General features: G+C 41.8%; 1 protein-coding gene across 10 annotated transcripts; it reads right to left on the minus strand.

Moving 5' to 3' along the window:
- Positions 1-22,702: 22,702 nt before the first annotated feature.
- On the minus strand, positions 22,703-119,248 carry pum2 (pumilio RNA binding family member 2). 10 transcript variants are annotated; one of them, XM_033021524.1, is made up of 22 exons: positions 119,093-119,248; positions 118,384-118,754; positions 107,608-107,676; positions 91,059-91,164; positions 87,286-87,473; positions 75,239-75,405; positions 69,777-70,056; positions 62,491-62,584; positions 61,143-61,265; positions 58,631-58,773; positions 57,883-58,018; positions 52,113-52,256; positions 41,036-41,311; positions 38,461-38,697; positions 37,162-37,429; positions 35,158-35,287; positions 33,043-33,171; positions 32,779-32,916; positions 28,363-28,488; positions 27,418-27,539; positions 27,015-27,207; positions 22,703-24,769 (listed from the first exon to the last, which is right to left on the minus strand). In XM_033021524.1, exons 2-22 carry the CDS (start codon positions 118,738-118,740, stop codon positions 24,638-24,640), a joined length of 3,558 nt encoding a protein of 1,185 aa, XP_032877415.1. In that variant the 5' UTR covers positions 118,741-118,754; positions 119,093-119,248; the 3' UTR covers positions 22,703-24,637. The 10 variants fall into 10 exon arrangements, with proteins under 10 accessions (XP_032877415.1, XP_032877411.1, XP_032877414.1 ...); XM_033021520.1 differs by having other exon boundaries at positions 33,037-33,171; XM_033021523.1 differs by having other exon boundaries at positions 61,143-61,268.
- Positions 119,249-130,132: the final 10,884 nt, after the last annotated feature.

The following is a 130,132-nucleotide window of genomic DNA, read 5'->3' on the forward strand; positions in this document are numbered from 1 at the left end:
GGGAAGGGGGTGGCCTAGAGAGGGAAGGGGGGTGGGGGAGAGAGGGATGGGTGGGAGAGGGAGAGGGGTGTTGAGAGGGAAACATAGAACCATTGAAATTAAGTGCAGGAGTAGGCCATTCGGCCCTTCGAGCCTGCACCACCATTCAATATGATCGTGGCTGATCATCCAACTCAGTATCCTGTACCTGCCTTCTCTCCATACCCCCTGATCCCTTTAGCCACAAGGGCCACATCTAACTCCCTCTTAAATACAGCCAATGACCAGGCCTCAACTACCTTCTGTGCCAGTGAATTCCAGAGATTCACCACTCTCTGTGTGAAAAATGTTTTTCTCATCTCGGTCCTAAAAGATTTACCCCTTATCCTTAAACTGTGACCCCTTGTTCTGGACTTCCCCAACATCTGGAACAATCTTCCTGCATCTAGCCTGTCCAACCCCCTTAAGAATTTTGTACGTTTCTATAAGATACCCCCTCAATCTTCTAAATTCTAGCATGTACAAGCCGAGTCTATCCAGTCTTTCGTCATATGAAAGTCCTGACATCCCAGGAATCAGTCTGGTGAACCTTCTCTGTACTCCCTCTATGGCAACAATGTATTTGAGCATTGGGCATTGTGACATCACACGATGGAATGTTCACCAGGGGCTGGGGCTCCTGCAAAGGCATATGTAAATGAATCCATTCCGATTGGACATCTGTGAGCATCGGGCATTGTGACATCACACGATGGAACGTTCACCAGGGGCTGGGGCTGGTGCTGCTTCTATGGGTGAGAAGCCAGCTTAGTTTTGAAATATTGGGGGGGGGGGAGAAGGATTTGATTAAAAACGTGCACTTAAACACGACGAAATGTAATGAGGAGCGGATACTTAGAAAGAAAAGTGAAATCTCTACCGAAATGGAAAAGATGTTGGCGATTCAGCTTTCCCCCTTATCCTTAAACTTTGACCCCTTGTTTGGGTCTTCCCCAACATCCGGAACAATCTTTCTGCATCTAGCCCATCCAACCCCTTAAGAATTTTATACGTTTCTATAAGATACCCCCTTAATCTTCTAAAATCTAGCGAGTACAAGGCGAGTCTATCCAGTCTTTCTTCTTATGAAAATCCTGACATCCCAGAAATCAGTCTGGTGAACCTTCTCTGTACTCCCTCTCTATGGCAACGATGTCTTTGAGCATTGGGCATTGTGACATCACACGATGGAACGTTCACCATTGGCTGGGGCTCCTGCATAGGCATATGTAAATGAGATCAATGAGACCACCTCTGGTATACTGTGTAATGCTGGTCTCCTTATTTGAGGAAAGATGTTAATGCATAAGAAGCAGTTCAGAGGCTTACTTCGCTCATGAGTGGACTTCATGAGAAAAAGTTGGACAAAGTTTTTTAATTTTGAAGAGCGAGAGACTGGATTGAAACATCCAATATCCCATGCGATCATGACAAATGGAGAGGATGTTTATTCCAATGGGAGTCATTGTAGCAAAAAGTGATTGTTTAAAAATAACGAATCATCCATTGAAGACAGATGAGGCAATTATTTTCTTCGTGTCAAATTCCTTTGGAATTATGGTCGCAATGTCATAAGTTATAGAATTTGTGCATTCAGCCCATCAAGTCTACTCTGGCATTCAATCATGATTGATTTTTCTATCCCTCCTAACCCCATTCTCCTGCCTTCTCCCCATAACCCCAACACCCATACTAATCAAGAATCTATCTATGTCTGCCTTAAAATGTACAAGAACATTTTAAAAGAATTACACCAGGCCATTCTGGCCCTTCAAACCTGTTCTGTCATTTGTCAAGATCATGGCAGGTCATCTGCCTCAACACTATTTTCTTACTCAATCTCTAAACCTTTAATTCCTTTAACATCCAGAAATACAGTGATCTTTGTTTAAAATTAAATTTTCAACTGTCTGTGGAAGAGTTCCAAAGATTCCCCATCTTGTTTGAAGAAATGTTTCCTCATTACAATTCTACACAATCTCTCCTTATTCTGCAACTGTGACCCGTTTCTACACACTTAAGGAAGGAAAACATCTTCCCTTCAACCAGCCTGTTAAATTCTTCAAGAATTTTGTAGTTTCAATTAAATTGTTCACTCTTCTAAAATCTAAAGATAAAGTGTAACGTACTCAGAATCTTCTCAAATAGCAAATTCACTTTCCTTGGAACTTGTGCGTTTTCATTGCAATTCTTTTATTTTGCAAGGCCTAAACTGTACCCAATATTCTAGGTTCTGTCTCATCAGGGTCCAAATAATTGAAGAGGGGAAATTTTACTCCAGCCCTCAGATCTTCTCCTAATAAAGGTCATAATTCATAATCACATTGTATCTTTGAGCTCATTTTAAGTAATAGAATAGCGAGGTGCATTGGAACATTAAGTCTGCAATTCTTCACGATTCAAAAAACACTTCTCTATTTGGTGAAAATGTCACATTTCCTCATTATATTGTGGTGATTGTCAAGAGCCAACAAACTCCATGATCATAAAAGCCTGGGAAATAAAGAAATTAGGAACTATGAGAAATTCATGCTAACTCTGCTGAAAAGCTGATGAAAGCTTGCTTTTAATTTTTTAAGGCAGTTGCCTAAAGGTACTTGCCAACAATGGGTGAAAGGCTACTGGAGGCTAATGGGAATCCCAGGATGAGATCGCAATCGGATCAGCCGTAATCAGATTAAATGGAGCAGGCTTGAGGGGCCGAGTGTCCTGGTCCTGCTAACTGGGTGAAGTTCTGGTCGCCAAACTACAGGAAAGATGTGATTAAGCTAGAGGGTGGAGAACAGATTCACAAGAATGTTGCCAATAACTGAAGTGTTATAACGTGAGATTAGATAGGCTGGGACTCTTTTGGCTGGAGTAAAAATGATTGAGCATTGACCTTTTTATAAATTATGTTTATAACACATAAGAGGCATTAGATGAGGTGACTAGCCAGTCTTTTCCCCAGGTTATGGCAGCTTACAACCAGAGGGCATAGATACAAGTGAGAGGGGGGGGAAGATTAACAAGGGAACATAAGGAGCAACTTTTTCCCCACACAGGGTATATGGTGCCAAGCTGCTACAAGGGGGTACAATAACAATGTTCAAAATACATTTGGAACAGGTACATGGATAGAAAAGTTTAAAGGGAGGAAGGAATTAGGAATACTTTGTCACATGTGACTAAGCAGTGAGCTTCTTTGCTTGCATGCACATTGTATACAGATAGCAGCCACCTACAGCCCCTGTCCCACTTTCATGACCTAATTCGCGACTTCTGACGACCTTAAATGACCTAAAAAAATCAAGGTCTCGGTAACCTACAACCTCCTACGACTATGTGTAGAACCTCCTACGACCTTCCACGACTATGTCTATGGCCTCCTACGACTATGTTGAAGACCTCCCACGACTATGAAGAAGACCTCCTTCGACCATGTTGAAGATTGGCTTCGACCGTGTACGTTTTACTGCTGTTTGCAGTAGCCCTTTTGCTTCAGCAGCCTTTTAAGAACGGCAGAAGGGGAACAGCAACGGTGAAGAGGAAGCACAAGAGGTCTAAATTGGTGAATGCAGATGACGTGATGGACTGTCCCAGTACATCAGATGACTGGAAGAGAGTGGCGCTGCGCTTTGACAAAAGATGGAACAACCGTTCCTTAAGGTCCCCCTCCTGCTGCCTGGTGAAGGTGTAGGGCATTGGATTGGATTGGATTGGATTCAATTTATTGTCATTGCACCTTTCAGTGCATAACCTTCCTCCAGCCCTCTCTCACCACCAATGGGGCATCTGCCTATGATGCTGCGTCAGGCACAGGAGAAAGAGCAGCTTTGCTGCCTTCAATGAGGCAGTGAAGAATGGGGTGGTGGTGGGGACATATACTACCACCCTAGTCTCCTCCAGGGATCTCTCATGCAGGGCTACCTCCTCCTGCACTATCATGTGGCATCACCTCCTGCCACTCCTCCTCCTGGGTGGGCAACACCTGCATGGCAGGTTTTTTTTAGGGTTGTGCCCTCCCCCTGCTTTGCTGCCTTTTTGGTGCTATCTCTAAAACACAAGTCTCCTCTCCAAAAAACTCTCCAACTATGAATGAACATGCCTTGGAGTGACAGAGGTGACGTTCTGCTGATTAAATTATCTTTTTTTTTCTACTGACCTTTTTTTCACCCCGGAGCTATTACCTTCGACTGCCTCCAACCACGTACGACTAGCATCATGACCTACTACGACCTACCTATGAGTAAAAAGTATCAATTTTTTCCATGCCAACTTTTTTTTTTACTCGTGGACATTTTTTATCAGGCTAGAAAAAAACACTGTAACCTACTTGATACCACGGAGTACGCGGAGATCACTCACGAGCATGAAGTAGTCACTCCACATCCTTGTTTAAATAGTGGTTAGATAAAACCCTGCACATATATCCTGAAACATCATCAGTCGAACTATGATAATATAGGCACTGCTGCAGCAAACAAGCTTCTAAAACAGAGGCTGGTTTTAGGGTCTATGAAATATAAAGGGCTAGGAATATAAAGAAGGGCAGTAAAAGCTTCTTTAGATATCTTAAGGGAAAAAGAGTAGCAAAGTTAAATGTCCCGCACGGGAGACTGGTGACTAAAATTAGAGCACGTGGTATTGGGGGTAGGGTGTTGACGTGGATAGAAAATTGGTTGGCAGACAGGAAGCAAAGAGTAGGAGTGAACGGGACCTTTTCTGAATGGCAGGCAGTGGTGAGTGGAGTGCCGCAAGGCTCAGTGTTGGGGCCGCAACTGTTTACCATATATATTAATGATTTGGAAGAGGAAATTAGGAGCAACACTAGCTAGTCTGTGGATGACACAAAGCTGGGTGGCAGTGCGAACTGTGAAGAGGATGTTAGGAGGTTGCAGGGTGACCTGGACAGGTTGAGTGAGTGGGCAGATGCGTGGCAGATGCAGTGTAATATAGATAAATGTGAGGTTATCCACTTTGGTGGCAAAAACAAGGGGGCAGATTACTATCTCAATGGGGTTAGGTTAGGTAAGGGGGAGGTACAGCGAGACCTGGGTGTCCTGGTACACCGGTCACTGGAAGTTGGCATGCAGGTACAGCAGGCAGTGAAGAAAGCTAATGGAATGTTAGACAATAGACAATAGGTGCAGGAGTAGGCCATTCGGCCCTTCGAGCCAGCACCGCCATTCAATGTGATCATGGCTGATCATCCCTAATCAGTACCCCGTTCCTGCCTTCTCCCCATATCCCTTGACTCCGCTATTTTTAAGAGCCCTATCTAGCTCTCTCTTGAAAGCATCCAGACAACCCGCCTCCACGGCCCTCTGAGGCAGATGTAGGCCTTCATAACAAGAGGATTTCAGTAAAGGAGTAGAGAGGTTCTTCTGCAGTTGTATAGGGCTCTGGTAAGACCACATCTGGAGTATTGCGTACAGTTTTGGTCTCCTAATTTGAGGAAACACATCCTTGTGATTGAGGCAGTGCAGCGTAGGTTCACGAGATTGATCCCTGGGATGGCTGGACTGTCATATGAGGAAAGATTGAAAAGATTAGGCTTGTATTCACTGGAGTTTAGAAGGATGAGGGGATATCTTATAGAAACATATACAATTATAAAAGGACTGGACAAGCTAGATGCAGGAAAAATGTTCCCAATGTTGGGCGAGTCCAGAACCAGGAGCCAGTCTTAGAATAAAGGGGAGGCCATTTAAGACTGATGAGAAAAAACTTTTTCACCCAGAGAGTTGTGAATTTGTGGAAATCCCAGCCACAGAGGGCAGTGGGGGCCAAATCACTGGGTGCCTTTAGCCTCCACAGATGCCCAATGATTCATTTATAACTCCTACTATTTATATTCCCTCTAATTGTTCTCAATCATACCTTTTGGGCTTCTTAGGCACGATGCCTTAATTCTAGCTCATTATTACTATTCTAAACCATTCCGGTAGGTCTGACATCCAAAATTTGCCAGACAAATCTTCCAAGTTATTATGGGGAAGAGTTGGTCCAGATTCTCCTGTCTGCTACTTTAAGTGCCAAGATGGAACCTATCTGATGTAGATCCATTGTGAACAAGTTCCATTCACAAGACAACTTGATTTGCAGTGGAGACTTTCTGCACAGCAGAAAGGCTTTCAACAATGCTGGAGAAATTGATGAAACTAAACTGTGGGTTTTGTTTTTTTAATGACATTCTCTACTTTACTATCCCATTGAAAATCTTACAAGTTTTGGATCACCTTTGACAAAAACATTTGCGTAATTTTGATGAAAGGTGCCCACCATCTGCACTCTATTCAGATTCCCCATTGTCCCATACTTATTTGGTTTGGCATCCAGAGGCCTCAACCTGATCAGCAAGACCTCAAGCAGTACCAGAGACCTCCAGTGATATTTAAAAAATGGGGGCAACCCTGACAGCCCTGCAAGAAACAATTGGCAGGCAACAAAAACACATCACCAACTTTGCCATTGTTAAATATGTCAATGTTTTGTGATACTTTCAAATATCTATCTATATGTTAAAACTCTGTGGCTGTGTGTGTGTGTGTGTGTGTGTGTGTGTGTGTGTGTGTGTGTGTGTGTGTGTGTGTGTGTGTGTGTGTGTGTGTGTGTGTGTGTGTGTGTGTGTGTGTGTGTGTGTGTGTGTGTGTGTTTCTGCCTGGCTGTGTTTGTGGGTGCCAGCCTTTGATTCGTTGCTACGCCAACAACACACAGAAACGCCGATATTTTTTCCATTTCGGTAGAGATTTCACTTTTACATCCACATATCCACTCCTGATTAAATTTTGTCGTGTTTATGTACACATTTAAAAAAAAAAACAGTTCTCACCCAAAGAATGTTGGTGAACGTTCCATCGTGTGATGTCACAATGCCCAATGCTCACAGATGTCCAATCGGAATAGATCCATTTACATATGCCTTTGCACCTGCACCAGCCCCAGCCCCCCCCTCGCAGCCTGTGTCGAAGCGCGTCATCACGTGTGTGGGAATAGAGAAAAGGATTTGGTTTTGATAGTGAGGGGGACAGGTGGACTGCCCCTACCATCCCCTTCCAAGTCCACTGCCATCCCACTAGGCAACACGCTCGCCCGCACACGCCAACGACAAAACAAACTGACACAGCAAGACAAAAAAGCGCAAGAAACGAGACCCAAAACAACGCGCCAAGAACGCCGCAAAACCCGCACCCAACAAGACACGCGGCCCAACAACCTTCATAGCACCAACCTTCCCACTAAACAATCCCGCCACACCTCCACCTCTCCCCATACCCCACATCTCTCACCCTCCCTCTCCTCCCCCTCCTACCCCCATCCCACTCTCCCCCACCCCCCTTCCCTCTCTACCCCACACCCTTCCCTCTCCCCCGCCCCCTTCCCCCTAACCCTCTGTCCCTCTTCCACAACTCCCCCTACCCCTCTCTCCCCCCATCCCCTTCCTCTCTCTCCCTCTTCCACCACTCCCCCCTACCCCCCGCCCTCTCTCCCACTACACCTCTCCCCCTCCCATTGGGCATTGTGACATCACACGATGGAACGTTCAGCAGGGGCTGGGGCTGGAGCTGATTATATGGGTGAGAAGCCAGTTTAGTTTTGAAATATTGGGGGGGGGGGGGAAGGATTTGATTAAAAACGTGTACTTAACCACGACAAAATGTAATGAGGTGCGGATACTTAGAAAGAAAAGTGAAATCTCTACCGAAATGGAAAAGATGTCGGCGATTCTGCATCTGGTTTCGGAGTTGCAGGGAATCAAAGGAAGAAATGTGGCCGGAAGCAGTCCATGTAAATGGATCCATTCCGATTGGACGTCTGCGAGCGTCGGGCATTGCGATTGGACATCTGCGAGCATCGGGCATTGTGACATCGCACGGCGGGAACCAAGGAAAGAGCGTTCACGTCGCGGCCCTGTTTCAACCAATCTTTCCACCACCACGCACAAGAAGCACAAGAAGCGCAAGACAGACACCATTGTGCAGATGCCGAGAAGTGTGTTCAGCTCTGGCTGAACAACTTCTAATCTTGTGTGTGGACTCGATAAGAAGAAGCAGATGGCGGGAACGAATCGAAAGGCAGAAAGGGATCCGGACGCCAGCCGGACGGATGGGGCGAGAGTTTTATATATTAACTAGACCAAGTGCAGACCCGTTGGGTCTGTTTCCCCAACGGCGTTTTGCGGTGGGGGGGGGGGGGGAGGGGGGGCTGCGGCATCAAACTCACATTAACCACCCCCCAAACACACAGGTGGGGGAGGGGGGATGTGAAGAGGGGAGGGAGGGGAGAGGGGGTGGAGGAAATGAGACAGATTTGGGAGGGAAAGGAGAGCGGGGTAGGGGGTGAGAGAGGGGGATGGGGAGAGAGATGTGGGGGAGGGGGAGGATGGGGAGGTAGGGGAGGAGGGAGGGAGGGGGAGAGGGGTGGGGGAGAGAGGGGAAAGAGTGGGGAGGGAGAGTGGAGGGGGAAGGGGGAGAGGTGGAAGAGTGAGGAGGGAGGTGGAGAGGGGTAGGGGGAGTGATGGAAGAGGGACAGAGGGGTAGGAGGAAGGGGGCGGGTGGAGAGAGGGAAGGGGGTGGCGTAGAGAGGGAAGGGGGGTGGGGGAGAGAGGGATGGGTGGGAGAGGGAGAGGGGTGTTGAGAGGGAAACATAGAACCATTGAAATTAAGTGCAGGCGTAGGCCATTCGGCCCTTCGAGCCTGCACCACCATTCAATATGATCGTGGCTGATCATCCAACTCAGTATCCTGTACTACCTTCTGTGCCAGTGAATTCCAGAGATTCACCACTCTCTGTGTGAAAAATGTTTTTCTCATCTCGGTCCTAAAGGATTTACACCTTATCCTTAAACTGTGACCCCTTGTTCTGGACTTCCCCTACATCTGGAACAATCTTCCTGCATCTAGGCTGTCCAACCCCTTAAGAATTTTGTACGTTTCTATAAGATACCCCCTCAATCTTCTAAATTCTAGCATGTACAAGCCGAGTCTATCCAGTCTTTCGTCATATGAAAGTCTTGACATCCCAGGAATCAGTCTGGTGAACCTTCTCTGTACTCCCTCTATGGCAACAATGTATTTGAACATTGGGCATTGTGACATCACACGATGGATCGTTCACCAGGGGCTGGGGCTCCTGCAAAGGCATATGTAAATGAATCCATTCCGATTGGACATCTGTGAGCATCGGGCATTGTGACATCACACGATGGAACGTTCACCAGGGGCTGGGGCTGGTGCTGCTTCTATGGGTGAGAAGCCAGTTTAGTTTTGAAATATTGGGGGGGGAGAGAAGGATTTGATTAAAAACGTGCACTTAAACACGACGAAATGTAATGAGGTGCGGATACTTAGAAAGAAAAGTGAAATCTCTACCGAAATGGAAAAGATGTCGGCGATTCAGCTTTCCCCCTTATCCTTAAACTTTGACCCCTTGTTCTGGTCTTCCCCAACATCCGGAACAATCTTTCTGCATCTAGCCCGTCCAACCCCTTAAGAATTTTATACGTTTCTATAAGATACCCCCTTAATCTTCTAAAATCTAGCGAGTACAAGGCGAGTCTATCCAGTCTTTCTTCATATGAAAATCCTGACATCCCAGAAATCAGTCTGGTGACCCTTCTCTGTACTCCCTCTCTATGGCAACGATGTCTTTGAGCATTGGGCATTGTGACATCACACGATGGAACTTTCACCATTGGCTGGGGCTCCTGCATAGGCATATGTAAATGAGATCAATGAGACCACCTCTGGTATACTGTGTTGTGCTGGTCTCCTTATTTGAGGAAAGATGTTAATGCATAAGAAGCAGTTCAGAGGCTTACTTCGCTCATGAGTGGACTTCATGAGAAAAAGTTGGACAAAGTTTTTTAATTTTGAAGAGCGAGAGACTGGATTGAAACATCCAATATCCCATGCGATCATGACAAATGGAGAGGATGTTTATTCCAATGGGAGTCATTGTAGCAAAAAGTGATTGTTTAAAAATAACGAATCATCCATTGAAGACAGATGAGGCAATTTTTTTCTTCGTGTCAAATTCCTTTGGAATTATGGTCGCAATGTCATAAGTTATGGAATTTGTGCATTCAGCCCGTCAAGTCTACTCTGGCATTCAATCATGATTGATTTTTCTATCCCTCCTAATCCCATTCTCCTGCCTTCTCCCCATAACCCCAACACCCATACTAATCAAGAATCTATCTATGTCTGCCTTAAAATGTACAAGAACATTTAAAAAGAATTACACCAGGCCATTCTGGCCCTTCAAACCTGTTCCATCATTTGTCAAGATCATGGCAGGTCATCTGCCTCAACACTATTTTCTTACTCAATCTCTAAACCTTTAATTCCTTTAACATCCAGAAATACAGTGATCTTTGTTTAAAATTAAATTTTCAACTGTCTGTGGAAGAGTTCCAAAGATTCCCCATCTTGTTTGAAGAAATGTTTCCTCATTACAATTCTACACAATCTCTCCTTATTCTGCAACTATGACCCGTTTCTACACACTTAAGGACGGAAAACATCTTCCCTTCAACCAGCCTGTTAAATTCTTCAAGAATTTTGTAGTTTCAATTAAATTGTTCACTCTTCTAAAATCTAAAGATAAAGTGTAACGTACTCAGAATCTTCTCAAATAGCAAATTCACTTTCCTTGGAACTTGTGCGTTTTCATTGCAATTCTTTTATTTTGCAAGGCCTAAACTGTACCCAATATTCTAGGTTCAGTCTCATCAGGGTCCAAGTAATTGAAGAGGGGAAATTTTACTCCAGCCCTCAGATCTTCTCCTAATAAAGGTCATAATTCATAATCACATTGTATCTTTGTGCTCATTTTAAGTAATAGGATAGCGAGGTGCATTGGAACATTAAGTCTGCAATTCTTCACTAATCAAAAAACACTTCTCTATTTGGTGAAAATGTCACATTTCCTCATTATATTGTGGTGATTGTCAAGAGCCAACAAACTCCATGATCATAAAAGCCTGGGAAATAAAGAAATTAGGAACTATGAGAAATTCATGCTAACTCTGCTGAAAAGCTGATGAAAGCTTGCTTTTAATTTTTTAAGGCAGTTGTCTAAAGATACTTGCCAGCAAGGGGTGAAAGGCTACTGGAGGCTAATGGGAGGCTATATGGTGCCAAGCTTCTACAAGGGGGTACAATAACAATGTTCAAAATACATTTGGAACAGGTACATGGATAGAAAAGTTTAAAGGGAGGAAGGAATTAGGAATACTTTGTCACATGTGACTAAGCAGTGAGCTTCTTTGCTTGCATGCACATTGTATACAGATAGCAGCCACCTACAGCCCCTGTCCCACTTTCATGACCTAAATCGCGACCTCTGACGACCTTAAACGACCTAAAACAATCAAGGTCGCGGTAACCTACAACCTCCTACGACTATGTGTAGAACCTCCTACGACCTTCCACGACTGTCTATGGCCTCCTACGACTGTGTTGAAGACCTCCCACGACTATGAAGAAGACCTCCTTCGACCATGTTGAAGATTGGCTTCGACCGTGTACGTTTTACTGCTGTTTGCAGTCGCCCTTTTGCTTCAGCAGCCTTTTAAGAACGGCAGAAGGGGAAGAGCAAGGGTGAAGAGGAAGCACAAGAGGTCTAAATTGGTGAATGGAGATGACGTGATGGACTGTCCCAGTACATCAGATGACTGGAAGAGAGTGGCGCTGCGCTTTGACAAAAGATGGAACAACCATTCCTTAAGGTCCCCCTCCTGCTGCCTGGTGAAGGTGTAGGGCATTGGATTGGATTGGATTGGATTCAATTTATTGTCATTGCACCTTTCAGTGCATAACCTTCCTCCAGCCCTCTCTCACCACCAATGGGGCATCTGCCTATGATGCTGCGTCAGGCACAGTAGAAAGAGCAGCTTTGCTGCCTTCAATGAGGCAGTGAAGAATGGGGTGGTGGTGGGGACATATACTACCACCCTGGTCTCCTCCAGGGATCTCTCATGCAGGGCTACCTCCTCCTGCACTATCATGTGGCATCACCTCCTGCCACTCCTCCTCCTGGGTGGGCAACACCTGCATGGCACGTTTTTTTTAGGGTTGTGCCCTCCCCCTGCTTTGCTGCCTTTTTGGTGCTATCTCTAAAACACAAGTCTCCTCTCCAAAAAACTCTCCAACTATGAATGAACATGCCTTGGAGTGACAGAGGTGACGTTCTGCTGATTAAATTATCTTTTTTTTTCTACTGACCTTTTTTTCACCCCGGAGCTTCAACTGCCTCCAACCACGTACGACTAGCATCATGACCTACTACGACCTACCTAGGAGTAAAAAGTATCAATTTTTTCCATGCCAACTTTTTTTTTACTCGTGGACATTTTTTATCAGGCTAGAAAAAAACACTGTAACCTACTTGATACCACGGAGTACGCGGAGACCACTCACGAGCATGAAGACCTCCTACGACCTCGTGGCGACCATGCTGCGAGTATGAGTCAAGGGCAAACTCGCAGAGGTCGTGAATTATTATTGACTTCAGGAGGTCCCATTCTGGAGAATACGCCCCAATCTCCATTTACGGGGAAAGTGTGGAGAGAGTGTCCAGCTTTAAGTTTCTGGGCACTCACATTTCAGAAGACCTCACATGGTCCACAAACACCGCCGCGCTGGTCAAGAAGGCACAGCAACGACTGTTTTCCTGAGGGCATTAAAAAAGACTGGTCTGCCCCAACAGCTGCTGACAACGTTCTACCGCTGCACCACAGAGAGCATACTAACGTATGGCATCTCTGTGTGGTATCTCAGCTGCACGGAGGCGGAGAGGAGAGCTCTTCAGCGCGTCGTCAACAGAGCACAGCGGATCATCGGGACAGAGCTACCAGCTTTGGAGGGCATCTACCACACGCGGTGCCTCAGGAAGGCCCTCAGCATCCATAAGGACTCATCACACCCCTGCCACGGTCTGTTTCAACTACTTCCCTCCGGCAGACGTTACAAGGCCTTCTACGCCCGAACCTCTAGACTCAGGAACAGTTTTATCCCAAGAGCTATAGCGGCTCTGAACCGGCCCTAATGAGTGCCCCCCCACCCACTCCCTTTGGACAGTCTCCCTCAGATGGTCACGTCAATCAATTCAGCTTGCTTATTTATGTATTGTATTTATTTACCTTTCTTGTACATCAGTGGAGCTGCACACTAAATCTCGTTGCACTGACGTGCAATGACAATAAAAGATATATTATTATTATTATTATTATTATTAATAAGGTCGTGAAAGTGGGACAGGGGCTAAAGTTACAAAGCACGCCGGCTTCCCCCTTTTGTCCCCCCTCCCCACAACAGCAAATGGGGTTAAGTCAGGTATCTTGGTTGGTGTGGATCAAGTTGGGCCAAAAATGCCCATTTCTGTACTGCATGACTCATTTGTAATGAACACTCCTAAAATGTGACTCACTTTCTTGCAACTGTGCAATATCTATTTGAATGCACAAGTCCATAGTTACAGAAGTCCGAAGAAGGGGTTCGGCCCGAAACGTTGCCTATTTCCTTCGCTCCATAGATGCTGCTGCACCCGCTGAGTTTCTCCAGCATTTCTGTCTACCTTCCATAGTTACAGATCCAGGTCTTCCCAGACACAGGATCTGCCGTGTCTGCGCTTCACAGTTGGAACAAATCCCACAGCAGAGGAAACTGAGTTGAACGGACTGAAAACTGTCAGTGGGTTTGGGACTTCAATGCTTATATGCCATAGGTCTGAGCTTTCCAGCATCCACAGGGGCAAAATACCAACACTTTATCTTAGATCAGTTAACACTTACTGGCAAGAATTGTCCACTTTGAATAAAAATTCAAAGACTCAAAAGTAACGTTAAAACTGAATATTTAACCAGACTCAATTAATCTATATTACAAAATCTCTGATCTTGACCGCTTTTGGCCTACTGTGCTGCGATTTCCGACAGAACGCCGCCACCTACGGCTGTCATTTTTGGCCACCTCACCCAGAGCCCCCCTCCGCCTTACGCGTGCAGAGGATTTTTCCCATTGATGAAAAATCAGAGAGATATGAATGTTTTTTAAAAATTCACCATTCTCTCTGCTGCCCCTGCTGGAGGGAGGGGAAGGGACTATAAAACCAGGAAGTGGTGTGCCTCACTCTCTCTCTGCAAGATGGATGAAGCCAAGGGTCACGTCTCTCTGAGCTCTGAATAACACTGAACAAATGTCTACACAACTGTGAGTACCCTTAATGTGGTTTGAAAATGAAAATATGGGTTGTTTGAAGTAAAAAGACACTGCCTGCAAATGGTTGTTTGAATGCTTTGGCTTGAAGTTGAACGGCACTACTTACTGCAAATGGTGGCATGAAGTTGAAAGGCACTATTTACTGCAAATGGTGACTTGGGTGCTTTGGCTTGAAGTTGAAATGCACTATTTACTGCAAATGGTGGCTTGGGAGCTTTGGTTTAAATTTCAAAATGCACTACTTACTGCAAATGGTGGCTTGGGAGCTTTGGCTTGAAGTTTTAAAAAAATCACCATTCTCCCTGTTGCACCTGCTGGAGGGAGGGGGAGGGACTATAAAACCAGGAAGTGGTGTGCCTCACTCACTATCTGCAAGATGGATGAAGCCAAGGGTCATTTATTATCTAAATGGTGGCCGACTAGGAAAAGGGGAGATGCAGCGAGACCTGTGTGTCATGGTACACCAGTCATTGAAAGTGGGCATGCAGGTGCAGCAGGCAGTGAAGAAAGCGAATGGTATGTTAGCTTTCATAGCAAAAGGATTTGAGTATAGGAGCAGGGAGGTTCTACTGCAGTTGTACAGGGTCTTGGTGAGACCACACCTGGAGTATTGCGTACAGTTTTGGCCTCCAAATCTGAGGAAGGACATTATTGCCATAGAGGGAGTGCAGAGAAGGTTCACCAGACTGATTCCTGGGATGTCAGGACTGTCTTATGAAGAAAGACTGGATAGACTTGGTTTATACTCTCTAGAATTTAGGAGATTGAGAGGGGATCTTATAGAAACTTACAAAATTCTTAAGGGGTTGGACAGGCTAGATGCAGGAAGATTGCTCCCGATGTTGGGGAAGTCCAGGACAAGGGGTCACAGCTTAAGGATAAGGGGGAAATCCTTTAAAACCGAGATGAGAAGAACTTTTTTCACACAGAGAGTGGTGAATCTCTGGAACTCCCTGCCACAGAGGGTAGTCGAGGCCAGTTCATTGGCTATATTTAAGAGGGAGTTAGATGTGGCCCTTGTGGCTAAGGGGATCAGAGGGTATGGAGAGAAGGCAGGTACGGGATACTGAGTTGGATGATCAGCCATGATCATATTGAATGGCGGTGCAGGCTCGAAGGGCCGAATGGCCTACTCCTGCACCTAATTTCTATGTTTCTGTTTCTATGTCTCTCTGAATGACACTGAACAAATGTCTACACAACTGTGAGTACCCTTAATGTGGTTTGAAAATGAAAATATGGTTTGTTTGAAGTAAAAAGGCACTGTCTGCAAATTCTTGTTTGGATGCTTTGGCTTGAAGTTGAAAGGCACTACTTACTGCAAATGGTGGCATGAAGTTGAAAGGCACTACTTACTGCAAATGGTGACTTGGGAGCTTTGGCTTGAAGTTGAAAGGCACTACTTACTGCAAATGGTGGCTTGGGTGTTTTGGCTTGAAGTTGAAAGGCACTACTTACTGCAAATGGTGGCTTGGGTGCTTTGGCTTGAAGTTGAAAGGCACTACTTACTGCAAATGGTGGCTTGGGTACTTTGGCTTGAGGTTGAAAGGCATTACTTACTGCAAATGGTGGCTTGGGTGCTATGGCTTGAAGTTGAAAGTCACTACTTACTGCAAATGGTGGCTTGGGTGCTTTGCTTGAAGTTGAAAGGCACTGCAAATGGTAGCTTGGGTGCTTTGGCTCGAGGTTGAAAGGCATTACTTACTGCAAATTGTGGCTTGGGTGCTTTGGCTTGAAGTTGAAAGTCACTACTTACTGCAAATGGTGGCTTGGGTGCTTTGCTTGAAGTTGAAAGGCACTACTTACTGCAAATGGTGGCTTGGGTGCTTTGGCTTGAGGTTGAAAGGCACTACTTACTGCAAATGGTGTCTTGGGTGCTTTGCTTGAAGTTGAAAGGCACTACTTATTGCAAATGGTGTGTTGGGTGCTTTGGCTTGAAGTTGAAAGGCACTACTTACTGCAAATGATGGCTTGGGTGATCTGGCTTGAAGTTGAAAGGCACTACTTACTGCAAATTGTTGCATGAAGTTGAAATGTACTATTTACAGCAAATGGTGGCTTGGGAGCTTTGGTTTAAAGTTCAAAAGGCAATACTTACTGCAAATGGTGGCTTGGGAGCTTTGGCTTGAAGTTTAAAAAAAATCACCATTCTCTCTGCTGCACCTGCTGGAGGGAGGAGGAGGGACTATACAACCAGGAAGTGGCGTGCCTCACTCACTCTCTGCAAGGTGGATGAAGCCACGGGTCACGTCTCTCTGAGCTCTGAATGATACTGAACAGATGTCTACACAACTGTGAGTACCCTTAATGTGGTTTGAAAATGTAAATATGGTTTGTTGTTTTTGATGTAAAAAGGCATTGCCTGCAAATGGTTGTTTTGGGTGCTTTGGCTTGAAGTTGAAAGGCACTACTTACTTGGTGGCTTGGGTGCTTTGGCTTGAGGTTGAAAGGCACTACTTACTGCAAATGGTGGCATGAAGTTGAAAGGCACTACTTACTGCAAATGGTGGCTTGGGTGCTTTGCTTGAAGTTGACAGGCACTACTTACTGCAAACGGTGGCTTGGGTGCTTTGGCTTGAGGTTGAAAGGCACTACTTACTGTAAATGGTGGCTTGGGTGCTTTGCTTGAAGTTGAAAGGCATTACTTACTGCAAATGGCGGCTTGGGTGCTTTGGCTTGAAGTTAAAAGGCACTACTGCAAATGCACTTCCTGTTTGCACTGTATATTGATTTTAGATAAAACGCTACACTTACGGCTGTGATTTTTGGCCATCTTACTCAGTCCCCCCCTCCGCTGAGCTGGTGCAGAGAATTCTTCCCATCAATGAAAAATAAGTGTTATTAGTGTTTAAAAAATGTTAAGAATCTCTCTCCTGTCAATCACGCCCTGAAAGCCACACCTTTTCTGGTGGGAGGGGGAGGGGTTATAAAACGGAGTAAAAAGAAGTGTGGGTGTGGCTCAGTCTCTGCATGGTGGGGGAGGGAGAGGTCATGACACTGTCTGAGCTGTGAATCAACTGAACACACTGAATGTCTGCTGAACTGTGAGTTTGGTGTTTTGTGTGGTTTTATGGTGGTTTCACCCCTGCATGAAACGGTATGGAGCTGCATTTGAATTTGGTGGCCTTGGACCCTGTTTGAAGTGGAATAAAACTGCACTGAATTTGGTGGCCTTGCACCCTGCTCAAAGTGGTATGAAACTGCACTTGAATTTGGTGGCCTTGAACCCTGCTTGAAATGGTAGGAACATGGATTTGTATTTGGTGAACTTGCACCCTGCTTGAAATTGAATTTCAAGGAATAGTCATGAGTCAACTGCCAGCCCACCAGCTGTGAGTGAGCTGCCAGCAGATCAGGCTTGAGGGACTGAGCTGCCACCCCAAGAACCCATACCAGCACTCCAGAAAGCCCCCCCACTGGCCACCAATATTGGAATTGGTGGAGAGGTGGAATATTGCGTCGGGGAACCAGCCCTCCCTTGTGAACATGGGACCCAACGGGTCCCACTTAGTCTAGTAGAATATAAATCTTCTGTTTCCGTCCCCACCCTGAGGCAGTTCCTCTTCGTTGAAATTTAACAAGTTTACCAAGGTAAAGATCTCACCAACAAATTCCTCAGAAATGTTGCTGCAACTCTATGCTCCATTCCTGGGTTCCACAAGCAGTCTAACACTGGATAACATTTGGGAAATACCAGCAAAGCAGTCAATAAGTTTGGGATTTTCACATTTCTGTAGGAATTCTCAACAGTGCAACATATGCAAAGAATTGTCTGCATTTCCCCATAAGATCTTTGGTCCTTACCACAGACACCATTTCCCTCTAAGGAAACTGTCTGAAACTGAGCTGGAGATATAATCTAAGGTAGACAAAAATGCTGGAGAAACTCAGCGGGTGAGGCAGCATCTATGGAGCGAAGGAATAGGTGACGTTTCGGGTCAAGACCCTTCTTCAGACTGATGGGGGGGGGGGGGGGGGGAAGAAGAAAGGAAGAGGCGGAGATAGTAGGCTGTGGGAGAGCTGGGAATGAGGGAGAAAGCAAGGACTACTTAAAATTGGAGAAGTCAATGTTCATACCACTGGGGTGTAAACTGCCCAAGCAAAATATGAGGTGCTGCTCCTCCGATTTGCGGTGGGACTCACGCTGGCCATGGAGGAGGCCCATGACAGAAAGGTCAGATTCAAAATGGGAGGGGGAGTCGAAGTGCTGGGCCACCGGGAGATCAGGTTAGTTATTGCGAACTGAGCAGAAGCGTTGCGCGAAGCTATCGCCAAGCCTACGCTTGGTCTCACCAATATAGAGCAGCTGACACCTAGAGCAGCGGATGCAATAGATGAGGTTGGAGGAGGTGCAGGTGAATCTCTGCCTCACCTGGAAAGACAGCTTGGGTCCTTGGATGGAGTTGAGGGGGGAGGTAAAGCGACAAGTGTAGCATTTCCTGCGGTTGCAAGGGAAAGTACCAGTGGAGGGGGTGGTTTGGGTGGGAAGGGGCGAATTGACCAGGGAGTTATGGAGGGAGCGGTCTCTACGGAAAGCCAAAATGGGAGGAGATGGGAAGATGTGGCCAGTGGTGGGACCCCGTTTAGAGGTGGCGAAAATGTCGGAGGATTATCTGTTGTATGTGACGTCTAGTGGGGTACAAGGTGAGGACAAGGGGGATTCTGTCCTTGTTATGGGGGTGGGGGGTGGGTGGATGGGGAGTGAGAGCGGAGCTACGGGATATAGAGGAGACCCTGGGTGAGAGCCTCATCTATAGTCGAAGAGGGGAAACCCTGTTCCCTAAAGAATGAGGACATCTCTGATGCCCTGGTTTGGAACACCTCATCCTGGGTGCAGATGCGGCATAGACAGAGGAATTGGGAGTAGGGGATAGAGGAAGCTGGGTGGGAGGAAGTGTAGTCCAGATAGTCATGGGAGTCAGTGGGTTTGTAGTAGATGTCAGTCAGTAGTCTGTTACCTGAGGTGGAAATAGTGAGATCTAGAAATAGTCCAGGAGATATAATCTATTTTAGTTATGTTGTTTGAGGGCTAAATAATACTTAGGAATTATGCCTTTGCTTTTCCCTCAGAGTTCCATGGGTCTTTTTGTGTCCATGTGAAAAGATGAGCATCAGTTTAAAATCTCATACAAAATGCAGCCTATCTGACAGTACAAGACTCCACAGTGGAGGGTCAGCTGAGAGCACAGTGCTCAAATCCCCTCATATGGCATTTCAACCCACAGCTCCCCAGGCAAGAATGCCAACAACTGAACTAATTCGAAATGTATGAAAAAGATTTGTCTTTGAACAGAACAAAAGCAAATTCAAAAAAATAATAATTATATTATTATTATCCCACAGGAAAATACGTTTCACATAATTGTCAAGATAGAGCCCACTGATAAATTTCTGCATGGCATTGGGGTTATGGAGACATCTTTTGGACAATTAAGGTATTGCAATCACATTGAACTGCACAGATTTTAGTTAAATGAAACTTAGAACTATGGTGAAACTGCAGCAAAGAAAAATACAGGTTCAAATAATTGTCTCTAATATATATTTAGGGACAGTTCTGATAATGTATTTAATTTACAGTGAGACAAATTGTGGAATGCACGATTCTGTGCTCAAATTGTTAGACAAATGTGCTGTGTATATCCTGAAACAAAATGCTGTTCTTTTTAATATGACATGAATTGAAATTTAGAAGTTCTCTTCTTCAAATGAAACTGAATTAGATCAACATTAATATGCTTCAGAACATGACAGAAGTAGGAGTCGACCTGACAATCACAAATACCTGTCTGAGCAATTTCAGTAATGTGAGCAATCAAAAATAGATTAGCAAGCAAAAACTTCAAGCCAGTCTACAATTTTGCTCCTTGAATTCCACCTGCAATACCATAGATATATTATCTGTGCTCGTGCTTGCCTCTCATTCAAGATCCTACTATATGATCTGTGATATCTAAAGCCGAATATTAAGAAAACAGCAGTGCTTGGAATTTGTCAATTACGGAATCTCCAGACACTAATAGCATTGTTCTTTCTTGAACAGTTTTCTGCACAGTGAACCATTTGCTCCTTGTGATCATGCTCCCTCATTGTTGCCCATTATGTCTACATTACTGGAACTCACATAGGTAATTGCACTTGAAAATCATCTTATAGAATTACAAAGTGTGCAACTCAATATGTTGGCAGTTAGCTTCTGTTAATACTCAATAAACACTGAGGCTGAAATGGATAACGTAAAGACATTTTCATACAGAAAGCACAACAGGTTTAATTCATACGTTATTCACATTTTTTATATACAGCATATACAAAAATGAAGATTAGTCTATCTTAACTACCAAGGAGCCAGGTGGCAGACCTTATAACACAAAAAATGGTCCATCAACTACCCATGGAAATGTCAGAGCTTTCTCTAGTGGTTTTGCGGTTAATTTCATAACAATTCTAATTAAAACTCAAATTTTGTTTCACCAAGACTCCTGCTATTCGAGCTAATACTAGAGCACAATCTCATAAAAGTGACCTCCTTAACACGGCAAATAAATAGCTGCCATGGAAACCAGGGCTGTGCTGAAAGATGTTAATAAACTCACCACTGGCTGTGTACAGTGCCCTCCATAATGTTTGGGACAAAGACCCGTCATTTATTTATTTGCCTCTCTACTCCACAATTTGCGATTTGTAATAGAAAAAAATCACATGTGGTTAAAGTGCAAATTTTCAGATTTTATTAAAAGCCATTTTTATACAATTTGGTTTCACCATGTAGAAATGCATACATTTCAGGGCACCATAATGTTTGGGACAAATGGCTTCACAGGCATTTGTAGTTGCTCAGGTGTGTTTAATTGCCTCCTTAATGCAGGTACAAGACCTAGTCTTTCCATCACCTTTGGAAACTTTAATTGCTATTTAAAGTTGTGCCAATGAAAGTCAAATAAGCCATTATGAGACTGAGAAACAAGAATAAAACTGTTAGAGACATCAGCCCAACCTTAGGCTTATCAAAATCAACTGTTTGGAACATCATTGAGAAGAAAGAGAGCACTGGTGAGTTTACTAATCGCAAAGGGACTGGCAGGCCAAGGAAGACCTCCACAGCTGATGACAGAAGAATTCTCTCTCTAATAAAGAAAAATCCCCAAACACCTATCCAACAGATCAGAAACACTCTTCAGGAGTCAGGTGCGGATTTATCAATGATCACTGTCCACAGACGACTACATGAACAGAAATACAGAGGCACGATGCAAGCCACTGGTTAGCCGCAAAACTAGAATGGCCAGGTTACAGTTTGCAAAAAGTACTTAAAAGAGCAACCACAGTACTGGAAAAAGGTCTTGTGGACAGATGAGACGAAGTTTAACATATCAGAGTGATGGCAAGAGCAACATATAGACGAGAGAAGTAACTGCCCAAGATCCAAGGCATACCACCTCATCTGTGAAACACAGTGGTGGGGGTGTTATGGCCTGGGCATGTATGGCTGCTGAAGATACTGGCTCTCTTATCTTCATTGATGATACAACTGCTGATGGTAGTAGCATAATTAATTCTGAAGTGTATAAACACATCCTATCTGCTCAAGTTCAAACAAATGCCTCAAAACTCATTGGCCAGCGGTTCATTCTACAGCAAGACAATGATCCCAAACGTACAGCTAAAGCACCAAAGGAGTTTTTCAAAGCTAAAAAATGGTCAGTTCGAGTGGCCAAGTCAATCACCAGATCTGAACCCAATTGAGCATGCCTTTTATATGCTGAAGAGAAAACTTAATGGTACTAGCCCCCAAACAAAGCATAAGCTAAAGATGGTTGTAATACATCCCTGGCAGAGCATCACCAGAGAAGACCCCCAGAAACTGGTGATGTCCATGAATCACAGACTTCAAGCAGTCATTGCATGCAAAGGACATGCAGCAAAATACTAAACATGACTATTTCATTATGGTGTCCAGAAATGTGGGGAACTATGTACAAACACTGCTGTAATTTCCATATGGTGAAACCAAAATGTATACACATACCCTTTACTAAAATCTGACAATGTGCACTTTAACCACATGTGATGTTTTTCTAGTACAAATCTCAAATTGTGGAGTACAGAGGCAAATAAATAAATGATGGGTCTTTGTCCCAAACATTATGCAGGGCACTGTAGATGGTATAGTAAGCAGACCCCAAATTATCTAAATATGGCCAACATGATCTTTCCTGATGATGAATCTTTTTGCAGCTTTCAAAAGGTGTTACATTCCACAAAGCAATTAAAAAACTAGAAAGCAAAGAACGGTACGAAGTACACCGTGTCAATGTCAGGTTGAAAATACAGATGTATTGGCAGGTATAAAAGGACTGCCCAAACTAATCGTATAAAATAATCAAAATATTAAAGATTAAACATTGAAATATGAACTAGAATAATTTAAGTTCAATGATCTTTTAGTATACATTTAAAAAATGATGACTGCACAGCCCTAATGAAAACACCTTTTTATCTCTTCAATGCTAAGGACATCACATCCAAAGGCATCAAGATAAATATATCCCAATTGTTCCAAATCCAAAAGCCATTCTGTTTATACAAAATACTGACTTATAGGATCACTAAAATACAATCACAATCTTATCTTTCAGAAACTGAATATACAAAGCACGTTTCAAAATATTTCCAGAGGCAAAGAATACAAATAACTATTAATTATACATATGGTTGCAATTCTGCCTGCAAAACGTCATCAGGAAATGTACATAAGGCCTCCAGTAAAATGTACATCTGTATGTAGTGTTACAACCGAATGTTCAAATAAAAAATTGAAATATCATACATATTTCCACTTATTAAGGTAGACAATTCCAAAATACAGTACTCTTCTGTACAAAAAGGATTTCACTTTTGAGATGGAAAGCAAGTTTCATTTCCATGGTAACCAGATGTCTCAGTCTAATCCTTTCAATTCTGACTATGCACAACTTTCACTTAGACAATGAAACATTACGACTGTAAATTTTTCAAAAATTACCATATGAACAGAATCTCAATAGCTACAATTATAAACAAAACGTACTGTCCTAAGAGATAAAAAGCTAGTTCATTTTTTAAGCCATATAAAGAGACAATTTTTAAAAAATCACTTGATTTAAAGAAATTTACATTATACAACACTGCGAGGGAAGGGGAGCGTTAGTGAATGTACATTAAGATGCAAACTTTGTTTTCTAAAGGGTAAAAGACATCTTAACATTTACAGCATCAGGTTTACAAATGTACAATTTTACAACCAAACTATGCATTACTATCAAGTTAGCCAAGCTTCAGATTAAACATTGAAACTGCAGATTATCGTTTGTTTTGAAATAGTAAACTTACACCTATAAATTGCAAGTCTACACATATACATTATGCATTTGGAAGCAAAATCAGTTTCATTATTTTTACATGTGTTAAGTTGGGTTACCAAGACCAACCTTTAAGACCCCCTAATTTGCATATCTGCCCAAAATTTCTAATTGTTTACGTTGAAAAAGTAAAAATAAAACTGCCACACATTCGTAAACCTCATATTAGTTATTCAAAAATACAAATTCCCTCAAATCTTTGCAAAATAGACTGAAAAGCCAAATTTTGTTTAGAAAAAAATCAACTTTTCAGACAATTGTATATTTAGGTAATGTGTTTCATAATGATTCGTTACTGCCACCTTGCCCAATGGTTAAATACATATGTATATACATCACTTCTATACATTGTTGAAATAGAAAAGCAGGGCAGTGTTTATCTCAAAAAATAAAACCTATTGAGTATTGACATCTCTATAGTAAACATCAGGAGTAACATTACATATCAGCCAGTCACTTAAGCACTTCCCTGAATTACATCAAATTTCAACATACCATTTGAGGTGCTATTTAAATATTGGTGTCAACAAGGATCTTGCTGAAGAACAATTCAACTTTAAACTATTTTCATAATTTGATGAATGTAGTATTTTAATCAGCATTTCCTATAAGATTAAACTAATCTACTGGGCCTGAGAATGTACTAAAGAAAGTATCCAAAACTACCAGAATTTAAAGTGGTTAATCTAAAAGTCGAATTCTTATAAAGGGAAATTATTTTATGAGATATAAATTACAACATTCACAATTTAGTTTAATACAATTATTTTAAATTTATATATTCTGCATTTTACCCAGGTCTTCCCATAATGTGCCAGCAAGAAGAAACAAAATGCACACAGACTTGGAACTGGGCTGTGAGTTGCAATTAATTGGTAAAATATACAATTTACAATTAATAGAAATAATTTATAAAATGCAACAATAAAATGTTAATTTGTCTTTCTATCATTTAGTTTGGTACACACAATATTTAAGTAGCACAGGTTCCAATATTTCTTGTGTAAATCAACTTTACATTATTCCATTTTGTGGTCCACCAATTGGCCCCAGATCAGTGTTATTCTTCATATAATACTTTTCCAGTTTGGCTAAAATGTGTTTTCCATAAGTGTATTTCCGTAAGGTTGTAATATGAGGACGAATCTGTATGCAAAAAAAACATTTTCAGAAACATCTTTTAAAGTGATTCATTCAATTGATAGCAACAATTTACTTCAAAGGTTATGTCCACTATAGGTTGGTGTCCATATTTGCTCCTTTCATTCATTTTGTCCAAATATTTGAGTTGCAATTTTAAAGTTGTATAATACCCATTTTAATTTACCAAAAATTTAAGAATAGATTCATAGACAACACAGAAACAGGCACAAGTCGCCTAAGCTAACTAAGGGGCCTGAGCAAGTCCCATTTGCCTATACTGGGCTCATATGTCCCATAGTGCAAACAAATAATGGCTTGGTTTCTGAAGATCTTCTGGGATAAAGTAGCCTTTCAATTTTATTGGAAAGGTATCATCTTAAGTTGTAATTATACTTTAAAATGTATCCCGACACACAGTAATAATTCTTTCGCTAATTGACATTGATAAAGACAGTCATGGAGCATGACAATGTATTTATTCTCCCCAGTCACATGGGGAGAACACGCAAACTCCTCTGAACATGGGGAAATGTGCAAACCCCATCAGTGCATGGGGAGAATGCGCAAACTTCACACGCACACAGGAAGAATATTGGAACACACGCACACAGGGAGAACATTGGAAGAAAACAGAAATTCCACCTGTCCACAGCTGGAATATGTACGTTTCACCCATGCATGGGGAGAACTTGCTACCTCCACCGGCCCACTGGAAGAACATGCAAACTCAACAAACACAGCAGGATCAGGATTAAATCAGGGTTGCTGGGGTTACGTATGTAGGAAGGAACTGCAGATGCTGGTTTAAACCAAATATAGACAAAAAAAAGCTGGAATAACTCAATGGGATAGGCAGCATCGCTGGAGACAAGGAATACAAAGGATACAAAGGACATTTATTATCACATACACCAAATGGTGTAGTGAAATTTGACTTGCCAATGCAGCTCACGAATAAAGATAAGACACATTAAAGAATTTAACAACATAAAAACATCCCCCCACAATGGTTCCCACTGTGGGGGAAGGCAGCAAAGTCCAGTCCCATCCCCTGTTCACCTATAGTCGGGCATATTGTGGCCTCCGCAGCAAGTCCGATGTTTTCAGGCCGTCTTGCCAGAAAGCTGGAACTTCGGCGTCGGGTGAACACTCCTCAGTGGCTTGGAAATGTCTGGAACGGCCGCTTCCTCCCCGGAGACTGCAGCAACCGTAATCCTCAGGCCGCGCTGGCTGGAACTCCGACTCTGGCGATCTCGGATCCCAGGCTCTGCGGTGTTTTAAATCCAGCGCCGCCCGTGGCCGGATGTCGGCTGCCACAGCTCCTCGATGTTGAAGTCGGCTGCCACAGCACTCCGGAGCCCACCCCACGGCGACCCGGTAAGCCCGCTACGTAATGGCGTCCCTGCGCTGCGCCGCCGCCGAAGCTGCAGTCCCGGCCGGTCCCGACAGGAAAGGCCGCTCCAGTCCGATGGTAGGCCGCGAGGAGGGGGGGGGCGAAGAAGCAGCTCGGAGGGAAGCTGCCTAGGAATAAAGTTTCCCCCTTGGTGATGTTTTGGGTAGTGACCCTTCTTCAGCTGCTCCACTAGCTTACTGCATTTATATTTTACTAGCCCAAAGTGGACCCGTCCCCTCAATGCGTGGGGGGGGGGGGGGGGGGGAAGAGGCGAATGGGGGGGAAGAGAGGATTGGGGGGGGGGGGAGAGAGAGAGGAGGGGGGGGGGGGGAAGATAGAGGGGGGAGGGTGGGAGGAGAGGTGGGGGAGGAAGAGAGGCCCTGGAGGTGTGTGGTGAAAGAGAGGCTGGGGAGAGAGAGAGTCTGGGGGAGGGGTGGTGATGAAAGAGAGGCCGGGGGGGGGGGGGGGGGGGGGGGGGAGTGGAGTGGAGGAGTGTCGGGAGGCAGTAGCCGTTATGGTCGCGCGGGAGACACGATGAGAAGGTGGCCAGCAGGAGGCGACAAAATTAGTAAGTGGGGGGGGGGGGAGATTTTATTAAAAAGGTGTACAGAAAAATGACTAAATTTAATGAGGAGTGGATCAGTGAATGTAAAAGTAAAATCGCTAGCGAAATGGTAAAAATCTTGGCGTTTTTGCATCTGGTTTTGGCGGAGTAACGAATCAAAGGCAAAAATAATGACACGCGCCCACACACACAGTTTTAATAGTATATAGATAAGATGTTTCTTAGATCACTGAATTGTACGTCAAATATTAATCAATACTTGAATTATCAAAGGAATCAATAAAATTTACCTTGTGCATGATAATTTTACGCTGTGCTGGTTCTGCTACGTCAATCATCTTCTGAACCACATAGTTAGCATATTGATCTTTCATCATTGTGTATAAGGCACTGTGAGGGCCATCATTCTGACAGCAGATCTCATCAATCAATAAAGCACGCTCAGCACGGGAAGCATGTGTGACACACTTTTCAACAACATTGCTGGAAAAAAGTCATTAAATCTAATTTATTGGTCAAACAAAAGATCCTTGTTCAAATTTTGTTGTGCACAATAACAGTGAGAGGGACTATTAATTAAAGACAATAGATTGTAGAATTTCAGATGTTCTAACAAAATTTGGGAATATTCCTCTAGTGCTACTATTAATTAGTATGGATGTATACATTCACATGAAATTTCTATTCTTATACCTGGCAAACTTGTGCTGACTTAGAGCAAGAACCTTTCCCCTTATTTCAGCAACAATCTTACTCTTATCTTCAGGGCGCCCATGTTCCAGAACATGCTGAATGACATAATTTCCATACTGATCCTAATTAAACAAACAATAAAGAATGTTACAAATCAATTCAGTGAATCCTCGTAGTCATAAAAGGCATTTAAAAAAAATGTTTTCTGCACCACTACTCACGTACACATCATTCAGTCACCAAATCTCAATTATTAAATAATGGACAATCAATCAATAATTAAACACAAGTATTTTGTTAGATGGGGTTGTTGAATTTTGGTTCGCTCTAATACTGAGTGTATAGGATACTGGAAATCACCACAAACAAAAGTAAAGATTACTAGCTTAAAGAATTAGGTCTACTTCCTTTACAACTGCATAGACAAGTGGTAAACAACATTAGAAAATGGTCAAAGAAAGACACAAAATGCTGGAGTAACTCATTGGGTCAGGCAGCACCAGTCAGGCTCCTGGAGAAAAGGAATCGGTGATGTTTTGGGTCGAGACCCTTGTTCAGACTTATAGAGGTGTATAAAATCATTAGAGGATTAGACAGGATGGTATAATAACAACATTTAAAAGACATTTGGATAGGAAAAGTTTAGAGTGATATGGGCCAAACAATGGGATAAGCTTAAATGGGACAACTTAGTCAGCATGGATGAGTTGGGCCGAAATTAACTGCAATTTTATAATGGATTGAATACATTTATGCTCAACATACTGAATAATAAAGTAACTTCTGAACAAAGACACTCAATGGAATGAGCGGCAAATCTGAAATCAAAACCATGGTAATGATCAAAGAATGTTTTGTTGGGCAAATCCACAGCCATGTCAATATGAGGGGGCGTAGAATAAATTAATTTATTCTTTGTTTTGGAGTGTTATCGTTTCTCCTTACCTGCACTAACTGTTCAGTGTGCTGATGTAGTTCTTCTAAGATTGGAAGAGTCTGCTCAGATGTGCAGTGCTCTAAAATACGCTGAATAACTCGACAACCATAAGGATGGGTTGACAACACAAACACCTGGAATAAATGACAAAACCATTGCAGAATTATTCAGACTTTTCTTCACCATGAATCTTGCTTCCTTTGAAGCTAACAAAAATAGATATTTTCTTTAGTGAAAATATTTTTAAGATTACAGGGGCTAAAAAATACCATTCAGGAAACCTATTTCAAAAAGACATGGTTGATGAGATGCACCTATTTCAGAAAACTCTTAAACCCATTTTCAATATGTCCAAGTACTGTTATCCAAATTGCTGAATAATTCTGTATCTGATAATAAATTATGTCTTCACTACAAACAATAAGCAAGAATTTGTCAATTCTTATTACTTTCCAATTATCTGTGTTTGTAACAGAGATAGAGATTTGTAATATCAAATCCCAAACTTGGCATTTATTTATCAATATATCTCCAATATGAATGAGACGTTCGTCTTTATCAGATGGAAAAATGTGAGATAAGTATGATAACAAATGCCCATGAGTGAAGCTACTGCCATAATAAAGTTACAGCAGGTGCCCCCCATTTATCTCAGGTAAGTGATTTTGGATAAGTTTTCAACTCATCTGGATGCGTTTAGTTGCAAAGTTTTGACGCAGCAAACCAGAAAAATAAAACATCAGACATTGGCAATATGAAATTTAAAAAATGGGATTCGGGCATCTTCGGAGGGAGAAACACAGGATTAATTCTTAGAGGTGATTGGCCTTTCATCTGTGTTATTTAATCTGGTTTCAGAGGGATGGATGACTCACCTGAAATCAAATTACCTGACCGATCACTTGAGAATAATGGAATTCTCACCTTACATTGTTGGGGTACGAGTGACTAAATACTGAACTTACTTAAGAAGGGTTTCGGCCCGAAACGTCGCCTATTTCCTTCGCTCCATAGATGCTGCTGCACCCGCTGAGTTTCCCCAGCAATTTTGTGTACCACTGAACTTACTTTCATTGGTGGTAAAGTGTTTTGACTACTTATTTCAACAAACATAATCTTTGTTTATAATTCTGGTGACCTCAAATTTATTGGACCTTGCCATAAGGTATGTAAATTGTTCTTCTACTGAAGCTGTCGTAATATTACTGTAATAATTGACATTACATATCATTGATATAGCAATGTTGGTATACTGTCTCTTCTAATTTATTTTTAGCCGACACTTCATTCACACTCAATGATGTTTGATCTTTACACAAAAGGCAAATTTGATTTTTTATTTATCGGGCCATAGATAAAGACAAAGTACATACAAGATCCTCAAAAGTGCAAAGGCTATAGTCACAATCTTCCAATCCACCATGGATATGAGGATTGGTGTCAGAGGAGTGGAGGACTGAAATTGTTGCAACACTACTTTAAAAAAAAAAGGGAGGCTAAACATGACAACTATATGGCAGCACATTTCATGCCAGAAAATCCTCAGTTACAAGAAAGCAGAGGAAAATTAAATGATATTTGGAAAAGTATAGGTTAACAAATACATTTGTAATATGGACTGGAAATTTGATATATTTCACATAATACATATTTGCAAACTTAGAAGTATGCAATTAAGAAAATGATGGCAGCATGCACACAATATTAGTTAATGGACAGAATCAGAAAATAGTTTCCCAGACCTCAAGGAAGGTAGACAATAGACAATAGGTGCAGGAGTAGGCCATTCGGCCCTTCGAGCCAGCACCGCCATTCAATGTGATCATGGCTGATCATCCCCAATCAGTACCCTGTTGCTGCCTTCTCCCCATATCCCCTGACCGCTATTTTTAAGAGCCCTATCTAGCTCTCTCTTGAAAGCATCCAGAGAACCTGCCTCCACCGCCCTCTGAGGCAGAGAATTCCTGGCTCACCACTCTCTGTGAGAAAATGTGTTTCTTCGTCTTCGTTCTAAATGGCTTACTCCTTATTCTTGAACTGTCGCCCCTGGTTCTGGACTCCCCCAACATCGGGAACACGTTTCCTGCCTCTAGCATTTTCAAACCCGTAACAATCTTATATGTTTCAATGTGATGTCCTCTCATCCTTCTAAACTCCAGAGTGTACAAGCCCAGCTTCTCCATTCTCTCAGCATACGACAGTCCCGCCATCCCGGGAATTAACCTTGTAAACCTACGCTGCACTCCCTCAATAGCAAGAATGTCCTACCTCAAATTAGGGGACCAAAACTGCACACAATACTGCAGGTGTGGTCTCACTAGGGCTCTGTACAACTGCAGAAGGACCTCTTTGCTCCTATATTCGATTCCTCGTGTTATAAAGGCTAACATGCCATTCGCATTCTTCACTGCCTGCTGTACCTGCATGCTTACTTTCATAGACTGATGTACAAGGACCCCCAGATCCCGTTGTACTTCCCCGTTTCCCAACTTGACGCCATTTAGATAGTAATCTGTCTTCCTGTTTTTGCTACCAAAGTGGATAACCTCACATTTATCCGTATTAAACTTCATCTGCCATGCATCTGCCCACTCCCCCAACCTGTCCAAGTCACCTTGCATTCTCATAGCATCCTCCTCACAGTTCACACTGCCACCCAGCTTTGTGTCATTTGCAAATTTGCTAATGTTACTTTGAATTCCTTCACCCAAATCATTGATGTATATTGTAAATAGCTGCGGTGCCAGCACCGAGCCTTGCGGTACCCCACTAGTCACTGCCTGCCATTCTGAAAGGGACCCGTTAATGCCTACTCTGTTTCCTGTCTGCCAAGCACTTCTCTATCCATGTCAGCACTCTACCCCCAATACCATGTGCCCTAATTTTGCCCACTAATCTCCTATGTGGGACCTTATCAAATGATTATCCATGAGTCAACATTAGGATCAATGTTGATTTTGGTGTATAATTAACAAGCTTGCCTAGTACACAACCGTAATTTCAGTCTCTAAACTAAACTAAACTAAACCTAAACGTTGAAGACAATGGTTTTCTGCTTAAATTGATGTTAATCTCCTTAGAACAGAGATTAAGTAAGGTTGGAAAGGGTTGCTCTAAACTTTGTGTTTATGGTGTTGATGAAGGAATTAAACATCATTATCTCGTAAAAGCAGATTCAATGACTGGTGAACATACTTAACATTATCGTAAATGAATCAACTGTTCGCATGTAACTTTTCTGCAATGAGGGAATGCGATCTGACATGTATTTACAAAAGTGGTGGTAGATTTAAGTGACTATCAAAAGAAAATGGTAGGGGACAACGGTCGGGAATTGGAGTAACTGCATAGCTCTGTCAAAGAGGGATTAATTGAACCAAGTGCAGGAGTTGCATAATCTCCTGAGCCCACAGCAACTATGCATGAGGAAAATAGGTTTACCTTCAATAATTATTGTTTGGAAAATATATTTTTCTAAAGAACTTGTATGGTTAGTTGGTAGATAAAAATGCTGGAGAAACTCAGCGGGTGAGGCAGCATCTAAGGAGGGAAGGAAATAGGCGACGTTTCGGGTCGAGACCCTTCTTCAGAAGTATGGTTAGTTTGTCTGATTAACCCTTTGTGAATTTAAACAATTGCCTGGCCATTGTTTTATAACTTTCTAACTCACACATATCAAATCAACAGAATAAGCTGTCAACAGTTTATTCAGTTAAAAGCTCATGTGTGGTAATAGGTTAAGAAACAAATTATGGAATTATTTCAGAGTTAGATTCAGGTTCATTCAGAGAAAATACTCAAAATAAAACAACAAAAAATTGGCTAATTATTCATAATCAATCACAATTGTAACCAAAATGTAGTCTGATAATCTAAAGTACATTTGGGTATATAAAAGTTCCATATAAGTGAATACCTGATAAAAGAATAGCTAATTATAAAATAATTGGTACAGGATACATTTTTTCTCAGGTTGAAATACTGCAGATTTGTAAACTGTCAAATAACTTCTTTATTCAGCTGAGAAAATAACTTAACTCAATGTCAATTATCTGTACATAATTTGCCAGTTAAATAAATTAACCAAGATCATCCAAGAATATCACATGTAGTAAGCACTGTACGATCAGAATATTGTAGCAATTTTACAAAAACATATTCCTGATGTGACTTTTCACATGTTGAAAACTTGTGAACTTTCTCTCCTTGATTTACTGTACTCTTAAAATAAAACAGAAAATTGCCATGTACTCATGGCATTTCGACAATCTTCTCAATTGGGTGAGGTTCCAAATTAGAACCATCATTTTATAAATTTGACTCGTTTGAGTGTTAGCTTAATAAGCTCTTCGATTGCATCAATTTTGGCACATAGGAATAAAGTGGTCACCACGTGTTAGGTTGTAATAAAAGTAAGTGCTTACCTGCCCTTTAAAAGCATCAATAATGAACTGGAGAGACTGTGGTTGCACACATTCAATGCACTTTTGAACCACATGGTTTCCATTTTGGTCCTTAACACATTTTAAAACGTGTCCATCCAATTCCTTTACCATATCATTCTGCATTGAGAAGAACATCATTAAAATAAAACTTAATTTAAGAAAATTATACTAGAATATTAATATCTGTGCACCAATGATTATCCAAGTTTTAATTATAAAAAAGCTGTTCAAACTTACAATTACCTGCTGGTCTGCTGAAATGGATTCTAAAGCCTTCTGAATAACACGACAACCATACATCTGTAGAGCCAAGGGTAAAACATGCCCTCGGATGCGCTGGGCTAAAGCTAGTTTCTGATCCAAACTTCCAAACTAAAAAATTCAAACAAATTCATAAATTTCATGTCAAGCGAGATGCAGATCGACCATCTGAAAGGCTGCAAAATGTGTGAGGGAGGGGGGGAGGAAAGGAAGGGTGACGGCAATGGAAACCGGTAATTAAGTAATGGTATTCAATTATATAATTTAAACAAATATGTAAAGCAGTTTGGACCAAGTATTAACTGACCATTGGAGAGACACAAAAACTACAGATGCTGGAATCTGTGGCAAAAAGCTAAGTACTGGAGGAACTTCACGGGTCAAGTAGCATCTGTGAAGGGAATGGACAGGTGACGTTTCAGGTTGGGACCCTTCTTCAAATTGTGGATGAGGGAGGAGGAAGCTGGAGAAAAAAATGTGGGGCAGGGCAAAGCCTGGCAGGTGATAGATAGATACAAGTGAGGGGGTGGCTGATTGGAAGATCTATATTCCCATAATTTTGAAAGAGCTGGTATTAGAGATGATGGATGCTCTGGTTATCATTTTCCAAAGTTCTGTAGATTCAGGAGTTGCTCCTGTCAATTAGAGGGGGAGAAATTGTGACCCCACTATTTAAGAAAGGGGAAGAGAATAGAGAACTACTAGCAGCAAAAGTGCCAGAATCTGCAATGTAGGATGGAATAAAAAAACGTGAAAAAATTAATAGGATCATGCAATCAATATGGATTTATAAAGTAACAATTGTTTTGGCTAATCTGTTAAGAGTTTCTTTGAGGATGTCTCTAATGGAATAAGTAATGGGGAAACTCAGCAGGACAGGTAACATCTCTGGATAGAAGGAATGGGTGATGTTTCGGGTCGAGACCCTTCTTTAGACGTGGAAACCCATGGATGTCGGGTATTTGGATTTTCTGTAGGTTTTCTGTAGTATACTGACATGGAAAGAGAAGTAGTCATCAGGCATGAAAGAGAGCAAACATACAAATCTTTCTCAGATTGGCCTGCAACGACTAGTGGGTTATCACGACTGATGCTTGGGCCCAGGTTCCTGTGATATATTATCAACACCTTGGATGAGGGAAAGAAATGTTGTATTTCCAAATTTGCTGATGATAGTAACCAAGGTAGGAAAGTAGTATGTGTCAAATGATGAGAGAATGGATAGTGCCGATGTTTACATGGACCTCTGTGTGCTTGTACATCACTATGCTGAGGCAGCAGGCAATTAGGAGGGTGAATAGCAATCAGAAACTTTATAGGAAAAGGGGTCAAGGAACTACAAATGCATGGAATCCTGAGCAGCAAATAAACTGCGGAAATCTGTGGGTTAGGCATCATCTGTGGAGGAAATGAGCAGGCGATGTTTTTGGATGGGACCATTCTTCAGACAGAAAGATTTGATTACACACATAAAGATGTTGTATTCCAATTGCATTGAGTCTTGGTGATTCTAAACCAGGAATATTGTGTACAGTTCTTACCTTCTAGTCAAGAAATGGTGCATTTTACAGAGGAAGTGCAGGAAAGTTTCATTATACTGCTTCCAGGAATTATGCATTTTCCCCCAAGAGAGATTGTGTAATTGGGTCTGTACTCCAGAATTATGAAGAATGACAGGAGATCTCATCGATATTTACAAATTTCTTATAGAGCTCCATTGGTTAGACAAAACTGCTGGAGAACTTGAAAGTGATAGACAACATTCTGGACGGAAAACTTCTAAGCTTGGACCAGGATAGAGAATTCCAAAGGTGCACCACTATTGCACCAAACCTGGAGTCTCAGTCATTGTGTAAAAAGGGATTATTAGATTTGTCAAGGGATATTGGAATGTCAAGGGATATTGGAATGGGCTGGAAAATATCAGGTAAAAAGATCAGCCAAGATTCTGATCATGGCAGAGAAGGCTCAAACGGCTGGATAGCCAACTCTTGTTTCTAGTTATGATCCTAACACACCCAAATCCTCAGGATACATAAGTTAAAGTAGCTATTATATTCTCAAAACATTGTTTTAAACTTTAGAAAATATGCCTACCTCAAAGAATTTCTGTATTACATAATTTCCAAACACATCAGTCATCAGTTGATAAGCAGCTTGCAGGATCTCACTAAAAACCATCTGACGTTCTGCAGGCGTAGCTCGTTCTAATTTTTGCTGGATGAATCTGTCAGACACCCCCAAATAAAACAATGTAATTGGCTAAATGCTAGAACCATTTAAAAATCAATTTTTCCTCAAAACATTTCATCAAGTAAAATTATTTACAAAACTGATACATTCAGGTTAACGAACTGCAGATGCTGATTTAAATCGAGGGTAGACACAAAATGCTGGAGTAACTAGCGGGACAGGCAGCATCTCTGGAAAGTAGGAATGGGTCTGAAGAAGGGTCTCGATCCAAAACGTCACCCATGCCTTCTCTCCAGAGATGCTGCTGTCCCACTGAGTTACTCCAGCATTTTGTGTCTACACTCAGGTTAATTGCCTACTGAAGCCCACATCTTTTTGCTGTCAAAGCTGAGATGCCATTTTAAAAAGACATGGTCTTATCATGAAATGTCAGAAATCTTCCTCCATCATGGTGGTAAGGGGATGTCTCAGAAATACAAAATATGTATAGCTCCAGCACCATCTAAACAGGACACAGATGCCCAGACACACAAATTACAGCAGTTGCACAAATTTAAAAAAAAAGACAAATCTGAAAATGGTGCATAAAAAGGGGAGACTAGTCTATTTGGGCCAGTAAATAGTTACCCAACAAGTTTTCTTTTTACATAGCAAGTAGTTAGGATCTGGAATACACTGGCAGCACCAGTAATGGATTGTGATTCAAGTTAGCATTCAAAGTGAATTGACTAAATATCCATAGTAATGGGCCTTTTCCACTTGGCCATTTTTTCGGCGACCTACCGACATCATTGACTGACGCATCAGGTCATCGTAAAATTTGCTGCATGACGACATACAAAGCATGGTGTTTTTTCAAGTGTCGCAACATTTGTCACCGCTGGATTTTGAAATGTGCAAAATCTTTTGGCGACACTGATATGACGCCGGCAGTCGCCAAAAAAAATCGCCACGTGGGACAGCCCCTTAAGTTTTAAGGCTAAGGGAAGATGGCAAGAGAGTGGGATCAGCATGGTTACTCTTACACACAAACGGGTGATCACAACAGGTTGAAAGGCCTCCTCCCTCTGTGCCTTAACTGCTGTGATTCCTTTGACAACACTAAACATAGAAAATACGTGCAGAAGTAGGCCATTCGGTCCTTCGAGGCTGCATCGCCATTCAATGTGATCATGGCTGATCGTCCAAAATCAGTACCTCGTTCTGGCTTTTTCCCCATATCCCTTGATTCCCTTAGCCCTAAGAGCTAAATCTAACTCTCTTGAAAACATCCAATGAATTTTCCTCCAACGCCTTCTGTGGCAGAGAATTCCACAGATTCACAACCCTCGGGGTGAAAAAGTTTTTCCTCATCTCATTCCTAAATGGCCTACCCTTCTTCTTAAACTGTGACCCCTTGGTTCTGGACTCCCCCAACATCGGGACCATTTGTCCCGCCTCTATCTTGTCCAATCCTCTAAGAATTTTATATGTTTCTATAAGATCCCCTCTCATCCTACTAAATTCCTGCGAATACAGGCCCAGTAGACCCATTCTTTCATCGTACGTCAGTCCCGCCAACCCGGGAATTAACCTGGTGAACCTACGCGGCACTCCCTCAATAGCAATAATGTCCTTCCTCAAATTAGGAGACCAAAATTGAACACAATACTCCAGGTGCGGTCTCGCCAGGGCCTGTACAACTGCAGTCCTTGCTCCTAAACTCAAATCCTCTCGCAATGAAGGCCAACGTGCCATGCCATTGGCTTTCTTCAATGTCTGCTGTACCTGCATGTTTACATTCAGTGACTACTAAATTTGTACAAATAAATATTGTTCCACATTGTTAATGAATACCATGAAATCAATATTATTAAACTTGAAAACATATGTCCACTTAAAAAAATCAAAATAGTCTGCAGATTTTACCTAGACCCATGTTGGTCCTGGGAGAATTCAACTATGTGACCGACCAGATCACGTAGTTGAAGATTAGGGAAACGGTTATTTCGGAAGTCCTCCAACAGCCTACTACGACCCGAAGGCATGATATCAGATCTGCTGTATCGAAGACGTGAGGGAGGGAACAGCTGACTGCTAGAGCTGAACAGACTTGTTGAACCAGTTCCACTACGACTTTTAGCTTCGGCACCAGGTGCTGCAGAAATGAACCGACCACTGCCATTTGTCAGTCCGCCTGCAGTGAAAATATATGAAGCAACTTACAAGACTGGCCATTTTCAATATGACTGATTGGCATGAAAATCCAAGTTTTACAGTAATGGAATCTAAACTGTATCTTAAATTACCACTTTCTTCTATTTCAAAAATGTTGTATAGTACCAAAGAACTGATATAAACTCTTTCCCTCCCCTTCCACACACAAAAACAACATTCATGAATTTACTCGATTTAAGATTTATTCTTTATAATTCGTTTAACTATTTAAGATATTCTTGAAGTTAGTGAAATCTAACAGGAACAATCAAAATGGAGCACTAGCGATGCAATAAAATGAACTTTAACTAAACAATATCCCAGAAATCAGCTGTATTTTTCAATGAATGAAACCCTATCAGAAGTACAAAAGCATTCAATGATAAACACATCAGTCCCGACAGCTGCAGTGCAGATGTGCATATCAGGCAAGATTTTGTATCAGTGATTATCTTACCATAACAAAGGAAATAGAGCTTTCTTTTTAAGAAGATATAGTCTCCACACTTCTGCACATTGCATTAGTGTAGTTAAGGGGCCAGAGATAAACAGCAAAAAAAAATGTCACTTTTGATAATCACTGATAGTCATTCTTTTTATTAAAGCAAAAGCCAATAACACCTTTGGCATATCAGGTGTCTGAAGGATTACTGCATTAAATGATAAGGCACAAAACTAATTTGCAAAAACAGAATTATAAAGACCAATGGGACTGTCCCACTTGGGTGATTTTTTGGGCAACTACAGGCGACTGCTGCAAAATTTTCAACATGTTGAAACATTTTCTGCGACAGTGGCGACAATTTTTGCTGTCGTAGGTTGACGTATGTTGTCGCCAGGTGAATTCCATTAAAATTAGTCCCTGGCAGTCGCCTAAGTGGGACAGGCCCATAAGCTTACCTAGTTTGTACAGTAAGCACCGGTCTGTGTAAGACTGAAGAGTTAACGGAAATACAGAAAATTGCACACTAAACCAAATCATTATACATTATGGAATTTAAAAAAACATACCAAGGTGCAGAGTAGATGACGATCCTTGTGAGGAAAGGGATGGAGGTGGTGTTAAAGAATGACCTGGATTCTGGTTGGGAAGGGGCATGCCAATTGGACCAGGCGAGGAGGAGAATCCCAAGCTGCTGTAGTATTGCTGTCCTATGGGAGGCAGATTGCTGTTGGGTCGTTTGTATAGATCAGAGCCAGTAGACAATGAATCTCTTCTGGATACACTGTTGCTTCCAGAACCGCCAACTGTAAATTCAGTGTTTTGGATGCAAGATCAATAAAAGCATTTGTCAATATTTTAGTTATCATTGACTATTGAGCTGTAAAAATTATAAACCAACAAAGGATAACTGAGATGATTAACAACTGAATTACTAACTTTGTCTTGGCAATTTTCATGCCATTTCAATTATATTTACCGATGACCACAGAAAATAACAGAACTATTTTCAAGAACAAGACAGAGTATACTTTGTGTTCATTTTTTTTAAAAAAGGTTATACTTTAAAGGAAGAAACATGAGTTTAAGGACAACTACACGAGGGAAAATCTACAGAAAAATATTGACTTTTCTGATCACGCTTCTGAAAGTAGAAAATTGCATTGATACAAAGGGAAATCACGTAAAAATAATCTGATAGATTTAAAATATAGATAAATAAAATGCAACTAATAGCTGCATTTTCAATATGCTTTTAACAAGTACCACATTGTTACTTTATTACTTGGGCAAAAAAACACAAAATACATTGTAACCGGCCAAGTTTCAGTAATGAAAATATAATTTAGAAGCATATGAATCTTTAGGACAACTAAACATTTGTTAGGTCAGATCTTGCTGGCTAAAACTACACGTTCCAAAATAAGTCACCTCTTTTTAGTCATCTAAATAGAGGCCTGGAATTTACAGACATACACTGTCAATTTCTCAAAAGAATGGAGCATGGGGGTTGGCTTACTGCTTGGATTTCACATCAGGTCAGATGGCACAGAATTTCAAGGAACTACAGATGTAGGCTTACAATAAAAAATACAGTACTGAGTGACTCAGCGGGTCAGGCAGCAACCATGGAGAATATGGATAGATGATGCTTCGGGTCGGGACCCTTCTTCAGAACTGATAAGTGAATTGATAGTCAATTAAATAGATCAACTTCTGAAAAGCAAAGTGGTCAAAAAATATGTTGAGAAACAAGTGTGGATGGTCTGGAAGGAAAGGAGGAAAGAAAGTATTTTTGGCTTGCACGAATGCCACAAGTCACGGTGGCTCAGCGGTAGAGTTGCTGCCTTACAGCGAATGCAGCGCCGGGGACCCGGATTCGATCCCGATTACGGGTGCTGTCTGTACGGAGTTTGTACGTTCACCCCATGACCTGCGTGGGTTTTCTCCGAGATCTTCGGTTTCCTCCCACATTTCAAAGACGTACAGGTTTGTAGGTTAATTGGCTTGGTAAAATTAAAAACTGTCCCTAGTGGATGTAGGATAGTGTTAATGTGCGGGGATCGCTGGTCGGCGCGGACCCAGTGGGCCGAAGGGCCTGTTTCCGCACTGTATCTCTAAAACTAAAACTAAAATAACTAAAACTAAAACAAAAACATCTGAATCTGGTATAATTTAAGGGTGCAGAATATATAAGATGCCTGTAAACCTGGTTAAGTCTCTTGAATTAAGACAACCTTCAACAAGGCACATTGTGTTTCTCCATCGTTTTCGTACAAGGTGGTATTGAAAAACACATGATGTTTAATTCTTAACTTTAAATTAGCAAGCCTCAAAGACCTGAATTCTTATTAAAAAAGGCACAGCTAAAATAGTTTATTTAATCAAAGAAAAGCCATGTCAAAATTTACGCACAGCTTAGCATTTTTTCCCAGATACCGTAAACTCTCATATGGCCCGTATTTATGCACCCAAATTCTCATGCAACCAGCAAAAATGTCTACAGATTTAAAGCAAATGTGAAATGATATTTTTAGTTGATTATGTTTATGTTTATACATAATGGCACTGCAAGTGTGGGCAGAGTAGAAATCGCCATACTGGGAAGATTTGGCATTTCGTGTGATAGGGAGCCTTCATTCATTTTGATTTATTTTTGTTGCATTTTACACCGAATGCTTAGCCTTAAAATATAGAATTGTAGCGTGCATCATTCATATTTAAAAGGGGAAGGAGATGCAATTTATTTAAAGGTCCATGCAAAGAATATTAATGTGAGGTGCGCAGAAATGTTTTTGTTTTCGCAATTTTATGCAACTGGCATCCTTCATTACTCATGGATGCAGGATGGCCGAGAGTTTACTATATGTAGACTTTCCCTCTGCAGGTGCACACGGAAATAAGATTAAATTAAATTGAAATTTGCATGGTTTCTATTACAAATACATTTTCACTTTAAATTAAACTGAAAATTGTTCAATTATTACAACGCTCAATTTTTTTAAGCACCATTTTCCAGCAGACTGAATAGATGCCAATTTAAAAAAAAGGTTTTGTTTAGCTGTGTCTGGCTGATGTAACTACTGGAACATAGTATTCTTCACTCTAAGTATGTAAATGCAAACATACTGATTACTTAGGTACCTGCTGATCCAAATCCTCCAAGTGCTGAGCCAATTGCAGCACCCAGCGAGTTGCTGCTCCCAAAACCAAGTGAAGTGTTGTTTGGTTGGCCTGGCCCATGAGAGAACAATGAACTGCTCTGAGAACTATTTGAAAGGGAGCTACTGCCATAAAATGAGTTTGACTGCAAGTTGTTACTTTGCTGTTGCTGTTGTTGCTGTGGTTGGTTTCCAATTGGACGGAAGAGGCCATTTGCTGCTAGGCTGTTTGCTGTTCCATTAGCTGAAGCTGCCACAGCTGTTTTAAGAACATTGCATAAAAAAAATTAATGCCTAGACAAATAATTTGTTAAACTTGTGAAAACAATGAAATATCACACAGATTAAAACGGTTCCATTGTAATAGCAGATATCAGGCAATTATTTAAAATACCAAATTACATCAACAGAAACATAGAAAATAGGTGCAGGAGTAGGCCATTCGGCCCTTCGAGCCTGCACCGCCCTTCAATATGATCATGGCGGATCATCCAACTCAGTATCCTGTACCTGCCTTCTCTCCATACCCCCTGATCCCTTTAACCATAAGGGCCACATCTAACTCCCTCTTAAATATAGCCAATGAACTGGCCTCAACTACCTTCTGTGGCAGAGAATTCCAGAGATTCACCACTCTGTGTGAAAAATGTTTTCCTCATCTCGGTCCTAAAAGATTTCCCCCTTATCCTTAAACTGTGACCCCTTATTCTGGACTTCCCCAACATCGGGAACAATCTTCCTGCATCTAGCCTGTCCAACCCCTTAAGAATTTTGTAAGTTTCTATAAGATCCCCCCTCAATCTTCTAAATTCTAGCGAGTACAAACCGAGTCTATCCAGTCTTTCTTCATGTGAAAGTCCTGACATCCCAGGAATCAGTCTGGTCAAAAAACATAGTACTGCCATGTGAGGAATTATACACTTCCACAGTAAACTAGCTTTCACCGAATTTAGTTAAATTAAAAATCAAAAATGAGGAAATTTATTTGGCATTTTCTCCCAAAAGTAGTTAAAGGTTGGAAGGTGATTAAAATTCTGCAAAACACTCTTCCAACGTGGGCATTTCTGCGAGGATAGTTTCTGTGGAAAATGAGGGGATAGATCAGCATTTTTCCTTCATTTGGAAGCAATGCGAATTGATATTGTGGTCATACTTGGTTAGCAACAAGGCTAACCAAGTATGACCACAAAATTATCTAGAGGCAACAGCAAAGTATCCTAAAGTTTTCCGCACTATGAAAAGTCTTTGATAATTTGGACAGGGTTTGAAAAGCAAAACAAATATATTGGGAAATAGGTTTTGAACTATAAGAAATTGAAACGACATATTTTTTTAAATAGTATGGTTGTGCCACTTAATTTAGTTCAGTGAGGTACATTAATCAGCCTTGATAAAATCCAGACAAAAGAAGAACTTGCACCACACCCAAAAGTGAATTGTGCAGAGCAAACTAAACACCACCAATCCTTTGTCCATATCTTGGTCAAACAATGTTGATAATTTCCCACCCCCCCCCCCCACACCTCTTTCAACACAGAGATAGCTAGGCAGAAAAGTTAATGTTAACACTAGTCTTTTAAAAATAGCGGTTTTAATTTTTCTTTTACAAATTACATCTGACTAAAGATATGTTAAAATTAAGTTGTTTGCCTGTGTATTAAACATCTTTCAAACTATGATGAAAGTTTGATCAATGTCAACAGACAAGGTGGAACAATGCGAACAATGGATATAGGCAAACAAATGTGGCTAAAGTGATCAGCCTGCCTTCCCTCAGCTATAGCTCAAGAATACAGAACAATTAGATTGTTGCACAAAGGGACACAGTGGAAGGGATAGCATGAGTCATTATCTTTCATGTTCTAATCCAAGGAAGATTTTTTGAAAATTCTCTGTATTGTGAAATAAAACAATTTGACAAAATGCCCTAAGCCACATTTCATCTCATCTTAATTTCTTCTGGGAAATACAAGAAATGTGCAAAACACAATTGTTTATGGTTCAGGTCATGAAGCAAACTCCCTCAGACATTCAAGTAGAATAGATCACTTTATCAAATTTCAATAAAAGTAAAAGTCCCAGATTGATTTTTGGATATGCCGATCCCTTGCACAAAAACAAAATCTATGACAAACCTGAATCTCGTTACCTGGATATATACAATGACATGCAACCAAATATTCCATGGAAACATGCCCTTCCTAAACTTGTTTATGGAAACTAAGCAGGCTTAAATACAAGTGAAGATGGAAAACAATGGAGTTTAGTTCATCCATTTTAGGCTACAGAAGCATCAAAGAAATTTATGGCCTACCTCCAAAAGTGGGCTTCAGTTCTCATTTTATACCTGAATGACTCCAAGCTGCGGCGGCTCGGCTGGACGGGCAGCATCCCCGGAGAAAAGGAATGGGTGACTTTTTGGGTCGAGATCCTTCTCCGGAGATGTTGCCTGGCCCGTCGCGGTGCCCCGTGTGCGTCCGCGCCAGTGGCCAGCGCTCGGCCCCCGCCGCTACCAAACCTCTCCTGCCGAGTCACAACATCCTCCATCAAGGAGCCATTGGACAGGGAGAGAGGCGCGGCCTGCGGTCCCCGGCCCACCGGGGGACGCCCCCCTCCCCCGGTGTCAAAGTTTGTTTCTTAAAAAGCAGATAGCAACAAAATTGTTAAAGGTAATCCATGGCAATCTTTAATTGATTCGTCAGACGGGAGTGGCAAAGATCTACAATGAGCACAAACGTTGCTCAGCGCTTCTCGGGCTCCACTCACAGAACAAAGGAATGATAGCACAATTATACATTTTTCTTATCAGTAAAACACTCCTACCAAGTCTAAATATGGCATGACTGAAAGTTTTTATAGCCTTTCACAATATAGGAAAGCTGGGTTCAAATCAAGCTCATCCAATAACAATTTATTACTTATCTCTGGAACGTCAGCTATTTTTTCAATGTTGGCTTCTTTATGGCCTTGAAAGAAGCACATGTATTACTGCAGAATTCCATCTTAATTTCTTTATTGAAAAGACAACCTGTCCTCCATATTGTGTTCCATATAATTTACAGTCATTCAGACATGGCACCGAGCCATTCTTTTATTCTGCTAGACCATGCTTTTGTAGAAAAATGACCCCATTTTAGATCTGACAATTAGATTTGACTATTAGCTCTTTCATTCCCTCCTTTTTATCAAACATGATAACATTCACAGTCCTCGGTAGGTACACACAATGGTCGCAAGTATTAGAACAATGATTAGCAGAATGATATAGCCATAATGTATCACAGTACCCCAACGTCCACCAAACCAAAGTTATGGCTACCAGTTCAATAGTACCCCAAAGTCCATCAAACCAATGGTATGGCAACCATTTCTCACTCTCTTCATTGACAACCATCCTGATGAAGTAGGGTCAATGGATCAGGTGCGACCTGTAGGCAGTGTAATCCTTTCAGCCGATATTCTGGTTGTGCCATAAAGTTCTCACCTGTCCGAGGGTGTTGCCAGTCTCTTCGTAGATCGTTGCACCGGTGAGGTGCTCCCACCCTCTCATCCTGTGGTGGGGTTTATCACCTTGATCTAGACGCTAGCGTATCCGTGGGTTCTCTTCCCAGTAGGTTTGGTTGGCCTACTTTCACATCACCACGTAGAAGCAGCTGCTGGACTGGATGCCACAGACAAAGCCAACATAATTGAAGAAGGGTTTCGGCCCGAAACGTCGCCTATTTCCTTCGCTCCATAGATGCTGCTGCACCCACTGAGTTTCCCCAGCAATTTTGTGTACCTTCGATATTCCAGCATCTGCAGTTCCCTTTTGAACACAACAACATAATTATGATCTGTGTTGACGTAGAAGGTGCCACTGAAGTTTATGACGTTGAACTCCTCAAATCCGACAGTAAGGCCAGGGTCAGAGTTGGCGGTCTGAAGTAACTCCCTGCCCTTGTTGCGCACTACCCAGTTAGGAACGATCTGCATCGTACCCTTTGGAACTTCCTCAGGTCAGTCTCACTGATGGCGCTGTTCTCTGGGCACACGTCATGGATATCTGGGATGTTGTTGTCAAAGTCGTCCTTGCTGGCACCTCCTTTGCTGTCACCATTGACATCGATCTGGTCAGGGTTGGGAACAAAACGGCAATTGACTTCTCATCAGAAACGCCATCACTGCCATCCTCATCACACTGATTACCCACCAGGTCTGAGTCATTGTCTTCCTGGATAGGGTTATGCATAATCTCTTTCAAGATGATTTGTTTCAAAATGTTCAGCTTCTCCCCGTCTAGACCCTTGGTCATACGGTAGAGCTCAAAATGCTTCAAAATTGTTGATCAAATGTGGTTTGTCTTTCCGAAGTTGTGACCAAAGGCTTTGCACTTCCTCCTGATCTGTAAAGATGTTCTTTCTTCTGTATGGATCAGCTTTACATGGCATTGGAGGTAGCGATCAATCAGAAACACCTTGTTACCTCCTGGGTGGGGGCAAAGTCTTTCACGCACCTCTTCATGCTGCTCTTTTATATGTTTAAGTCAGTCAACTCCTTTGTAAACAGCACAGCAACCCTTATACTGACATCGATACATGGTGAGGAAATCTTCCCTTTCCCAGTTTGGTTTACGGCCATGTTTTTGTTCAGATTGTTTCTTCACATCCTTAATACTGCACTTCTTAACTGGTAACTTACTCTTCTTCTTCCAATATGGTTCAAAAGACTCATCTGAATAACCATTCTAAACTTTTGTTTCTCTGTCAACTTCACTTGATAAATACCTTTCAGAAAGATAACTGGACTCCAATCCATCCACAACATCATTTCTTATAGAACAAGATGCTTCATTGCAGTTAACTGTTTTTCTTTTCACATCAAATGGTTGAGTTTCATCTTGTACCTGAACTTTTTCCCAAGAACCCTCTATATATTCAGGATCTGAGCACAAGAACATATCCTTCTTCAATGAGGATTCCGAGTTGTCCACATCCACTGACCGCGAAGTGGTTCCACTATATGTACAAGTGTGAAAGTCTGCTAACACTGGGACAAGTTGATGCTTCGCAACATTATCACCCTCAACATTTTCAGCCACTGTTCCATTCCGAGGCAAAAGGGTTATTGAACCACCCAGAACTTTCTCCATTGAGTCCTTATTTCTACTGGATGGGCACTGTCACCTCATTCAAAACAACGCTGCGACTTGAATGCATGTCCAGGATGTAACTGTGGCAAAGTGGAATCCTGCCTCACCACAACACCAACTAGCTTCTTGCCCTCTGTTATCAGTTCTGAACAGTCCTTCCAATTGCTAGGATTCTGCCTGATTCACCTCTACCCCATTGCAGACATTGGACTTTGTCTCTGGAACTGGTGTGCTATAATGCTCAGAACTATATTCTCCACACTAACCTTTCCCTTGCTCTACCTATTTTAGGTGAACCTGACTGGATTGCATTTATTCATGTTAATCCTTTGTGTCTTGCTGACATTGAAAATGGGTGCAAGATTCTTTAGACTCATCATTTAGCTGTTTAACAACTGTTAACTAGGTTCCTGCTTAATTAATGCTTCTATACTTAGCTGATTTGATTCAATTTCAATAGGTTTGTTTTGATCTGTATTCTGGGTCAAGGGACATATGAACATTCAAATTGTGAGCCTTCTCAAACTGCTTCTCACATTGGTCACAAGCAAATTAAAGTTCGGCTTCTGCCTTGCGCTTGGTCATATGGTATTTCAAGGATGCTGTTTGCCTGCACTGGAAACCACAAACTTCACGATGTAAATGTTTTGCTCCAGTATGGCTCATTTGTTGAACTGACAGTTGTTTCCGTTGTTTGAAAGTCTGTCCACATTCATCACAAATGTAGTTTCTTTTCACAAACGAGTCGTTTCTTTCTCCCACGTTGTCCATCAGCATATGAAACCAGCATTCTTTTTCCTTCTCCATCAATGCCAAATGGCTGTCTGATCCGTCCCAACTCAGCTGCTCACTTTGATCCCGGCTGGGATTTAACTCAATCCAGTTCTGTGAGTTGCACTCCAAAATCAAGGCTTTTCAACTCCACAACCTGATTGCTCTCCTTCAGCTGCTGTGTGATGGAAGCGAGATGGTCATTTAAAGAACGGGCATTGGTGAGCACATTTCTCATCTGTTTCAGCTCGGAATGTAGCTCTGGGATAAGCTGCCACTTTTTTTTGTTATTTCAAGAACCTGTGGTATTGGATCCATCTTGGTCAGTGTTATAAACGCAAGGACAGTTGTCAGCCTTATTCAGGACGTCTTGGTGCTGGGTTGTTTCCCCAAGTCCAGCCCATCTGGGCCAACCTCAGGATAAAAAGTAGGGTCAATAGCCCCGTTGTCCTTACTTGGTTCTCCTCTATTTACAGTCAATCGTATCAGATGTCTCCAACGGGGGTAATCTTCAATCTTCACGGCGGTTGATGTCGTAGTAGCATCTGGTACAGTCCCCTCCAACAGAGTCCCAATGTTGTCCGATCCCAGTAGTATGGTCTGTGTCTGTGTTCAACTGGCAGTGGCTTCTGCATTTTCACCCCCTGTGAATGCAAGACTGACAAGGTTGTGCTTAATTGCTGTGCGTATGTAATTAATTCATTGCTGTGGTCATAACTAACTTCCACACTCTTTAGTGTCCTATTCATTCCCTCCACTAATCCAGAATTCTACGGGTGGTGGGGGATGTGAGATCACTCTTTAACTACCTATAAGGCAGACCCTTTGAAAATAGATCATTATTTTTTTTTAAATCCCAATTGTTCCAATCTATCTCCCCAAATTTACAATGTCAAATTAACAGATTTTGTTCTAAGATAAAGACATCTCCAATCTCATCTGACACATCTACCTGAATGCTACGTGGCCATCGTGGAATTCAGGTCTCTATTTGAACTCAATTCAAAAGGTAAGAAATAGGAAGAAGGTAAACTTAAAGTTAAGAGAAAACAAAGAATAAACTATTAATTTTCATAGATTGCAAGCTCATGCAATGATATCCTATTTCATCTGACACGGACCATTTCATCAAAATAAGAATATATAAATATAGCCTGGGACTGAATGACAAGTATCCCGATAGGCTTTGAGAGAAATGAAACAGACACAACAAAATCCTGAACACAGTAGTAGCTGCCAGTTTCTTAGCAGCATAGTCATGAAAAAAACAGTGAACTCTCTAGTTAGATACGAAACAGAACTTGGATTAGTGACAACTCAAAAGAACATGGAGATCTGTCTAATCAGATAAGAGCCAGAACTTGGATGAGTGACAACTTGAAAGAACATTTTAGAATATTTTTTAGAGAGCTTTTGGATTTGTAACAAATACCACCCTTCGAACATTGAAAGAAAACTAGTACAAAACTAGTACAAAAACAGGCAAAATATACATCGGGTATCCAAGAGGAGTTAGCCAAAGTTTCGCAGCCCCTCACGCTTCCAAAATAAAATCACGCAAAACATTAGAGACGTCTCTCTGTATTAACTTTACATTCCCCTCCCTTGTCTGACAAAAGCCGTTCTGTTTAAAACAGTCTTTGTTTCTGTGGGGACCAATTTGCAGAAATGATGCATAATTAGCAAGCTAGGAAATTCCACTGGGACTTTGTGAACGGGGACTGGTACGCTTTGCAAAAGTCGTCTTCTGTTGGAGTTGCTAATTAAAAATGAAAAAAGGAAGTAGTTTAATGTAATGGTGGGCGGGCTAATGTTCAAAATGGGAGTGGACTGAGCTGTGATTGGACAGTGATCCAGATTGTGATTGCAATATTTAATTGCATTATTCTATACACAGGGTCACCATTGCCAGACATAGGGTCTCGAGAGGACTTACCGGTACCGGCTTTGTTCTCCGAACTCTTATCAGCGCTTTCTTTCTTTGCCTTAGCCATTATCTCCTATTCCTCTGCCCAATGGCATTCCATCTGAAGTACTTTCCATTCTTTTAAAAGTTCCGTCTTTATTCCACAATTCAATCCCTTTTTTACAAGCATAATCCATCCAACGCCTATCTCTGCCGACTACAACCAAATTTCAGTTTGTTTTTTAAAAAGAAGATAACAACAAAATTGTTAAAGGTAAACCATGGCAATCTTTAATTGATTAGTCAGACGGGAGTGGCAAAGATCTACAATGAGCACAAACGTTGCTCAGTGCTTCTCAGGCTCCACTCAAATCAAGCTCATCCAATAACAAGTTATTACTTATCTCTGGAGCGTCAGCTATTTTTTTCAATCTTGGCTTCTTTATGGCTTTGAAAGAAGCACGTTATTACTGCAGGATTCCATCTTAATTTCTTTATTGAAAAGACAACCTGTCCTCCATATTGTGTTCCATATAATTTACAAAAAGGTCACACAGGCTTGGCATCGAGCCATTCTTTTGTTCTGCTAGACCATGCTTTTGTAGAAGAATGACTCAATTTTTGATTTGACTATTAACTCCTTCACCGGAAGTCTGGCTGTAGCCGGTGCCGCGCCCCCCCTGCGCATGCGGCCAAGCCCGGCCCGACACTTCCCGGCCATGGACGGGACACCCGGGGGAGAACAGGGAAGTCCCAGCGGCGGCTTGGCGGCGCCCGCGACCCGACCCCACGGAGCAGCACGAAGCATAAAGCACTCACTGAAACTAAGGTGATGACCAAAGATAACACACAGCAGATCCCCCCCCCCCCCCCCCCCCCCCCCATGTTTATCTGTAATGCCCTATGACCTGGGCATGTGCCAGCAGAATACTGAACTCGCTTATAGGCCACGATCAAATAATCCATGATCTTCCTGAAGGCTCGAGGGCCATATGGCCTTCTCCCAATTCCCTTTATATGTTTTTAGAGTAACTTTGTGTTTCACATTATACACAATTCATACTAAAAGAGTGAGTGAATTGTTGTTAGAATTATATTTAAGTTTGAAAGCTATCAGGGATAGGGTACATTGCATCTATGGGTTTCAAAGAAAAAGACTAAGAACTGTTGATTGGGAATATCAAAGGGCAGTTAGGAAGTTACATTTCAAAGGCAACCCAATATAATAAAGACATGTTTATTATTTTGAGCCACATTCAAAACTGAAAGTCTATGGAAAATTAAAAACTTGGAAAGATATATTAGCCATAATTCTAACACACAAATGGTTTCAATACAATTTCAAGAAATGGTTAACTACAAGAAAAAAACATGAAATCCATGTATTGAAGCATAATCTGTGGTTGAAGCATAAGAAACCGTTCCTAACATCTTGTATTCAAAGCATTTATCCTGCTTATCTGTGGCATAATTCCATCAGAATCTCATTGCTGCTTTGAAGGAGAAATAATGACAATTCCTCCTGAAAAAATTTACAACACAGGAATTGCTTGCATGAGCTGGATAAAGCTATCCACCTAAATCCAGCATAAGGTCTATAGTCTTGGTCAGGGTTCTTCATGGAAACATCCAAATACTGTTTAAATGTGACAAGGGTTTCTGCCTCCACCATCCTGTCAAACATAGAGTACGACCTCTTATCTCCCACAAATCAATCACTTTAAACCTCTGCCCCTTTTGTATCCAACCTCTTTGTTAAAGATGACAAGTTGCTCCTATCTACTGTCTTTTGGACCCTCAAAAGTCAGCCTCTTCTTTTTCAAATAAAACAACCCATACATCCCATTTTTCCCACAAAGTTAAGATTTTCAGGGCCTGGAAACATGTTTGTAAATTGCCCCTGGTGACCAGACATATTTACAAGTGCTCAAGCCATGAGCACTTTCAAGAAAGTTAACCACAACATTTTCACTGACTTAAATATAGGGAAAGCTGTCTGTTACCCAGAAATAGATAGGTTTTTTAATTAACTGAATTTCATAAAATAATTAACTTCTCTTGCTTTCACAAACAAGAGAGACTGACAATAATCAGTGTTCAAAACTAAGACTACGTGCCAAAGCATTCAACAAGTAATAACAAAATAACATGAATGTTTGATCTGGCTTATTTCTATTACAGGCAACCATAAATACTGCAAATTGCAAGTGAACACAGTGTATTTAAAATATTAAAAAATACATGGCAGTAATTCCATGGACAAACCATTGAGCTAGAAGAAATTACAATGGCCAGTGCCAAAATCTAGGTAAATTAACTTATAACATGCTTATAAACACAGGGTATGAATAGACACACAAAACTGGAGTAACTCAGCGGGTCAAACAGCACCTCTGGAGAAAATAGGTGACGTTTCGGGTTAAGACCCTTTGCAGAATGAGTTAGGGGAATGGGAAATGAGAGATATAGACAGTGATTATAGAGAGATATAGAACACATGAATGAAAGATATGCAAAAAAGAAATGATAAAGGAAACAGGCCATTGTTAGCTGTGGGATAGGTGAGAATTAGTTACAGACCATGAGATCAAACATGATGACTTTGAAGCCAGTACAACGATTTGGGTGGAGGATGAGTAAGAGGGGATGCAAAGGGTTATTTGAAGTTAGAGAAATCAATATTCATACCGCTGGGTTATAAGTTGCCGAAGCAAAATACGAAGTACTGTTCCTCCAATCTGCGGTTGGCCTCACTCTGACAATGGAGGAGGCCCAGGACAGAAAGGACAGTGTGGGAATGGGAAGGGGAATTAAAGTGTTTGGCAACCGGAAGATCAGGTAGGCCCAGGCAGATTGAACGAAGGTGTTCAGCGATATGATCGCCCAGTCTACATTTGGTCTCACCAATGTACAAGAGTCCACACCTTGAACAACAGATACAGTAGATGAGATTGGAGGAGGTTCAAGTGAACCTCTGCCTAACTTGAAAGGACTGTCAGGATCCCTGGAGAGTTGAGGGGGGTGGTATCAGGACAGATGTTGAATCGCCTGCGGAACATCTAAGAACATCTAACAGCTAAGGAACCGCTAGTCATATCTTCTCATCTCCACCCCTTGCGCAAGGCGGAAAGGGGTGGAGATGAGATGTAACTAGCGGTGACTAGAAGCAGACAAGCATCAGGTTAGACATTCCATCCATATCCACTTGAAAGCAGGGAATTCTTAGCACTTTATGTTAACATCAGAACCTACCAGCTTGTGCTGCAGCAGAGCTGATAATAACTGGCGTCGATGCTACCAGCCTAACTGGTGTCCCTAATCCAGTCCTTGCGCCAGGACCCACCACCAAGGTGCCAGTTTGATCATAGTATGCAGCTGGGGCTAGAACTTGATAACCTAAAGAGAGGCAATTTGGTAAATAGAAAATATCAACTGCCTACACTTCCTGTCCACAGTTCAGAAAGCAACAGTTCTCAACTAATATCCTCACTGCTCTAAATTAGGTGCAACATTTAATTGCATTATTCAGATCTAGTACAAATGGTAATTCTAAGTGTTTAAGGAATTCTTAAATAATTAATTTCCTCTTGTCTATAAAATTACTCTTGGGCACTTAAATTGCATGTTATGTTGTTCGGATGCAAGATAATTTGCAAAATAAATGTGAAGAGTATTAAGAAGCAGTGGTATGACTACTTTAGCTAGATTAATTTTCAACTATGCATTGCAGTCGCTCTTGTAACACATTTATACTGACCAGACATGCAACAGTTCCTCTCATTAAAAAAAAAAAAAGAAACAATTTCTAACTGGAAACTAAATAATATAATGCACAGTCTCTTCCCCCAGAGTAGGGGATTCACGGACTAGAGGGCTAGGTTTAAGGTGAGTGGAGAAAGATTTAATAGGAAGCTGAAGGGCAACTTTTTCCACAGCGAGTGGTAGGTATGTTCAATGAGCTGCCAGAGGAAGAGATAGGGAAAGATACAATGTGGACATTTAAAAAGCATTTGGATCGGCCAAATGCAAGCAAATTGGACGAGTTCAGGAAGCCACCTTGATCGGCAGGGATAAATTGGACTGAAATTTACATAAATTGACAAGCCCATCTACATAGTTCTCTTTCATATCTATGTTTACATTTCATGCTCATAGGTTTTTTTTTTGCTAATACCTTCTAGCAATCGGACAGAAAAAAAGGCCTTGTCGATTCATAGCGACATACTGTAAAGAAATTGGTCCTACATCCCATCTCATCCATTGATTTTTTTTGCCTATTTATACTAATTCAATTAGGGTAGTATCCTTCTATGTCGTCCTATTTAAGTGTTTATCTATATGCCTCTTAAATGTACTATCTTATTGCATCACCTTGACTGGCAGTGTGTTCTAAATATGAACAATATGCTGTAAATACATTACTCCTTGGATCCCCTTTCCTTACTCCTTAAAACACTGTTTTTGACACTCCGTTGCATGGGAAACAGATGTTGGCTATCCATAGCTCTCATTATCTTACATACAGTGTGCTCCATAATGTTTGGGGCAAAGACCCACCATTTATTTATTTGCCTCTGTACTCCACAATTTGAGATTTATAATAGAAAAAAAATCACAAGCGGTTAAAGTGCACTTTGTCAGATTTTAATCAAGTCCATTTTTATACATGTAGAAATTACAGCTGTGTTTATACATAGGCCCCCTCGTTTCAGGGCACCATAATGTTTGGGACACAGCAATGTCATGTAAATGAAAGTAGTCATGTATATTATTTTGTTGCATATCCTTTGCATGCAAGACTGCTTGAAATCTGTGATTCATGGACATCACCAGTTGCTGGGTGTCTTCTCTGATGATGCTCTGGAAGGCCTGTATTGCAGCCATCTTTAGATTATGCTTGTTTTGGGGGGCTAGTCCCCATCAGTTTTCTCTTCAGTATATAAAAGGCAGACTCAATTGGGTTCAGATCGGGTGATTGACTTGGCCACTCAAGAATTGACCATGTTTTAGCTTTGAAAAACCCCTTTGTTGCTTTAGCAGTATGTTTGGTATCATTGCTACCTCTCACACTGCTTCCTCTCCAAGTTTGACCTGGTCACCCCTACTGAAATCTCCAAACTCATCAGCTCTTCCAAACCCACTACCTGCTCCCTCGACCCTATCCCCACTCCCCTGCTGAAGTCCTGCCTCCCCGTTCTCTGCCCCTACCTCATTAATCTCTTCAACTCCTCATTGTCCCAAGGAATTGTCCCCTCTGCTTTCAAAACTGCTGCGGTCACACCAATCTTAAAAAAACCTGGTCTTGATGCCTCCTCTCTCATTAACTATCGCCCAATCTCAAACCTCCCCTTTCTTTCAAAAACCCTGGAGCGTATCGTCGCGTCACAACTTCATTCCCACCTCCACGCGTATAACCTATTCGAACCCCTCCAATCTGGATTTCGCCCCCTCCATAGCACAGAAGCTCTCCTTAAAGTCCTCAACGACCTCCTCACCTCTGCTGACACTGGTTCCCTCAACATCCTCATCCTCCTCGACCTGAGTGCGGCCTTCGATACCATGAACCATAACATCCTGCTTACCAGACTTAAAGACCTTGGCATTGAAGGTTCTGCACTCAGCTGGCTCCGTTCCTACCTTTGCAACCGATCCCACTTCATCTCTCTCCATAACCACACCTCTGCTACAGCCACTGCCATTCAAGGCGTTCCCCAAGGCTCCGTTCTCGGTCCCCTCCTCTTCATCATCTACATCCTCCCCCTTGGTCATATACTCCGTCACTTCAAACTGGACTTCCATTGCTATGCTGATGACACCCAGATCTATCTCAGCACCAAGTCCCCCCACCACCCCCCTCTCTCCTGCCTGTCAGCCATCAAATATTGGATGCAACTCAACTTCCTTAAATTAAACAGTAACAAAACAGAATTTCTCCTCATTAGCTCCAAATCAACACTTACCAAAATTAACAACCCCACTCTCACTATTGACGGCACCACTGTCTCCCCATCTCCTCAGGCCTGCAACCTTGGCGTGATCTTTGACTCAACCCTCTCCCTTGAGCCTCACACCCACCATGTTGTCAAAACATCATTTTTTCACCTCTGCAACATTGCCAAAATCAGACCCTCTCTCACACCCCCCCGATGCTGAAAGACTCATCCATGCCTTCATCTCCTCCCGACTGGACTACTGTAACTCTCTTCTCTTTGGCATTAATTCCAGCAACATCAACCGACTCCAACTAGTCCAAAGTGCCAAAGGTACACAAAATTGCTGGGGAAACTCAGCGGGTGCAGCAGCATCTATGGAGCGAAGGAAATAGGCTTGTGAAACTGTCTCCGGAGAGAGGAGGAGAACTTCTTCAAAGTAGGCATACCTTGAAGTCCAAAATGCCGCCGCCCGACTCATCACCCACACCAAATCCTGGCACCACATCACCCCAGTCCTCAAAGAACTTCACTGGCTTCCCATTTCCCACCGGATCATCTACAAAATCCTGGTCCTCACCTACAAAGCCCTCAACCACTTGGCCCCCCCCTTATCTCACTGACCTCCTCTCCCCCTACCAACCCTCACGGTCCCTCAGATCCATTTCAGCCGGTCTCCTCTCCATTCTGAAATCCAACCACTGCTCTTTTGGAGACAGAGCCTTCTCCAGGGCAGCTCCCAGGCTCTGGAACTCCCTCCCACAATTGATCCGAAATTCTGAGTCCCTCACCATCTTCCAGTCCCGCCTCAAGACCCATCTCTTCACCTCTGCATACCCATAGTCCCATGTCCCCCTCCCCTTTGCATCTCTGTCTTACTGCTCTATTTTGTTTTGTTCTTGACTCACCATGTTAAGCGACTTTGAGTCCTTGAAAAGCGCTATACAAATAAAATGTATTATTATTATTATTATTATTGTCTTGCTGTAGAATGAACTGCTGGCCAATGAGTTTTGAGGCATTTGTTTGAATTTGAGCAGATAGGATGTGTCTATACACTTCAGAATTCATTATGCTACTACCATCAGCAGTTGTATCATCAATGAAGATAAGTGAGCCAATTTCTTCAGCAGCCATACATGCTCAGGCCATAACACCCCCACCACCATGTTTCACAGATGAGGTGGTATGCTTTGGATCTTGAGCAATTCCTTCTCTCCTCCATACTTTGCTCTTGCCATCACTCTTATATAAGTTAATATTCGTCTCATCGGTCCACAAGATCTTTTTCCAGAACTGCGGTTGATCTTTTAAATACTTCTTGGTAAACTGTAACCTGGCCATCCTATTTTTGCAGCTAACCAGTGGTTTGCATCTTGCAGAATAGCCTCTGTATTTCTGTTCATGAAGTCTTCAATGGACAGTGATCATTGATAAATCCACACCTAACTCCTGAAGAGTGTTTCTAATCTGTTGGACAGGTGTTTGGGGATATTTCTTTAATATAGAGATAATTCTTCTGTCATCAGTTGTGGGGGTCTTCCTTGGCCTGTCAGCAGTCCCTTTGCGATTTGTAAGCTCACCAGTGCTCTCTTTCTTCTTAATGATGTTACAAACAGTTGATTTTGGTAAGCCTAACATTTTTATTCTTGTTTCTCAGTCTCAGGAAGCTAAGCCGAGCTAGCTGTCTTTGTTAACAACAGGTGCTTGGACTTCCAACAAACACCCACTTACGGCATAAAGCTGGACAGGTCGCTTACATTTCGTCAACACCTGGCTGATCTCCGTGACAAGGTCATGGCACGTAGCGGCCTCATCGGACGCCTGGCAGGTAAAAGTTGGGGAGCCAGACCATCAACTCTTCGCACCTCTGCCTTAGCTCTTGTGTATGCCCCAGTTGAGTACTGCACACCCGTATGTAGGAGAAGTAGACATACTAGCCTGGTAGACATGAGCCTGAACAGCACCTTGCGCACCATCACTGGGTGCCTTCAACCTACTCCAGTCGAGCAGCTCCGTATACTTGCAGGCATTCCGCCTGCAGGGATCCGAAGGCAAACAGCAACTCTGGCACTATCTTGTCGTGTCATGGACCCAGATCACCTCCTCCATCAGGCTATCAGCAGAGAGCAGAGGCCACCCCGACTGAAATCCCGTCACCCCTTTGCTCCACATGGAAAACAACTCCTAACATCCACCCAGCCAACTGAGACAAAAGCACCCTGGATAGCCACCAAGTGGTCACAGGAGTGGAAGGCAACCTCATCTCCATTACACAGCTACATCTCTTCACCAGATAAAGGCTGTCCAGGGTCTGACCTCACCAGAGGAGCATGGGTGGAGCTCAACAGACTTGGTACTGGAGTTGGGCGTTTCAATGCCAGTGTGTGGAGATGGGGACTCCGCCAGAGCCCAGCCTGTGAATGCGGAGCAGAACAACAGACAGCCAACCATGTCATCCCTGGGTGCCCGCTCTACCACCCACCAAATGGAGCTCAGTGACACAGAGACAACAACCTGGCTGCTCAACACCCGGCTTGAGATCAAACTATTCCTTTGGTTTATGTTTCATTCGCAGGAAGAAGAAGTCTCATAATGGCTGCTTTGACTTTCATTGGCACAACTTTGGTCCTCGTGTTGCTAAATAGCAAAAAAAGTGTCCAAAGGGGATGGAAAGACTGGAGGAAAGACTAGGTGCTGAGAGCTCTCTTATACCTGCATTAAGGAGGCAATTAACCTGAACAATTACAAACACCTGTGAAGCAATGTGTCCCAAACATTACAATGCACTGAAATGGGGGGGGGACTATGAATAAACACAGCTGCAATTTCTACATGGTGAAAGCAAAATGTATAAAAATGGCCTTTATTACAAATCTCAAATTGTGGAGTACAGAGGCAAATAAATAAATGATGGGTATTTGTCCCAAACATTATGGAGGGCACTGTAAATCTATCAGATCACCCCTTAGTCTCCTTCACTGAGGGAAACTGCACTCTTCCAGGAATTACTCCAGTCAGTCATGATAGAGAGAAATGCAAATGTTTCAACTAGCTTGCCTCTCCAAAAACAATGCAACAAATGCATATACCTGGCAATCCTGTAGCAAGGCCTTGACTGAAGGCAAGAGCTGAATTGGTTGCAGCAGCTGCTGCCATTGAGTCAGCTTGTTGACCCTGCTGACCCTGATTTGGAGTGAGTGGGCGCTGATTACCACCTCGTAGAACCTACAAATAATGTAGAAAAATTAATTAATATTTTACTATTTTCATGATACATATCAGCCAGCTAAGCTCATGAATAAATAGATTCTCAGCACCAAAAGTCAATCACTTGGGTATGCTCTGTCACTAGTCTTAAAATGTTGAGGTTAAAAAAAACAATACAATTTGTGCCACACATCTCCAGAGATCCAGATTTGATCCTAGCTTTTCAGTGTTGTCCTTACAGAGCCCGCATATTCCTCTTGTGACTGGGTGGGTTTCCAGGGCCTTGGCAAAGATGGGATGATTGATTTGTGAATTGGCATCCATAAATTGTGACTAGTGAGAGTGGGTGGGAGGAAAATGAAATGATTGGGTGGGGGACGACGACTCTATGCTAATGTAAAAGTAAAATGAAGTATTTGTGTGGAGTGGTGCTTGAAGATCAATTGGTTAGGCTGAAAGGCCTGTTCTTTTGCGGGTTCATCATGACAAAATCAACAAAAACGTGTCATCCAATATCTAATTAAATTTGTCTGGAAAAATCTAAAGAATTCAGTACAACACTACAGCATTTAAAGTAATTAATTTATTAGAAGGGAGTACTAGACCTTGAAATTAATTGGAAACACATACTTGTTGTCCTTGCTGTGCCTGTGATGCAGCCTGTTGGTTAGCAGAATTATTTGCAGCTGCTGCAGCTGCTTGCTGTTGGAACAGATTTGCTGGATACACACCCCATGGAACTCCATAATACTGAGGTGGGACAACTGTAGGACCTAGCACAAAGACACGCAGTGGTGAGTCAGCCATGTTCACTGGTCTTTTTTCAGCTTCCACTGGAATAAATTGTTCACAAATGCTATTGGAATTACTCTAACATTTTCTTTACCGTTGTTGCCTCTTTAAACATCTATCTTCTAAACTCATGTTTCAATATGCCCTGGTCATCTGAAACTTTATTCAACCGTCCTCTCCTGTGTGTATGCTGCTATCACTTAATTACCAACCCTGCACTGCCTATTTTGGTGCAACGTTTCCATTTATATTAGGTTATTAGTTACTGAAATGATGAGCACTCCAAATCTGCCAGTAATGTGATCTTTTGAATTACTAGCATTTTCCACCCTGCAATTACATAACATTTCAAACTTTTTTAATAATTGGAACTAAATTGAGAAAAAATATTGCAGGTGAATGGAAATGGATTGGGAAAGAGGAAAGGATTTAGAAAAATTATTTTAGCATGAATGAATGTGGTTGAATATCTAGATCGAAAATTAGAAAACCCGTGCCAAGGATTGAGCCAAAGTGGCAAATATTAAGTATATCAGGAATACGTCTGCTGCTGGAGGTGTTGAATTTCACATACTATGGTAAACATCAACTCTGGCTGCTCTCTGAGGACTCAAAAGATCACATTCATTATTCACAGCATTTGTTATAAAATCAATAAATCAATGGCACAAATTGTGAAAAATTGGTTTGCTATAAAAACCATTACTGAGATAAGGTTATTTGATAGCCAAGATTTTGGAAATAATTATTCTAGGCTACTTGATATTTAGAAAAGAGAGAGAATGGAAACTGGTTTGGTGTGAGACATCTGATCCTCATAATGAAGAAAGACAAAGTAGCAACGATAGCTCTTACCTTAGGAAGGAGACAAGTAAAATGAGCACGAATCACGACAGAGTTGAAGAGAGTTCAAAACCATTGGCTATTTAATAGCAGCTATATCAGAGGGCTGTTATTCCATTAATACAAAGATTTAGGGGGGTCAAGGAAAGAGCGTTCACGTCGCGGCCCTGTTTCCTCGAATCTTTCCCCCACCACACACAAGAAGCGCAACACAGACACCGAGAAGTGTGTTCAGCTCTGGTGTGGACTCGATAAGATTTAGTAGTAAAAACAAAACAATATCACAGAGCCTTGAATTTTTACATTAACTACAAATGAAAACAAGTTCAGTCCAAGCATTCAGAGAAGCTTACTGGAAGCCCACCTCATGGGATCAACAAGAGAAATAGCTATTTGAGAGAGATGATTGATCAGCAACCTCAGAATGTGATTCACTAGAGAAAACAGGTTGAAAGCACTATCAAAGGTAACGTAGAAGGCCACATTTGGCAGTTTTAATTATCAAAGAATGCCCCCAAAAAATAATATATAGAAAATAAAAAGTGCAATAGTATATGTTATGGAAAATTATGGTGTGAGGCATGGCAAGCTATAATGGGGAAAAATAAAAGTGTTTTCAAATCCTGAACCGATTGACAGATTTGAAATGCCTTTAGTTAGTTCCACCTCCGGACTCCACAAGGAACCCTCTAGAGCATGATGATTGCTGGGACTCCTTTGCATTAGTCTCAGTTAGATCTGGCACAAATTTTTTAAATTGCCAATTTTAACATGGATTCTACAGCAGAAAAAACAAAGTAAAGAAGGAACGATCCATTAAAACTATTTTGCTTCAATCCAACACTCTTAATTATCTTGTATCAAATAAAGGCTAATTAAACATTTTTTTTTTTAATGTTTTAGCTCATTTTGTGACATTTAAAAATCCTTATAATATTATCATTGGAGACGTATCATTTATGACAGTCCTTTGCACTCAGATCTGGAAATAATGAGTGTGGGGGAACAAAATAACAATTCCAAATAAAATGGGATAGACCAGGATTCACCCCAAGATAGACCAGGATTCACCCCAAATCTTAATAGTTGCAACTTAAATGTACAAGACTGAATTACAGAGCAGATGTGAGGTATATAATGGCCTACATCCATTCTTATTCATCTCATCAATAATCCATTTTGTATTCAAAACAGAATGCATAGCATATCACCGTTGCCTCATATTAAGCCATGCTGTTTACCACGCATGTCCCAACCTCTCCATGCAGTCTCACCTCAATGGTAAGTGATTGGAACTGGAAATATTTAGCACATTTTCCTCACCATAGCCCAGGCTATGCATCCACACTGTCAATGTGGCTCAAAGCAGTTAGTTCAAACGCAAATAATGAGCTATATGGAAGTGCACTGAATCAAATGGCTGCCTTTTACTTCTTCAAAAGCCATCAAGAGAGACCTATATAATCTTATTTAGTCCTCTAGTATTTAATGTCATCTGGTTGATCACCTGCTAACGTAGCTGCTGCAGCCAGTCCTGCTGCAGTATATGGATCAGTGCCTGGCGGAGCTGCGCTGATTATGTATGGGTTTGGCATAAAGGCAGCTGGAGCAAGACCTGCTGAAAATACACCTGCTGTTTAAGACAAAAATATTAATTACTCACTCTATTCAAAACAATTCACAAAACACATTTTTGAACACGTTCACCCTGCTGACAAACACTCCCCCCCCCCCCCCCCCCCCCAACAAAAATCTAAATAACTCTTCTCAGTCTGATTTACCTTTAGCACGCACAACAATGACATGAGTTGCAACACCAGTGCTGATAAGGTTGTGTAGATATTGAACAGTATGTGAGGGAGGTTAACGCAGTGGGACTGCCAATTGCAGAATTTCTGGGAAGGGCTTCATAGTCCATTGAACGGCATTTAAGAATGCGCTGCGTCCTGCTGCCATTCCACCCAATTATTTCAAACATTAGTTCCAGCACTTGAGGTTACATATACAAGATGTTCAAATGATCCTTTGTAGCCACATAGGTGTGAGAATGAGAATGTTATTGGACATGCCTACTAAGATGTGCCTAATTCATTTTATTCTCAGATAAGAAATCAAGCGGCAACTGAGATTCCATACCAAAGTAGTTAAGCATTCTTGCTTCCACAATTTCTACTGCTGATATCACGCTGCATATTCTACACCCCACCCCCCCATCCCAAAGGAGTGTAGAGATGGTCAAAGTATGTCCATAATAGTTTATGGTAGTGTCTGTGCTTCACATAAACCTTCCTTCATTCGTCTTCGTCTAAGTCATAACATTCCAGTTTTCTCTCGCTCTATGGGTTCAGTCTTCTAATAAACATTATTTGACATTCTAAAGGATCAATATGAACAAGGTAGACAAAAATGCTGGAGAAACTCCACGGGTGAGGCAGCATCTATGGAGCGATAGAAATGGGCAACGTTTCGGGTCGAGACCCTTCTTCAGACTGATGTGAGGGTGGGGGAAGAAGAAAGGAAGAGGCGGAGACAGTGGGCTGAGGGAGAGCAGAAAAGGGGAGGAGAAAGCAGGGACCACCTGAAATTAGAGAAGTCAATGTTCATACTGGTGGGGTGTAAACTGCCCAAGCGAAATATGAGGTGCCACTCAATCAATTTACGGTGGTCCTCACTCTGGCCATGGAGGAGGCCCAGGACAGAAAGGTCGGTTTCGGAATGGGAGAGGGAGCCAGGAAGATAATCAAAAGGGATTTATTTTTCACCCAGACTTGCTTTCACCAAGGTTAAAGTATTTAACCTTTCATTTTACTTTACCCAATCATATATTGACTAGATATCTTATACTTGCTCCTTACCTATATGTTGCTGCTGGCTTGCTGCCAGGGCATACTGCTGCTGTTGGGCTGCAGTCAGCTGCTGTACTGTCAATGCATTTTGCCGTTGGAAGAGCTGCAATGCACAATTACAAAATGAATGTGGAGCACCACAGCAAAGCACTCATATATTTTACCTTACAGTTTCTTCAAGAATTACACGTAACAGCAGAGAAGGAAGAATGACAAAAGAAAATAAATATTTTGATCACCATTCTAATACACTCCTACATGTATCTTGTAAAACAGCATTCAAGATAATTAACTATAACAGAATAATTTAGTCACAAATTGTGGGCAAAAGCTCAATTTGAATGCAACCTGACTTGTTGAGGGTTGGAGATATTTATTCGCCTGCTTCCAGTATGTCTGCTGTTAGTAAGTGACTATAGATGATTCTCAGAAACCGCTCATTGTGTGAGAGTATTTTGCAATTTTAAGTAATAATGTTAACAAACTTTCATTATTTTAGTTTCACAACATAACTGGAATGAACACATCTTAAAAATATTACTGGGTTCAAATGCTTTCTCAATCATACTCCAAAAACGGGTTCTCCAACTATTACCCGAGTGAAAACGTCCTCTCTCAAATCCCCTGTAAATCTTCTACTCCTGATCTTAAACCTGTCTCTGGTTTTACACACCTCTGTTTTGCACAGCAAATTCATGGCAGTTATCTAATCTGTGTCCCTCAATTTTGTATACCGCAATCAGTCTCCCTCAATATCATCTGTTCCGCCCCCGCCCATTTAGTCTCTCCGCATACTTGAAATGCTCGATACCAGGCATCATCCTGATATTCCGTAGACTCATTATCGCAAGTCCTACCGAACTCAATTAAAAGTGTCATGAGTAGAGCCAGGATGTTTAGGCACTAAAAAACACTGAAATAGGCAGGCAAAACGGCATAATAAAATTACAAAAAAGGCATGAAAAGGCATTTATTGACCAGAAAAGTCATAAAAAACAAAAATATGGTTTAAAATGATAATATAAAGGAATACTACATTAAATGACCACAGTTGCCTGGTTGCACATAATTACTAGCATTTTATTCATATTATCTGGTGTTAAACCATGCCGTTTGCCAGACAGAATATGCTTCAGTTGTGAAAAACATCTTTCTACCTCAGCTAAGGTCACTGGTGCATACCCAAAAGAAGCTACAGACTCTATATTCATGTTGATATCTTGTGCATTACAACTACCTTCGAGAACTTTAGCTAGGTTTTGTATTTCTTCAAGATCTGCGTTACCTAAAATCACTCTCTCACACATTTTCCTTGTATTTCTTTACCTACATCGCCAGCTTTACGAATATCGTCAGTTACTTTGTAGAAAACCTGCAAGTTATTCACTAATTTTTGCCACGTTTCTCAAGGGAAGTTTGCAAAATTGGAAGTACTAAACACAAGATCACGGTGGAGGGACTTTTCCTGCATGATTTCACTGACGATCCTGACTGCAGCAGATTCTTCTTCTTCAAAACAGTTGACAATGTATTTTATCTTTTCAAAACTTGCAGCACAGTAGAGTACAGCAGAGAGCCATGTACCCCAACTAGTCAAAACGGGCTGAGGACGTAGCGGAATCTCGTGTGCCATTTCCTTGAACAACTGCACACATGACGGTGCTTTGAGGAAGATTTTCTTGACATTGGAAACTAGGCGATCGACATTTGGATACAAGCTACGTATGTGCTTGGCAATTCTATGAAGTCCTTGAGCTAAGCATGTCAAATGCAACATTTTTGGGAATAAAACTTTAAGTCACAAACAGAAGAACATTCTCGTGTTTTATACCTTACAGCAAGTGAAGATGTAAACAACTGAGCAACAGTTTGACTTCTCCAATACTTCCGATGTCAACAAATACTCCTTTGATGGTTGACCTGCCTCCAATGTACCGATGACCACATTGGCAACATATCTCCCCACAGCATCGGTTGGCTCGTCTATTGAGATCCATATTTTGTCGCATGCAATTTCATCTCTAATTTTCAGTACAACAATGTTGAAGTTGCTGTCAACATAATTTTTTCGTATTGATGACTCGCTTGGTATATGTTCCTCTGTGTATTTCCACAGTGGAATTCCAGCATCAATGAATGCCTTGCACAGATCACTCAAAAACTCAGATTTGTGACAGGAGCCAGCAGTAAATAAGTGAGGAGACAAGCTTGGGTAGTCTACACCCCAGCGGTATCAACATTGACTTCTCTAATTTTAGATAGCCCTCGTCTTCTCCCCCTCTCCCCCTTCCCAACTCTCCTTCTAGTCCTACTGTCTCCACCTCTTCCTTTCTCTCCTCCCCCCCCCCCCACATCAGTCTGAAGAAGGGTCTTGAACTGAAACATCGCCTATTCCTACTCTCCATAGATGCTGCCTCACTCGCTGAGTTTCTCCAGCATTTTTTGTCTACCTTCAATTTTTCCAGCATCTGCAGTTCTTTCATAAATAGATCTTGGAGAAGATTGAACCAGTGTGCAGCAGCACGAACGAATGAATGACTGACGGTGGCGCCCCCGGTTTCGCCCCGGTGGTGAAAGTTTTCTTGTAAGTTATACTATGTTAACACGTTAATAATAACATTAATATTAACGTGTTAACATAGAAAACATCATTGTAATCACAGTACAACTAGTGAAAATAGCACGACCTTTTAGCAAAACTGCAAAAAAAGGCTGATTTAGGCACTCGATTGTGAAAAAGGCATTATCCTGGTGAAATCATCAAAAAAGGCATGAAAGGGCAATTATGGCATTTAAGGGAAAATCCTGGCTCTAGTCATGAGTTTTTGGGTAATTATCACAATGGTTCACAATGTTAAAATTAACAAAATCAATTCGTAAAGTTATCCAAAAATACTGTACGTGTAATTTCACAATTTAGTGATACTCTCTGTGAAGAGTTATAACAATGATCTGACATACATTATCTGAAACAAATAAATGCTTTGAAATAATATTTGTTTCTGTTTTAAATTGTCTGAACATGAAATAAATATATTACATACACATACATTTTGGAATGAGAAAAAGACAAAATTGAAGTCAGAAGCTACTTCAGATGTAATGTAGTTGAAGACAGAATCAATATGTAAATTATATATACATATTTCATCTCAGCTATCAACTGATTTCAAATAATGAATGCTATCCAATAACAAATTCAAACATGGAAGTTCCAAAGTGCATCATGTTTAGTTGTATAAAATCTCCTCGATCTACCTTTTTCTCAGTAAGCCATTCTTGTTATCTTTCTTCTTTGCAATTACTATTGGTATCCATTTGCAAATTCTGACCGCTAACCCATCATTGCCGTGACAGATCTCGTAATGAAAATCACTGAATCACTCTGAGAAATTGGTTTTCTTTTTTAAATTTGCATAGATTCAATCTTCTTGATAAAACTTTATCAAATTAGTGTTATTTTTGTCAGCTTCCCAATCTGACATTTCTGTAATGATTGCTCCAAACAGTGACTGCCAAACCAATTCTGATAGTCCTCACCACTTTGACACAAAATTAACCCAGAACGAACATCTTTATTGTAAAACTTCATAACTGTAGTTTCTGCATTAACTGTTTCAGATAATTAGACACTGGATATACATCAGACAATGCGGAAGGAAAATAAACCGAAAAAGTGCGAAAGGTTACTAGGAAAAACAAAAATGCCCAGTGCATAAATGCCCCGCCGGGCTGCGGCTGCGGACTGGGAATGCGGCCAGAGGCCTTTATTGAGGCACCGCGGTCTCAATGCCTGGATGGCCGCAGAGATGCCCGGGCCTCGTGGGTCGGAGCCCGGGTCGGCAGAGTGGCCGACGGATCCCGCGACTTGGGCCACGGTCGGCACCACAGAGGCCTCAGGAGAGGACCTGGCAGCGTTGTGGAGAGGTCGGTGCTGCGGCCGACGATGGCACCCTCGGCGGTGAAGCCTCGCGGCAGTGGGGCCTCGGCAAAGCAAAGAATTTCACTGTGCCTTGTCACATGTGATAATAAAGTATTTCATCCATCCAAGAAAGAAAGGTTATTATTTTATGCTATTTCCATCATATTCTGAAGGGAATGAGCACAAAACTGTTCACCGATACTGACGTTACCCATGCCAAATGGGTAATTTCCAAATTTCCTACATACTCAGTTTATGTAGAAACGGAATTAGTCGCTGATTAATATTTGTGATCCCAATTCTTCCAATGCGACAGTTACTGAGACAATCTGAAATCAATGAACACTCTTGGAGCTTTGCAAAGTGTGAGCTCATAATAACAAATACAAAGACGAGGCAACGTAATAATGCGAAGACCATGTGTGAAGTTGGACACTTGAAAGGAATGCACTAAATGAATATCATAAATAAATGAAAGTTGCAAAGCAAATAAATAGCTCGTGAATTCAGTAAATTAAGCAACTGAAATGCTGACAGGAGAATTTGTTTAAGTTTTCCTGCCTTGTAATTCACAGAATCAATTGCACAAAAGGCTGTATGATCCATTGTAACAGTGATGATTCTTTGAAAGAGTTCTCCAATTAGTCCAATGCATATTGACCCAGTAACTATTTCCCCTTTTCAAGCATGTATCCACTGTTTTGCGTTACAATGACTTGATTTATGAAAGCACCATGCTGTCTGGTTCTTTTGACAAATACAATAACTTTTTTCCCCTCCGATTACCTATCTTTCTGCATGAAACAATTCCATTTGTTCACTTTGATGAAAACCACAAATTGCAATTTTTAATAACCTGAATTGAATGAATGCCCTGGCATAGCAAAAAATGTGAAAGAAAGTTAAAATGAGCAAAAACACCAAACATGACGATGCCACATTATGATTTATGAATATCAAAACTGTAGAGAATGGAAAAAAAATGTGGCTTCAAGTAAACTTTAAACAATGCAAGCCATTTCTGTCCAAATTAAAATCAAGGCATGATGCACGTTGAGCAAAAATCCTGAAACCTTCTATCTTCCACAATTATCACAACTAGCATAAAATTGTGATTATAGTGTTCTGAAAATTGGTATTAGCTGACAACTGTATATAATAAGGATTGTTATGGGAGCTGTTAGTACACTAAACAATTATTATACGAGTTTTCTATTTATTTTGCTAGTTATAGATTATGCCCAGATATAGGCTAAAATTCTGCAATTCCAGTCGATAAAACAACAGCTTCAGATGGAACTTTAAGGGGATCAATGAGAGTTTATATTTTGCCCTGTTGCTTACAATCTTAACTTTCATTGCTTTTAAGAGAAAAACGCTAGCCTCTTTCATTTCTGCATTACAGGATGCTATTCCAGTAAATCTCTTCTCAACTGTAGAAAGAGTATAGTACTTACTTAACATTGTACCTAAATTCCACTACCTTTAATATATTGAATATTGCAGGTACATGCTGGATTTGTTTAGCTCAACTAATAATGCTTGTTTAAAGCTCCAAGCGATATTCAAAATAGTTGCTTTCACTTTCTATGATAACAGCCTTAACTTATATGTATTATGCAAAATTCGAAATCAGCAATGCAAGATGACTGTGAAGAAAACATAAAACGGTGGCTTAATCGCAAACATTTTGAACAAGTCCTTTATCCATAACTGGTTTGAACAGTGGTTTCAGCCACACGCCATACCCTTCCGGTCAGAACAGATTAATCTGATGGAATATTTTTCCTGAAATTTTCCTCTAATGTTCTACTTCAAGCTATTAGCTTGTAAAAGATAATTTTAACACTATTAAATAGAAACTGACTATGTGCTACATCCAGGACATTTTGCAAACATTCTTACGACTGTCTTGAACCTTAACTTCAGGCACTATGTAAAGATCTTGAGAACCATTGCTATAAAATTCAACATTTCAAGGCAGTTTTAATCAGAAGGAACAAATCAAAACTTCTTTGCTGAATCTCAATGCACTTAGCTTTGCATTAGAAGTCCTTGTTTGTTGTTACTTCTTATGCCAATTTCCATATATTTCACAGATCAACCAAGATTTAAATATTGCATAAATAGAGCATGGAAAAATTAAAGCACCAAATTCTGAAAGATAAATTCTAAAAAAAAAAAACTTAAAAGTAATAAAATTTGAAAATACAGCTGAACAACAAACCATGCTAACGAACATAAATGATAATTTTCTTCAAAGCTTTTGAACGTCATCAAATCACATCTCCATGGCATGAAAAGTTTTGAAAATTGACACTGGCAAAATCATGCAGTGGTATTGGTCAAGTTTTCTTGGATTGTAGATTGTGGATTGCAAAAATGGTTAAACCCTCTGCTAGCATTTATTTCAAGAGGGCTTGAATACAAAAACAGTGATGTAATGCTGAGGCTCTATAAGGCACTGGTCAGGCCGCATTTGGCGTATTGTGAACGATTTTGGGCACCATATCTGAGGAAGGATGTGGTGGTCCTGGAGAGAGTCCAGAGGAGTTTCATAAGAATGATCCCAGAAATTAGTGGGTTAACTTATGATGAGTGTTTGATGGCACTGGGTCTGTACTCGCTGGAATTTAGAAGAATGAGGGAGGGACCTCATTGAAATGCAACAAATAGTGAAAGGTTTGGATAGAGTGGATGTGGAAAGAATGTTTCCACTAGTGGGAGAGTCTAGGACTAGAGGCCATAGCCTAAGAGTGAGAAGGCGTTCCTTTAGGAAGGAGGCGATGAGGAACTTCTTTAGTCAGAGGGTGGTGAATCTGTGAAATTTTTGATCAGTATGGGTGTCAGGGATTATGGGGAGAAGGCAGGAGAATGGGGTTAGAATGGAGCGATAAATCAGCCATGATTTAATGGCAGAGTAGACTTGATGGGTTGAATGGCCTAATTCTGCTCCTATTACATGTGACCATATGATTAACTAAACACCTTCAAGCACAACTAAGAATTAAGGGTATTTGCCTGTGGAGTGAACAAATTTAAATGATGAAAACTTTTATAATTCCAATCGGCTCTTGAAAAATTGGCATTGGTTATGGTTGATTTTACATTCAAACTAAATGAATGTTTTATTCTCATTTTTTGAGCATTGGCAAAGAGATGCCCCAATTCCAATAAGGTGAAAATCTGTAAAATCATGTTCTGGTCTAGGCTTTACTGTAGTTAATCTGGCACTGAATCTGAGCAAGTTTTTGCAAATGATTTGGGCCTTAGAGCATTCTGATATACTTTTCTATTTCAAATGTACTCAACTCTGTATATGATGCTTTATCTCAAGGGAGAAACAAACACCAAATCACTCAGCAGGACTAACCTGATGCTGGGAGCTGTAGTCAAAAAGACCCACAGCTGCTGCTGCTGCTGAAGAGTCCATGGATACTTGATTGCTTGAATAGTCAAACTGCAAATGATCTAAGCCAACTGTGGCCTCAATGCTGTCTAAATTTTGAGTGTCAGAATTATGAAACTCTTCTCCAGGTGGTTTATTTGCTGTAGCATTGGACAATTGGCCTAAACCTTCTGAAGTGTTCTGGTTTGGACCCAGGCGTTCAGCCATTTCCATGGGAGGCGCTTGATGGCTTCCAAGAGTACGGCTGTGCAGCATAAAGATACAAATATGGGTTTATAGTTTTCTGTTAAATGCAACATACATACTCTTTAAAAAAGGCAATTGATTTTGAATTATTAAGCTAGCTTAAAAAAGAGGGGCTTCTCATCGTGTAATTATTAAAACAATCCTTAATTAACATTACAAATACAAATGGATATTGGACATATATTAAAGAGATTTCTGTACATTTCAAATTAATTGGATAAATCCAAATTGGTAACATAATGATGTGCTTAGCGAAAATAACTTATTTTCAATACCAAATTAATTGACACACCAAACAGGTTAATAAACACTGTGGTTCTTAATACTCGAATGATAACCTCTGTTTATCGTAGGATTCATTAACTAAATATAAAATACACAATTATTGCCAAAAAGGTATCGTACAGTGCCCTCCATGTTTGGGACAAAGATCCATCATTTATTTATTTGCCTCTGTACTCCACAATTTGAGATTTGTAATAGAAAAAAAAAAAATCACATGTAGTTAAAGTGCATATTGTCTGATTTTATTAAAGGCCATTTTTACACATTTTGTTCACCATGTAGAAATAACAGCTTTGTTTATACATAATCCCCCCATTTCAGGGCACCATAATATTTGACACAATAATGTCATGTCAATGAAAGTAGTCATGTTTAGTATTTTGGTGCATATCCTTTGCATGCAATGACTGCTTGAAGTCTGCGATTTATGGACATCACCAGTGCTGGGTGCCTTCTCTGGTGATGCTCTGCCAGGTCCGTATTGCAGCCATCTTTAGCTTATGCTAGTTGTGGGGGCTAGTCCTCTTCAGTTTTCTCTGCGGCATATAAAAGGCATGCTCAATTGGATTCAGATCAGGTGATTGGCTTGGCCACTCATCAATTTACCATTTTGTAACTTTGATAAACTCCTTTGCTGCTTTAGCAGTATGTTTGGGATTGTCTTGCTGTAGAATGAACTGCCAGCCAATGCGTTTTGAGGCATTTGGTTGAAATTGAGCAGATAGGATGTGTCTAAACTCTGTGTCCCCAGAGTCAGAAGTAAACATGGAGAGGCAGCATTTAGTTTTTATGCACCACATATCTGGAACAAACTCCCAGAAAACTGCAGGTCTGCTGCAACTCTCAGCTCTTTTAAATCTAGACTGAAGACTTTTCTGTTTGCCGCTGCCTTTCAGTAAACAATACAATTTATTAATTACCTATACTGCACTGTAACTTCTATTCCTGGTTTTATTCTATTTTAAATATTTTATTTGATTGCTTTTAATTTTGTAATTATTTTATCTGAATAATCTAATAATAGTTTTACATCTAAATGTCATTTTATATGTGTTTCTTTCCAATGCTTTTAATGTTTTATGTAAAGCACTTTGAATTACCTTGTTGTTGAAAGGTGCTATACAAATAAACTTGCCTTGCCTTGCCTAAACACTTCAGAATTCATTATGCTGCTACCGTCCGCAGTTGTATTATCAATGAAGATAAGTGATAAGTGAGCCAGTACCTTCAGCAGCCATACATGCCCAGGCCACAACACCCCCACCACCGTGTTCTGGGGGTGTTGATCTGGGGGTCCTTGTTCACCAGTCAATGAAAGTAAGCATACAGGTACAGCAGGCAGTGAAGAAAGCAAATGGCATGTTGGCCTTCATAACAAGAAGAGTTGAGTATAGGAGCAAAGAGGTCCTTCTGCAGTTGTACAGGGCCCTAGTGAGACCACACCTGTAGTATTGTGTGCATTTTAGGTGCCCTAATTTGAGGAAGGACATTCTTGCTATTACGGGAGTGCAGCATAGGTTTACAAGGTTAATTCCCAGGATGGCAGGACAGTCATATGCTGAGAGAATGGACTGGGCTGGGCGTGTATACTCTGGAATTTAGAAGGATGAGAGGGTATCTTATTGAAACATATAAAATTATTAAGGGTTTGGACACGCTAGAGGCAGGAAACATGTTCCCGATGTTGGGGGAGTCCAGAAGCAGGAGCCACAATTTAAGCCATTTAGAACGGAGATGAGGAAACACTTTTTCACACAGAGAGTTGTGAGTCTGTGGAATTCACTGCCTCAGAGGGCAGTGGAGGCCGGTTCTCTGGATACTTTCAAGAGAGAGCTAGATAGGGCTCATAAAGATAGCAGAGTCAGGGGATATGGGGAGAAGGCAGGAACGGGGTACTGATTGGGGATGATCAGCCATGATCACATTGAATGGTGGTGCTGGCTCAAAGGGCCGAATGGCCTACTCCTGCACCTATTGTCTATTGTATTTCACAGATGCGGTGGTATGCTTTGGATTTTGGGCAGTTCCTTCACTCCTCCATACTTTGCTCTTGCCATCACTCAGATATAAGTTAATTTTCGTCTCATCTGTCCACGATCTTTTTCCAGGACTGCGGTTGCTCTTTTAAGTACTTCTTGGCAAACTGTAACCTGGCCATCCCATTTTTGCGGCTAACCAGTGATTTGCAACTTGCAATGTAGCCTCTGTATTTCTGTTCATGTGGTCATTGACAAATCCACACCTGACTCCTGAAGAGTGTTTCTGATCTGTCGGACAAGTGTTTGGGGATTTTTCTTTATTATGGAGAGAATTCTTCTGTCATCAGCTGTGGAGGTCTTCCTTGGCCTGCCAGACTCTTTGCGATTAGCAAGCTCACCAGTGCTCTCTTTCTTCTTAATGGTGTTCCAAACAGCTGATTTTGGTAAGCCTATGGTTTGGCTGAGGTCACTAACAGTTTTGTTATTGTTTCTCAGTCTCATAATGACTTTTTTGACTTTCATTGGCACACCTTTGGTCCTCATGTTGATAGACAGCAAAAAGTTTCCAAAGATGATGGAAAGACTGGAGAAAAGACTAGGTGCTGAGAGCTCTCTTACACCTGCATTAAGGAGGCAACTAAACGCACCTGAGCAATTACAAACACCTGTGAAGCCATGTCCCAAACATTATGGTGCCCTGAAATGGGGGGGGGGGGGGGGACTATGTATAGACAGCTGTAATTTCTACATGGTGAAACCAAAATGTATAAAAATGGCCTTTAATAAAATCTGACAATGTACACTTTAACCACATGTGATTGCTTTTATTACAAATCTTAAATTGTGGAGTTCAGAGACAAATAAGCAAATGATGGGTCTTTGTCCCAAGGACTGTGTGTTCTCCTTTTAAAAACATGCTGGGTCATGTTCTACATACATGCCCTCCAAAACTGCACATCATTATCAAAGCAAAATTACTTCCAAATTATAGATTTTTTTTTTCCAATGGAACATAGGCCATATCCTATTCTGCAGAATATTTTCTCAGAATCGAAAATCGTCCTTTATAAGCGTGGTTGAACTGTTATTCATTGAGAGATACAACTCTTCATTAGCTTCTTTCATTTGTGTCCAAAAATGGGTTTCACTCATATTAAAACGAACCATCAGTTCAAAAATAGTACGTTTTTAACTTAGAAGTGACATCAAGACATTAGGAATGCCTATGAGCTGCCGAAGAGTGAAAGTTGCCTATGAGTGATAGAGCTGCCTAAAAGTATTAAAGTCCTTCATGGTTCACAAGACTTTCCCACCTGTTAGAAAACTGCGCTAGTTGCAACTGTCAGCTAACCACTGCTGATATTACTTCTATTTACCATAGGAGACTGCAGACCTAATAGTTTATTTGCCTTCTACAATGAACTGTGAACTTACATTAATGTCACTGAAGCACAAATTCTAGTTTTCAATTATTTGGGGCAGAGAAGAATAACTGGACATTAGCACATGCTCATTGTGAGCAAATTCAAGGCACTTCTGCATAAGGTCACTTGCACTGCTTAAACTTTTCTTCCAGTTAAAGTGGCAACAACAGAAGCAATTTCATATTCATATCATGAGAAGTCTTATTTTATAAAAATATAATTACATTAAATTAACTACTTTCATAAGTATCAAATACATTTTAATCAGCTAACAACTGTTTATTTTAAAATTAAAAGCCAGGCAGCAACATTTAGAATGATCTCAAAACAGATTGCTGCCAATACACTGGATGAATAAATATTTCCCCTAATTCTTGGTATCAAGGACTTACCATTGAACAAGTATTATCTCACTTAAGTCATAGTACTGACCTCATACATGGTCCTCTTAACTCAAAAGTAAATGGATTAAGCCTATTGGCAAAATCTTTCTTCCAACATCAAATACAGCTCCAAACAATCTGAAAAGTCTATATAATGGCTTCTTCCATATTTTTGATCTTAACATATTAATGATCAGGAAGTTCTCTTTTCCAGGTGAACTATAACAACAATTGAGCCCAGCTACTTCTATCCTTAGATTGTTCAATTCAAACTTTCAAAAAAATTGCTTGCTGCATTTTTGACCGCCCCACCCACCCCTCTAAGTCTATTGGAAATTTGGATATTTCTAATCACAGGAAAGGCAGCAAAACACATGGAACTTTTCTCCCAACAAAACTTTCAAAATCCTGATGGCTGAACAATTGCAGGAAGTACTTATCTACGGGTACGTGTAGTGAATGGAACAGAATGCCCCGGGGTAATAAAAATTATGAAAGAAAACTTAAATGAGCAAATACACCAAATATGACTGCCACATTATGATTTAAGAATGTAAAAATTGCACTGTAAAGAATGAAAAAAATGTGGCTTCAAGTAAACCTTAAACAATGCAAGCCATTTCTCTGTCCAAATTAAAATCAAGGCATGATACAAGTTTGCAAAAAAAGATGTAACCATTCATCTTCCAAAATTATCTAGCATAAAATTGCGATTATAAAGTGTTTCTAAAAATTGGTATTAGCTGACAACAGTATATATTGTTAAGGCAACTGTTAGTACACTGAATGATTATTGTGACACAAGTTTTCTATTTATTTTGCCAGTTCTTGAATATGCCTATATAGGATAGCGCATAGCAATGCCAAAAGTAGATAAAACTTAAGGGAGCAACAAGAATTTATATTTTGCCCTGTTGCTTACATTTGGAAACAAGGAATTTCAATTCATCCTTATACAATACATATGCCTGGTCTGCTCAAACCTGCATTGCTAAAAGACTTGGAACCAGACTATCTGATCACTTTACTATATGCAACACTTTAAGAAAATAAATTTGACAGCTTAAAAACCTTTACAGAATTTTTGAATACCAAAATTAGACACTTACTTGAAGTCTTTGCAGTCTGTATCTATTCCATTCTGCAAAACTAGCCCATTAGCTTTGGAAATATCATCTCCTTGTTTCAGATCTCTATTTTTATCTTCCTCGAATGGTGATGATTTCCCTTTCTGATCAGCCTTGTCATTCTCATCAGGCTCTGTGTCTCCAGCACCCTAATGAAACAAATCCACTAAGGCAGGTATACTACAGAGGCAAACTGTTCAGTGTCCTCATCAATAGTTTACATCAGGATATTTTCATGCAGAACCTTGCCAAATATTTAAAATGCCCTGGAGGACATTTATAAACCTTTCAAGGTAAAAGTTGTATTTCCTCCAAAATATTAAATGTCATAAAGACAAGGTAAGCCCCTGGTTCAATCTCCAGTCTATGTTAATCCAACAGATCTCAGCTGAATAGTGGCAAGGCTGCTAAGATTGACTTCAATGATCTTTGTTTAAAATTTGCTCTGGCACCAAATCATAATCCAGCAATCTTTCCAGGAAATCTGTATAGGATATGAAAGAAGTTAAGGCTAGCTCTATTTTCTCTCCATAAAATATACTCCAATTAGAGCTTCATTATCTTTCATCAATCATCTTCAAAAATGTTTCACCTTATAAATGTTTTACCTTATAGGTAAGATTCATTTGTTTAATGTTTCGTCTTGTCCCTAAACTCATGATTTTGAACTTATCCTTACATTGTTTTAATAATAATAATAATAAATACTTTATTGATCCCCTCAGGGAAATTCAGATGTCCAGAAGCCCCCAACTAACAAACCCACAGATTCAAAACGAACGCAGCCAGAAAATACATAGAATACAATGTGGACACTACCTGAGAGCAATAAATACTTAAAAAGACCAATTAAATACTTAAAAAGACCAATTAAATACTTAAAAAGACAGTTAAAAATTAAAAATTGCAAAATGCATCCCCCTACAACCGAATTATAAAATCTAATGGCTGCAGGGGTGAAGGATCTCCTGAACCGCTCTGTTCTACAGGGCAGGGAGAGGAGCCGGTTGTTGTTCCGAGTGCTCTTTTGACTCTCCAGAATTGCATGGAGGGGATGCCCGGGGTTTTTCAGGATGACCTGCACCTTGTGCCTCATACGCCTCTCAAGCACATCCATCCCAGAGTCTACTCTCCCCTCCAGCACTGAGCTAGCTCGTTTAACCAGTCTGTCCAGCTTCTTGTTGTTTTTTGCACTAATGCTGTTGCCCCAGCAGACAACAGCGTAGAAAATAACACTTGCAACCACAGTGTTGTAAAACATGTGCAGCATATCATTACACACATTGTTTTGTAGCTCAGTTTGGTACTTTGTATATTTAGTTTATGCTCAACATTTCTTTCACAAGTTCATAAGTTATAGGAACAGAATTGGGACATTCGGCCCCATCAAGTCTACTCTGCCATTCAATCATGGCATATTTCTTTATATAACAATCTACAAAGAAATCGAGAGAAATTGCAGTGATTTTACAGTTAGCTGAAACAAAATCGTGCACACTTAGAAAGAAGTAGAAAGAGCCAGTGTGGTAGGATACGTTAACTGTTTTTTCTTTAATTTCTAATATCAATCATTATTATGCTTTACTCAAAGTATATTAACTTTATATTTAGAGCGTTTGGCTTTGGCAAAAATCATGCCCCAAAGGTTCATGCATTTCACTTTAGATAGATGCTAATTTTCCATGAGTGATCTGAACTGTGGATGTCACCATTCAATGGCAATGGGCTGATTTTGAATTATTTTGCACCCACAAATCTTACAGGCATTTCCAGCAAGTCACTACACAGCAACACAGGAACATAGGCAAAGATCTGCTCCCTGATCAACAGCCAACTGCAATAACCATTATTCCCAAGCTGCAATAAGTAGGAGCAGTCATCAGCCAGATACAAACAGTTTAAAGTACGAGGAAAATGATGACAAGGAGACCATTACATCAAATCACTGGTATACTTTGATATTTGGAAGCACATACCTACATTTCCAGTAATTGTTTAAAAGCAGGAAACCCAAAGGTAATAAAATTGTATGTCAAATATCACCTCAATTTAAATTATAGGAACTTACAAAGCAGATAGAGGTCAAACTAATGTGCAACGTACATTTCAGGCTAATATCAGATAATCAACATTAAAGTGGATTTCCAAGTGGAGGAATGGAAAATGTCTGGATACACTAAAAAAAACGATGAAATATGCCAGAATGGTGCACCTGAATGGCTGAAATTACTTGAATAATCTTAATTTATGAATTACTCTTTCAGGAATACTGCCCTCTAGAGTAAATTAATAAATTACTTTCATTGAATTGAATAGCAAATGACTAATGAAAGGTTTTTGCACTAAAATGAAAAGACCAAGGGAAAATGGAGATGATTAGATCAAAGCATACAATGTTTCGTAATACCAAGTGGATTTTCACCAGATTCTTGCCACAAAATTAAACAGCATTTGGTTTAACCATTGCTGCAAATAATTGATCATTCTATGTTGTTTGTTTGTTTTTTGTTCATTTGTGCACCACAAGTACCCACTGTAAGTTAGCCAATTCTTTCTTAAAATAAATATTCACCTTATATTTGATAGCCACACTCTACCTCCACACTGAGAATTAGTTAATTATACTGCAATACTACCAGGTTTACATTTATACCAGCCCCCTAAAGGAACTCAACAAAGAACAATTAACTATCTTTACTGTTACATTTTTCCACTGAGTTCCATCTTATATTTTAAGACTTGTTTGAAAAGTTCCAAAACAAACGTGTAAAGTTTAGTATTTTCTTCTGTACATTGAAAATAGAGGAAAGTTTTCTCAAAATTTCTCAATAAGTGCACTTTTTTAATGATATATACAAAAAACCCATAAAAATATGAAAGAATGTTACAGTGAAGCTAATGTGAGATCTCATAGGCTCACTGGGTCAAAGGGCCTCCTTCCATGGTGTAAGGAAATATAAAATAGGTTAAATTAATTTATGCCACTACATATAAAATACATTGCTGAGCAACAGTCATTCACTGTATAGTTTAGTTTAGTTTACAGCACGGAAACAGGCCCTTCAGCCCACCGAGTCCGCATCGACCAACGATCCCTGCAAATTAACACTATCCGATACACTCTAGGGACAATTTTATATTTATACCAAGCCAATTAATCTACAAACCTGTATGTCTTTGGAGTGTGAGAGGAAACCGAAGATCTTGGAGGAAGCCCATGCAGTCACAGGGAGAACGTACAGACAGAACCTGTAGTCAGGATTGAACCCAGATCTCTGGCGCTGCAAGCGCTGTAAGGCAGTAACTCTACAGCGGTGCTACTATGTCGTATCTCACATTCCAAATGTTTTAGTCTTGAATTATAAATTTCCTTCCTATCTCTCAGAATATCTTATTTTCCAATATAAAAAATATCTAACTACCTTATCTTTCTGTTATAAACTGTTTGCCACATGTGTAAATTATGTCTGGGAAGACCTGTTCATCTCTTAAAGTACCATGAATCTTATCCAAGATGCATAACACAGCCCTAAATTTCTATCATGCCATAAACCATAATATATCTAAAGTCCCACCCAGAAATTGTGTCAATGTTCAATACCGGTGAACAATGAGATATTAGGGCAAATGAGAAGTACTTGGACAAAGCAGCTTAAGGGCTGCTGCATATAAGGAAGGGAGGCAGTTAAGCCAAGAGAGGAGTTGGAATTATAGGAACAAAATGCAACCAGTTGAAAACTTGACTTCCAATGAGAAGACGAATTAAAGAGAATGGTGTCTTTTCCTCCTGTTTTGTTTCAGCTTTCATAATAATCGCAGCTAACAAAACCAATACAAGCATAGATGACCAAAACACAACCACATGTGGCTGAAGTCTTGATACAGGCAAGATAAACTATTAATTAACTAGGCCACTGAAGACTATCAATTTGCAACTAACAAAGAATAGGAAGAGGCAAGGTAATACTGTAAATGACTTGGATAGACCTGGGCAGTTGATTGGTGAGTAGAAAAGACATTGAAGAGGACAATACTTAAATGGAGATGTTGCAAGAAGATGGAAGAGACAATGTGACCACAGCATCAGAGGCAGTTTGTATGGTTGGTGCTTGATATTACAGCCAAATAGGAAATGAACAGATACATGGACAAGCAAATTGTTTAATCAGTAATTAAGTCAGTGGCAGTACATTACGAGAATTGGAAAAAGCTTGGAGTGGCACCTTTATGTGTTACCAGATTGGCTAGATCAGACGTCAGTGCTCTTAGGATCTACTGCCGGTAAAGAGACATCAATGCCAGGAGACCAACATGGGAGATGCTGATGGGGCAGGAGAAAACTATTCAAAAAACCAAAAAAGCGAAAGATAATATGCCCACGAGGAGGAATGTGGAGCTCAACATTTCTCGTGCACAAGGAGTTAATTTCTAACCAATGAATCAAATTAAATTACTGAGATTTCATTAGTAATCCCCACAGACTTGGACATGGTTCTGTTGCTTATGACAAAGAAAACAATCTACACTGCATACTTCAATAATTTAGAAACATAGAAAATAGGTGCAGGATTAGGCCATTCGGCTGAGCAAGCACTGCCATTCAATATGACCATGGCTGATTACCCAGAATCAGTAACTGGTTCCTGCTTTTTCCCCCATATCCCCCCCTTGATTCTGTTAGCCCGAAGAGCTATATTTAACTCTCTCTTGAATACATCCAGTGAATTGGCCTCCACTGCCTTCTCTGGGAGAGAATTCCACAGATTCACAACTCTCTGGCTGAAAATGTTTTTCCTTATCTCAGTCCTAAATGGCCTACCCCTTATTCTTAAACTGTGAGCCCTGGTTCTGGACTCCCCCAACATGGGGAACATCTTTCCTGCATCTAGCCTGTCCAACTCCTTTTAAGAATTGTATATGTTTCTATAAGATCCCCTCTCACCCGTCTAAATTCCAGTGAATATAAGCCCTGTTGATCCATTCTTTCATCATAGTCCCACCATCCCGGGATTTAACTTGGTGAACCTATGCTGCACTCCCTCAATAGCAAGAATGTCGTTCCTCAAATTAGGAGACCAAAATTGCACACAATACTCCAGGTGCAGTCTCACTAGGGCCCTGTACAACTGCAGTAGGACCTCCTTGCTCCTATACTCAAATCCTCTCGCATTGAAGGCCAACATGCCATTAGCTTTCTTCGCTGCCTGCTGTACCTACATGCTTACTTTCAGTGACCGATGTACAAGGACACCCAGGTCTCGTAGCACCCCCGCTTTTCCTAGACTGACACCATTCATATAATCACAAAAAGCTGGAATAGCTCAGCGGGACAGGCAGCATTTCTGGAGAGAAGGAATGGGTGATGTTTCAGGGCGAGACCCTTCTTCTGACTGCAGTCTGAAGAAGGATCTCGACCAGAAACATCACCCATTCCTGCTCTCCAGACATGCTGCCTGTCCCGCTGAGTAACTCCAGCTTTTTGTGTCTATCTTCGGTTTAAACCTGCATCTGTAATTCCTTCTTACACCATTCAGATAATCTGCCTTCTTGTTCTTGCCACAAGTGGATAACCACACGTTTATACTGCACATGCCATGCATCTGCCCACCTACCCAACCTATCCAAGTCACCCTGCAGCCTCATGGCATCCTCCTCACAGCTCACACTGCCACCCAGCTTTGTGTCATTTTCTCTTTTTAAAAAGCAACCACACACACACACACACATGTAGTTGAATTCTAAATTTCTACTTATGCTGATTTTAATTTAACAAATTATATAGTCCAGTAGCAATAAATGTGAAATAATTAATCAAGTGCAAAGTTTCATTGTGATTGAAATGGAACAAAGTTGAAAATTATGAACCAATGAAAAACCTGAGCGAGTTGGAATACTCATCTCACTTTTGGAGGATCCATGAATGTTTTTGTTTCTTTTAGATCTAACAAGATAAAGGGATGGTTCAACAGAGGTGTGAGAAATTATAAGATGAAATTGACAGCTGATTTGTTTTTATATACATAGGCCCTCATTGACTGATAACGGATTTCAGTTATAGCGGACTGAACTACCGATAGCTGTCCACGCCACACCTGGCTCACGCAACCTCACACGATAGAGCCTGCGCCGCCTCCCCAGCATCTTCCAGCACCTGCTGCCCCCGCGCCGTCTCCGGCTTGCAGGCTTGACCTTCTGCAACCACCAACGGCCTACACAGCTTCCTTAGCTGCTGCAAGGCTGTGCCTGCCGCTGCTGACTCTCACCTGCACTCCGGCTGCCCGCAGGCCACCACCATTGACTTCATCAATCCTTGCCTCTCCCCCAGCTGGGGTCATCAACTCTCCTCAATTCCAGGCCCAGTTCCAGACCAAGAGTCTGAAGAAGGGTCATCCCAAAACGTCACCTATCCATGTTCTCCAGAGATGCTGCCCGACCCGCTGAGTTACTCCAGCACTTTGTGTCCTTTTGTGTATTAACCAGCTACTACAGTAGTTTGTTTCTTCTACATGTACAATACCTTCTCATTTAGAGCGGACAATCGGCAATAACTGACAGCATTTCCCCTATCATGGTCTGCTATAACGAGGGTTTACTGTATACGACTCTTGGCTGTTGTTGCTATCTAAGAGGACAATGCATACTTGTTAATGACCCCTTGTCTGCCTGTGAGCGCAAATAGAGGGAGATGATTGAGGATAGTCGAGTTGGGGAAAAGTGTTGGAATTGAGAGATGCAACTGGATATGGAACTGCTGTAAAACTGAGAGCTTCTGTGAAGTTAAAACAACAGTTTAGCCTGTTACTTTAATTGTAGATCCCACTTCAACTACTCTGCCTTTTGCCTCCTGCGTTGTTCCTATATAAATTTAAGAAACACCATTTTATATACCCAACTTTCCTCTGTGTCATAACCAGCCAATTCTGATGCAAGGTCACCCACAGTGCCCTCCATAATGTTTGGGACAAAGACCCGTCATTTATTTATTTGTGTCTGTACTCCACAATTTAAGATTTGTAATAGAAAAAAAAAATCACATGTAGTTAAAGTGCACATTGTCAAATAAAGGCCATTTTTATACATTTTGGTTTCACCATGTATAAATTACAGCAGTGTTTATACGTAGTCCCCCCATTTCAGGGCACCACAATGTTTGGGACACAGCAATGTCATGTAAATGAAAGTAGTCATGTTTAGTATTTTGTTGCATATCCTTTGCATGCAATGACTGCTTGAAGTCTGCGATTCATGGACATCACCAGTTGCTGGGTGTCTTCTCTGATGATGCTCTGCCAGGCCTGTATTACAGCCATCTATAGCTTATGCTTGTTATGGGGGCTAGTACCCTTCAGTTTTCTCTTCAGCATATAAAATACATGCTTAATTGGGTTTAGATCGGATGATTGATGTGACCGCTCAAGAATTGACCATATTTTAGCTTTGAAAAACTCCTTTGTTGCTTTAGCAGTATGTTTGAGATCATTGTCTTGCTGTAGAATGAACCGCTGGCCAATGAGTTTTGAGACATTTGTTTGAACTTCTATACACTTCAGAATTCATTATGCTACTAACATCAGCAATTGTATCATCAATGAAGATAAGTGAGCCAGTACCTTCAGCAGCCATACATGCCCAGGCCATAACCCACCCACCATCGTACAATACAATACAATACAATTTATTTGTTGTAATTTGAACCCAGAGGTTCAAACGAAATTTGGTTTCTGCAGTCATACAAACAAGAAGAACCAAGACACAACACAATTTACACGAACATCCATCACAGTGAATCTCCTCCTCACTGTGATGGAAGGCAAAGTCTTATCTCTCCCCTGCACTCCTCGTTCTCCTCCCGATGTCAGAGTCAAAGCCCCCGGTGGGCGATGGTAAATAAGTCCCGCGGCAATTATAAAGCCGCGCCGGGCGATGCAAGGCCGCGCTCCGGGTCTTGGTGTTGGAGCCCCCGGCGTGCGCTAACAAGTCCTGCGGCCATTTAAAGCCGCGACGGGCGATGTAAGGCCCCGCTCCAGGTCATCCTCAACCCCGCAACTCGGGTGGGAGAAGTCGCCGTTGCGGAAGCCCCGAAAAGCGGTCTCCCAGCAGGGACCCGCGGGCTCCCGAATCTCCTGGGTCGGGCAGCAGCAGCGCGCCACTACCGCTCCGAACTCGGCCAGCTCCGCGATGGTGGGTAAGTCCGCAGCTCCGCGACTGGAGCCCCAGGTCGTTCTGGTTGGAGGCTGCTCCACGGTGCTCGGCCCCAACGACAACGGAGACCCGACAGAGAAAAGGTCGGGTTCTCCGTGCAGGAGAAAGATTTTAAAAAGTTTCCCCACCCCCCTGCCCCACCCAGTTAAAAAAAAAAAAAAAAACTACATACAAACGAGACCAAAAAAAAAAAAAAAACGACAGACGAACTGCAGAGGCCGCTGCGACGTGAGCCGCGCCGCCCACCCAGATTGGTGTTTCACAGATGAGGTCGTATGCTTTGCATCTTGGGTAGTTCCTTCTCTCCTCCATACTTTGCTCTTGCCATCACTCTGATACAAGATAATCTTCATCTCATCTGTCCACAAGAACTTTTTCCAGAACAGTGGTTGTTCTTTTAAGTACTTCTTGGCAAACTGTAACCTGGCCATCCTATTTTTGCAGCTAACCAGTGGTTTGCATCTTGCAGTGTAGCCTCTGTATTTCTGTTCATGAAGTCTTCTGCGGACAGTGGTCATTGATAAATCCATACCTGACTCCTGAAGAGTGTTTCTGATCTGTCGGACAGGTGTTTGAGGATTTTTCATTATTATGGAGAGAATCCTTCTGTCATCGGCTGTGGAGATCTTCCTTGGCCTGCCAGTCCCTTTGCGATTAGTAAGCTCACCAGTACTCTTTCTTCTTAATGATTTTCCAAACAGTTAATTTTGGAAGGCCTAAGGTTTGGCTGATGTATCTAACAGTTTTATTCTTGTTTTTCATTCTCATAATAGCTTCTTTGACTTTCATTGGCACAACTTTGGTCCTCATGTTGATAAACAGCAACAAAGGTTTCCAAATGTGATGGAAAGACTGGAGGACCACTAGGTGCTGAGAGCTCTCTTGCACCTGCATTAAGGAGGCAATTAAACACACCTGAGCAATTACAAACGCCTGTGAAGCCATGCGTCCCAAACATTATGGTGCCCTGAAATGGTGGGACTATGTATAAACACAGCTGTAATTTCTACATGGTGAAACCAAAATGTATAATAATGGCCTTTATTAAAATCTAACAATGTGCACCAATGTGCATGGGATTGTTTTCTATTACAAATCTTAAATTGTGGAGTTCAGAGGCAAATAAATAAATGATGGGTCTTTGTCCCAAACATTATGGAGTTCACTGTATCTTCATTGATGATACAACTGCTGATGGTAGTAGCATAATGAATTCTGAAGTGTATAAACACATCCTATCTGCTCAAGTTCAAAGAAATGCCTCAAAACTCATTGGCCAGCAGTTCATTCTAAAGCAAGACAACAATCCCAAACATACTGCTAAAGCAACAATGGAGTTTTTCAAAGTTAGAAAATAGTAAATTCTTGAGTGGCCATGTCAATCACCCGATCCGAACCCAATTGAGCATGGCTTTTATATGCTGAAGAGAAAACTAAAGGGGACTAGCCCCCAAAACAAGCATAATCTAAAGATAGCTGCAATACCGGCCTGGCAGAGCATCACCAGAGAAGATACCCAGCAACTGGTGATGTCCATGAATCGCAGACTTCAAGCAGTCATTGCATGCAAAGGATAGGCAACAAAATACTAAATATGACTACCTTCATTTACATGACATTGCTGTGTCCCAAACATTATGGTGCCCTGAAATGAGGGGAATATGTATAAACACTGCTGTAATTTGAACATGGTTAAACCAAAATGTATAAAAATGACCTTTATTAAAATCTGACAATGTGCACTTTAATCACATATGATTTACTTTATTACAAATCTCAAATTGTGCAGTACAGGGGCAAATAAATAAATGATGGGTCTTTGTCCCAAACATTATGGAGGACACTCTACCTGTAACATTAAATCAGATTCTATCTCGCTGTACAGATAATTTATCTGCTGTGGATTTGTGGCATTCTTCATGTTTAGATTTTCAGCAACTATTGCTTCAGCATTTCATAGTGCTAACATTACATTTTATTCCTTCTCTACAGTTTCCATTCACCTCCCGCTATTTACAGCTTTCTAGACTGATCTGTTTTGATGAACACGCTTTCATCACTTTCTCTGAAATGGCATTAACACCATGTGTTTCTTGGGTAATCTTGGTCTCTAACCTATTGCAGACATTTTATTTGGATCTCGCCCTTTATTTGGATCTCGTCTGCAGGAACTGTTGGAATTAGTGACTAGAGAAGGATGTTTATGATGGGGACTGCAGAACTTCAATCTTGCCAAAGATAACAATAAATAGACAATAGGTGCAGGAGTAGGCCATTCGGCCCTTCGAGCCAGCACCGCCATTCAATGTTATCATGGCTGATCATCCACAATCAGTACCCTGTTCCTGCCTTCTCCCCATATCCCCCGACTCCTCTATCTTTAAGAGCCCTATCTAGCTCTCTCTTGAAAGTATCCAGAGAACCGGCCTCCACCTGAGGCAGAGAATTCCACAGACTCACAATTCTCTGTGAGAAAAAGTGTTTCCTCGTCTCCGTTCTAAATGGCTTACCCCTTATTCTTAAACTGTGGCCCCTGGTTCTGGACTCCCCCAACATGTTTCCTGCCTCTAGCGTGTCCAAACCCTTAATAATCTTATATGTTTCAATAAGATTTCCTCTCATCCTTCTAAACTCCAGAATATACAAGCCCAGCCGCTCCATTCTCTCAGCATATGACAGTCCCGCCATCCTGGGAATTAACCTAGTAAACCTACGCTGCACTCCCTCAATAGCAAGAATGTCCTTCCTCAAATTAGGGGACCAAAACTGCACACAATACTCCAGGTGTGGTCTCACTAGGCCCCTATACAACTGCAGAAGGACCTCTTTGCTCCTATAATCAACTCCTCTTGTTATAAAGGCCAACATGCCATTCGCTTTCTTCACTACCTGCTGTACCTGCATGATTACTTTCATTGACTGATGAACAAGGACCCCCAGATCCCGTTGTACTTCCCCTTTTCCCAACTTGACACCTTTTAGATAGTAATCTGCCTTCCTGTTTTTGCTACCAAAGTGGATAGCCTCACATTTATCCACATTAAACTGCATTTGCCATGCATCTGCCCACTCACCCAACCTGTCCAAGTCACACTGCATTCTCATAGCATCCTCCTCGCTGTACACACTACCACCCAGCTTTATGTCATCTGCAAATTTGATAATGTTACTTTGCATCCCTTCATCTAAATCATTGATGTATATTGTAAATAGCTGCCGTCCCAGGACCGAGCCTTGCGGTACCCCCACTTAACAACATTTGAGATTGAGTGTTAGACATGCAGTCTAATAGCAAAATGAAAAGCAATCCAGGAGGGGTGATAGAAATGTTGTGCTGAGTACCTGTGCATTTGAAAGCTGATCAGCCAGAACATGCACGAAAATAAAACGTCCAGTGACTTCAATGGAGACGATGCAAGTGAGTGGAGAGAAAGCTTGACTGAATTTGCATGGAATCACTGCATGCAAAACCACTCTGCGTAATAACAGAATAAAGAGGATGCGGTAGGAAAATGAAACTGTCAATCACACTGATTACTATGAGGAGGTCAGAAGATGAGCAGGGCCAAAGCACTACAGTAACTTCAAGCTCTTGCATCATTTGAATATTTCTTATCAAATTCAAATATCTTATCAATCATAGTCGAAAGCACTGATTTTGGTCTTGCTAATAAGACCACAGATATCAAGAATAACGTTAAATTACTGCTCACAATTTAATTCTGGATAATAGTATACCGAAGGCTGGAGATTAGATCATTTAAATTTAAGTAAAGTGAAATACTTAACTTTATTAAGTCAATATTATTTGTGGGCTGTTTACTTACAAATGGTCCTTTTCTAAAACGAGTATCCAGTTTATCCCCAGGTGAAGATCTCAAGACGTACTCCACCATGCTTACTCCTAAGCCGCCACTTTCAGAACGGGGAGATAGAACAGAGCCAACTTCACTGTTTACATGAAATCCTTGACCAGGCCTTCTTTGAACCATGATTGGCTGAGACACAGTATGGTCTGGATAAAATAAATGTAAACGTAAAATACATTTTTGTTTGCTAGGAACAGAATTTTACAATTTCTGCAAGAAGCTAACATAAGCTGGAAAAAAAAAATCATACATTGTGATCCTATGAAGGAAAATAACAGACCAATAAAGTTTGTCAGAAAATCTACTTAAATGCACTAAATTATTTTATTCTCCTTGACAGTGACAAAAATGCTGAACAGAGGGTCAGAATATATAGTGAATGGAAATAAAATTCAAGACAACTAATGAGTAGAAAACGATGATTAAGAAATACTTTCTGTTCCTATATCTCCTCCCTCATCCTAACACCCCAGCAGTCCTTTTGGGTGAGACAGAGGTTCACATGCATCTCCTTTAACCGTATCAACTGTAGATGATGTTCCAATGTGGCTCCCTTTACATTGGCAGGACCAAGCTTCGGCATAAACTCTCCAACAGTTTCACTGAACAGTTGCACTCGGTCCACCAAGGACCGTTGGATCTCCCAGTTGCTAACCATGTTAACTCTTCCCGTTACCATACTGACCTTTCTGTCCTGGGCCTCCTCCATTGTGAGAGGGAGGCCACACGCAACCTGGAAGAACAGCACCTCATATTCTGCTTTGGTAATGAACAACCCAATGATATGAACACTGAATTCTCCAATATCAAATAATATCATAAGCTTTTCCCCACCCCTCTACGTACACATTTCTCTCACTGTATCCCACAACCCCGTCACCCAGAACCTTGTCTCTCCTTTGTACTCTCATCACCCAATCCCAAGTTGAGTTGTAAGCTACCCAAGTGGAATATAAAGTGCTGGTCCTTCAGCTTATTGGATATCCCATTTGCTAACCATTTTAACACCCCTTCACATACTGACCTTTCTGTCCTGGGTCTCTTACATTGCCAGAGTGAAGCCATGCACAAACTGATGCAACAGAATCTCATATTTCGCTGAGGTAGCTTACAATCCAATGACCATTTATGAACATTGAATTCTCCAAATTAGATAGCTAACTAACCCCCGCCCCCTCCCCATCATGCCGCACCTGGACTCGCATCAATTTCTCCCTCCCGACGAAATTCCTTCCCGACTTCACAAATCTTCTATTCTTATCTCACACCTTTTTTTCCTCATCTCTGGCCATTGTCCAACCATCTGCCTGTCAAAACACTCTTCACCTATAATCTACCTTTCACTTGCCAAGTTTTGTCCTGCCCCATCTCTCTTCCAGCTTTCTTCCTTCCCCACCACAATCATTCTGGAGAAGAGTCCCGACTCAAAACACCACTTGTCCATGTTCTCCAGAGATGTTGCCTGACCCACTGAGTTACTCCAGCATTGTCTTTTTATGTAAACTAGCATCTGCAGTTCTAGGTTTCTACACTTTGCGCTATTCAGTGTAATGTTGGAAATGGATGAATCTAAGAATCTGAAATACAAAATCTGCTGGAAATTGGGCTTTGAGTAAAAAAGAATCAGCATTTTCTATGCAACGATTAATTGTCACAGCATTTTTTTCTGCCAAAGAAAGATGTGAGAAAATAACAAGATTGTCAAATTCAGGCCGAGTTGTTTTTGGGATCAAAGAAAAATCCCTCATGGTAGTAATCAAAAGGTGTTAACAGACACAAAAGGTGCAAGAGTTAAGAGTAAACAGCATTAACAGAGTAAACAGTATGTATTATGGAAAGAACAATCCTGAGTCTCTAATTTGTTATTTTACATTCCATGATTATGTTATGGAGAAACAAAGATTCATTGAAATGCAGACTAAATGCTGGAGTAACTCAGCAGATCAGGCAGCATTTCTGGAGAACATGGAGAGGCAATGTTTTGGGTCAGGGCCCTTCTGCAGTCTGCTTGCAGTAGGGGGACGGGGACGGGGACAGGGGGGGAAGAAAGTCCCCAGACTATCCATATTCTCCAGAGATGCTGCCTGGCCCTTTGAGTCACTCCAATACTTTGTGTCTTTGTGTAAATCAGCATTGGCAGTTTGTTGTGTCTTCATTGAAAAGCAAAGTCTTTAAAAGGTTTATTACTTGAATTCATTGGTATTTCAAACAAACACATAAGAAGATTCTTAAGTATATGTGGGAGGCATTAAAGTAAACAATACCAAACACAAAAAAAAGGTAAAGGAAAGATAGAGAAGAATTATTGCAGGAAGTTTAAGAATAGCACAATTAGATTGTACCAATAGCACAATTATGCTGATTATGCAAGGTTATTAGTTCATTATAATAGAACTGTGGTTGAATTCATTTTCTGAAATGTCATCACAAGGAATTGGAGAATATTCCTTGAAACAAAAATGTTTAATGCCATTAAGCAAATGCTACTTAACACAACATTATATTCCATCCACCATTGTAGTTTCAAGGACATTTCAACATAACATTTCATAACATTTTCATATAGTCACATACAATCCTGAACACAATTAACTCTATCAGTTCTACAATGGGGTGGGAGACTGCAACCTGGCAATCAACCTGGTATGCAGTCAAATAAGATCAAATAGAACAAGTTGTCCTACAACTTTAGGCTGTGCACGCCATACGCAAGAAGAATAAGTTCTACAATGCAGATGAGATGTTGCAAACTTGCATCCATTATTCATCGCAGTAAGCTCTTGATTTCAACCAAGCTTCTGCAGAATACCAAGTTGAAACGAGATGAGACACTTTACCCGAGAAGATGTTGATGACATTATCATGAGAAATTATTGGCGATTTAAATAAAGGTGTCTGAAGAAGATAAAAAAAGAGTCTGAAGAAGGGTCCTGACCAAAAACAAATATGAATAGGCTGGGGACTTCTCCTCCAGCTTTCTCTCCCCCCTCCCCCTCTCTGTCCCCCCCTCCTGCAAACAGTCTGAAGAAAGGCCCTGACCTAAAACATCACCTCTCCATGTTCCCCAGAGATGCTGCCTGGCCTGCTGAGTTACCCCAGCACTTTGTCTCTTTTTGTAAACATACATCTGGAGTTCCTCGTTTCTAAATAAAGGCAATGATGTACTGCACAAGCAAGTATGAGACGTTGCATTTTGGGAGGTTTTCTTGTTTGACCTCACCCTGACAGTGGAGAAGGCCAAGCACAAACATGTCAATGTCAGTGTGGGAAATGGATAGGGAGTTAAAACAGCTTGCAACCAGGATGTCCATTGTGGACAGAGCAAATGGGCTCTGCAAAAGTTTCTCTCCTCAAAAGAAACCCCAAGAGATTATAGCTAATTATTTTTGTCAAGATTTCTAAGCAATCTACGCTTGCAAATGCTAATTTGGCATGTCTGTCAAAAACATTGTCCTGTGTTTGCCACTTCAATAGCAATGTGAAATATCAAGGTAAAATATTCAAATCTAAGTTTACAGCACATTCCATATAAAGTTGCACACCTGTTTTTCTCCATGTAAGGTGCAATTTCGTTTTAGGTGAGCATATTTATGTTCACCTGAAATTGTATTCACAAAATCACAGCAATTAAACAATAATTTTGTTTTCTATGCTCAATTTCAACGACATTTTACTAAAAGTGGAAACCATATTTTACACAAAACAGGAAAAATATTGTCAGTGAGACTTACGAGATGCTCCCCATGCAGTGTCCCTCCACTCATCTCCTAGGAAAATCCCCTTTTGGCCATCTTTTGCTGAATCATCTGATTCCCAGAATTTCTTAGCAGGTAAAAGCTAAAAATAAGCAAACAGTAAATATGTGACAACTATTTTAAATAGTTAAATTTAGAGAAACATCTATATTTTAATGTAGAAGCAAACTGGTAATCTCATGGAAAGAGAAAAGCACAACATTTTCATTTATTTTCTATTTCAATAATAATAACTGGGGACTTTTGCAAACGTCAGCAAACCATATTTACACAAAGCGAACTGGTTTTGACACAGGATATCAGCTACTTTTAGAGATACATATGCTGTTCACTTCATTTATTTTCAAACTGATGAGTTTGAATTCGACCATCAATTGCACATTGAACAGTTGCAAACTGCAACGGTTTAAATCAAAATGCCATTCCATATTTGCTTCAAGCTTCTACAACAGGCTAACAAGAGACAGGAACATACAAAATACAAGCAGAAGAAAGTTATCTAGTCTTCCCTGCCTGCTTTGTCAATCAAAAAACCACATGAGCCAAACCACGAACTGATCCACAAGGTTGTAGGTTCAAGTCCCACATCAAGAAGCTAGTGCACGTAAGGCTGACATTAATGAAATGTTACCATGGTAATGCTGACTTTCTGATGAGTCATTAAACCCAAGATCATTTCATATGTGAATATATGTATGCACCTGAAAGCATTTTAATGTTATTGGCATTATGAGGACTATGCTGTGCAAAAATACTCTGGTCCAAAATCTGAAGCCACGCCTGGCTGCATGAAGTCAGGTGGACAATGGCATGAGCTCTTTTAAGCAAAATCATTTGTCCAAGTTGAGCACCTGCATTATTTCTCAGACTATCTGGAAAGCCATTTAAAAGGGGCCAATAAATACAGCCACCATTATTATTTGTTCTCCAGAAGGACAGCAAACATTTAAGGCAATGGCCATCTTGTCAACAAAAATGAAAATGGGCAATACATGAATACAGTCTTATGGTAAATGTCAATTGTAAATACTCTAATGATAAAAGTCCTTTTGGGTGACAAGAAAATGGCAACCACCACTGATAAGAAGGCAGCATGAAATCCCTTTTCCTTCATTTATTCAGCCGACATCCAGGCAGCATTAAGCACTTCAAGCATCGGCATCTCTTTTTCCCCCTTTCTAATGGTATAAAGCAAAGATACTAGAGGAGCGTTACTAGGATACTAGTATCTTTGGTATAAAGGATGATATGCAATTAAAAAAAATGCGATGGAGTGTAACTCTCAAGAATAGGATTTCCAGAACCTTGGACACACTACACAAAGTCAAAAAGTATCCATGACAAAATTGGAAAAATTACAATTTGTTAAGGAGCTGGGGGAAGAAATAAAAGTAGCCAACTATTTATCTGACAAATCAAACAAATATTTTAATACTTCAAGAAAAAAAAGCAAATCTGATGGGAAGAATACCTAAATCATTGTTATCTTTACGTTGTTCATGTCATTGCGAGTTGGATGGTTTCATACATCCGAGCCGCATACTTAAGTGGCATGTTGTTTCCACTTTGGGATTACAGAACATTTTTGTGACTTGAAAGTGCATCCACCAGTGCAAGAGCAGCATTAAAACAGCCATTTCTTAAAACAAAGCCCACAACACACAAATCACTCAAGTTTTAAAATTCAACTTGCAAGAATTAGCGATTGCACAGCATTCGAATGAGCTCCTACATATCAACAAATGAAATGCAAAAATGTAACCTTACCTTATTTGACTAGGGCCTTTAAAATCTTTGGTCTCTATCATGCCAAGTACTTCCCCTATGAATTGCCCCATAACTTCTGTATTGAGCAACAACTAATCTGCCATCTCAGCTTTAACAATTCTTAATGAATACATTGCCTTCAGGTCCTTGTTGAAACTTTTCATTTTCTTGAAATTCCACCACCAATATTTAGGAACATAATCTTGGAATGAAGGCTCTTGTCATTTCACTAAATATGTGCTCACAATAGATCTGTAGTGTCAAAAATGTACGTGAAATTCTGTTTCTCTAAAAACATTTCTTCATTCCCTATCACTATTTTCTTCTGTATTGCCTCCTACAAAAAGCAAAAACTTAAAGGAGCTGTCCCACTTGGGCGACCTAATCTGCGAGTTTAGCAGAGTGTCTTCGAGCTTCAAACTCGCAGCATGGTCGACACATGGTCCTAGGAGGACCTATGAGGTCACTGGAACCCTCCTTCATGCTCGAGGGAGGTTACCGAATACTCGTGGCCTCAGCTAGGTCATTGGAGTTTTCAGGACCAAGGAAGACCTACCAGTAGGTAAAATGCCCGCAAAAACTTTATTATACTTCTTAAAAGTCATTAGGTCGCCCAAGTGGGACAGCCCCTTAAGTTTTGTTTAGAAGTTGCAAACTCCAAATCGTTCTGCTCACTAGACATCTCATTTTCTATTTTGCTCAACCACTCTCTCAATTTTTCCTTTACTATTCTTCACCAGCATAACCTACATTCTCCCATCTCATTTATTTCTCACATCTCACTCAAGGATAGAAATATGAACGTCTCGCCAATAACTATCACCACCGCCTAAAACGTAATAGTACAAGAGCATGGTTTGGCTCAATATCATTTGACAAAATCATCTCTTACTTCAGATTTATACTGAAAAGCAAACAATCTCTGCATCATATCATATATCATATAATGTGTGTGTGTTTGTTCCTGTGTGTTTGTTTATTTGTGTATAATCACATCTTCTCGAAAAAACGACGCGCTAACGGTAACATTTCTCACCTCTCACAACCCAATGTCAAACTTCCCCCTTATCTCACTTTGCCCTATTCCTGAAACTTTCTTGATGCTAGTCCTACCTTCGGTGGGCGGCGCGACTTTCGTCAGCAGCGGCCTCTGCAGTCCGTCTGCGTTTTTATTATTTTATGTCTATGTTTTTATGTAGTTTTTGTTATTTTTTGTTGGGGTATGTGTGTGGGAGGGTGGGGGTGGTGTGGGGGGGTGGGGGTAACTTTTAAATCTCTCCCTGCACGGGAGACCCGACCTTTTCTTTGTCGGGTCTCCGTTGTCGTTGGGGCTGCAACGAGGAGCGGCCTCCAACAGGAAGACCGGGGGCTGTGGTGCCGACTACTCACCTCACCGTCGCGGAGCTGGCCGAATCCAGAGCGGGTGGAGCGGTGGTGGACGCTGCTGCGACGCGACCCCCGGAGATTCGGTGGCTACAGCTGCGGGTCTGGCGGACGGCGGCACTGGGAGCCCGCGGGTCCCTGGAGGGAGTCCGCTTTTCAGGGCTCCCGCAACGGCGACTTCTCCCGCCCGAGTTGCGGGGTTGAAGAGCTCCTGGAGCGGGGCCTACATCACCGCCCCGCGCGGCTTGGAATGGCCGCGGGACTGCGAGCGCACGCCGGGGGCTCTAACATCAAGAACCCGGTGTGCGACCTTGCATCACCCGGCGTGGCTTTAATGGCCGCGGGACAATCGCCATCGCCCGCCGGGGGCTTTGACTTTGACTCTGACATCGGGGGGGAGAGTGCAGTGGAGAGATAAGTTTTTTTGGCCTTCCATCACAGCAATGTGATGGATGTTTATGTAAATTATGTTGTGTCTTGGGTCTATTTGTTTGTAATGTATGGCTGCAGAAACGACATTTCGTTTGGACCTCAAGGGGTCCAAATGACAATAAATTGAATTGTATTGTATTGTATTGTATTGTATTGTATTGTATTCACACAATCTAACAGAGCCATACTTCCTATTTCTTCAGTTCCAATTCCCTTAAATTTCTGAAAATCTGGCTTCACTTCCTATTTACTAGATGGGCTGCACCTCCTCTTCTGCAGGTACTGCCACTCTTTCAAAGATAACTTTCATCTGTAAATCTATTTAATTCATCTTTTAATGGAAACTATTACTTTCATTTCAACATTTCTTTGCCATCTTCGAAAGCATTACCACTTCTCAATTTTTGCCATCATTCCACCAGCTGCCTATTTATATGCATATTCAAATTCAATCACTCAGTATCATATAAGCCGTATTTTAAGTAATGGTATGCTGAGCATACATAAAATGTTCCAGAGCAATCTTACTCCTTAAATTGTTCCAGAGCAAAATATATTCTTTCTTCAATATACGGGGTTTCACCCCCGCAGATGGAACAAGGATAGTGTTCCCTGGTCCTCAACTCTCATCCCACCAGCCTCCATATTCACCATATCCTTTTCTGGCATTTTAGCCACCTTTAATGTGATTCTGCCACCAGTCGCATCTTTTCACAGTCCATAGAGATCACTTCCTCTGCAACTCCTTGGTTTGCTCATCCTTTCCCACCCATCCAGCCCCCAAGGCACTTTCCCCTGCAATCACAGGAGATGTAACACCTGCCTGTACATCTCGCTCCAGGGACCACAGCAGCCCTTCCAGGTGACACTCACATATCGTCTACTGCATTTGGTGCTGCTGATACAGCCTCCTTTACATCGGTGAGACCAAGCGTACTTAGGTGACTGTTTTGCTAACCATTTGCACTCTGTCCGCTAACCATTTCCATCGCGACCTTTCGGTCCTTGGCCTCCCACATTATCGGATTGAGGCCAAATGCAAACTAGATGAACACCTTTTCAAATTCCGCTTGGGAGATTACAATTCAACGGCATTAATATCAAAGGTAGACACAAAATGCTGGAGTAACTCATCGGGACAGGTAGAATCTCTGGAGAGAAGGAATGGGTGACGTTTCGGGTCGAACCCCTTCATCAGACTGATGTCAGGGGAGTGGGCGGGACAGAGATAGAATGTAGTCGGAGACAGTAAGACTGGTCGGAGAACTGGGAAGGGGGAGGGGATGGAGAAAATAAGGGCTATTTGAAGTTAGAGAAGTTCATGTTCATACCGCTGGGGTGTAAGCTACCCAAGCAAAATATGAGGTCCTGTTCTTCCAATTTCCACTGGGCCTCACTCTGACAAAGGAGGCCCAGGACAGAAAGATCAGATTGGGAATGGGAGGCGGAGTTAAAGTGCTGAGCAACTGGGAGATCAGGTTAGTTAAGGCGGACTGAGCAGAGGTGTTCAGTGAAATGATCGCCGACCCTGCGCTTGGTCTCGCCGAAGTACAGGAGTTGACACCTGACAGCGGATACAGTAGATGAGATTGGAGGAGTTGCAAGTGAACCTCTGCCTCACCTGGAAAGACTGCCAGGATCCTTGGATGGAGTCGAGGGGGGAGGTAAAGGGGCAGGTGTTGCATCTCCTGCGGTTGCAGGGGAAAGTACCGGGGAGGGGGTGGTTTGGGCGGGAAGGGACGAGTTGACCAGGGAACAGTCTCTGTGGAAAGCAGAAAGGTGTGGAGATGGGAAGGTGTGGCCAGTAGTGGGACCCCGTTGGAGGTGGCAAAAATGTTGGAGGATTTTGTGCTGCATGCGAAGGCTGATGGTGTGGAAAAGGTGAGGACAAGGACACTCTGTCCTTGTTACGAATGGGGGGCGAGTGGGAGCAAGAGCAGAGCTGCGGGATTTCGAGGATACCCTAGTGAGCCTCATCTATAATGCAAGAGGGGAACCCCGTTTCCTAAAGAATGGGGACATCTCCGATGACCTGGTATGGAATACCTCATCTTGGGCACAGATGCGGCGTAGATGTAGGAATTGGAAGTAGGGGATAGAGTCTTTACAGGAAGCAGGGTGGGATGAAGTGTTGTCTAGATAGCTATGGGAGTCAGTGGGTTTGTAATAGATGTCGGAGCAGTTCTTTCCTAGGCATTAACATTGAATTCTCCAATGTCCCCCATTCCCTCTTTATCCCCTGACCCCTACTATCCCAATGCCTGCATACATTTCTCCCAACATCCCAGACAGCCTGTTCCTTTCCCCTCCTCCGTACATTCATCTGCCACTCCACAGTCCCACAATTATTATTTAACTGATTGCTTGGCCCTCCATCCATATAATTCCCTCGGTTTTACATTTCACACCTCATATTCTCTCCTTATCAGAGACACTCTTTTGGTAACCTGCCAGGCCTTGTCCCATTTTCAAATATTCATTACCAAAACAATGTCATTATGTGGAACTGTCATTAATCAGTGGTCAACACAGTAAATACTAATAAGTCACACGACACAGGGTGGCGCCATCCCTTCTCTGTTTTTATTATCACCCAGATGATCACGTTTGTGAAGGCCGTAGTGCAGCTACCAAGAACCAAAGCAGCCAGGAATCAATAGACAATAGGTGCAGGAGTAGGCCATTTGGACCTTCGAGCCAGCACAGCCATTCAATGTGATCATGGCTGATCATCCCCAATCAGTACCCCATTCCTGCCTTCTCCCCATATCCCCTGACTCCGCTATTTTTAAGAGCCCTATCTTGCTCTCTCTTGAAAGCATCCAGAGAACCTGCCTCCACCGCCCTCTGAGGCAGAGAATTCCACACTCACCACACTCTGTGAGAAAAAAGTGTTTCCTCGTCTCTGTTCTAAATGTTTTCATCCTTATTCTTAAACTGTGGCCCCTGGTTCTGGACTCCCCCAACATCGGGAACATGTTTTCTGCCTCCAGCGTGTCCAAACCCTTAACAATCTTATATGTTTCAATGAGATCGTCTCTCATCCTTCTAACCTCCAGAGTGTACAAGCCCAGCTGCTCCAATCTCTCAGCATATGACAGTCCCGCCATCCCGGAAATTAACCTTGTAAACCTATGCTGCACTCCCTCAATAGCAAGAATGTCCTTCCTCAAATTAGGGGACCAAAACTGCACACAATACTCCAGGTGTGGTCTCACTGGGGCTCTGTACAACTGCAGAAGGACCTCTTTGCTCCTATATTCGATTCCTCTTGTTATAAAGGCCAACATGCCATTCGTTTTCTTCACTGCCTGCTGTACCTGCATGCTTACTTTCATAGACTGATGTACAAGGATCCCCAGATCCAGTTGTACTTCCCCTTTTCCCAACGACGCCATTTAGATAGTAATCTGCCTTCCTGTTTTTGCTACCAAAGTGGATAACCTCACATTTATCCGCATTAAACTTCATCTGCCATGCATGTTAAGGAATGCAGTCAGGAATCCTGGCGACTGCGCAGGACTGGCAGCTTTCTGTAGACCTGGTGAAACAGCTGAAGTTCCCACAGCACATTGCCACGACCACCCTGAGGCCAGACATCTTCCTGGTCTCAGAGGCGACCAAAAATATAATCTTGTTGGAACTGACAGTGCCGTGGGAGGACCGTCTGGAGGAGGCCCACGAGAGGAAGATGACCAAGTACGAAGCGCTGGTCATAGACTGCCGTAAGCAGGGCTGGAAAGCAAGGTGTATGCCCATTGAGGTTCTGCAGGGCAATCGCTCTACAAAGCTTTGAGTGCGCTGGGCATCAACGGAATGGAGAGGAGAAGAGCCATCAAGGACACCACAGAGGCAGCGGAGAAGGCCTCGAGATGGCTCTGGATCAGGAGTGGAGGTCCATGGGGAGGAGCGAATGCCACCTGAACACAAGTCGTGGTCTGATCAAGAAGCAGCCGACTCGGGAACTCCGAGTGTTCAGAGTCGTCCCGACGTCAGAGTTTCAATCATCCCGACGGGAGGGCCTAAACATCAGAACGTCTGTAGTGGTGAACTGCGGAGGGTTCAAATGCTCCGACCGCGGGTGAACAAGGGAGGAAGATGACTGAACTTTATTGCCTTCCATCACAGTGAGGAATGTTGATTCCACTGCAGTGGATGTTTATGTTACATTTTATTTTATGTGTGTATTGTGTTCTTTTCACTTAGTATGGCTGTACGATAACTCAAATATTAGATTAGATTAGATTAGATTCGGTTTATTGTCATTCAGACCTTTCGGTCTGAACGAAATTTTGTTTCCCTGCAGTCATACATATAATTTAAAAAAATGGCAAAAACACACAATCAACACAAATCTAACATCCACCACAGTGAGTTCACCAAACACCTCCTCACTGTGGTGGAAGGCAATTTAGATAATATCACTGAATATATGCGAACTTGAACTTGAACTAATACATTTATGGGGATATTAACCTAGAATGAACCCTAGCTTTGCTCATAGTATGCAGGCCTGACAATTGTTGCAACCTGAGAGCAGAACTAAAAGAGCATTAACTTAAAACAAGTAAATGAGCTGTAACAGCTAACTTCCACACAAGATGTACAGGAAATTAAATATTTATCTCATTGGCACCATTTTCTGGTGGTGCTGGTTAAAGATTAATTGAGGTCAGATCATAATAACCACATATACCTCTTGAAACATCTCAATGAATTAATAATGCACATGTGGACAAGCTGGTAAACAGAACACCAAGAACAATCAGTACGTTATTCCCATAATAGAACAGTGAAGTGTATAGTCAACATTTCTTCATGAGCAATCCCCAGTTTGAGAACGATAAAATTTCACTCCAGATTTGTGAGTCCTGAAGTGTGTAATAAAACTAATGTGGGAACTCTTTCACAGATGAGGCAGGTGGCAGCAGACGGGGCAAGTAGGCAGGTAGTTTGTGTTCACTCCATTGCTTCCAAAGTACCACTGTGTGCTCTCAATGCATGACCATGATACCATCCTGAATGTTCTTTTTCCATGTGGAGTAATCATGGCCCAGGGATTTCCAGGAATTGGAGAGATTGCTGCATTACAACAAAATAAATACTGAGCATATCTTCGAATCTTTACCTCTGTGCATCCGAGAATCCTTCCCTGATAGAGCTCATAATACTGTGCGTTTCAAGCCTGTCTGACAAAGACAATCTTAGCCCTCTCTACAGAGGATACCGATTTTGGAGACGGTACTGATGTTCGTTAGTTTGTCAGTATATTTGGGGGATCTTACGGAGAAGGTATGTGTGATATTTTTCCAGCGCTTCAAAGTGCCTGCTGCAGGCAGTTCAAGTCTCATGAACATATGAAAGGGTACGTATCACTGCTGTCTAATAGATGACAACTTTTGTGAAATTTTGGATTTCAAATATCCTTTTCTTCAATAGGCCAAAGAATGTGCAGACGCATTTAAATTGGCAGTAATCTTCATCCCCAGTATGTTTTTGCACAAGGAGCTCCCGAGATTTACAAAGTGGTTTACAAAGTGACCCCAGCAACTAAGACTCAACCCTCCATCTGCAACTGGATCCTTGTCTTCCCTTCAATATTCTATTGGGAAAAATCAGTCAGGATAGCTGATAAAACATCCCCCACAATAATTCTCAACATGGATCTGTTCTCAGCCATTCACTATACCACCTATACACTCACGACCAAGCAGTCAAATTCTGCTCTAACTCCATTTACAAGCTTGCAGATGGTGCCATGGTAGTGTACCACACCATAAACAAAGACGAGATGGAGCACAGGAAGGAGAGAGCTTAGCAACATGATGTTAACACAACAATCTCTTCAACAATGTCAGCAAAATGAAGAAGTTGGTCGTCGACTTCAGGAATTGGGATGGTGATACCCCAATTAGCATCAATGAAGCTGAAATGGAGATGATAATATCAACAATTGGTCCTGGTCTATCCACAAAGACACTATGGCCTAGAAAGTACACCGACTATGCCACTTCCAAGGAAATTTGGCACGTCTCCAATGACTACTGCCAATTTCTACAGATGCACATTGGAAAGCATCCTATCAGGAAGCATCACAACTTGATTTTTCAACTGGTCTGTCCAAGACCTCAAGAATTGCGGATACAGCCCATGCATCATGCAAACCAGCCAACCCCACTTCTCTGTTTTACGGAGCTTGGGATGGGAGGTGCAGATGGCTCATTTTATATTTACAATAAACAATCCAGCTCAGTGCATCAATATAGTATATGGATAGAAAATGAGAATTACTTTAGCTGTGAATTCTACAACAAGTCCCACAACATTCACTCCAGGACAATGAGCATTAGGGTGATGTACCAAATGTTCCTCATATCTTGAGGGAGAAGAGCTTTTGATATTTATATCAATTTTATGATTATATTTCAAAATGTAGTATTATAATGCAGAATTGACTATGTGCAACATGTGAAAATGTAAATGTGTATAAGAGACAATGGAAACATTCTCTCAATCATGAAAAAAACCTTCAGGATAATTCTATCATGTAGGAGGACAAAACCCAAGAAAAAGTATGAAGTTGCAACAGAATTTCCAAGTGAAGATTCAAGAAACTATTCCTTCAAGATGGCACAGCATGGTCCAAACCTTCCACAGTCTTTCAACATTTTACCTTAGATAAGGATTTGTTCTGGAAACATCACTGTTCTCGAATTGAAGGAGGCAGCAATCAGATTCCAACAATACAGCATCAAAACCTACAGAAAGACAAATGCAGGATAGGTAGCCTGCGACCTGTGCGTAGAGGTTGAACTGCTTTGAAGAACGGAGAAACCCAAACTTTAGCAATCTAATTATTCCACCAACCTGCAATTACAAACAAATGTATTCCAAAGTGGAGTAAATTGAAGGTAATGGCAGTAGGCCAGTTTAATTCTGAAATAGTCACACTGCAGCATTAGACTAAAGCCAATATTTGAGAAAACTTGCAAGACTATGCGGGAATTCTGCCCCAATGCTAAGATTGCAGGTGCACAAGCAAAGATAGCACACATTTTCCAGGTGGATTAAAAAATTCAAAAACCTACAAAGAAATGCCCTAACTTTAATTTAATGTGCTAACCTTAGTTCAAAAAATAAAATTAAGCAATTCAACACAAAACAATTTGCAAGGGTTGGTAAAGACCTCGCGCTCTATCTGCATGCAAAATGAACCCTGAAAAAAATGATCAATTGATGCCTTCATTAAATGGGAGTAACAAGCAATGTCAGGCAAAATCTTGGGAATTGTTGCACTTCTATAAAGGACCATAAAGTGGTGGTAAACATTTGATGGAAGAGAAATCTAACCTATGTCTATATTTACTGACAACAATTTTGTAGACAAGTGGGCTCCTTCCAAAGAGGCAAATTGAAGAAGATATTAATTATAGAGCAAAGAATCACAGTGGCTCGTATATCATGACATAAGAGAGAGATCCTCTTAAGCAAATAATCACTATATTTTTGAAAAAACTGAAATGGGAATCAGAAAACAGAAAAGTAGTCATTGGTTTCAGATGGAAAAAAAATGGCAAGAGGTACCATATGAATCTGAAGCTGTTATGTCCGGTCAAAAACAGCAGAATTACATACAACACCAAATCCATGTCATAATAAGAGACAGGCGGTGACAATCAGATGACAGTGTCATGCTGAAACAACTCCAAAGAATGAAGGACCAAGTTATTTTTGACAAAATAAATACAATGTGTTGTTAGAAAAGTAGTATATACATTTTCTTCTGTTCTGCAATGATTTCACTCAGCACTAACTGTGTTAAGATTGACTGGAAGGGCAACAGTGAGAAAATAAATAAAATAGTGTAAGACACATCGATCACTAACACGTGCTCAAAGTACTGAGCTCTACGACTGGCCAAAACTACAACAAAAGTTGAATTAGGCCTTGAAGCCTTACATGATTCACCACTTATCCCATGCTGCATACACCATACTAAATTTGAACTCCAAATTCAACTAACCACTATGTTCAGGACAACAAATTATAATTTTTGCTCTGTTGTATAGAATTAGTGTAAAAAAATAGATCAGTAACAAGTATTAATGAAAGGGAATTGCTCATCTAGTCTACATAATCACATGTTAAAGGTTTGAAGGAACTGAGTTCTTGGGCCATCATACTCATGTCATTATGATTGAAAGGAGAAACAATATAGCAAGCAACTGAGTGGTATGTCAATTTCCATGATCGCATTGGTTCTTCTGACAATGTGAAGGGAAAGTTGATACACTATTCATAACCACAAATTTCCAAAGTGCTGGTAATAAATTAGGTAGAACAAGGCTATTTAACACCTAGTATAAGTTATCATACATTCATACCTCAAGAATTATCAACTTTCACCTTAAATAAGTTCCATTGCCTAACAGAACATAAAATAGCACAGCACAGGAATGGACGATTCTGCCCACAATGAACATAAGGGCGGCACGGTGGCGTAGCAGTAGAGTTACTGCCTAACAGCGCCAGTGACCGGGGTTCGATCCTGACTATGGGAACTCGTCTGTGCGAAGTTTGTACTTTCTCCACGTGACCTGCGTGGGTTTTCTCAGAGATCTTAGGTTTCTCCCACACTCCAAAGACGTATAGGTTTGTCGGTTAATTGGCTTGGTATAAATGTAAAATTGTCCCTAGTGTGTAAGGTAGTGTTAATGTGCGGGGATTGATAGTCGGTGCGGACTCAGTGGGCTGAAGAGCCTGTTTCCACGCTGTATCTCTAAACGAAACATGATACCAAGTTAAACTGATATCATCTGCTTGTACATGATCCATATCCTTATATTCTCTGCACTTCCATGTGCCGATCTAAAAGCTTCCTAAATGCCACTATCGTATGTGCGTCCACCAGACCCCATCAGCCACACATCTCCATTAAACTCACCTTATAACTATGCCCTCTAGTCATGGACATTTCCACCATGGGCAAAGGGATCTGACTGTCTACCCTATCTATGCCCCTCAAATTTTATTTACTTCTATCAAGTCTCCTCTCAACCTCCGAAGTTCCAGAGAAAACAATCCAAGTTTATCTAACCTCTCCCGGTTGGTAAAACTCTCTACTCTAGGCAGCATTCTGGTAAACCTGCTCTGCACCCTCTCCAAAGCCTCCACATATTTCCTGAAATGGGGCAACCAGAACTGCATGCACAGCTCCAAATGTAGCCTAACCAAAGTCCTATAGCATCTTAACTTTCTGGCTCCTATTTTCAATGGGTACCATATGCCTTCTTTACTATCCTATGATGAACAGCCATCTTCAATGAGTTTTGGACTCCCCTCTGTACATTAATGCTGTTAAACATCTTGTTATTTACTGTATACATGTCCCTTACATTCAGCCTCCCAAAGCACTACATCTCACACTTGCTCGGGTTAGTTCCATCTACCATTTCTTCACCCATTCTCACTGTCTGTAATCCCTCCAATTTTGGTGTTCTCAGCAAACTTACTGTCCAAGCGATCTACATTTCGGTCCAGGATGTTCATTTATATCACAAACTACAAATAATAATTTATTTTGGATGATTACAAAAGAATGAAGTCCACAGGAAAAGGAGGTTCGAGAGCGAGGAAAAAGCTACAAGGAAAGGTTGGCTGACAAGTCTTGGTTAACAGCTTCTCACACTCCACAGGCTATGGGTGCTGGTGAAGGATGCAGAATCATTATAACCACGTGCTTAAATATGGAACATGTTTCAGATCAAGGACTACCCACTGAGAGGGAACCAGTTCCAGGCTAATTGATCAAAATTTACTATTGCCCCAGGTTATAACGCAAGAAAATAGGAGTAGGCTATTAAGACCCCTCAAACCTGCTCTGTCATTCATGACAATCATGCTGATCTGCCGTAGGCCTCAACACTCCGTGCCAGCCCTCAATTTTCCAAACCTTTAAGAATTGATTGAGTAATTAGGTCAGTTATGAGTGGGATTGTTGAAGCTGGTAAATGCTGGAGAAGGGTGCAGGAAATATTCAGCAAATCAAGCAATGTTAGTGGAAAGAGAAAACCTTTGACCTATTCATCCTTCTCACACACTCTCAAACCTGAAACCATTTCCCTTTTCCTAGTTGTAACAAAGCATCTTTGACCTGAAATGTTAACATCAGCTGTTTCCAGAGATGTTGCCTGACCTGAGTTGTTCCTAACCTTATTTCAAATTTCAGTACTTGCAGTTTGTTTTTCTAAATGGGGAGATAATCGAGAAATAGGAGGAGCAAAGAGACTGGTGCAGGACTCCCAAAAAGTTAATTTGTAAGTCAAATCAGTAGAAAGGAAGGCAAATTCAATGCTAGCATTTGTATCAAGAGGACTGGAATACAAAAATAGCGATGTAACGCTGAGGCTCTACAAGGTGCTGGTCAGGACACATTTGGAGTGCGGTGAGCAAATTTGGGCCCCATATCTGAGGAAGGATGTGCTGGCTCTGGAGAGGGTTAGTAACCCTCCAGATGAGGGTTACAAGAATGATTCCAGGAATTAGTGGATTAGCATATGATGAGCGCTTGACAGCACTGGGCCTCTACTAGTTGGAGTTTTAGAAGATTGAGGGGGGACCAAATTGAAACTTACAGAATAATGAAAGGCATAGAGTGGATGTGGAAAGGATGTTTCCACTGATGGGAAAGTCTAGGACTAGAGGTCATATCCTCAGAATTAAAGGCTGCTCTTTTGAATAGGTGGTGAAGAGAAACTTTGTTAGTCACAGGGTAGTTAATCAGTGGAACTCATTGCCACAGAGGGCTGTGGGGGCCAAGTCAGTGGATATTTTTAAGGCAAAGATAGACAAGTTCTTGATCAGAACGGGTGTCAAGGGTTATGGGGAGAAGGCAGGAAAGTGGGGTTAGGTGGCAGAGATCATCCATGATTGAATGGCAGAATAGACTTGATGGGCCGAATGGCCTAATTCTACTCCAAGAACATGAACTTATTTTTACTGTTGTCAGAAATCACAGCGCTAATCAAGCCAACCTCCAGACTGAAAGAACAGAACCCTCCATCCCGGTGCCCATCTCACTTTCCTTCAATCCACCCGCATATTCTTTGCTCCCTTCACAATCTCTCCCTTTGAGAGACAAAGTTATTTACCCATTTACCCAATGTTACTAATACTTCATGAGCACACTCCAGTAGCTGGCCTACCAACAAGTCATAATGTGAGACTTAAAATTCATAAAATTTCAACAGACCATAGTCTGTTTCAATTATGAACAGTGAAAATATGTTGCTTACATGCTAACATCTTTCTAGGGATGATTTTATTAAATAAAATAGATTTGCTCATCCCAGAGTAGACTGCTGAGACACAACTGCCCCATGGAAGGACTGGGAGAAGAGTAGCAAAACTGAGAAGCAATTTGATTAATGACGGATGCGATTGACACCATTCCTTGCACGACGTTTCTTCCCAGATCGCCAGCATGCAGAAATTAATTTTTGAACTACATAAAACATTGAATTTACAGACTAAAGACTCACCTGTCAGTGGCATCGCACATGCAGCATGTTGACTTCCATGAACCTGAAGCTGTATTCTGAAACCCGATCTTCTCAAAATTTGAATCAGAATGAAGTTCACCACTACACTCCCATGAGTTCATGGCAAATAACTGACACTAACCAAAAATGATGCAAGGCGAAGAGCCAAATGAATGCAACATTAAAACAAATGGCGGGGTAGAATTTTCTAGTTCTAAATGTCTTGAGATTAACAAATGGCAATTCTCTATGCTAGACTATGTTTAGTGGCTAGATTGATGGATGAACTTTTAAAAAGCTACTTAAAGATTTTGCTGCCTGCCTACACAAGACAATTTTTGTGGTCCAATTTTGCTGATGTGCTGCACCAAGAAGCCAGGTAGCAAAACCTGAGCAACAAACAGACGTGTTCTTTTAAATACCAAGACATTACCCCAAAATGTCCGAATAACATTTTGACATCAAACAATGTTTTAGACAGAACTTTGGCTTCATCAAAACAAACAAGGTCTTTTTTGGTCTCTGCCACACATTGGAAAATGACTATGATGTAAATAATTTTAAGAATTAAATTAAAATCCAACAAAATACATAATTAATAACAGTGAACTACATTGAATTTTTTTTTTAAACAATTGGCTTGCCCGTATTCCAGGATAAGAATGGGTGCTCCACTGCAGTATCAAGGTTGTTTGGCTTCGGATCACAGCCAGTGTGCCTAATAATCCCATGAAGGCTAAATTTCACAGCTGAACTCCATGTGGAATCCAGTGATGCAGCCGTGATCAATTCAGTAGCAATATCATTCATTAAGTCATGTCAACGGGTTCACCCAAGTCCCGAAGTTACTTTCATGGTAACAGCCAGCCACCCACCAGCTGTTCACTTCAAGATCACTGATAGCAGCCTACCATTAGAAGGTCCGCTGTCTCAATTACTGACAAGGGTTCAAAGTCAGAACTCCAAATGTTTTTGACTATTTGACTTTTACATATCAACTTCCCCTCCCTATCATCTTGGATAGTCATCTTCACCAAGAACCCCTGCTTCAATCTCTTCAGCCAAAAGGTGGAAAATAATCTGTAACATCCTCCCAAAATGTCTTGCATCTCACTGCATTGTGTGCCCCTCTATAAAATCTATTTGTTTCCATCAAGTTTCCAGTCACCTGATATAAAAAAACTTTTCCAGTTTATTGTTTCTGTTATTTATATTATTTTCTGCCAAAAGCCACCATATAAATACAAGTCTCTGGTAAGCAGGATGTTAAGAGAGTATTTTTAAAAAGTGAGAGTTCAGCAGGCACACGATGTATGTTCTACTAAGAATATGGTGAAAACTAACACGTCTTTTTCCAGGTCGAGCAGCCAGAGCGAAAGAATTCCAAATTTTGGCCAACTTACTTCGCCCATTCCCCGTCCCTCCAGTGCAAGAGCTTGAAAGTCATGATTCATCTCGTCCACAGATCGAACCTGCACGAAACACAGTTCCATTATTTAAATGTGATGTGTTAATAATGCATATTTTTGTGAAGCTTTCTCTTAAATAATAAAATAAAATACTTAAATTGAGATTTGTTCACAAGTCATATAGAAGTCTTTCACAAATAGATGAACAGTAAAATTCCACTCCGAAGAATGGTCAAATGGAAGGTGCAACTAATCATGGATCAGAAAGTAAAATACTTTCACCAGTCTTTACGTAAGAAGGGAATTCGACCAATATCATGATGAAATTGGAAAAGAGAAGAACAAGCATTTAAAATGTTAGCAGCACTGAACACAAGTATCATTGTGCAAGGGAATAAGTTAAAAATTATCACGGCTCTCATCATAATATTTAAGATCTCCTTGTATGCGAGATCGTCACTGAAGTGGATGGATGCAAGAAATTAAACTGCAGTTTAATGCATTCAATGTTGTCTTTGGCAACGAGCATTGGGAGAAACTAGTGACACTCGTTGGGAAATCTGTAACAGGAAAGCAGAACAACATTTGAACAAAAACTTTCCAAAGCTCAGCAGGTGGGGAAAAAACAATGAGCATAATGCAGTATCCAAAATAATGCATTGGGATGGTGAAACCAAAATCTATGGGCTTTAATACAATTAATACCACTACATACACAAACAATAAATATTGAGTGTTCCATTGGATTATTAGGTCAACAAAAACCATAGGTCAACTAAAAGAATTTAACACTGCCAAAAGCAAATCTTAATTCAATAACCACAGAATGGAATTTCAGAGACTGCATGAGATGTAATTAATACAACATAATGTTACTTCTTCGCTACTAAAAGACTGATTGAAACTCTAAATGAGTTGCATACAATGAGACTCAACATTTTCACCGAGGCTACAGCCCGTCTCCTTTATCATCATTACTTTTTTTGCATATCTTTCATTCATTTGTTCTATATCTCACTATATCACCATGTAGATCTGTTTCCCTTTCCCCCGTCTGAAGAAGGGTCTCAACCCGAAAAGTCACCTTTTCTCCAAAGATGCTGTCTGACCCGCTGAGTTACTCCAGCCTTTTGTGTCTACCTTTATGTGTAGTTTGTTATAATAAAGCATTCTTTCAAGAGACAATTTATAATAACCAAAACTAACAGCATCATGGCATCCACCACAACCATCCCGTGGTGCAAATTCCACATTATTCTGACAAATAATTGTACTGAAAGCTAAACATACAAGTTTGTTTTAGCCACCAGAAAACACCAAGATGGTACAATGATTCACACCATCTCCTTGGTGAATGGCGAAACAAGTTATGAGTTAACGTATTTCCCGGCAATGAAGACGCAGCTGTGTCGGAGAGAAAGAGAGAAGCTAACTCCACTGCTTCGGGCCTATGTCCCGTCAGTCCAGGGCTGTCGGTTAATCCGGCGGGAAAGGCAGAGTTGAGCTAGAATTTGCGCTTCTCAAGTTCAAGTTCAAGTTCAAGTTAGTTTATTGTCATGTGTCCCTGTATAGGACAATGAAATTCTTGCTTTGCTTAAGCACACAGAAAATAGTAGGCATTTACTACAAAACAGATAAATGTGTCCATATACCATGATATAAATATATACACACATGAATAAATAAACTGATAGTGCAAATAACAGAAAGTGGTTGGTAATAATCAGAGTTTTGTCCGAGCCAGGTTTAATAGCCTGATGGCTGAGGGGAAGTAACTATTCCTGAACCTGGTTGTTGCAGTCTTCAGGCTCCTGTACCTTCTACCTGAAGGTAGCAGGGAGATGAGTGTGTGGCCCGGATGGTGTGGGTCTTTCATGATACTGCCAGCCTTTTTGAGGCAGCGACTGCGATAGATCCCCTCGATGGAAGGAAGGTCAGAGCCGATGATGGACTGGGCAGTGTTTACTACTTTTTGTAGTCTTTTCCTTTCCAGGGCGCTCAAATTGCCGAACCAAGCCACGATGCAACCGGTCAGCATGCTCTCGACTGTGCACCTGTAGAAATTAGAGAGAGTCTTCCTTGACAATCCGACTCTCCGTAATCTTCTCAGGAAGTAGAGGCGCTGATGTGCTTTTTTGATGATTGCATTAGTGTTCTCGGACCAGGAAAGATCTTCAGAGATGTGCACGCCCAGGAATTTGAAGCTCTTGACCCTTTCAACCATCGACCCGTTGATATAAATGGGGCTGTGGGTCCCCCTCCTACTCCTTCCAAAGTCCACAATCAGTTCCTTGGTTTTGCTGGTGTTGAGGGCCAGGTTATTGCGCTGGCACCATATGGACAGTTGCTCGATCTCTCTTCTGTACTCTGACTCATCCCCATCAGTGATACGCCCCACAATAGTGGTGTCGTCAGCGAACTTGATGATGGAGTTCGCACTGTGGTTCGCTACGCAGTCATGGGTATAGAGTGAGTACAGCAGGGGGCTGAGCACGCAGCCTTGAGGTGCTCCCGTGCTGATTGTTATTGAGGCTGACACATTTCCACCAATACGAACAGACTGTGGTCTGTGGACGAGGAAGTCGAGGATCCAGTTGCAGAGGGATGCGCAGAGACCCAGTTCTGCGAGTTTGGTAACCAGTTTGGAGGGGATGATTGTGTTAAATGCCGAGCTGTAATCAATGAATAACAGCCTGACATATGAGTTTTTGTTGTCCAAGTGGTCCAGTGCGGAGTGGAGGGCCAGCGAGATCGCATCCACCGTTGATCTGTTGTGGCGGTACGCGAACTGCAGTGGGTCCAGGTTTTTGTCGATGTAGGAGTTGATTTGCTCCATGATCAACCTCTCAAACTCTTCTCCGTGCTGGCTGTAAGCCTGGGCCACCATTGCAACAGGCCGGTGTCCCGACAGTCCAGGGTCACCCCGGACATCGCCGGCTGCCCCCAGACAGGGATGGGACACTCGGGAGGGGACGGGGACAGTCTAGTAGCAATTCAACAGTGCTTGCAACGCCGGAGACTTGGGTTCAATCCTGACTACGGATGAAACGCAGGACTATTCAATAAACGATTAGGATGTGGAAACGATACCAATCAAGCAGGCTACTGTGAGGAAAATCAGAATTGGAAACCTATTATGATTCTATTATCAAACAGTGGGGTTTGATGTATATGAATTAGTTGCCATGACATCTCAGAGATAGATGCAGAATAAATCAAGGTCTCATGACTCTGTGTCTCACTTTAACACAGATGCTGATAACCAGTCATCAGTCTATATGCTCCAACTATGGAACCCTGGAAGCATTAAAAGAAGCCATGCATGACTGCTATGTTTTGAAAAACCCCGTATCACAGAGGAAGATATATTGATTTTCAACAGCGGTCAGATAGGTCCTAGGACACAACGCTCTAGCAGGTTAAGAACAGGTAAAGCTGATCCCAACAAAGGTCTCTTCCCTGCAAAAACTTTAGAACACAGTTTTAACACGAAAAATACTTTGTTTTATCAGAGAGATAAGCAAAAGATTATGTCAACATCCTCACACACAGGAGTGACACATGTAAAATTATGTTTTCACCTGAGCAAGAGAAAAATGTCACCTGTGCACCGTATATCCAGGTGATCCAGCGGTTAATTCACTACAATGGCATGGTGCACTTGGATTGAAATTGCACTATATTTCAAAAGGCTAACAAAACAAAAGCTCTATGAATAATCAACGGTCAAAGTCCAACAGAATATCTGTGATTTACAGATTAAATGTTAAATGGAAAGACAGCAAGAAGTACTGCAATTAATTGGTAACCATGGCACACACAGATTTATCAACATTGTGAAGACAATCCACAGTTCACACAACCCAAGGACTCACCCGGAGCCAAGGTGGGTTATCTCTATTGTCAACACCCAATGGAGATAACACTTTGAAGAACTCAACTCTGTTCAACAGCAAACCTGCTGTTTGTTCAGAACAACAAAAGATTGAAAAGCTTATAAGCAAAAAAATAAATAATAAATAAATAAATGAATCATAGCCTCAGGTGCAGAACGTCTCCCAGCTAAAAAATGTCAATTGACCAGAAAGGAATTTCAGTCTCAAATTCACATGGTCGTCTTTTGTATCAGGGAAGAGTTGGACATATCCATAACCATCAGGAGGCAAGGCCAATTGCAGTGAATATAGAAGAGTTTCCCTGTTGTCAAATCATTGAACCATTATACCAGGGGTGGGGTACTGCATGCGGCCTTCTAGGCCATTAAGTGTGGCCTTTTGAATGAATCCAAATTTTGTAGAACAAATTTTTATTAATATGTTTCTGTTCGTCTTTTATTGTATTTATTTTAATCTTAAAATGAACGTATTTAAAACACCAAATAGTAAAAGAAGATTCAACTAAATAATCCTTCCCGACTGACGGCTGCAATTAAAACATTAGTAAGCCATGAGGGCTATTTTAACACCAGTTATGCTCATGATTTAGTTCTAATGCGCCTTTAGAATGTACGTTAACTTTGACATACACGAAAAATGCTTTCTTGCTTTTCAACTAATTATTGCTGCGAATCTACATTCTCCTACCTAACCCAAATCAAGATGCCCTTAAGGTCACAAATGACGGATACCCATCTAGAAGATCAGCTGAAAATGCGTACTTCCATGTTGCAACCAAATATTCAAATGCTTTCCCACAAAAAGCAGTCACAACTAATTAATTAAAACCTTAATTAACTTTAGAATTAACAATTTTTTTTCGTTTTCTTGAAGTTAGTACATAGTAGTTAGATTTTTACAAAATAATGTACATTTTGAAGTATATCTAATTGAAGTTTCTTGGAGTTTAAGAAGGAACTGCTGATGCTGGAAAATCGAAGGTACATTCTTGGATGTGGCCTTGTTAGATTACAGCTAATTTACTGTGGAATTCCAACATGAAAAGGTTCCCCACCCCTGCACTAGACATTGCTATTTTGGTCACAAATGCCTGCAACTCTATCAACTGAAAATTGTGAAGTATTCTCTACACATTTGGCTGCTTGCTAAAATTTGTCCCCATCTTATTTCTGCCACCAAAGTCATAACCCTAACGAAGCTGTCCAAAGCAGACCAAATCTCAGCGCCGGGTTGCATTGTTGTACCTATTTTCAACCTTTTTTGATCAGTAATGCACCTCATCTCCAACAAGTTTCCTGCTAAAGTGGAGTGACAATAGGTGCAGCAGTAGGCCATTCGGCCCTTCGAGCCAGCACCGCCATTCAATGTGATCATGGTTGATCATCCACAATCAGTACCCCATTCCTGCCTTCTCCCCATATTCTCCCCAAGAGTCCTATCTAGCTCTCTCTTGAAAGTATCCAGAGAAAGAATTCCAGACTCACAACTCTGTGTGAAAAAGTGCTTCCTCATCTCCGCTTACCCCTTATTCTTAAACTGTGGCCCCTGGTTCTGGACTCCCCCAACATCGGGAACATGATTCTCGTCTCTAGCATGTCCAAACCCTTAACAATCGTAATAGTCTTATACGTTTCAATAAGATCTCCTCTCATCCTTCTAATTTCCAGAGTATACAAGCCCAGTCGCTCCATTCTCTCAGCATATGACAGTCCCGCCATCCCGGGAATTAACCTTGTGAATCTACGCTGCACAATAGCAAGAATGTCCTTCCTCAAATTTGGAGACCAATACTACACACAATACTCCAGGTGTGGTCTCACTAGGGCCCTGTACAACTGCACGAGAACCTCTTTGCTCCTATACTCAACTCCTCTTGTTATGAAGACCAACATGCCATTCGTTTTCTTCACTGCCTGCCGTACCTGCATGCTTATTTTCATTGACTGATAAACAAGGACTCCCAGATCCCGTTGTACTTCCCCTTTTCCCCAACAATTACAGAACATATGGTAACCTCTTCAATCCACATCCCATGTTATCTCCACTCAAGGCCATTCTATGTCAGAACTGCTATTTATTTGTCAATTCAGAAGCCAGGATGTGTATCTGTTATCGCGTCTAGTCTTTCCACTGACAGGGTTGGACACAACAAAAAAAGCTTTTCACCTGACCTCGGTGCACGTGACAATAAACTAAACTAAGGACTCAAATCACTATTGTCAACTTGTTAGTTGAACCATGAGAAAATAGGCCCAGCACATCCAGACAAACAGTATCAACCTGCAACAGCAAGAATAAAGGTTTGCAATCAGATACAAGAAAGCACAGACCAGTTCCCATATCTTAGCACTGTTCAGCAACAATGATAATGTTCACCAATGCCTTCAATGCACTTGGTCAATTTGGCCATCTGAAGGAAAGTGTATCTGTAGATAGACATAAAATCTCGCAAAACAGTCCAATGAACAGCGATCATCTCTGCCATGCTGTAGATTTCTTAGTCATGGACTACCTTTAGGATATACCTTGAAGCACCAGAGATTACTGTCATTGTGTGTGGAAAATCCAAATCAATGGCAGAAGAAAGATATCACCCCACTCGTCCCAAGTTTTGACTCCAACTAAGGACCAAGAACTTTGGTAAAGTTCAATATTCTAGCACAATTCAGGACAAACGCATATACAGAAATTCTACCACAACTGATCACCAAGGATTTATCTACGCTATGACACCATGCTCTTTCATGGATCCCAGTGAACGAGCACAAATTTCCAGTTTCCAACCAATCACGTTGGGAGCCTGCACGAGATAAACAGAGCTGCCAAGTTTTGTCAGAGCATTTCAGTATTCTAGTACCTGAAAATCAGCATTTTGCTGAATAAAATGTTGTTTTTTATGTGCAGTCATACACATGTAAGAGTACAAGAATGCATAACTTTGCTACCAATTGACATGTCTTCTACACACCTTACTTGACAGTGCATTCATTGCCATCTCTTTGTCCAGGAAGGTTGCATACAATCGAGGTCACGACCCGTGACCGGTACTGTTGCCACGCAACGCCAACTGGACTGCACGCGTGAACTGCAAGTAAGCATTTACTATGGCTGCCAGCACAGCAGGCCCTTCTTCTGGCCCAGCATCCGGACTGGTTGCACACTCGCGGACCCTAGGCCATCTATCCTCGCAGCCGGGGGGGGGGGGGGGGGGGGGGGGGAGATAGAGGTCGGGGTGTCGGTGCAGCGCGGTCAGTGACTCTGGGTAGGCAGAGGGAGCAGACCATCCCCAGCTTTGCTGCAGCTGATGTCGCCCAGAGCCGTGGCCCCACCTCACCCGGCCCCGTGTGGCTGGACAGCTCTGCAAAAATCCTCATCAACCAGATACCAGCTTCTTGGAGGATGCTTACACAAGAGAACCAGGCCCCAGTATCGAGCAGATTCAGCAAGTGGTAACCTTGGGCAGCTTGCCATTCAGCAGAAGGTTTGAGCCTATCTCCTTAAACCAGTTAAATGCAACTTTTAAGACACATTCACCTATCATTTTAACTTTGATTCTGGCAGGCACAAAACTAAATTAGCTCTCTTGTCAACTCTATAAGATGGAGGTTTCTTAACCCAACAACATATCTGGTGAATGCAAATGCTATCATAAAGAGATTTAATAATGCTACTAGAGCATGATCACAGATGATAGTTTGAGAATTCCAGTCGGAGTACTTTATGGCCAGCAGAGCTTATCAACTGAAGCACCGCCACTGCACAATAAAATGCACAGCAGATACACAGCATGCATTTTCCTTCGCAAATGTTAGAACAAAAATGGGGAACCAAAAGTTTTAAAACTGCAATGGTTAATAAATGCAATAGAATAACAAAAAAATGAACAAGCTGATTCTGTCCTTGTTTCTGCAGCAGTGAAAGAGCCATTCAACTTGATTTGCAGCTCCTTACACATCATAAGTCTTCAAGTAGCAGTGGCTTCTGCCTCTACCACCCTATCCAGTAACGAACCCCAGTAAACAGGTTTGGACTGAAAAAGATTTTCATCATCTACCTTCTCTGCTTTCACCCATTTAGTTCAGATTTATTTCCCAAATGTTTGATATGTCAGGGAAAAAGAGCCTGCTCACTTCATCACAATCAAATCTCCTTTCACCCTTTCTTATTCCAAAAAAGTAACTCGTAGCTGCAAAATCTTTCCTTATCACTGAAGTTTTCCAACCTTGGCAACAGTCCCATAATCTTCTTTACATCCTCTCCAGTGCAATCTCGTTTTTCCTGTAATCTGGTAACCAGAAGCATTCACAATATCCAAACTAAGGTGTAATAAACAAATTATACAATCTAGTACAACCTCCATACCCTAACATTGCAAGCCTTGGCTCAAGGAAAACATCCCAAATATTTTTTTAACAGCCATCTTCCCTATGACTTGCAACCCCTGGTAGAAAACCTCAAATTGTGCAAAAACGGACACCAGCAGAATCAAGGACGTGTCTAACCCAGTACGCACCTTTTATCTCCCTTTCTCACCAGGCAAGAGACATTAAACATGTTTAATGTTTTATGTGTCATCCTTAACTGTCACTGTACATCATGTTGTCACTTGCGGGCAGAGCACCAAGGCAAACTCCTGGTATGTGAATACTTGGCCAATAAACATATGCATTCATTCATTATGTAAAAATGCCTACCTCCCGATTCAGGGATGGATGCTTCCCAGCTGTTATCAGGCAACTGAACCATCCTATCGCCAACTAGAGAGCAGTCCTGAGCTACCATCTACCTCACTGGACACTCTTGGACAATTTTTAAACCGGATTTTACTGTACTTTATCTTGTACTAAATGTTAATCCCTTTATTTATCCTGTCCACATTAGACAGCTTGACCGTAATCATGTAATCAATAACTAACATGCGACAAAAAAAGCTTTTCACTGTCCCTCGGTACACGTGACAAGAAACTATAAACTTGAAAAAGCTAAATGCAACGCATTACAGAATTACAGTGCTCTTGGTAGTCAAGCATGGTGCCATGGTCAGAAGGAAGCTCACATGCAACCATTCAATTCTATCCTCAAGAGCAAAACAGTGGAGAATAAAAAAAGAATCACTAATTAATGGATGCAACAGTCTGAAAGGGAGGATAATAAATTTGTGCTTTCAGGTCTAGTTTAGCTTCTGCCAAGAATTATGTGGTGTCATATGTTTCCCCACATTAAGAAGTTGCATACAGGCGTCTTCCATACCTTTCTGACTTGCTACCCTTAAGAACCTGTGGGCATGCACTCTGTGGTTCCCGTTTCTCCACATTTCTCTATTATTTCCATGTATTGTACACTTGATTACCCAATTACTCTCTACATATCCTTTACCTTGCATTCCTTCAGATTAAATTCCAAGTATCCAACTGACTTTTGGTCTCCTAATCTGAGGAAAGACATTCTTGCCATAGAGGGAGTACAGAGAAGGTTCACCAGACTGATTCCTGGGATGTCAGGACTTTCATATGAAGAAAGACTGGATAGACTCGGCTTGTACTCGCTAGAATTTAGAAGATTGAGGGGGGATTTTATAGAAACTTACAAAATTCTTAAGGGGTTGGACAGGCTAGATGCAGGAAGATTGTTCCCGATGTTGGGGAAGTCCAGAACAAGGGGTCACAGTTTAAGGATAAGGGGGAAATCTTTTAGGACCGAGATGAGAAAAACATTTTACACACAGAGAGTGGTGAGTATCTGGAATTCTGCCACAGAAGGTAGTTGAGGCCAGTTCATTGGCTATATTTAAGAGTTAGATGTGGCCCTTGTGGCTAAAGGTATCAGGGAGTATAGAGAGAAGGCAGGTACAGGATACTGAGTTGGATGATCAGCCATGATCATATTGAATGGCGGTGCAGGCTCGAAGGGCCGAATGGCCTACTCCTGCACTATTGTCTATGTTTCTATGACTAGATCGTCCATTTCATCCAGAAGTCAAAAGCTTTCATCCTCCAAATCAAACTCAAACCCTTTTTATCTCTAAATATCTTTGCTGCATTCTATAGATTTAACTCCATATTATTTGCCCTACCACTTGGCCTCACCTTGTTATACTGGCTTACTCCCCTCTACACTTTCAGTCCAAATGAAGGATTGCGACTCAGAACATCAACTGTCCATTTTCCTCCATATATGTTGCCTGACCCACTGACTTTCTCTCACAGATCGACACACAATGCTGGAGTAACTCAGCTGGACAGATGGCATCTCTCGAAAGAAACAATGGGTGATGTTTCGGGTCAAGACCCTTCTTCAGATTAGTCTGAAGAAGGGTCTCGACCCAAAATGTCACCCGTTCCATCTCTCCAGAGATGCTGCCTGTCCCGCTGAGGTACTCCAGCATTTTGTGTCTATCTTCAGTTTAAACCAGCATCTGCAGTTCCTTCCTATATATTTCTCTAGCAGATTGTTTTGTTCCAGATTCCAGCTTTAGCAGTCTCTTGGAATTCCAAATAATATGGAAACCCTCTTTGGGAAAAGGCATTGAATAAATAAAATGTGTATCAAAGCAGGAAGGTACACGAGGCACTGTATACAATAAAGGAGCAACAGGTTTTGTGGCACAAAATGTGGAAGTAAAATTTTTAAAGTGATTATAAATTGGTGGAAAAACCGACATTTAATGGTTTAAAAGCTGATGTTGCCCAACACTACTGTGAACTGAATCTAAGTAAAAACAATTTTTATTCCAAATCAGGAACATACAAACTGAACAAAATTGAAGAGGCTGCAATGAAACTTCCAGCAAGGGGACACTTCAGTATATTTCATATTGCCCTATTATCCAACCCGAAATTACTGCGATCTCATTGTTTGTTAACCGAATACCCACCTGATGCTCAATGTGAACTCCATCGCCCGTGGGCCACCGGTGTTTGTTGGAGTAGCCGCCCAGCTGCTCGCCCGGCTGCCGCTGGAAGAAGTAGCCCACCGTGGCGTCGTCTTGAGAGCGTCCGCTGAGGAGGTGCTGCGCCCCGGGGTGGCCGGGCGCTATGGCCGGGACGGCGCCGGGGCCCAACGCTCCGGGTGCCGCCGCCGCCGCACTCAACACAAGGCCGTCGTTGACGCCGCTACCGCCGCCGCCATCCGAGGGAGCGCCGCCACCGCCGATGCCCCCATGCATTATCCGTGCCGACTCCTGCTGCCAGGCCGCTTCATTCATGCCCAGCAGGACACATGGAGTATTCATCCCACCGCGGCAACCTGTAGGGGCGGGAACAGCGGGTCAACAAGCGGGATTGCGGCCCAGGGGACGGGGACTCCCACCCCCACCCCACAGAGACCCCAGAAACATGAGGCCGAGCCGGAGCGGCCTGGACAGCCGAGCCCTCCCTCCCTCTGGCCGGGCAGAGAGACGCCTTCCTCTCCTCTCCTCTCCTCGCCTCCCCGCCTCCCTCTTTGTTCCGGCTGCCGTCTGTGCAGGGTGTGTTTACCCGGGTGTTTCTCAACACGGCCGCTGCCGCTGCCACCACTCGATCACCCAGCCGTCGAGGGACTTCCACGTTGTGGTCTTCGGTGGCGGCGGCCCCGGTCGTACTCACCGGCGCGGGGTATGTGTGTGCGAAGGGCCGGGCCTGGCGGGCGGGCGTGCGGGCAAGCTTGCTTCCTTCTCTCTCCTTCACTCTACAGCCACTCGCCGAGCTCACAGTAACATGGCGCCCGGCATCTTGTCCGCGCAAAGCACGCCGGCACCGCTCGCTCCTCCCTCCCTCCCTCCTTCCCCCGGCTGGCGACCTGGGGAGAGACGGCGCAAGCCAACGATCCTATAGCAAGCTATAGCTCCGCCCGCTATAGGACCTTTGGTGCAAGCCAGCGGGACCGGAGACGGAGCAAGTTATACCGCCAGAGGTGGTATCAGACAAAGATACCAAAGATCTTATAGCTATAAGATCTTTGAAATATACTAGAGCATGATCTTTTGTATCAGAGAGCGAAGGATAGGGTGCAACTTAAGCCGCGCTGCCTGAAGTGGTATTCAGAAGCAAAGATCTTTGTTCAGAAGTGCCTTTTGTGTCAGAGACGGTGCACACCAAAGGTACCAGAGGAGGTGCAAACCGCCCTACCGGAGACGGAGTAGGTTGCACCGCCTGAAATGGTATTAGAGACAAAGTGTTAAAGAAGGAACTGCAGATGCTGGAAAATCGAAGGTACACAAAGAAGAAGGGTTTCGGCCCGAAACGTTGCCTATCTCCTTCGCTCCATAGATGCTGCTGCACCCGCTGAGTTTCTCCAGCATTTTTGTGTACCTTCTGGTATTAGAGACAAATGTTTAAGAAAGAACTGCAGATGCTGGAACAATCGAAGGTAGACCAAAAATGCTGGAGAAACTCAGCGGGTGAGGCAGCCTCAATGGAAAGAAGGAATAGGCGACGTTTCGGGTTGAGACCCTTCTTCAGACTGATGTCGGGTGCGGGAAAAAGAAAGGAAGGGAGAATTTGCAAGTTACAAGGCGGTGGTATCAGAGACCGAGGGATTGGGTGCAAATCGGGCTGTCGGAGACGGAGCATGTTGCGCCACCGCCAGACGTGGTATCGGAAACCAAACCAAGGGAGATGGTGCAATCAAGTTGCACCGCCAGACGTGGTATCAGAGACCAAAGGAGACGTTACAAGCCGCGCTGCCGTATTCGGGTCAAGAGAACGGAGGAAGTTACACTGCTAGAAGTGGTACCGAGGTCGACGGTGCAAGCCGCGCGGCTACACTACCAGAGACGGTCGGAGCCTCAGAAGCCGCCTAGTCCACTACAGAGGGTAGATGGACAGGGCAAGTTGAGAGGTAAATTGAAAAAGTTGCACCGCCGGAGTAAGGAATACTGGACAAACTTTGCAACATGCGTCCAAAGTAAGAGTATGGGCTCGACCTATGCCGCAACACAGACGGAAAATCTGGGGCACTCAAATTAATTTGAGTCCCCCAGATTTTCCGTCTGTGTTGCGGCAAATTAATTTGAGTCTACGAAATCCAGTAACTGTATGAAATGACCCATGTTTGTTCATCTCCCAAACTCATGACCGCTGACACCTAGGCTAGGGACTGTATGGGAATACTATAAATTCTCCTCGAAGTTTGGAAATACGTTTTCCTTCACTAGGGTCAAAATCCTAGACCGTCTTTATTTCTCAACACTGGAGTACCTTTGCCACAAACGTGTGAGCATCTGGAAAAGGTGGCTCGCTCATCACCACTACCTCAACAGCAATAAATAGTTTTTTTTTGTAAAAATAAAACATCACAGCGTCAGAGGGAAAGACTGATGAAAACTGCTGCCCCCTGCCCTCCCTCATTCGCTCAGGAAATATAAACGTTTGTTCTGTATTTCATGATGAAAGTGAACATTTATGGGAACTATTTTGTAATTTTGCTATTAATACTTGATTTTGACAGCTGCACCGTCTTCGGCACAAATATTTTGAAGTTATCAGCATCGGTATAATATAATTTGCATTACTTAAATGTGTTTTCTCTGGGAACGTGATGGGAAGTTTATTTGGTTGATTCTCAAGATGAATCAATCTAATGAATGAAGATAGACTGAGCTAGTTGGACACATGTTCACTGAAAGAAGATGAATGAAAGGTGATAGAAAATAGAAACATACTAGACTAAGCATCACCCGGGAGGCCTGGTCCCCCAACGCAATATTCCACATCTCCACCAATTCCAATATCGGTGGTCAGGGGGGCTTTCTGGAGCGCTAGTATGTGTGTTGTGCGCTGAAGGGACTGGTTTCCAGAGGGCTAGTATGGACATTGTGGGCCGAATGGATTCTCGGGCTGGTGGCTCAGTCACTCAAGCCTGGTGTGCTGGCAGCTCACTCACTCACAGCTGGTGGGCTCGCAGTTGACTCGCGGCTATTCCTTGAAATTCCATTTCATGCAGGGTGCAAGGGCACCAAATTCATGTGCAGTTTCATACCATTTCAAGCAGGGTGCAAGGACACTAAAGACAGCGAGTCGTGACCTCTCCCCCATCTTGCAGAGACTGAGCCATGCCCACACTTCCGGGTTTTATAGTCCCTCCTCAGAAGGGGCGTGTCCTTCATGGCGTGATTGACAGGAGAGAGAATCTCAACATTTTTTAAACACCAATAACTCTTTTATTTTTCATCGATGGGAAAAATCCTCGGCACCTGATGAACGGAGTGGGACTCTGAGTAAGATGGCCAAAAATCATAGCCATATGTGGTAGCGTTTTTTTCTAAAATCAATATAAAGCGCAAAAGGCAAGTGGTCAAAATTAGACTTTTAATTATATAGAAGGCAAGGCAGCTCTAATTAGGCAAGGCAGCTCGCTTTAGCACTTTCAAAACCAAAGGTAAGGCAGCTCGCTTTAGCACTTTCAAAACCAAAGGCAACGCAGCTCGCTTTAGCACTTTCAAAACCAAAGGTAGCACAGCTCGCTTTAACACTTTCAAAACCAAAGGCAACACAGCTCGCTTTAGCACTTTCAAAACCAAAAGCAACACAGCTTGCTTTAGCACTTTCAAAACCAAAGGCAACACAGCTTGCTTTAGCACTTTCAAACCAAAACACACTTTTGCATTTTCAACTACATTTTCAAACCACATTAAGGGCAGTAAAACCACTCACAGTTTAGTGGACATGTGTTCAGTGTTATTCACAGCTCAGACTGAGAATTGCGACCTCACGCTCCCCCATCTTGCAAAGAACTGAGGCACCTCCACACTTCCGGGTCTTTTGTCCCTCCAGAAGGGGCGTGGCCTTCAGGAGAGAGAATCACAACATTTTTTAAACACTAATAACTCTTTTAATTTTAATCAATGGTAAAATCCTTTTGCCCTGCGCAGTGGATGGGGGACTCTGAGTAAGATGGCCAAAAATCACAGCCTTAAGTGGCAGCGTTTAAAAAAAAATCAATATACAGAACAACAGGAAGTGGTCAAGATCAGATGTTTAGTAATATAGATAATGCAGAAACTGGCCATTTGGCATGTCTGCCAAACATGCTGCCAATTTAATCTCTGCCTGCATTGTGGTAAACCCCTTCGGCACTCTCTCCAAAGCCTCCATATTCTTCATACAATGGGGCAACCAGAACTGCAAAACAATGCTGCAAATGCAACCGAACAGAAGTTTTATAAAGCTGCAAAATGACCTTGTACTCAGTGCCCCAATCAATAAAGGCAAGCAAACCATACTTGGTATCCACTATATCTACCTGTGTTCAGGGAGCTAGGGACTCGGACCCCCAGATACCTCATTGCATCAATGCTGACGGGTCTTAAATTTATATTTTCTCCATATATTTGACCACCAAAGTACACCACCTCATTCTTGCTTGCATTAGACTCCACCTGCCATTTCTCTCTCCCCCACGTTTGTAATTGATGTATCGCATTGCATCCTTTGACAACCTTCCCCACTGTCCTCAACCCCACCAATTTTTTCATCATCTACAAACTTACAACCTTGTGTATGTTTACATCCAAGTCATCTATATATATCACAAACAGCAGTGATCCTGCAGAACACCACTGGTCACAGATCTCCAACAGGTGCAACACACTACTATGGGTAAGCCGGTAGTGAATTGAAACTATCTTTTCACGATGGATCCCATGCACCTAATACACTTGATCAGCCTCGCATGAGGGACTTGATTAAGTACTTTACAAAAATCCATGTGGGCAACATTGCCTTACCCTCATCGATCAATCCCTCGTCAATTGTACATTGCCATCACTTGCTATCTCTTGCCCTACCCCTATGCCACCCCTTCCCCTCTTTTCTGTCAGTCCAGATAAAAGGTTTCCACCTGAAATGTTGATTGTCCAATTCCCCACACAGATGTGTAAGAAGGAACTGCAGATGCTGGTTTAAACCAAAGATAGATACAAAAAGCTGGAGTAACTCAGCAAAACAGGCAGCATCTCTGGAGAGAAGGAATGGGTGACGTTTCAGGTCGAGACCCTTCTTCAGATCCTTCTTCGTCTGAAGAAGGGTCTCGACTCGAAACGTCACCCATTCCTTCTCTCCAGAGATGCTGCCTGTCCCGCTCGCTGAGTTACTCCAGCTTTTTATGTCTCCATGCACAGATGTTGCATGAACTGCTGAGTTCCTCTGTCTGCTCTTCCTTTTTTGCTATTAATGGTTTCATTTTGCTTGCAATTGTTGGTGTTATATATTATACTGAATCAAATTTGGTGTAATTTTTATTAAGATAAATTGGTCCACAGCTTTATTGACAGTTCAATTCAAAACATAACCAGAATTTATAATTACTTTTAATTTTACAAAAGAATGGAAAATCTAAAGGTTTGAATTTATCAACTCATGAAAAATGACAAAATTAATCTATTTATTTTGGACTGCAATAAGCTGCAAAAATGAAATGCTGTATGATCAAAAGCATCTGCCTTCTTTGAAAGTATGGTCTGAGACATCTTATGGACACCGCAATTTTTATACAGCATTTTACACTGCGCAAATGTGTTGTAAAGAGGTTATCTCCTTGTCCATTTCATATGTTAAATTCGCTAAATAACTACATAGAACATTTCTCAATTGGCACGGTAAATGGTTCCATTATAAGGTCCTATTGGCAACTTTGTTTTGAATCCCAAAAAACCCTTCTTCCAAAAGACACTCTCATGAGTTACAATTTGATGTATGCATGTGCTGCTTACATGATTGCCCTTCCACACTATAGCCTTAAACTGCTTCCCACACTGGACCCCCATCAGTTTGCCTACCGGGCCAACAGGTCTACAGAGGACGCCATATCGGCGGCCCTACACTCTGCCCTGACCCACCTGGACAACAACTACTCCTGCATCAGGTTGCTGTTCATTGATTTCAACTCTGCCTTTAACACTGTCATCCCCGCCAGCTTGATCACCAAACTCAGCGGACTTGGCATCTCCACCTCCCTCTGCAACTGGACACTGGATTTCCTCACCAACAGACCACAGTCTGTCAGGGTCAACAACCTCACCTCCACTATAACACTGAACACCGGCGTGCCACAGGGCTGTGTGCTCAGCCCTCTCCTCTACTCCCTCTTCACCCACGACTGCATCCCTAAGTACGGATCCAACGCCATCATTAAGTTTGCTGACGACACCACGGTGGTAGGACTGATCAGTGACAACGATGAGTCAGCCTACAGAGAGGAGGTCCAGCACCTGACAACCTGGTGTGCCAACAATAACCTCGTCCTCAACTCCAAGAAGACGAAGGAAATTATTGTCGACTTCAGGAAGGTCAGAGGAGGCAGTCATACCCCCATCCATATAAACGGGACTGAGGTGGAGCGCGTCTCCAGCTACAAATTCTTCGGGGTACATATCTCGGAGGATTTGTCCTGGTCCCTCAACACCTCCAAGCTGATCAAAAAGGCACAGCAGCGCCTTTACTTCCTGAGGAGGCTCAAGAAAGCCCACCTGTCCCCCCAGATCCTGACCAACTTCTACCGCTGTACCATCGAGAGCATCCTGACCACCTGCTTCACGGTATGGTGCAGCAGCTGCACTGTTGCGGACAGGAAGGCACTACAACGGGTGGTGAAAACCGCGCAGCACATCATCGGTGCCCCGCTCCCTGCCATGGATGCCCTCCACCGAAAACGGTGTCTGAGACGGGCTGGGAAGATCATTAAAGACCCCTCCCACCCCAACCATGGACTGTTTGCCCTCCTCCCAATCAGGGAGGTGGTACAGGAGCCTCAGGTCTCGTACCAGTAGGATGAGGAACAGCTTCTACAATTATACCATCACATTGCTGAACTCGGAGTCCCGCCGATAGATTTCTCCGGTCCCTCCGTCCCCATTGTTTAATTATTCTGTATTTTTGATTATTCTGTATCTTCTTTTTTTTAAATTTCTATATGCACTACTACTACGGACTGACGCAAAACGGCATTTCGTTGTACCCATACTCAGTATTTGTGCAATGACATTAAAGTTGAATTGAATTGAATTGAATTGAATTCTTTTACATTTCAAGGGCTCTGGAAACTGAAAACTGCCGAACAAAGGGAAGACTAAAAATATTGTTTGGTTTAACGATAGGAGACATTAGCTCGGGTTTTGTCACTCGGTGCAACTTGAAGCATAGGGTAGAGGCAGGATCTGCCGGAGGCGAAGCATCAACCACAAGTGATCTAATGCCAGGGCAAGAGCAAATAATGCACAGGTTTCTGCTTTTTGACTGAATCGTTTCATTGAAATATAAAGCATGAAAACAGGTAATTCGGTCACCAAGACCACACTGATCATCGGACGCCTATTCACCGGTTTTGTCACTCGGTGCAACTTGAAGCATAGGGTGAGGCTCTATGTTATCCCACTTTTATGTTACTAGACCAAGTGGGACCCGTTGGGCCCCGTTCCCCAATGCGGGAAGGGGGCACGGTGTCACATGGGTGGGCTGGTCCCCGAACGCGGTGTCGGCGCTCACCCTGGAGGCAGGCGCTCTCGGAGCCAATCACCCGTCCCCCAACGCAACCCGTTTCCACCGCTCACCCATTCCCCCCAACGCAACCCGTTCCCACCACTCACTGTGCAGGTCATTTTAAACTTTTTAAAAAATGCAATTGCACTAAGATTTAATGTGATGTAGGTGCCACCGCCAACTTTTGTTATCCAAATCTAATCATTCAACTTTGCTGTGCTGGGTTAGGCTGGCAGATTCTTTCCCTGAAGGACTTTTGCCGTGAAGGACTCAGTGTTCTGGGTTAGAAACATTGTCGCCGGTAGGGCATTGTGACATCTTAACTGTCTAACTGCCAGTGTAGATTTGCAGAAATCCAACTTTTAAATGTCACTTTAAAACTTGTAAATGTCCCCCTCTACGTCCCTCTCCTTACAACAGAGATCAGCAGCATTGTGATGTCATTTTCGGTTTTCGGAATCTTCATGGCAGCTTGTGCGACAGATTGGACGACTGTGAGATGCCATAGTGACATCATCACTGGAAGCTGCCAGAAAAACCTCAAAGCAGAGTCACAGTTATTCTTCTCAAAGTTGTTGTTTTTTTTAACTTTAATCATCAATAACGTGAAATATAGCATCCAATCTGAAGGGAACTTGATTATGGCGTGGATGGGGGAGAATGTGACTAAGAATGTGGAAATTTTTTAGCGCTACCGCGTAGCGTTTTGACAAAAATACAAAAACACACACATACAAGATGAGACTTTTATATATACTAGACCAAGTGAGACCTGTTGGGCCCCTTTCCCCCAACGCAATAATCCACCACTCACCCGTTCCCCCCAACGCAACCCGTTTCCACCACTCACCCATTGCCCCAACGTGACCCATTCCCCCAAAGCTTTCCAGAAAACATGCACAATGTAAAGAAAGATGGTGAAGTCCAAAATCTTGCACCTCAGGAAGGGGGCAGGGGTGTAGTCAATAATGGGAAGACCCACAAATTAGTAAACTTGCAAGCGTTTGTATCTGGAAAATGAATTTTAACATAGATAAGTGTGAGGCATTAGATTTTTGTTAAAAAATAAGTGCAAAGCCACATATTATTATGAGGATAAGAATTGAATTGGATTACAGGAAATGTGATCTTGGAATACAAATACACAAATCTATTAAAGTTAAGCCACAAATTAAAAATTCCATTACAACTTGCGAATTCAGCACCAGATTTTATTTATGAAACAGAAAAGAGAAGTAGGACTAAATGTATTAAAAACCTAGAACATAGCTGATGTATAAAATAGGCATGAAAATTCAACATAGAACTATGAGAAGGGCGCCGAAGTTGCAAGGCTATAGTTATCAGGAAGGAAGAACAGGCTGAGTCATTTCTATTGCAGCAGTTATGTAACGGCAGCCTGCAGGGCAGTTAGTGTAGCTGTGTCGCAGAACCATTGACCTGGCTTCAATCTTGGCCTCCAGTGCAATCATACATGTCACAAGGAGAATGGAGTTTGCACATTCTCCCTCTTACATGGGAGTTTCCTTCAGGTATGCCAGTTTCCTCCCACATTCCAAAGATGGGCTCATGAGGTAAAATGGCTCCTGCAAAGTACTCCTCGTGGAGATGAGAGGTGAGGAAATCAGAGGGTGTTAATGAGCATGTGTGAGAGAATAGATTAAAAGGAAATAAATGGTGGAATGGGACTGAGAGCATAGACTAAGTAAATGGCCTATCATTATATAAGGAGGGATCCAACAGTGGATGTTAACACTGGAATAGATTTAACAGAATAGTCTTAAAGAGTTATATTTACTCACTCAGAGGTGAGATAGTACTAATCATAACTACAGAAGAATTAGTTTGATTAGAATGGTATAGGTATATTTTACAGAAGTTTAAGTAATTATTTATGAGAAAAGGAAATAGAGGAGTCTGTGAATAGAGTTACATGAAGAAAGTTGGATGGATGCTAGTTACCAACTCAGATTAATGAGCAGTATGACCTGTTGCTGTAAGCTTTATGTAACCAATTGCTGCACACTGTGGTATTATGGAATAATAGTGTAAGGACAGGCTGCAGTGACGGCATCCGGGCTGAAGAGCGCGCTGTGGGGCAGAACCGGAGGTTGGGCGGAGGAGAGGCCCGGGCCTGCACACGAGGCTGCTGCTGTACAGAGTTGCTAAATAAAGACAGACTCCGATTACGTCGTTGTACGAGCCTTATTATAAGAATAACATGACATGGTGTCAGAACTGGGAGACTTGTAAGTAGAAAAAAAAAAAAAGAAGAAGCGGAGGGTGTATCGTTTTGGCGGGAAAGGGGAGACGAGCCGGCAGATATGGCGCAACCTACACCAACTGCTACGTTCACAATACAACCTCCAGAGCCATTCGATTTTACCAAGCCTCAAGAATGGGAGCGTTGGATCAGGAGATTCGACCGCTTTCGGCTTGCAAGCAACTTAAACGCGACGTCGGCAGAAAACCAGGTGAACACGTTAGTGTATTGCATGGGCGATGAAGCCGAAGATGTGCTAAAGGGGCTAACGCTAACTGCAGAAGAGAGGAGGATGTACACGGATGTCAAGGCGGGCTTTGATGCATTTTTTGTACCTAAAAAGAATGTAATCTACGAAAGAGCCAAGTTCAATCAGCGTGTGCAACTGCCAGGAGAAACGGTGGATTCCTTCATCACTGCTCTATATAGGTATGTTGCAAAACGTACCTGAAGCGTCGCTGAAAATCTGTCCCAGCCCGTGTGCGCAATTTTGGCGCCGTTTAGAGGGGGGCGGGTTTAAAACGCGATTTTCTCTAGGCTGTTCAAATCGAGCTTGTTCAGCCTAGTTAATTATTAACGAAAAATCCCCGGAAGATTCCCTCGCTTGAGCTATTTTTAGTTTTATGAGCTTTATTTACTTGTTATAGTAGTTTAAAAATTAACCTCTAAACCCCCGACGGCCGGCAACCGGCCGGATCTCATACAGGGGAAAACGGAATGTAGGCTGTTTATTTTTACGTTAAAAAGGGCTTCTTAAGATCCCTTTATACAAAGTTTAATGTTGCGAGTAGCTAATTTTGGGTCCATTATATCCCGCAGTATTTTTCTGGGCATTTGGGGGCACAAATCTACCGCACTGTGAACGTTCTAAACCAGCGCGTTCACAGGATTCCACTAGAAAGCTGATTTAAATGGACTTTAATTTACAGCAATTGAACACTAAATTCCTTCCATTTGGCCTATAAATTAATGTAAATGAGATTTAAAAATCATGTTTTATTGTGAATTATTTGTGAATATTATTTGGACACTTAGGCTATATAAAAATGTTAATCATTTATTAAGAAATGGATAGATGTTTAGATCTAGTAATTGAAGTTTGAAATTAGCTACAATTAGGTAACTAACTAATTATATGCTTTAATTTCAGGTCATCCAAGTAAGATTATTTTATATTTGTTTCAGAATGCTTCAATCTATGATAACTGAAAATTTCATTCAGTTCTCTTAATTTTTAAGAAAGTTATGGGCTTTTGGCTGTCCATGATCACAGCTTTTTTGTTATGTCCATAGAAAATCAATAGGGAACAAGATGCTAATTTCCGAGTATGAAAATGGCCATAACTTTTTAAATACTTGAGATATGAAAGTGAATTAGGTGTCAAATTAAACTTATTTTTATGCTTTATCTGATGGGATAATTTGCAGACTTGATTTTTTAAATCTCAAAATTTTGTAACATTGCTACTCTATATGGATTAGCTGAACACTGCAACTATGGACAGTTACAGAACGAGCTGATCCGCGACAGGTTAGTGGTCGGGCTGAGGAACGTCTCATTGTCAGAAAAGCTACAGCTAGACAGAGACCTAACCCTTGGAACTGCTATAACAAAGACAAGGCAGTCTGAAGAAGTTAGACGACAGCGGTCTGACTTAAGAGGAGAAAATAGCGGTGCTAGCAAGTGCTCTAATGTTGATGCGGTGCATGCAAAAAGCTACAGAAAACCCAAATTTCCCTCAAAGCCTCAGCCACAAGCACAAACACCAGGCAAAAATAAACTTAATACACGGCCACAGCCAGGTTCAAAGGCCTGTTATAGATGTGGAAAAATGCCCTCGCATGGAATATTGGAATGCCCTGCTAAAGATGCTGTGTGTCACAACTGTGGCAAAAAGGGACATTAT

This window comes from Amblyraja radiata, chromosome 5 (assembly GCF_010909765.2).
Source record: "Amblyraja radiata isolate CabotCenter1 chromosome 5, sAmbRad1.1.pri, whole genome shotgun sequence".
Lineage (NCBI taxonomy): Eukaryota > Metazoa > Chordata > Chondrichthyes > Rajiformes > Rajidae > Amblyraja > Amblyraja radiata.

Coding starts and splice junctions, on each gene's coding strand:
- pum2 (XM_033021514.1), bottom strand. CDS start 118,740: ATGAATACTCCATGTGTCCTGCTGGGCATGAATGAAGCGGCCTGGCAG. Junction 32,917..33,036: donor CAGCAGACCAGCAGGTAATT/GTAAGTTTGAAC, acceptor TTCTCAATGCAG/AATGATATGGTAAAGGAATT. Junction 27,208..27,417: donor AGTCAGCACAAGTTTGCCAG/GTATAAGAATAG, acceptor ACTTTTTTCCAG/CAATGTTGTTGAAAAGTGTG.